Source organism: Gouania willdenowi, chromosome 13, assembly GCF_900634775.1.
Source record: "Gouania willdenowi chromosome 13, fGouWil2.1, whole genome shotgun sequence".
NCBI lineage: Eukaryota > Metazoa > Chordata > Actinopteri > Blenniiformes > Gobiesocidae > Gouania > Gouania willdenowi.
In genome coordinates this window covers 23173052-23317230 of record NC_041056.1, presented here as the reverse complement: position 1 = coordinate 23317230, position 144179 = coordinate 23173052, and the positions used below count along the sequence as shown (strand labels likewise).

Here is a 144179-nt window from a genome sequence, read left to right as displayed (position 1 = left end):
TTTCACGTTTTTCATGTTGTTGGCTTGTCAATCACTAAAGCTTCTCAGTTTCCTCATTTTTACCCCTTGACCATGTTTTTTATTTGTTAATTTATTTTACTTTTAAATGTGAAAAGCAATAGGTTGTTATAAGGTTCACTAGGATTTAACTTAAGAGAAAACAATTGATATTATTTATTTTAATTGTATGATGTTTTTTTTGTTTGTATTTGTTAAAGTATAGTTAATAAATGGTTTATAATAACACATAATAGTCATCATTTTGAAATTCCTGCCAACTTAAATGTCTTGTTTTTTTTAATACAAAAACACGGTGGGCCGCCGGTGGGCTTCTCTACCATCACTGGTGTTTGACTTCATATGCACGAAACAGACATTGTGATTGTTTGTTAATTAACTCGTGTGGGTTTGGTCTGCAGTGAGATTTAAATATTTCAGCAAACTTGTTTTGTTCAATACTCACATTTGGAGTGTTTACCTGTGTTCTGTGTTTGCTTTACTTGAATTTAAAAGCACTTCACTATTTTACTTGACTTTTGACACGTAATGATTGCATGTTACAAAAAATGAAAGCAGAAATTGCTGAATTTCTTTGTCATTTCCATTTAAATTGAGGTTTGGAACCATCTAGCACCAAAATGTTTTTGTTTTACCTAAAAAAATTTGTGTGCACCACCTTGCGGCGCATGCACACTATTGGCCCCATATACAGATTTTGCTTGGGGCCCTCAAATGACCTGGGCCGGCCCTGGCCACGTCCTGATTGAAATAGCAGGACAAGTCAATCGGTGAACATTTTCTTATGCGAATGCTCACAAAGCTCACAAAGTCGTTCCAAAATAGCTGAAACGAAAGTTTTAGTAGTGAATTCTTAGGAATTTTACCAATACTCTATAACAGTTTTGACGACTGCATACATTTGTATCTACTGTATGTTATTGATTTAATCTGACAGTATTTTTTTTACAAAGTGACACTAAAATACAGAGGTGTAAAGAGCACTGATATGTCCTACTCAAGTAGAAGTACTGTTACTTGATTGAAACTGTACTTAAGTACACAAGACACAAGTAAATCCTACATAAAATAAGTACAAGTAAAAAGTAGCTCAATTAAATCGTACTCAAAGTGAAATACTTTCACACCCAAAGCATTTTTTATTTTATTTTTTTCATTTAAGATATAGCTTCATAAGAAGTCTTGTGAGTAATTCTATATTTCATTTTAAGAGTTGATATTTAAGCATATACTTGTGTGACTTGGCCTGAAACTCATTCAAATCAACATTAACTGTTTGAAACCCATAATTTGTATATTACAATTTTTAATAATTGTTATTTCACCATGTTATGGACACATCAGAAGCTCTTATGAACTTTAGCTCTGATAAAAGTTACTAGTTACTTTCACACCCCCCCCCCATGTTTATTTTTGGTAAGAAATCTTGCCACAATTCCGTTTCATGCCGTAAATATGTTTAAACATGTTTAAACCTAAGATGGTAGGCAAAGCTTACGTTGCATTATAATGCTTTCCTGTGTTTTGGCAATTCTCTGATAAAATAACTGGCTTTAATCTGATTGCATTTGATTGTTGTCTTGTCATTTCATTTCTTGCAGTTTCACAATATCCGTTGATCATTTTAAAACAAAATACACATTTAGAAATGTAACATATTACTTCTATTAAAATGTACTTAAGTACAAATAAAATAAACACCAACAGGAGTGACAACATCACACTGCTGGGTCCTAAAAGATCTTCCTGAGCACAAAACACATTCACATTATTGTGCTCTTAAGCTCTGTAGGTGTTCCATTACATTTGCTCTTTGATTCCAACAACATATATTATGCCAATTTGTAACAGTGGAGCTTTTGTTTATTAATTGTGAAAATGAAGTGCATCCTTGTTGCCCTGTGATGGACTGGCTCCTTGTCCAGGGTGTATTCCCTGCCTCGAAGCCTTTCAATGCTTGAGATCCCCTCATCCATAAACAGGAACAAGTGGGTCAGATGATGAACGATCAATTCAATGCATCCCTGTGTACAAACAGTGACAAACACATTTTATTATTATCAGAAAATCAATGACAATAATATTCCAATAGCATGTTCAAAACAACAAAGCAGAACATTACATTACTTTTTGTCATTTTATTGTTATTGTAAGTAAATTCTAACGTCATGAAAAAAAAAATAATCATACCTAATTTATATTCCTATTTTCACAATGCAGGAAAACTGACATTTCACTGGTAACATAATAGTACAGTTCACTTTATAGTAATAGTTATTACAGCCTACAGTTTCAATAAAGACAAAGGCAACAAACGAAAAGGTATAGCTTTGGAAGATGATTTTTATAAGTGCCGCTACTTATTTACATTAGATATTTAGGTCAAAGGCACAAATTAATGTAGAGTATAATGAAATTATTAATAACACTTTTCCCCATACTTTTTTTCACAGCCAATAAACCAAAAGTCCTCTTTTAACGTGACTTAAGGCAAGCCATGATGTCAAAACAACAAAAAAGTGTGTCCCAAAATTTTTAAACAACCAAAATATGCACATAGTTGTTTGCTACCATTAGCATGACACGTATCTAATTCAAAGTAAAATTAAAAACAAAACAAAAAAAAAAAAAAACTTTAACTCTTCAGCCTGAATGTCAGGCATCATGTTTGGCCATGATCATCATCTAGCCGATACCATTCCTACAGTGAGGCATGAGTGTTTTTAGATAATATTCTGCTCCAAAGCGATCTGGATCTCAGACTGGTAGAAAAGTTTTTTTTTTTTTTTTTTTTTTTTTTTTTTTCATTTTCTAACAAGGCATAGACCCAATGCACATAGCGGGTGATCATTTGGTGACACCTCTGTTAACTTTTACCTGTTTGAACATCTCTGAAAAGTTCTGAACACACCTGTGCACTCGAATTAAACTTGTGAGACATAAAGAAAAAAATGGGAAACTGTTGAAGAAAAAAAAAAAAGGTATATCAAGCTTGAAGTCTTGAGAAATAAAAGTTGAAAAAATGTTCAACATCACAATATGATTACATGTTATAGTAAGAAAGATTTTTTTTTTTTAATTATTGGAATAAGACTAACACAATGTGGAAAAAAACAACTGATGTCGGCTATACCGTTCCAATGTTGTATACATTAAAAGGACAGAATTATGAAAAAAAAAATCACTTGATAATGGTTTTGCTACAGTGACATACATTCATTTAGCCTCATTCAGAGGGCCAAAGTAGAAAAAGTTCTGTTTCCTCCCTCCCTTGTTATTCCACATTTTGTAAAAAGTCAGCTCCAAGCGGACAATCATGGCTCCTCCTACCCTATTAGAATGTGAGCTTTTCCCTCTTAAACTACCTCACAGATAAATCAAACATTGTGGTTTAATATAGAGTATACATGTTTTATTGTCATATATGTAAATCTACATACATGAAATATGTTCTTTGCATTGTCACCTTAAATTGACTATTGCTGTGGTTAGGAGAGGTGAGGAGGAGAAGAAAGTGACTTAGTAGCTTAAAGGGGGGGGGGGGGGGGGGGAATCATGTATTTTTCAGGCACATAGTATCATTCTATAGCATACTCAAATAACTATGCTACTGAAAATTGTTTAGAAACTGCAGCAAATATCATGGGGGGGGGAGATGCAAGTTTGTTTTGTTTTTTTTTTTTTTGTTTTTTTTAAATGCATACATAAATGAGTACAGACAACAAAAGCCGGGGGTTTCTTAAAAAAGTATTTAAAATAAGTAAATTCAAAGCTAAATCTGAAGAGGCGGGTGCTGTGGGCTGAACTCAGGAAGAGAACAAGGCGGCGCTCGTCCCCTCAAGCATAACAGCAGGAAAATGGCTGTTGGCAGGAGATTTAAAGATTACTCAAAAATACATGAATCACTGTGAGCAACACTGGAGGTATGTTTTTCAGGAGGGAATGACACACTAACATGATATAAAGCTTGAAAAAGTGATTTTTACATGATACCCCCCTTTAACACGCCGGTGACTGACTCCACTGCTGCTGCGTGTAATGTGCATTTTTTAGGCTAAAAACAATAACGGCGTGTGCAAAGCAAGAGAAAATTGCGATGGCGATAGTTGTTTGGGTCTACAGACACGCCTACTCATGCATATGCATAAAGGCCCCAAAACGGCCTGTTTTTAAAAGCATTATTAAAGTGACTTTTCAGAGGGCTAAAACACCAGAAAACAGGGGAGTTTGGGAAAATAAACCTCAAATATGTTGTTTGGGTTCTTAGAACAAATGGAGATGGGTGAAAAATGGCATAATACTGGACATTTAATACAGCTTATAAATTTAAAATAATGAAACATGTATTTTTGCTATAAAAATAAGTGACTTTCATGTTCACCCTGACATTTTTTTAAACTGAATCTCAGTTAATACAGTTGCCAGAAAGTTGTTCGGCCGTCGGTGGCATTTCTGGCAGAATATATCCTAGAGAGGAACAATAAAGCTGGTTTGGATTTCTGCCTCTGGGATAGTTAAGCCACTTAGAAGCTGCAGCACCAAACCTGACACTGTCATAATGAGAATTATGGAGGAACACCACACAAATCAGTGTATGCTTAAAAGTGTGTGTGTAGTTGTGGAGGCGTAGGTCAAGCTTTAGGGAGAAAAGAAGGATTTAAGGAAGGGAATGTGGATTACACAAGCATTTGTCTGCCAGGTAAATGCAAAATGTAATTTTAAATTATACACGGTATCTTCTCTAAATTCTAATTTATCCCAGAAAAATTACAGCAAATGTGTTGTTAAAGTTTTTTAAAAGGTACCAACTGTTAGGCCAGTCAGCTATTCTATCAACTGAGCTAACAGAGATTAAAGACTCAAATTGTTATACCATAAAGTGTGGAGGGGGTCAAATGACAAAAAAATATTGTATCACTGGAAGGAATTTGGCGAGTGCAATGTTTTGCAATGCTAAGGAATGTGTTTGTTGTAGCATCGCTACAACCAATCTGAAAGAAGAATGAAGCAGTGCTGAGTTATTTCTTTTTATTTACTCGCCAGTCCTTTGTCCAAGGACACACATACAAAGAGAAAATATCAGAAAACTTAATGGATGTAAAAACTATGAAACTGGTTAAATGAAGTTGAAAAACTGGCGTAAACTATTAGAAAATTAGCCAAATTGGCTAAAAGACACCTGAAACAGAAAAGAGAGCCCTCGGAGGGCGAGGAGAAGGCACAGACGGCAAGAAAAAAACCGGATACATTATGATACACTCGTTCCTAGTGGTTGGGTTAACATTAAATGTCTTGCAGCATCCTCCTTGCACTGAAAAATGCTACCGCTACAGACAAGGTGTCATCTTGTACTGGTCGTACGTAATGATATATGGGGTGGATATCTGTGAAAATGGTGTGAAGCAGTGTGAGCAGTATGATGGGTTATGCAACAACATATATTAAGATATATCAAACTTTAATCATATACATTTGCCCTAACTGTAATGGCCAATATAATAAAACTCCTGTGGTTGGTAAATTAATCTTAACTTTTTGAGATGACATTATAGGGACTTGTGCTTTGCTTGTATACTGTATGCACATCACAGTTGTACGCCTTGAGTCTTAACAGCCCACTTGGATGGATGAATGATAGATGGATGGATGGATAGGAAGGTGTGATTGCAACATCAGAAAGACGGAACACAGGAAAGTGAAGAAGGAACAAGTAGAGCAAGTGTGGAAGGTCAAAGTCCACAAGCTCCCAGTGGTAATGGAAGCACTGAGCAGTGACCCCAAACTGGGAGAGTGGCTTCTCCAAGGACCACATCTGAAGTTTCAGAAGAAAGTATGCATTGCTAGGAACAACCTATAGTACTTCATATTGAAATAGTGTTTGTGAACATGTGGGCCGCTGTGCCAGTTTAGCTACTGATACAGGATCTGAGTTGAAATGCTTAAAGTGGGTGTCAAAATAAAGTGGTCGCTATCCGTGGTGCTGAGATGCTTTGATTTTGTGTTGTTTTATTATTAGTGACCATGTAGCCTAATGTTTTTGTTGTTCTCTTGTTTTGTTGTACTTCATGTCTGTTTGATGGACTTCAAAATGACAGTCGCTCTCCGTGGCCCCGAAGCTTGTAAGTTGTGTATGTTGTAAAATGATATCATGAGCTTTATTATTTGGATTTAAAGAGCCCGGTCATTTGCCCCGCCCCTGGCCCGACTCTTTTTTGTTCCGCTACTAATCTTACATGTGGAACCGGAAGCAAAGGCAAAGTGATGTCCTAATTTTGAGTTGTTGACCATGACTAGTAGATGATTTAAATCACAATTATTTTTTGTGAGAAAAAAATCTTTTTTTTTTTTTTTTTTAAAATCACATTTTATAATGTAAAAATCATTTCCATTGTCATTGGACCAGTTTATTATGACCAAATGCGCTTTTTTCACCTGGACACGTCACCTTTTCACATCCTGTCCATTTAATAATTTCATATAAATCCAAGGAAATGTTCACATTTTATCAAGCACGTATTGATCTTATGCTCTATTGTTTATTTTTTTTGTGATGTCGACCCAAAGGTGCTGCCCTGTGAGCACAGCACTACCACGTTAACAACCTGAGAGAGAAGAAAGATGTGAAAGTAGCACATCATTCCCATGCTTACCAAAAACTAAAGCAAAGGTTGACTTCTGATATGTATCAAACATAAGTCCTTAATTGTACAACTACTGATGGTTTTAGTCAAACGATTCCACACAATATTTACCAAAAAATGATCCTCTACTTTTTCCTTTCCACATTCAACTGGTCTACTGTAAAGAAAGCCAATGGGGTGAGTCATGCAAATACAGTAAATAAATGAAAGAACAAATTATAAATAAGGCAAAAAGTAAGTAACATCTGGAGAAGCAGGTGTCAGATAGAGTGTCTGAGAGTATGGTGAAAAGGTTGTTATACAGCTGTAGGAGTGATTGGAACTTAAAAATTGCCAAATTGACAGTATAATCTGTATCAGGATGAGCATCAAAGATTTGTCATTTAAATATTTCTTTAGAATGAAAAATACATATGTGGTGCCGTACAGTACTGATTAAATTAATGTATGATAAGTGGCTAAAGGGTCTTGGTGGTGAGTGCATAGAGCTGCACTTTTAGGACGGGCTGATAATCTTTCTCTTGTCATGATAACAAGAACACAATAAGGCCTAATAATAAAGATTCTAGCGATAATAAAAGACATTTACTACCTGCATCAGTAAACTGTAAGTGCATTCTAAACACAAGATACAAAAAAATAAAACAAGTTATCATCAGCAAGAAATGATATAACACAGAGCATTACTGCATTTGTGTTAAGTGTAAAAGTCTTTTGAATTATGCAGCCTTGGTGAACAAAGTTTGTATTTAAAGATGTATGAAACTTCATAAATCAGTGAGTCTGTATGGAGTGTCAAAGAAGAATTACAAGCAGGTGAGATGAAGCAACACACACACGCGCACACACACACACACACACACACACACACACACGAACAGACGAGGGACAAGGGGCAGAGACAGAGGGAATTAGTGTGTGTTGAGGTGTGACTGGCCTGTTCTACTTGACTAATGAGCTGGTGTTAGCTTTGAGGAAGTCGGACCTCATTCCTGCTTCGCTTGACCCCAGTGCTAACACTAACTCTGTGTGACAACTACATATACACCCACTGTCTCCATCAACCCCAACTCTGTTCATTAACAGCTTTAGACTCAGCGTGTGTGTACATTTTCAGATGTCTTGAAAAAATATGTTTTGCAATGCAATTCAAGTCATGTAACAACAAGTTTACCCAATATATTTTAGTGAATAATCAAAAATGTTTAATTGTGACATTATGGTTCAAATGCAAGTCAAAATTATCCCTGTATTTTGCAAAATTAAAAAAAAAAAATTACAAATTGGCTCATGCGGTGGACCACAGGTTTTGAGTTTGACTTGAGCGTGTATGGAAGATGAATACATGAATAAAAGATGGAAGGGGAAAAAATTACCAGCAAGAAAACCACGTACACCTAAATTCTTGACAGCTTGTGGGCGACCCTTAGGCTAAAGTATCATATCAGTCAGTGTGTTCGTGAAAGCCCCCTATTAAAACATTTTCAATTCCAACAACTCAAACTTGCATGCAGGGTGAATAGGAGAGGAAAAACAATTGTTTCTAATGACTATCCAAGAAGTACATGTATTGGATTTTTTTTTCACAGCATTTCTGTTATGCCTGAAACGGTGAGAGACAAATATCCAATGCAAAAGCACAACTTTTAATATATATATAAGTTTCTTACAAATATCTTCACATTTTCTTTACAAATACAATATCATTATTGAAAACAATTGCAACAATGTAAAGCAATTCTACTAATAGATTTATTATGAGGGTTCAAATGTTACCTGTTTCAAAAAAGGCAGAACTTTTAATAGACTGGCAATAGGAACCACAACATGAGTTTATTTGATTAGCCCAACCTTAACCCTTGAACACTATAATTGTGATTTTTTTCACTTGTGCAAACATATTTACATGATTATACCCCGCCCCAAAGTGTGGAAGGGGGACATAGGGTTGAGCTCCTTGCGTCCGTCCATCCGAGTTAAAGGGGGCAGATTTTCTCAGAAACTGTTTAAAATAGAATAACCAAATTTGGTGAGTGGCTACAGGGTCTCAATACCTTGATGGAGATTGAAAATGAGAAGTGTGCAAATATTTTGAATTACTGTACTTCATTTAAAACCAAATAAGTACAAGTAAAATTATTGATTTAAAGATTAACTCAAAAAATACGAATACCCATAAAAGCAAGTCAATTACAGTAATGTCCATTACTTCCACCTCTGGGTATTAATGTCATTTGTCATGAATGGTCATATTTTGATGACAATTTTTATTGGATATATTGTGTCAAGGTAGAAATCACTTGGCATTAGTGATGGTGTTACTGATTTTAAGCGATAGTGTTCTAGGGTTTAGCGATTTTAGGATCTGTATATCTTAAATAGAAAAACTGAGTGAAACAGATATAAGAAATGTCCAATTGTGACCATATATTTTAAAATTGAGATATTTCCACAGTGCTATAGTAATATTTTGCTAAGACTTGTATTCAGTCTGCTGGTAAGGTCAGGTATTCTACCTTGATTGCTGAAATGAGTAATTACTGCCAGTAAAGATACGTTAAGATTATTGTTTTGTGGTCCAAATGGCACTGTTTCTTCCCCCTGGAATACCATGAATTGAAGGCTGCTGTGTCTAAGACAGTAACTGTGTCGCCATTGCTGTCTTGAACAAGGATATGTACTGTACATACCAACAGACAGCTAAAAAAACGGAGTGCAATCAAGAGAATGAGGCAAATAGAAATGTTATGACTTTCCATTTTTCAAACAAGCGTTAGGCAGCTTGTTTGATAGGATTTGTCGTTTCTTTTCTCATGTAGGGGGACAAGGACTGATAAGAATGATGATAATATCAATTAATATTATTATTACATTAATTTGCCTTGGGTGCCATCCAAGATAGTTTATAGTGTCTTAGGTCACTTAAATAGTTATTAATACCTTGTCATTCAGGGTGTGAATTCTGGTCAAACTGTCTACTTTCCAATAACATACCATATTATATTGCATGAACCACAGACAAATAGTAAAAGTATAAACATTTATTAATCAAACAAGTTAAACTTGTTTACACAATAAATTAAGAGCACTACGCTCACTAAGCTAAGGATAAATGCATGTGCGCGCGTGTGTGTACTATGATGAGATCAGAATGGATATGAGAACTATGTGACTGTAAGTACTTTAGGCGTAATTAGATTTTGAGATCAAGAGGGTACCTTGAGTTTTGATGAAAGACTCTGTGGTCCGTCTCTTTGGCAGACCGATCGGTGAAGAGTTTGGAGACGAGGTTGTGGACCACGGAGTGTGTCCAAAGTGTCCGGTTCTGGACTTGGCCGGACTTGGTTGGGTTTCACAGCTGGTTTCGAGGCAGCAGGTTTCAATTTGTTCTGGCTCGTGAGTAGTAATCAAATTAATTTCAAAGTGTACCACAATGAATTCCATCAGTTATTGAGGGATCCTCTATTTGGGTAGACTCATTCAAGCAGCCACAACATGAGCAGTATGAGCCTCAAATCTTTAAGACGGTTGGATAATACAGAAAGATAACTGATGCTGTCGTCATTATGAGACACGCCATGACAGATCCAGGAACAAATCAGCATGAGAGAAACAGAAATAAAGCACAAAAACCTTTGTATTCTGGGAAAACAGTTTTAGTTCTTTTGTTTTTTTTTTTAAAATATGGTTATAAAAAATTGTTAAAGAAAATTACTTGTTATAGTGCCAGGTGGTTTCCTTAATTGAGGGTGTGGAATCCCACAGTTGATTAACATAGCGATTGTCTTCGGCTATCCACACTCTTGTTATTGTTTTTGGCCAATAAACTCCACATAAATAAAAACAACATGTTACTTAAGCATCTATTCTGATTATCAGAAGTCAGCTCATCGGATATAGGCAATGCAAGCTGAATTCAACTGCTAAAAGTGAAATTGTTTCTGAACACTTGCGCTGTGTTTTGATTCTGCTTGAAGCTGATATCAGGAGTTTCTGAGAAATCTGTTTGTGTATCATTCTTTTGAAATTCATAAAAATACTTAACTAGTCTTTTACTATGGTCTACTGCCGGTGGTCATTCATATACATTAATGTACATAAGTCCCTCCTAAGTCCTATAGACCCCTATACAAATGAAAACGATCGCCGAGTGCGGCCAGCCAAAAGGCTTTGACTTCCTGTTTTTGAGACTGTCAATCAAAGTGAATGTGGAACTGTGCACGGAAACAAGGCCGCGCGTTACAGCAAGCAGGTAAATATGATTTTGGATCTTACCTGACCCATAGACCTATATCAATGCAACCCGATGCGACCTTGTTATGTTTCACGATGCGCAAAAGTAGAGGCGTGGCTTCTGATAGACTGCAGGGGGAGGAACTGAAGTTGTTGAGGACGGGACATCAAGACGTCCTCTCAGAGACTCGGGATGGCAGCTTTAATACAGAAGGTAAGGATAATCGTGGCTGTGAATTGCAATAAAATGGTTAAAACTGCAAATATGCAGCCTTTGTTTCTGCTGCTCTGAGGTGACAAACTTCAGGATCTTTGAAGAGTTTCTCCTTTGTGTACTTTAGGGAGCGCCATCATTCACACACGCATAACTTATTCAATACAATTAGATTTCTGTGTGTGACACCAATGGGAAGCTTAGATTTAACCCCTACAGAATCTGCAAATAACCGAAAACGCGCCCTGACCGACATGTTCCTGCTTTTCTCTTGCCGCGTCAAATATCATGCCAAATCCACCCAAAGATGCCATCACTACACATCCTAAAAATATTTACTATTCACAAACATTAGGGATAAAAGGAGGACTTGCATTCAGAAACTTACCATGTTATAAAGTTCAGTGAAAAAAAAACATAATAGAAAAACACTGTGATCTAAAATTGGAGATTTTGCACACCGCTTCTCTGCCAGTTGTCCCTTGTGCAATTGGTTATGTATGAATATATGACTGTAAATTCCTCATTACCGTGGATGAGAGAGTGCTGATTCAATAAACAGAAGAAAAATCTACATGACTACAGACATCTTGCTCTGCTGTGCAGATAGCACTGACTTATTGTACTCTAAACTCAACTGTTTTCTAAACTTTCTAAACAAGACTCTTCAACAGAAACTGGCCAGATATCTTCTACCGTATTTTCCGCGCTATTTAAGGGCCCATTGTATTGGCCGGATTTCAATAATCCAGGGAAAAGCTGCACTGTCGCATAGGCTGCACCCTATTGGCTTAAGCGACTCAGCCAATCAAAACGGGCAGGTAGGCGGGCTGCTGTACTCCTGTTAATGGAGGTTTCCATGTATTCTGATTATTTTCAACGGACGAGTTTCCATCCCCACATAAAATCACTCACTGATATCTGTGGTTTAGGTAAAAAAATAGACAAAGCTTTAATATGTTTAAATAGATACATATTTTTGTTTAATCTGTTTCAGTGTGTGTTTCAGGTTTGAACCTCCACACCCTATTGAGCAAGCAATAAATCTATACATTTAAAAAAAAAAATGACCCTGCAACCCTGAAAAAGAGCAAGTAAATGCCAATAAAATTGTATTGTCATTCCAGATATTTACAAATGAGCCAGTGTTTAAAATATTAGCTATCCAAGATCTGTGGTCCACAATAATCTACCTTTACTATAATCTTTTTTGAAAAAAATTGTCTGAAAAAAGTACTACAGTTCAATGAGACCTCTGGGTCAATATGACTTTCTTTTCAATGTTTTGGAATCCAATATACATGCTTTGGTGTTAAATCATTTAAAGTTAAATTATCAACTAAAAAAAATGAACAAATAAATAGGAAATAAACAGCTTTAACACATCGATAATATACAGTATATCACATATTTTGCATACCTGAGTAAATAAATAAATATGTTGATACACTGTCCTTTATTGCAAGAGCAAGGGAAATAAATGACTGTTGATCTTTTTTTTTATTATTTCTTTCCGTGTTTGGCTCTGTTCACTCCGTCATCTGCTATCAACCAATCATGCCCAAGCATACTGATCAGGAGGCTCTCAAAGTAACTTAGCACCTCTTCTATCTCTATTGTCTCATCTCATCTCTGTCCTCACCTCATTCTCCAATCCCTCCCATTACCCCTTTACCTTCTGTTCATCCGTGTGTGATTGATGGTGGTCCGGATCCGTCGTTTCCTCTGCTGCTCAGCACTCATCTGTCCCCAAAGCCCGTCCATCCGTCTCTCTTACCTGCCGTCACCAGATGGCTCGCCACCTGCCCACAACTGTCAACTAAAGCCACAATTACCCTTCATGTCCAGCAAAGGAAAACTCACTCTAACAAGCACAGAGTCCAAAAACAAAGGCTCATAAATAGAATGAGTCAGCAAATTGTGATGATGTACATAAATACACACTTTAGATATTCATTTTTTTCTCTAGAAAATAAAATGTATTCTTTCTATTATATATCTAATATATACATTGTTAAATGACATTACAATCTGACAGGACTGACTTTGGGTCACTTGGTGCCTTAGGCAAGAGTGGACTTTGACTGCTCCCGCTCCCTGCCCCTTCATTGAATAAATAAAAAGAGATAACCTTTTATTTTTTTTTTATTATTTTTTTTTCCAAAGTCTATACACATTTTAAATATCAAGACAAAACAATGCAATTCTGCGACACAACAAACCATTGAAAAAAAATATAACCTATTTTAAGATTTAGAATAACGCACTATAATACAATATAACACCTACAGGTATAATGCAAATGTCTCGAAGGGACAATAACAGAAATGGTGCAAAATCCAAAAGCAATGCAAAACAGTGCAATCAAAAGTTAAAATAAAAGTTTCAGTACAAGGACATTTCTCCTTTCCTGTTTGGTTTTACTAGTCAGTAACACAAATCTTATAACCAAACAACACAGTGTGCAAACAACACAATAGATTATAATTACATAGAATAGAACAAGAATGAAAATAAAATGAATATAAACATGAGCAGAAGATCAGCAGGTATAGTTACAGATTTTTAACATTAATATTAAGTTAAGAAAAAACTTGTGCAGTGATTGTAAAGGGTGTGTTTCATGTTTATTATACCTTTTTAAATTATTATTTAAAAAAATAAAATAAAAATGTGGTGGGTGCAAATTGGCACCCATTCAGCAGATGGAGCCCTAGGCGGCCGCCTGTGTCGCCTGTTAGGAAGGCCGGCCTTGCAATCTGAAATAATAATCTTTGGTACTTTGATCTTAAAAGAATATTTTAGATGATTGATAAAGCTAAAATAATCAAAGTCTCAAGTTTGGTACAAACTAGTATGTGGCACACTTGTAAGTAAAGAGTCATTTAAAATACATTTAGATTACATCTAGATTAGAATAGGTTAAGGATAAGTGTTTGATCCTGAAAAATTCATTAATCTGTGAATTCCTTCATTTTACTCCATGAACTTTACAAACATGTTGCATAAAGCCAGCTAAGGCTTCACTTACCATTTCTGCCATTCAAGTATGCACTAAAAAGGAAGCTTATAAGGAAGCATATACGCACCTCCACATCTGAGTTAATGATGGGTAGAAGAAGCAGAATTTGTTCGATCTATAAGCCTCTGTCTTTATTCTTTAATGATGGTTATTATTCTGTCACACAGTGACTCTCCTGATGCAGAAACGTTACTGACTGGAAGATATTTCTCTCTTCACACTATAATTACACATGATTGCTTATGCATTTGTGTGCCAAAGTGTGTCTGTGTCACACTATGTGTGTTATAGCGCGATGAGGCAGTTCCCTATTTCCAGTAATAATTACAGCAATGATTGACAGCTGTAATAAACTGAATCACTGATACCTGTCATATTTTGTTGCCCTGAGATTGGCAAAGACGTACAAGATGCAGATAATACAGCTAGTTATGTTTTTTTGGAAAGGTGAAAATAAACAAAAGATGGCAGATTATGTAATTAGATGTGCTAATTTAAGTCTTAGGTGGAACTATTGTTGTTGCTTAACCGGGAAGTTTACTTTTTCATGCATTGCTGGCGTTTCTTTGTGTTATCACATAACAGACTGGCACACTTGTGTTTCCTAAATGACTAAAATGACAAATTATTCGCTGATGATTTTTCAACTATTCACTGTCTTATATTTTTTTTTAGGTTTAGTGTGAGGTTATTCTCGTGTCTCTTTTTTTGCCCTTCCAAGGATATGCTGAGCATGTGTTATAGTGTAAACAGTCATGGCATTTGTGTCACACACAACATTTTTGCTTTTTATTCCTATTTACTTCATACAAACCTTCTTGGTATAAAAGCAAAACATGCATTTGGACACAAACTTTCAGTGTATATACTCATGTGGTTGTGGTAGTTAAGCTCTTTATTAATCTATGAGTTGGTAAAATCCTCCATACAAAGAATATATTGTAAAATCACATGACAATTCGGCAAACATACACTAAAGCAGCAATTCTCAACTGGTGGGTCGAGACCAAAAGTGGGTCGTGGGCCTGTACTGGGTGGATCGCGGATAGCTAGTCAAAAATAAATAAATACTTTATTTTATTTTGAAAGAAAAGTTTATTTTGATAGGTATGGTGTGGAATGCATGTTGCACAATATATACTGTAGATGTATGTTTAAAAAAATATATATATATATATATATTTTTGAAAAACTAAATTTGGGTGGTTAAATTTAAAAAAAAAAAAGAAGTGGGTCACAGTTTAATGTCTGTGGCAAAATGTGGGTCCCAGGGTGAGACCAGTTGAGTACCCCTCCACTAAAGGAAGCCAGCTATTCAAAACATATTGAGTGGAATGTTGTCTTTGTAAATTTGTAAAGCGCAACAATAAAACCCAATGGGCCTCATTTATCAACCGCGCTTACACGCAGAACAACGTACGTCGAACGGTTGATAAATGAGGCCCATTGTGACCGACGTATGACCATGTTCATGCAAGCTTTGGTATTTATCAATTGTGACGTTAAGCAGAAGTTACAATCAGATCTGATGTCAGGTCTGAGCTTGTTTACACACATCTGAATGTGTAGATTTGTGGTGCAGCACAACCAAATTTGTATCACAGCTGAAAATGTTTTTAACTATAATTTTTTAGACTCATTTAAGCATAAACAGCCACATCAACAGAACAGATGAGCGGTGCTTCTGCGTATACCATAGAGAAAATATACAACACTATTTTAGTTTGTTCAGCTTTGCACAACGTCACTTTTTTTCTTCTTTTTATAGTAATTTGAACATTTATTTTAAGGCTTTTAAGGGTTATGTTAATTTATTTTTTTGTGGTTTTTTTGGCCTTAAGTGTGCGGGTAGCTGATTCTGATAAACAACATATTTCTGTGTCTCTCTGGGATCTCTGTGATGAGGTTTGGTTGAACCGCGCACGGGAGGCAGACGACAGGCACTCTGTAGCCTGATTTTACCAATTTTTTCTTGATCTAAATGTACAGTAAATAATTGTCTTCATCAAACAGCAGACATAAGCTTTAAGGTTTTGGATGAATCAAATATTCATCTAAATCATCATTAGGCATTGGTTAAGCTAGTCCGTTTCTGTCCATCAAGGATGTTTATTGCCTTTGTCATTCTCTTCCACAAATAGTTTCTTTAATTGCACTTTTCACACTGTCAAAAAGCACATTTTTGTTTTGCTCCACCTCCGATGTGAGGATACCAGTTTTCATCTCAGTAAAACTTTATTTTCTTGTCAATAATTGTTTGACCTCAGTGGCAAGGCCTCCGAATCAGGAATATTTAAGGGCGTAAGATGTTATCGATGATGGCATTCAGTCGCCAGAATGATCAACACCTGGTCATTTGTACGCTGATGATCCGATATGAATGTTTGACAAATCATGAAATCGTGGCTCAGGTGGTCGAGAAGTTCTTGTATTCAAGAATGATTGGAGAACAGCAGTTGCATTTGAAACTCTACAGTTAGTCTGTGTATGAAAGAAGTCACCAGAAACTGTATCACTTCTGACTGGCTTACTGCCTGAATAAACTCCCTGATAAATGCTTTTGCAGACATTTGCAGACACCAAGACCATGGAGCAGATCTGTTTGAATTACTCTCAACTCCTATCAGATGATGTCTCTCACGCAGGCACAAAACATCTGTGTCTAACAATACGAGCTCTCCTCCATTTGCCAAACCTTGAACTGCAACCCTTTGTAGACTGTTACTAAACTGACAGCACTGTTTTTAAGATTGATTGCTGAAATATGCATAGCCCTGAATCATATCCTCTGATATTTTTCCTACTTAGCATTCTGTGCTTTTAAAGCATTTTTTGTGTGTCACAGCTGTTTGCTTATTTTCAAATAAATATGGTGGAAAATAGACTTTAAGAAAAATGGAAGAAATCCCAGCACCAAGTTGTGATGATAAATGGTAATTCTGCAGAGTAAATTGATTTCAGATTGTTATTCTATGAACTATTTGATGTGTTTATGTGACCTGCTACCAACATTATGTAGAGAGGAAAATTGCAAATGCCGAATCCCGGGGTAATGCAGGGTGTATTTAAATGAAATCTCCAATATCTATTGGTCTTTGACCTAATGAGGTATGCTGTTAGCTTATCCTGCACAATATATTATAAAGAAAAAAATAATTACAACTGACCTCATATACTAAGTCAAAATCTAATCTTTCTCATGCATAATGAATCCCTGCAAATATACCCAAACATCCAAGAATATGAACACAATTTACATTGTGTAAAAAGTTGATAAATTTAAATGTTAGCTTATAATGAAAAGCAGACCTGAAAGAACCCTACATTTCTATTAAAAGAAGGCCCTGCAGACTCCATACTAAAAAAAGATAATCAGTCTATTATGGCACAAATGTACATTTACCACATTACCTTCTCCACCCATTTTAATAAATCATGAGTTTGACCAAATTAATTAGTGATTATCAAATGTTGCCAGAGTTAATTATGTCACATATGATAACCCACTGTCAGTTAAAGCAACACTGTATGTGTGTGTATGTGCGTTATGTCAGCAGTTTGTGCCTCTATACAGTATATGATTGTATTGACTAAAAGATAGGATCCCATACAGAATATGAAATATTTAGGCTTTAATTGTGTTGAACTTCCTCCAGATTGTGTATATGCATGGATTTGTTTTTATATTGCAGGGATACAAAATGTTCTTCATTTAACACATGGTTTATTTAAGCTATGAGTGAAATGTGGAACACATTGGCACACAACTGCACTTCCTAGACTTAATTATTCTTTACTTATTGGATGCTCTTTTTTTTTTTTTCTTCTTCTTTTTTTGGCCTGGAATGCAATCTAAGGTGACTGTCCTTATGTGTGTTTCTGACATTTCCCATGTGCTGCTTCTGTGTGGAATGCCAAGCAGAACAGACGCCTCAGGAAACCTGGGCTCCCAGCAGGATATTGGGTTTAATAAACGTTTGGCTAGTACACACACACACACACACACACACACACACACACACACACACACACAAAATAAATAATAAATCACAGAGCAGGAGGTGTGATTAGTGAAATGTAGGAAATTTGTCCGTTTCCACAAATATTGCTTTTTGAAATGCAAAAATGTGTTTTTCTGCGTGTGCGCGTTCATACAAAAGACTGTTTTGGCTGAGTGTTACAGTGGCAAATTTTGTCTCTATTGTTAAAGTCATTTTCCTTTTAAATGGTGAGAGAGTGTGCCTGAGCTCATTGCAGTTTTCTTTGTTGACAGATATCTGCAACGACTGAATTCACAACAGTTTTTCCAATATAGTCTTCAAACCAGTCTAGTTCTATTGAATTGATCTGTTTGATTTGTTGTCCTACTCTAGCACGTTCTATTTACTAGGTGTAATTATTATTAATAATAATGATAAACAATTTTTAGAGTAGTTCACAAAAACAATCTTTGGCAATTACTTTAACCAGTACTCCAAAAGTGGTATTAAAGTATTAATACCAAGAAAACAAAAGTGAGTTTTTCCACAATAAATCAAACAAAGAAGCAATGGAAGCCAGACTATTGTACATCATTCCACATTTACAGAAATAAAACTGCATCCAACATGAAGCACTCAATCAAACGAATGCATCCAGAATTATGATACATCGCTTCCATCAAATCCAAAATATGCAGCAAGAATCAAGGGAACTACTGAAACATTTTTTTTTGTTTTTCTTTTAAAGATTATACATATGGAATTAGCAGTTATGTTAGTTAATGTATTTCAAAATAGTTCCACAGACAGCGAGAAAGGCCTGTATACGTATTAAAAATACCTACATGGGAACACAACTATATTCCTTTCCAAACCTAACTTCTATGTGCAAGGCTAGCTCTTTTTTTTTTAGAATACAAGGTTTTTTTTACTTCATTTGGCCATGACAATCTTTCATCCCCCCCGATGGGACAAACAGGCTTTTTCAAACTACCCCAAAACATCAACACATGAAATGCAATGGAAAGGAGAACACACAAACCCGCAACAAGGCTATCAACCAGACCAGCCAGGGTCCTTACACTGTAAGCAGCATTTATTGTCAAAATTTGACTGTCAAAATCTAATTATTTGATAACTCAGGCTTGTACAGATCAGAGTTCCAATACATTTGTTTAAGCATAGTCTGAAGGCTGTGAAAATTTTTTTTATTTTCAATATCCAACAGTGTGATTGAGCCTTTTTTTATGTGTACCAAATAGCTGTGTGTTTTTATTTTACTTTATTATTGTTTGTCTACCAGCAGATGTGAGGAATCATATTTTGTTGGCCCTTGTGGCAATGGGAAGGAGAAAAATGCATTGAGTTCAAACTTACATTGATATATTTATACAGCATTTACACTAAGACAATGAAATTATGCAAGTCACTGTACTTTTTATCATAACTTCATCTGTCAGAATGATCAGATCATGGAAATAATAAATGCAAGAATTCTTTGTACCCCGTAATATGCATTCAGTTCCTGATTTTTTCCATAGAGAACTCAATTAGGAGCTGCTCGCTGCAAGTTGCAACTGACAGATTTTTTTTTGTGTAATGAATAGAGTGGCTTGTCAAGATGAAGCAAAGCATTAGTGGAGAGAATAAAAACAGGGTGGCGCAGTAGCCAAGACCTTAATGATCTCAGCCCGCCACAAGACTTCCACAGAAAACAATAATAATTAGGGGTGGGCAGCCGATTGATTCTGCCTTTGTGTATGTGTGTTTGTGATGGTGTCTGTTGCACTTTCTTTTGTAGTTGAGGTTGCCTCAAGGGATATCAATCAATGTGTCACGTAATTGCTTGAGTGACCTTTGCTGATAAGAAACGGTAGCCTTCTGAAATCTCTATCTGTCTCTGTCACTTTGGCCATCTTCACCTCTTAACCGCTGCTTTCTCTCTGTCACATGTCCTTACATCAGAATGATCTTGCAAACTATTTAAGAATCACTTGGCTGGAGGATGCTTGGCAATGACTTGCTTTTGTTGATCTATTCGAAATTCAAAATCCGACCACAAATCTAATTAGTGTACGAGATTCTGCTGCTTTCATTTTAGGGAGACTTCAATGATAAATACACAAAGTTTGGCATCGTAGTCAAGCATTTGTAGTTATAATTGCATTTACACTGTTAAGTATGATGTATTTGTTAAATGATGAGTTGTGGAAGTTTAATTATTAATGTTACAATGGTAAAATAAATAGTGAAAAAAAAATGCCACTTTTGGTTTGTTTACAATTGTACCATGACGTCACAGATCGTTTGCATTTGTAAATAACACAAGCTCAGAGGGCTTCTTGATAGGCTTGTTCTCAGAGTGCAGTTGTACGTAGGATGTAAGTTACAGCAATTGTATCATTTTAAGTCCATTTGCTGCAGTTCCCTGATGGCTGAAAACCACTATATGTTGTGTGTTGTCTGTATTAGACAATGGACAGATTCCTGCATCAAGGGATTTTCTACAAAAACAAAACATAAAGGTTAAACGGAGGAAAAACAAACACGTCGCCATTGTGTTTGCTGAGTCATAGCGGCCTGAACTTGTTGCTAACACGGCATCGACATCACAAACTGAGCTGCGGGACGACCATGAACTACAAGGACCTCCTGAAAACACAGGCTGCTGATGGTCGTGTACTCTTGACGTGGCAGTGATTGTTACTTTACCAGTAATTTGATGCTTCAACATAGTGAATGCTTTTTTAAAACTAAAATTGTCGAGATATTTGTAAATATGAAATATGAGCAGCAAGGCACATAAGATTCAAAGGCAGGTCAGTGACAACAGTGTTGCAATGCAGTAAGATGAACAGCAGTAATATAAGATTGTGCTCTGAATGTGTATATTTTCCCCAGCCACCCATTGATGAGATGCAGTTTTATGGCCTGGGGACTAAAGACTTCCCAAGTGTTTGTAGAGCAGCTCAGAGACTGAACATGCTCCTCTATGGAATCACGGCCCGGTACAGTGGGTGCTCTGTGTTGTCCAGGATGGACAGAGTCTTTTCCAGGGTCCGCCTTTTTGCCACTGACACCATTGTCCAGCTTTGTGTCCACCACAAATCCAGCCCTCCTTACCAGTCTGTTTCTACTCATGTGGCCAGTCCTGAAGCACACTGAAGTGCAAATGCTGCAGCATGCATTGGTTGTAAATAACCAGCACGCTATTAGAGAAGCTTGGACAATGGTAGCTGGTGAACCGCGGTGCTCAATGGGGGAAACTGGGCATACAGAACATAGGAGCCAAGTTGAGTCTGTAGAAAGAAGAGTTGAAGACTGTTGGGTTTTCTTCCCAAATGGACAAGATACTCAAGATGGCCGCATCTACAGACGATGGAGAGGCTGCTCCTCACTTGCCATTAGAGAAAGACATTTTTCTATTAAACGCCAACAAATAAATTATCAAACTACGGGAAGAGATTTGTTGCCTTTCTAATGAGCTAAAAAAGAAAGATGAACTGCTCACCAAGTATACCGACACGGTCGTACAACAGCCAATAGCGCTGTCATCCTTCCTCCAAAGTACTCCATGTGACAACGACACAATTCCAAGGGAGAATCCTGGTTCAAGACTGTCCTGTTCCACACCACGCCTGCCATCGTGGGCTGAGGTTGTCGTCCGTGGATGTAGACGACAGAATAACACAGAAAATGGCGTCCCTCCTCCACTTGCTCTCCACAGTTGTTTTGAAGCCCTCTCATATGAAAACGGAGATAAACTCAGTCCATATAAGCTGACCGAAACAACCGCTAGGTAAACGCCTCCACCACTGCTGGATTAAATTCCCACTGCTCAAAAAACAGGTGCAGAAACCACCTCCTCCTCCTGAGAGGGGACAAAGGTGGCAGGCAATTGGGAGCCCCAACTGCCTGCCAGTGTGTTTGTCTTTGGTTGTGCTGATGTCTGAGAGCTCTGGTCCTAGCTCGGTGCAGAGCTTGGAGTGGGGCAGTCATTGGAGTGAGAGAGCTTCTGGAGGACTAACTTGAGCAGAAGGCGTTTTCCGTTTTTTCATTTTGGTTTTGGAAATAAATATCAAATAATGAGTGTATTTCTAGAATGGGAATCTGTGATTTATTTGGTTGTGACCAGATTCTAATGTTGCATAATCATAGTCATCAAACAGTAATCTGTAGTATGAAGGATTTAAAATGATTTTATAAGCAGTATAACTACTTTCACTTTAAAGCTAAGAGTATTGTCCATTTGTCGCTTTGTTGTTAATTTATAACATTGTATATTGCTTAGCTTTGTCCCATCCTAAGTTAAGGTTAGCACTTGCATAAAGCATAGTTCAAGTTTATTTATCTTTCTTTTTAAAATGGCTGCTATCTCAATCTTTTTTAAGATTCTGTTCCTTCATTCATTGTTCTTCCAAATGTTCTTATCTTGGACCTGAAAGTTTTGTCATTTACAGTAGTGTGTCATGGTCAATTTATCCCCCGCTGTGATGGCAGCCTGTGGCAAAACAGTAGAAAATATATATAGTCAAGGAAAAATGAACAGGGGAGAGCTTTGTTGATTCAGGTAGTTGCTCTTTTCAGGAGGTTTACTGGCTGATGTCTCCTCAAAGGGTCTCCCATCTGTCATAAATGTTCACTGCAGATGGACACATAGAACGTTTCCTGTCTCGCATGCAGCAGTGAGGCATCACAGGGGAGGTTTCTAATACCAAATGCTGTATCAGTGTAATACCGTATGTGTCGCAAGGCCTGTTTCCACCTTAGTGATAGAGCACTTCATCCTACAGGATAATTAACATAAAGTTGGGTTCAAAACCCTTAAAGTGTAACTAAACCCCAAAACCATTTATATATGCAGAAAACACATGTATTTGGATATTGAGTAGTATTGTTGATTCTGGTCCAACTCTTGACATTTAGTCAAAGTATTTCAATTTTGAATATTTTGTTGTACAAATATAAGACTGACTGTCCTTCAAGGGTTGAAACCCAACTATTACAGACAAATTTTGCCATTGGCTGAAAAAGGTAGATTGTGACATTTTGGTGGTTTCTTATATCACAACCCACTTCTGTTAGCCCCACCCCTCCCATAAAAACTACTCTGGAACTGTGGCGAGTAGGTTGAATTAAGAGAATTGCAAAAGGAGAGGTATAGTGTGCATAGCATGGATTGTTCTTTGGAGATTTTGTAGTATGGATTGACCGTGTCTTAACTGCTCCAGAAGCCCCTCCTAAAACCATGGCATTTTTTTTAAGCCTAGAACCTACCTAGAACCAAAACCTTGAGGTTTGGTTACACTTTAAAATTCCACTGACCAAATTGTTTTAAAAGTAAAGCACTGGCATTGTTTTTCATTACCCACTTGCTTGCTTGTAATATTCCTATTAAACTGTAAGTCACTCTGTAATATTTTTCAACACATTGTATTTTAAGAAAAAAGTTCCAAACAATTTAGTTCTCTGTCAAAATTCTATAAAATAATTTTTGGTCATTAATGTTAAATATGATAACATAAAAACCTTAAGTCATTCACAGGGTAAAGGGATAACTGTACCTATCAATTTAGCATTTTAAGCCTCTTCCACCTGAGGTGTGCAGGTTTTGCTGTTGATGAAATCTTGTAGTAATTTGTTTAAATATTTATTTGATGTAAAAAATGCTAAAAAGATGCTAATAAACAGACTGACAGTCAACAATGTGACCTGCTTTCTACTCCTTTTACACAAACCCATGTAGAAATAACCTTTACTTTCTTTGAGTATATTTTTTTAATTCCTTACCAGCAGCTTCTTATGATTTTAGCCAACTCTTTTTGACATCAGGATTTCTCCTGGTAGAGTTGGTGACTCCTGTGCCTCGAGCTCAAATCATCGGATCAATACTAAGTAAATACAGGGCAGTATTAAATATCTTGAAGTATCAAACACCCCAAATGTTGAAATAAACAATACATGCGAACTCAAACACTTAAACGCAGGTGGCTGTCAATGTCATTTACACTGTCGGTCAAAAGTTTTAGAACACCACACTTTTTCCAGTTTTTTACTGTAAATTATTCAGGTAACCAAACTTTTTTTTTTAACCTCTGGCTGTTCAGTACTTACTTTTGTACCATTTCAAGCAATTCATTAAAAATAAATAAATAAATGGAAAAATAAGGGTGTTCTAAAACTTTTGGCCGGTAGTGTATATCTTCTAACTCCTGTGCCTGAACTCCACTACAATAATATATCTACATGTTATACTACAGACAAAATAGTATAGTAACATGGCTTCCAGCAAACTGCAAATTCAATGTTATTTTCAAATACTGTTAATTCAACAAACTACGGACACCAGTTTGTACTAAACGCTATTGCTTGATGATCAGCATCTATGTAATCAATATAATTAGAAATCAGATTCATCTGTTTTTCAGAAATCGCGTGATTCCAGATTAAAAAGAACATCAATTTTCTGAGCCATTTTTCTCTGTAAAATTATATATTTTTTTAGAACTTATTACTGTGATCTAAAGGCCATGTGTTATATTTGCACAAGATAGGCAAAATAGCAGAGGAATTAAATAAGATTGGAAAGCAAGCAAAAGTGAAATCCATTGAGTAACCACACACATTACTGAAACACACACCCACAGCCTGAGATGCATACACACCACCTGTCTGGGTGTTTGGGGAACTATTTAGGCAAGTTGAGCGATGATCGTGCTCATTCATCTCCAGTATAAACAAGAGCAGTTGCTAGCGGTTACAGGTCTGTTGGCATAGAGCTCTGGAGACTTTTTGTGTATGTGTGTGTTTCTAAAAGAACGAGTGAACTCATGACAGGTGGCAAATGAGGCTGAGGCTCAAACGGGCAGACACAATTATCACATACACACAGAGACACTGATGCGCATAAACCCAGCCAGCCCTTTTAGTAATTCTAACTGTGGCTCGTACGAGGTATGATCGTGACACTCATCACACAGACGCTTCTTAGAAGCCTTCCTAGAAATTCACATTTAACGAAAATGTTCAAGCATCTGATTCTTTCTTCGTGCCACCCCTTCAGGCTCACCAAGAGACACTCCAAAGACTGAAAAAACACATGAGCCACAATCCCCACCAGAATGGAGATAATACTGGAAGATGTGAACTCAACTGCTATGCCCACCAGTCAATAACACTGAGTTTATTTTTCAAACATTTCTGTCCATTCCATTTAGACTTTTTGTAGATTTAACTGTAAATATTATCCTTAAATAAGAATTTGTCTCCATGCAATGACTGATAAAGACTATCTTGTTTTTAAGGGTTAAAACCTTGGGTAGTGATAGGTCTTAGAGCTTTTTATAGATAGACTAGATGACTAGAGCAAAACAATAAATAATAATATAGTTATGACACTAAATAACAATTCAAACTACCTTTGGTAACTTCTTTGAATGGGCCAACCCATCTATTGACACTAGGAGGAGGTGATGATGACATATACATACACATGCAGTTTGTCAGATTTTGACAAACAAGCTAACAAAACGTTCAGAAAGATCCCGAGATGTATGCTATTGCTTTTGTGATGTGTAACTTTTAAACTTTTTGAGGTATTACATTTTTTTGTGAAAATGCATTATTGACTTTTCAGCTCCGGTCCCATTTTTATAGTGGACAGCTTGCTAATCTATAGTGGAGCTGCTCTAGTTTTTACCTTAAATTCTTTGCAAACAAATGACAAACCATTCAACCTTTAACATATTCAGCTAATACGTTCAACCCATTTCAACCTTCTCTTAACCCTTTTAAACCTTTTTCAACCTATTTAAACCTCATTGCTAATGTTAAGCTATTACTAGGGTAATGCAAATGCTAGGCTTATGCTAGGTTGGTTCTAATGCTAGGATAATGCTAATGCTAGGTTAATTATAATGCTAGGCTAATGTTAATGCTATAGGTGAATGCTAATGGAAGGTAAATGCTATTGCTAGGCTACTTTTAAAGCTAGGCTAATGCTAGGTTAATGCCAATATTTGGCTAATGCTATTGCTAATGCAAATGCTAGGTTAGTGCTAATGTTAGGTTAGTGCTAATGCTAGGTTCATGATGTTGTTAGGGTAAAGCAATTATCCGGAGGATGAAAAGAGAGAGAGAAAATTCAAAAGCGAACGTTTCGATGTCCTTCCTTAAACGACTTCTCTTCCTCCCCCTGCCTCTGCCAATCTACCAGAAGCCACGCCTCTACTTTTGTGCATGCACATAGCGGAACAATCCAAGGTCGCATCGGGTTGCATTGATATAGGTCTATGAGTCATCGTTATTCTTTTGGCGATGGACATTTCTGAGGTAAAAGCCAAAATCATATTTAAATCTTTATTCATTTTGTCATAAAATAACAATTATTGACTATGTGCTGCAAGGCAAACCTTAGTCTTTTTACTACATGCTGTAATTACAATGGCAATACAAGCATTTCAACAAATGTATATACATTTATTTACAAACTTTTGATTGTTTGATTGTCTCATTAGTGAGACAGAATAAAAAGGTTATTATGGCATGATTCAATTTTCCTCACTTGACTCAACCAAATTCAAAATGCATTGTCATTTTGTTGTATGGCTATCTATCTATTCTACTATCCACAAGATTCATATATCTAATCTCATAATTCATAATTTTTTTTTTTTTTTTATGATACAAATGACAAGTTGAGTTTTTTTCAGTTCTGGTCTTAGGCTGGGCTGCATCTGAGTGAAGGACTGATGCAATACATATCAATGTCGAAAAAAAGTACTTACAAATAATCTGTCATAACTCCCAGCCACTTTGCAGCAAAACCAGAAGTGGTTACATATGTCCTTCTTCCATTCAACCTTTTCCTGCAAACAGGGCTGTCCTGAAGCAAAGGGCAATTTTTTGCTTTAACCTTTAAACAAAGACTCCTTTAATCAAGAATATTTCAATCCATATTCTCTTTTAAAGTAAAAAAGGTTCTTACAATACCCATATTGTGTAAAATACATAAATGATACATCACAAAAAACACCACTTTTTTTTGTAAACATACATGATTTACACTGATTTAAATACACAACTACTAGTGTACAGTGTGGCTTAGTGAATTGACTCCATAGCACACTGTTTAAACCACATGTTATCTTTGGAGAATAACCATTAAAATACAAATACAGACCGACAAAGCTGGCTATCACAGTTCCCACTTGATTCAGCGTCAATTTCACAAATTCATCCACAAACCATGGACATCACTTCTAAAACACATGAAAGCACAAATACATACAAATAACAATTCCCTGAAGCCTCCATGGAAGCAATCTACACACCAGCAGCTTTGTTCTGAACGACTGCTTTAATCTTTGCTGTATTTTAGTTGCTGGGCCCTGCTGCTGTTTGGGCCTTCAGATTGCCTCGGACTCCACTGTTGTCACACTACAGAGGTCAGTCCAATAACTTAGCTCCCCTGGGCTGAAATACACAAACCACATCAGGCCAATTACACACAATGGTACACAAACACAGCACAGCAACACAAATACACAAATAGGCACACTGCCACACTTGAGCTTCCACCTCAGAACAAACCTCTCCCCCCGCTAGAGCAAACCCTAGTTGTAAAGCGACTTTGAGTGTCCAAAAAAGCGCTATATAAAATTGATGCATTATTATTATTAATATTTATCTCTCTATTACTTTCACTTTTTTATGTCACCGTTAGAGAGTACCCTTTAGATTAAATTAACATTGCGCAAAAAGCATCTATTCAAGATGTATTGAGAATCAAATTGCCTCCGCCACGGAGGTAATATTTTCAACTGTGTTTGTTTTTGTTAGCAGGATTACGTCAAAACCATCCATCTATCCAATTTCAGACCCACTTGTTCCTGTTTTTTTTCAGGGTCACAGGGGTGTGCCCGAGCCTATCTCCGGCTCACACTGTGAGCTAGGTGGGGGTACACCCTGGACAGGGCACCAGTCTATCGCAGGGCAACACAGACACACACAATAACTCACACTGACATTCACTCCTATGGGAAATTTAGAGTCTACAATCAACCTTACAGTCATGTTTTTGGATTGTGGGAGGAAGCAGGAGCACCTTGAGGAAACCTACGCAGCACGGAGAAAACATGCAAACTCAGAAAGGATCCAAGTGTCCACCCCAGGGCGCACATCCGCCTCACAGCAAGAAGGTCCTGGGTACATCAAAAGCACTCAACAAAATTTGAACCAAAGATAGACCTTACATCATGGTAGATTCCATTACATTTTTGGTCGGGATCCCTATCTCTCATCATTGGCAAAATTGATATAATTGAAATTTCTGTATTCAGTTATGTCAGGTTGGTTCCTCAATTCCTAAATCATTGAGTTTCATTCCGATTAGATTCGGTATGCGCATTTCATTAAAATTTGTCTAATGAACACTGTGAAAGTTGATGTTTTTCACGGTTTCTGTCGGGATCTTTAGAGGAGACGGCATTAAGTTTTTCAGCAAAGCCTCTGGGTCATTGTTTGGGGTTCCTGGAATACATGAAAATAACACGTTGTCTCGCATACTGCAAGATTGGATATCCAGGACCGTTTCTTTCAGGAGTTTGTTTTCCTTTTTAAGCTCTTTCACCTCTGTGAACACCACTGATAAAGCCGAATGGACGCCATGATTCTCCTTCTGTAAGTCGTGTATTTGTTGGTATTAAAATTCCAGGCTGGCCTTCAGTTCCTTCATCGGGGCGTAAGCCAAGTACACCCAACTTCTTATTGATGGATCCTACTGTAGGACAGCTTTCTGGGGGTCTGTCTCCAGATCCGATGTGTCCGTAGATGAGTCGGTCTCTCAGCGTTTCGCCAGCATACCTGATGTGCTTGCGGCTTGGGGTCCGACTTCCATCGTGCCCTGGACGTAATATCGGTCGATGAACTCTTCTGCAACTCTGGTGCAATGGCGCGTGGTCGGTTCTTGTTATCACATGACTCTCAGAACATCTTGATTGACTTGCCTCTCTCGCCTTATCTTTCTCGCCCCTCTACCTCTTTCTCCCCTCATTGTATCATGATCAGGATGATTGATCCAGATAACTGCCAATATCAGGCAAAGACAATATTTGGGGCTTGGAGGAAGTTTGCGCTCTTTGAGATTTGTCTTTACCTGATACAATATTTCATGTACTTAGTATGCACACACTTTACTGAAAAAAAAAAAAAACACTGTTTATTAAAAGTTATCACAGAGCCTGCACAAAAATATGAAATTTCAAAGTTGTTGAATAAATTATCCAATGTAAATTCTAAACTGCTAAACACATGGCTTGGAAAAAAAAAAACAAAAAAAAAAAAAACCTGCTTCATTAAAACCTGCAATAAGATCAATTGTATTTTAGGTTCAGAAGAGCTTTGAATGATGCATTACAGCTAGTGACATAAACAAGACAGATGTTATTATAAGTAATAATGTATCCAACATATCTATTGTTTAAAATATCAATTATTGCCTGAAATGAACTTGACTGATAGAAAACCAGAGGCAATCAAACATCCAACCAGCAGAGTGCAATGACCTTACTGGATGGTAATCTATAAGTGTGGCATTTTACTGGCCCGACATTCCCTTGCAATTTTGATTAAACAAATGAATCATTTCGCCAACAACATTAATTACCACTGCATGTAACAATTCAAGACGCTGACCTTTACATACTCCAACAGGTCACAACAAGTCTTCGAAGCAAGCCGAGAAGGAAAATGTGACTTTAGATTATCTTACTTAACAAAGTAAGAGTGTGTAAGAAAACTGGTAGCACTTAGTAGCCATAGTACTCAATTAAGTATTTATCTGTTTAATATCTGTAAGATTTGGTCTCAAGAAAAGCAGTTCACTGTTATAGGATAAAAAGTTATTCTCTGCCGAGTGTAATACTTGATATGTTTTACAATCGACCAAATCAAATAGATTGAATAAAAATTGAATAGCCACATTTTTCTTATCTTTACACAGATGGATTAAAATACAAGTCATTTTACCCAATGATTAAACAAAACTAAAAGACTAAAATGTGACCAGTGTTTGGAATAACGGCGTTTAAAATAACGGCATTTGTTTTTCAGTAACACGTAATCTAACTAATTACTTTTTACGCCATTGCAACGCCGTTATCGTTACTGAACGTTAAATGCAGTGTGTTACATGCATTGATTGAATAAACTGATCTAAAAGCAACCCTGGCTTCATACTCAGCTGTAGTGAGGAGGTGGGTTAAAAACAAGATGAGCAATTATGATTGGCTAAGGTGGTGTCATGTTTCATGGTAGCCAATCAGAGTCAGTGTTTTTACACATGTGCCAGCAAGAGGAGGTGGGTTAAAAACAAGGTGAGCGATTATGATTGGCTAAGGTGGCGTCACGTTCCATGGTAGCCAATCAGAGCCAGTGCTTTTACTATTTATTATTTTATAATTTTACTATTTATTATACTGATTCAAAATTCTCCAGAATTTTAGTATATCTTTAAAATGGCCCCAAAACTAGTTAGAATATATGTCACTAATTTAGATACATTTTATTTTTTATTTATCTGTTTCATTGTGTTTTAATGTATAAAGTGTCTTTGAGTTTCTTGAAAAGTGCTATATAAAACAAATGTAATATTATTATTCATAATTTGAATTGTGTTTGCTAACAGCCAATCAGCATTCAGAGACTTGCACTGGGTTCTAAAACCATGACAACCATGAAGGCAGCAGGCAAACAATAGCATAAAAGCAATGTTCTCTTCCATTTGCTTTCACTTTGATCTTATATTGTTTTCTTGCCACACAGACTTCTACACCTTGAGAAACTAGCTTTTTTTGGAAAGATTCACTAGTTTTGCATCTGAACATTTAGAGAAATGGAAAGAAAACCACAGACAAAAGTTACTGCTAACTTTAACAGTCACCAGCTATACCCAGCTAAGCCAGAGTGTATCCAATCTGTAAAGCAATCTAAAAAAACAATTTTTCCAGCTAACCGTCTTGAACCAAAAGAAAAGGAAGTCTTCTTTCTTAAACTAGCTCTTTCAAAAATGAAAGAAGACCATAGAAAACAGTTGGAAGAAGAGCGAAAAAACATGGTTATCAGGGAAAATGAAACCAACCGCATCCTTCAAAACCCAAATGATGAATTAAAACAGAAGAAACGTCTCATAAAAGAACATCTAGAGACTATTTCAGAAATGGGGGCTGCTCTCGAAAAGGTGGAGAAAGCTCACTACCATAATGAAAGCACATTCCAACAAAAGCTGATACAACTACAGACCGACCGGGATGAAGTGGAGAAAAAACTTCACACCAAAAATCTGGAAATGGAAGAAGAGCATAGAAACCAGTTGGAAGAAGAGCGAAAAAACATGGTTATCAGGGAAAAGGGAACCAACCGCATCCTTCAAGCCCTAAATTATGAATTAAAACAGAAGGATCGCATCATAGATGAAAATCTAGAGACTATTTCAGAAATGGAGGTCACTCTCAAAAAGATGGAGAATAACTTAAAAAGCAAGATGGACCAATGCAACCAACTGGTGGAGGAGAAGGAGGAAATAAAGGAAGCTCACTTCCATAGTGAGAGCACGTTCCAAAAAAAGCTAATACAACTACAAACTGACCTGGAGGAAGCAAAAAAAAAATTTCACGCCAAAACTCTAGAAATGGAAGAAGAGCATAGAAACCAGTTGGAAGAAGAGCGAAAAAACATGGTTATCAAGGAAAAGGAAACCAACCGCATCCTTCAAGACCTAAATGATGAATCAAAACAAAAAGATCGTATCATAGATGAACATCTAGAGACTATTTCAGAAATGGAGGTCGCTCTCAAAAAGATGGAGAATAACTTAAAAAGCAAGATGGATCAATGCAACCAACTGGTGGAGGAGAAGGAGGAAATAAAGGAAGCTCACTTCCATAGTGAGAGCACGTTCCAAAAAAAGCTAATACAACTACAAACTGACCTGGAGGAAGCAAAAAAAAAATTTCACGCCAAAACTCTAGAAATGGAAGAAGAGCATAGAAACCAGTTGGAAGAAGAGCGAAAAAACATGGTTATCAAGGAAAAGGAAACCAACCGCATCCTTCAAGACCTAAATGATGAATCAAAACAAAAGGATCGTATCATAGATGAACATCTAGAGACTATTTCAGAAATGGAGGTCGCTCTCAAAAAGATGGAGAATAACTTAAAAAGCAAGATGGATCAATGCAACCAACTGGTGGAGGACAAGGAGGTAATAGAGGAAGCTCACTGCCATAATGAGAGCACGTTCCAAAAAAGGCTGATACAACTACAGCCTGCTCTAGATGAAGAAGAGAAAACACTGGAGCGGTCCAACCACATGATGACTGCGACAACTCAGGAGAAGACAGCTTCTAAAAAGAAATCTGGATGGAAACGGTTCAAGTGCTGGTTGAAGGTCCCCAAGAAGAAACACAACATTTAATCATTTAACATCACTCTCTTCTTCTTTTTTTGGAACAGCTTTTTAATGTTGTTTGTCGGTACAATGTCTGATGTCATGTCTGGACCTATTGTATGACCGTTCTTTGAGAGCATCAAATGCCTGAGAGAAACACTTTAGGTTTTTTTGTATGGAAATACACTGCAATGACAAATGAAGAACCGTGAACCTTGAAAATAAACAGCTTGTAAAAAATGTAAATTTGTATTCAACTTTTTGTGACCTTAGAGACTTTTTTTATTCAAGAGTAATGTGGCAAATTCTTAGTTTGAATGACTATACTCATAGTTAATGGTATATGTGCTTACAATAGAGTTTTTACTACCTTAGCAAACATCACTTTGCCAAATCTACTAAATAACTGATTTCCCTGGACTAAATTTCAACTTAAACAGTTAAATATGACTGATGCACATTGAATTGTAAATGACTTCTTCTATTGTATTTTTTTACAGAGTACTAAACACATTTTTGGCAAAGGCTCTCTCTATTTGCCTATGTAAATTTAGCACAAACACATTTAAATTTGTACACAAACACACACAGATTGCACACACAGCATTGTTGTCCTCAAAGTCTAAAGCCAAAGGAATTTTAATTTGCAGCTTTAGTTTTGAATACACTGAATGTTGTTCACAAAGCAATTCTGTGATTCCATCCACCTCTGCAAATTATAAACTAATCAAAACACATTTCTATGACAACTTCTCTACATATGCAAGCACTATGGTGTTATACTTATAAGCATGGTTAATTTTACTCACCATCCATTTCTATACTATGTAAATGATCTAAAACACTGATTCAAGGTTTTCTTTCTATTAAGAGTGACTTTTTCTTTATTGTTTATAGCTTAGAAGTACACCTCAAGACCTTAGAAAAATAGAGTACCGGTATACAGTATAGCTAAATCTTTAATTGTTGTTGTCAGAACAGTATTGAAACTACACTGGATCATTGATACACTGGATCATAGATAGGCACGTTTTGAAGCTTTACATGTGGCGGACACTGCGTGTTTTGAGATTGTTCAGCAAGGAACTCCAAACTTTATTCTCCGTTCACCCACACTTCTCAATGGCCCTCTAACACCAAAATACATCTGACTTGAAACACCACCTTCTCAACACAATGTTCTCCACCACTTCACAGTAACTGGGCGAAATATGAATGTAAATGATCGCCACAATATCATCCATTGTATGAACACCACCGGCAACACAGAAGCCCTCCCCTAAACGCACTCTCTTCCCAACTTGTTTGGACGCGCATCCAGAGCATCTTTGATGCTAATGACAAGTGTACTTATTCATTGAGCACAAGCGTGAGGCACGATTTTTACGCCTGAAACGCACACTGCAGACCTGTTTGGAGCTCTTTGACAAAAATAAAGTGCACAGCAGTATTTTGGTTTTACAAGCATAGAAAATCACAGGGTTTGGGATAGGTGATAATAATAGACAGAACAAACTAACAAAACATCTTAAACTACCAATAAAGTGTCCTGAGTTTTCGGTTTTCTTGTAGTGCAAAAATAAAACATGTCCAAATGCAGCAGCTTTGTTGATATTTGAATGTAAAAATATTATTCTGAAAATAACTTGCAACAGCTGACAGGACAAAAGCTATAAGTCAAACATTCTACAGAAATAATAAAGTGCAGCATGTGTAACATTTTCATAAATCAAAGGGTAATTGACAGAATGAACACAGGTTAGTAGTTCTCTTATTACAGTCATACCTGTACATTAGTGGAAGGTTTTTCTTCATATACAATACAATGAACTCCATCATTTTCCTCGTAGTAGCTTTGCTTTTTTCAAAAATAAGCTCTCTCAGTGGACCACTGACCGTTTGCTTCGTTAGCTTTAGCTTTAGCATTAGCTTGATTACCATAGCTTCAAATGCTGCATACTGAGCAGTGTGGTGATTTCTTAAATGGTGAATGAGGTAGCTCTCTCTGATCTATATCTCAATGTTCCAGGCACTGGCTGCAAGGGCAACAATACAAGGTGCAGGATCAAAAATGATTTGTTATTAAAGTGAATTGTATTTGGTGATGTTATATATGATTTATTATCACAACACTGTGGGTCAGGTAAATTATGTATGCACTTATTGAAACAGGGACCAACCGAAGAAGGAAGCTGTGTACCCTGCCAAGAGGAAGAGGGAAGAGATAACGACTGCTGAATGAAATGTGGAGAACTCGAATGGAGGCTGACCCTGGCTCCAGGTGGTTGGACATTGGTCCTTCATGTAGAAGTCAGCCTTTAGCCCACAACTGTGCCGGATGTGTCCTGTTTATGCGTAAGAAATCATTTTGGTAACACTTTACAATAAGAGTCCCTGTATAAATGTTAGTTAAAACAATAATGAGCATTAATTAACATCTTAATAATATGTTATGAATGCATTACCTAACATTAAATAACATATTAGTTATTGCATCAATAAGCAGTCTACTCCACAAAGTTAATTATAACATTAAAAAAAAGTAATTAGTTATCCTTATGTATGCATTACTTATTATCCATTCATCCATTTTCAGACTGGCCTTTTGTCCTATCTCAGTGTTGTGGGGCATTACTTTTTATGAATTAATAAATTTAAATTGTCTGAAACTGAAAATGAGAAAACCAAAACACGGATAGAAATGATTATGCCAGTTTTATTTCATAATATTTTGTGAGATGTCTCACTATGGGATGCACTCCCATCTGCAGCCCTCAGATGCATTTTTTCTCAATGTGCCAATCCTGATTGGCGGGTGAAACGTGTCAAGACATACTACCACCTCCTATAAGAGGAGGCGGACGGGAAAACATCATTCGAGCAACTCTTCTCACTCTCAAGCATATCTCGCGTCCTCTACCAGTTCAACTGTCCACAGACAGATCTTCTTTTAGCCTCCGTTGGTGCACGCTGATAGGACTGGACACATTTGCTTTGTGGGACCACACCAAGTCAAAAAGTAGCCAGCGCTTACCTTGCCTCCGCTTTGTCGATGCTGTCCCTGTTCAATGCCACACCACGGTCTCGAATCTTCGGGCGTTGGCACACCAGCCGACAGCTCGGCTCCAATGCTGCCCCCGACGTTCCTGATGGTTTGGCGCTCTCACTCTCTAGTGGACTGGCCAGCTCCACAATCGACACCACACCATGGTTCCGAGCTTCCAGACGCCAGCACATCAGCTTTCGTCTTGAGCCCACGATGCCTCCAGCGGTCTGGTGCACGTTGGTCCTTCTCGCAGACGTTCACACTCCGGTGGACAGCCGGTTTCCACACTCGACGTGACATCACGGTATTCAAGCTTCCAGACGCCAGCACACCAGCTGTCGTCTCGAGCACAACGCTGTCCTCGACATCCTTCGACGCTCCGGTGCACGTTGGCCTGCATCCCACGTGGTAGAATTGAGCTATCCGCATGTTCTCCCTGCCTGCGCCAATGCAGAAATGGAGACCAAGGCCCGTCTCACCGATGGTCCAGGAGACTCTGAGGCACTCCTCTGCCAATGCGGAAATAATTCAATAATAATCTGCACAGCCCGCTCAGCGCGAACAGGACAAGAAGAAGAGGACGGCCTGACCGCTCTCTACTCCCCTGATGAAGCAGCTGGTTGTTCTGTGTTCCCTCGCTCCACCCATTTGCCCTATCCTGGATGGAAGTGCTCTAAACAGATACCTAATCAATGTTAGGTAATACTTTAAAATTATTAGCAACATTATATTAAATTGGTAGTGAATGCTTAAAAATGCATTAACTAACGTCAATTAAGGGCTTATCGTTAAGTTTTACCATAGTTTTTTCCCCTGTTGGTTTCATTTATGTTTGTTAAAGGCCTGTTCATAAATGAATAAATGATGACAAAATAAAAAAATGAAACTATCTAATTAATCTCAGACTTGCACAACTAGCAGAATAATTCTAAGTTTGCTTACAAAATGTATATAATCCAATTTTTTAAATATTGAGGTTATTTCCTGTGTGATATTTAATATTTCTTTCTGTGAAGATTTTATTTGCTGCATTCTTTTGTATAAAATCTTCCTAAACAAGGAATTTCCATCTGTTTGATGTATGAGCTTCTTCCTGTCTTCCACCCACTCCTTTCATCTCTTTTTCATTTTAACAAAGTTTTTCTCTTCGAGTCTACCTATCTAGGCAGTGTTATTCCTGAGGGAAAGCATGGCGCTTCCACACCTTGCGCTTTCCAAGTTAAAAATAGTGCTTTTCAGCAAACGAAAAGGTTATCCAATTAAAAGTAATTGCTCGAGAAGAGGACTGGATGCACTATTCTCTCACCAAAAATAATGAAATAAAGAAGTGACAACAAGAAATTGGTGGTGACTGTTTTTGCATTATTCAGCATCCCCCCCCAATCCACATCCCCATTGGTCTTCTCCATCTTTCTTTTCACATATTTTAGCATGAAAATCAACACATCAAAGATTTTATTTCCTAACTTAAAGAAAGTACACTTGAAAGGGGGCAGACGGGAGAAGAAGACTGTTAGTCTTTGACAAAATTATTCAGTGAATGACAGTTAATTAAAAACCACCTATATAAGGGAAGTATAGTTGAAGTTGTGGTGCATATTTGGAATAATGTATTTAGTCCATCACAAACAATGTGTTTCATCACAAGGATAATTTAAACTAGACATTTTCTGACTGGAGTTGGTTACAGTGCCGCTATTTTTATCTGCCATTTATTCAAAGTGCATTGTCTCTGTGATTTATGCTGTGACTGCTTTAACATATAACCCAGGGTCTGCTTTATATTCAGAATCCAAAAATAGCAGAAACGATACAGCTAATGTACTACAAAGCTTTCATTTGATGATAAATTCAGGAATTGATTGATTTAGTCTTTTAGTTTACCTTTTATACCAGCTCCATGCATGTTGGCTCAGGGTACAAGGGGAATAACCCTGACATGAGATCATTATCTGGGGTCTGTGGGTGTATATGTTTTCAGTTTGTGCAGTTAGGCTGGTTTTAAGCCTTTGTGTTGTAATTAATTCAATTATCAGAGGTGAATGTAAATAGTAACTTTTTTATTATTATTAGTTTTAGTATTATTTCATAGAGCTACTTTGTACTTGAATATGTTATGTATGACTTACTTGTGTACAGGTTCCATCAAGTAACAGTACTTCTACTTGAGTAGGATATATCAGTACTCAGGGGCGGACTTGTGGGGGAAAGTGGTCATTGACAGACCGGCACACCTAATGCGCTGTGTGGGGAGCCAGCCAGCCAGATGAAAAAAACTGCATTTGATGTTGCTTTGGACAATAATCATATATTAATCATTAACTTGAACCCTTAAGTAGCCTACAGTAATATAATTACAGCAGTAAAGTTATTTTACAGCATGTAGTGATAATAACAGGTCATTGATACAATAAAAAGTTGGCTCACCCACCACCCCAACCAAGCGCCAGTATCCTTTATATTTTAAGACAAGTATACAGAAAATCTAAAATAGCCACTTGTCAACCACTAACTTAATACAATAGGTTATTAGAGTCTGGTAGTCCTACCTTTATTAACATTGAAATGCTGTCAACATTCCTACTAGGGCTGGGCAGTATGGACCAAAACTCATATTAATATATTTTCTCAAAATGGTGATACATAATATAAATCTTGTTAATCTTATTTCAAATGAAGTCTGACCAGAAAGAGAATTCTTTGTTAAATGTGCTGATGCAAAATGCTACCCAGGCTCATTTATTAACAAACAGCTGAACAATATGTGCCACTTTTGGCTTTTTCTCCTAGGGACAGCACGTATGAGTGAGTTCTGTAGTGTGACTTGTTATTGAGAAGGTCTGGGTTAGAATGCACTCATTAATCCATCTAACTGAGCTTTACATTCTGTTCTGAGAAGTAAAAGCAGCAATTCCAAAAACAACTATTTTATCTATCGATATCTGCGATGTTGTAGTTTTCTATATGGCCAAAGAAAACTTGCTACATCTCAAATCTTTATATATTGCCCAGCCCTAATTTCTAAATTATAATACAGCCTAAATTCAAACATAAATAGGTATTTGAAGCGCATTTGTTTATTCAATATACTTACAGTTCATATACAAGTCAACACGTTGCATGTTTACAGTTAATTACACGTTGTTTGTCTTTAAGTTAGACATTAACATTTTATTTTTATTGAACTTGAAAATAACTAATACTAAAATAACTAAGGCAATAATAATATCCAAGGACACACAGATTAGTTTGTAAAAATAGGCAGAGACAGTGCTTTCAAAAGATGAAATTCAAGTTTATTAAGACCAGGAGGAAGCATAAAAGGTTAAAAAAGGAATATTTATATGACTAAAATTTAGGTTTTAATCAAGGGCCAATATTAAAAGTACACATTCAATTAAAACCTTACAGCCCCTGAGCCAGGACCAAACAGAATCTGAAAAAATAAAACAAGATTAGAACATATCCAAGTAAGGATGGCTGGAGAGGAAGTAGCCCCACCACAAACAAACCAAAAAGTGCCACCCGCAAACACACATTAAATAACAAAAGTACAAAACAGAAATAAGGGCCAACTCCCCCTCCCAAGCACAATTACATATTTTCTTGTAATTTATCATGCTCACTCATGTGGTTCTCTGGCATTCACTGTTGACTTATTAGACACATTTGTTGCAGACTTTACATCCTTTAACGCTTTTTTAAAGGAGTGAATATTTGTGGCGCTTGTGATTAGTGGATTTTTCATGGTGACTTACGTGGTTCCTTCCCCCGTGGGAGACTCTAAAATCTCAGTAACAAATCTTACAGAACGTGTAACTGTGTCCCAACCTGCTGCTCTTTAGAAAGGTAAACTCTCTGTCCCATTTTCCATGGTATTTACACGAGTTCTTAGTTTTTTTCGCCGGAACGTTTTGATTTATCCATCTTTTTTCTTAGCTGTTTCAGAGTTTGTTCCGGCTGCTCTCACCAATTTCGCGAGAACTGCCACTCTGGCCATTTCAGGTGGGAGTTCTTGCGAGACTTGTGACGACATTCAGTTTAGTAAGGCATCTTTTAATTATTATTACTTTAAAATACGGGATATTTACTCGAAACATACTAATACGGGACGAAGGCGGGAAAGAGGGGTAAAATACATGAGTTTCGCGGACTTTACTTGATTTTGCGTTAATAGTTGTGATCGTGACATCGCAAAATCCTGGAAGGACTGACAAGGTGCCAAACTGTTGTAAGGTTATCCTAGAAGAAATTATGATTTTCATGCATGCTAGTCAATGGCTGATGTTGAAACTCCAATTAACCAAGTCGAGCATACATATGTTTAGATTGCTGTATAAAACGTGTTTCTATAGAAGTAAAGGCAAACTTTAAGTAACTCATTTATTTCATTTCCTGGTTTGACACGTAAAAACTTGTGTAAGAAAAAAGTACATGCCAAGATTAGAGATGCTTTGAATTTTAGAAGGTGGTTACATATTAAAAGGAAATGAGATCTTAGGCCAAAGATGCAAGGTTAGAAATGACAAACAAAAAAAGGGCACAATGCAGAAATCAAAGTTGTTAGAGTCTTGTCTCTTATAAACCTTATCCTCTAACAATCTGGTTTGTCCGTAAGTTTTACATGTATCACTTCCATTGTTGGCTTGACTCAATAGGATTCTGTCATTTTTCATTTTTGCTCATCTTTTTCTCCTTCATATCATTTGTTGAACATTTTCTCCCTGTATTTTCTTGATTCGTCTTCCTCATTCTCCATAGTTAACTTTACAGTTACTATTTTTTTTTTATTACTTATCCCACTTTTTGCTTTTCCCTGTCCTCTTTGCAGCTTCTTCTCCGCCCCTGCTAGCGTGTTGCATTATTCAGAAGAGCATCTTTCATCTCCAATCTTTTCCACCACCAGCTTGAAATTTCAATCGGATGCTAGGAGAGTAAATAGGCTGCTCAGCATCACCATTTATTGAGATTTGCTATCAAGGGTTTGATTGATGCCTATTCAGGATGCTCCGAATGATAGTGATGTTGAGGAGATGGAGGAGGGCATATGGAAAAGAAATGGCTGCAGTCAGAGAGGACTGTGTGTTTTTCCTCACTCAACCAGATGACCGTCTAAGCAGCATTCTAGCAGGAGTGTGTGCTTGTCTGTTGGGGTGTCACATGTAAATTATATGTCTGTATTTTGTTAGGATTTAAGCATTTAAAAGTTGAAATTAGGATGTAATTTTATGTTTTTTGGGGGAAGGTTGGAGTAGGGCTTGTCATATCTTGCTCGGCACCTATGAAATATGCAGGAACGGACAAGTATCTATTTATCAAAACCAAGTCCTAATCAAACAAACCAAGTATGAGGTGTGTTTGTCAGTATATAATCAGCAGTTGAAATGTGGATGTGGAGTAAATGAGGTGGGACGAAATATCGTGTGAAAAGATATTGCAAAAAAAAACAATAAAATGTAATTGAACGATGTATCGTCAACGATATGAGGGGTATCACACTATTGCAGGGGTTGGTGGGGATTTTGATGAGGCATACCTTTCCATCTGTATTACATCTGTCCCAAGCAAACATATATTTTCAACTTCAGCAGACATAGTCAATGTCCAAAGTTCTCCAATGCTTCCAAAAAATATAAACATGCTAGTATTGTTGAAAAATTGTTTTTTTTAAACTTCTTATGCAACGTTCATGCACATATCAGATTTATTTATTTATTTATTTTTTACTTTGTTATTGTTGATGATGACATGATTTGGTTTTAATTTTAGACTGTCACCATTTGTCAGTCCCTGTTTTTTTGTTCTATTTGCAGAGTGGCACTTTCTGCACTTTCAATAGATAAAATATGTCTTATTCATGCTATTGTTTTTTTTTTTTTTTATTGTGTTGAAAAGGTTCACACACAGTTAAAGTCAAATAATAGCACAGTTATTTATCCAACAGCTTTTTTTTCTTTGATTTCCAAAAAAAATGTCTCATATTGTTATCTTGAGCCCAGTATTATATATTGTTTAGTGTCCCACCCCTAGTGGGAAAGGTGAAGTGTAAAAGTATAATTCAAACAACCCCGAAGATCAACCAGTGAGAGAGACTAGGGGTTAAGGAAAGGTGTTAGGAGAGGAGTTAGGAAACGGCCATCACGTTTGTTTTGACAATCGGACGCACTTCCACTACGTGACGTAATAATCTTGACGGCCGCGAAGGTTAGTGACGTCTGTCGTGGTGAAAAAACTACAAATTTCCGAAAATGGACTATAAGCACATTTATAACACTTTCCAATGATATAATCTCAAAAATCACAAGGTTTGAATGTAAATCAAAGGAAAAGAAGCTACCAGGCTACGAGGAACAAGAGTGAAACTAAAAGAACGTCACATTGAGAATGGTTGCTCACACTCACCTTTCACTCAGAAATATGAATTATGTTGAATAAAACATAATGTGGCTAAACATGTCTCTGATTTCTTATTCTTGAACCACAGAGTGTCTGTTTTATGTCAGTTATAATCTGATAATATATCTTACGTATCATAAAAAAATGGGTTTTAGATTATTTATTTAAAGTTGTTCAAGGCATATTATTGCATTGATAACTAACATGATCTCAGTTACTTGTCACCGCTCCGGTGTGGTTGTCCCTTTAAATGTTGTCACGGCAAGGAATTGTGGGTCAGAATTTTCTAATCTCCTTTGGTAAAGGATGTCTCAGTGTTTCCTAAGCTAAAAGGCAGGTAAAAAAGGAAGCGTTGAGCCTCTTTTCCTCAGCTTAAAGAGAACTTGGACGCTCTTTATCATGGCCACTCATGTAACCCTTCCAGGGATGAAGGAACAGTGGATAGGAAAGGAGATAGGAGGGCTGCAGCTCCTCCTCAAAACTCCTGGAGCGCCGACACAGGTGCTCCCAATCAGCAATTATGCCACATGCTCATTACCTGCAGGAGAAGGAAAACAGACGGAGCACAAACACAGACTGCACAGGTAGGGCTGCTACAGACTGGGGATAGGATTAAAGGGAACTCTTTGATGAAGGAAAATACCGTTGTCGAGTCGACCCATTTGACTTTGATGTTTCATTTGTTTTAGTAGCTCACAGGCTGATTAAAAACCTGCTTACACAAAAGGAGAAAACAGCTACTATGCTTTCAGTCAGTTTGTTTTCATATTGTCAACTAAAAGTATTTGTCGACTAAATATTTTGAAAGGAAAATAAATAGATTGAGTAACATGGTGACGACAGCTATCAAAATATATTTGTTACTGTCGACGAATAAAAACTGAGCTATAATTTCGTCACATTGGACAAAATCCAATAAGAACTCGTGTGATCACGTCTGTGGGAAATTGCAAAAATTAATACCATCCCATATTAGGTGGATAATTGGTAACTAAATCTTTAAAAGTGCATAGACAACTATATCTGTAACATATTTAGTCTACTGTAATCTTAGTGTCATTTAGTGGACTAAAATTAGACTATAACTGAAATAGTCTGAATGACTAACTTTTGACTCAAACTAAGTTGCTGAAAGATTGAGTTTGACCCATTTTTATGTAATTTGGGAACGTTTTGTGGAATATTTTGAAGGAAATGGCACAATTTGAGAAAAATTGAGAATGATTTTAACAATTTGTGATTTAAAATTTAAAAAAAAAAAAAAGATGTGATATTAGCATGGGAAAATTTTAATTAGTTTGAAATTTGCACTTTTTTTGCTTTCTGCTGCGGGCCAAATTGGATGCTCTAAAGGGCCTTGAGTTTGGCACATGTGGCTTACAATAATCTGACTGCATTGATCCAGAATGTGGTTATCTAATTTACTACAGACATTAAATCTAAGTTTCAAGCTATGCGTTACGAATGTATTGTAAAATCAGCAAATACAATGCTTTGGCAACCTATTGGAATATAATTGGTGAGTTTTTTTGATTTTCGTTCATGTCCTATGTATTACCTTTCAAAGTTCATGTTAACATGTTACACTGCACAGTCACTGTTAACAGCATTGTTGAGCTAAAATGTTTATGTGAAACCAAGTAACAAAAGGTTGTTGCCGTTTACTTCATTTTTTTTTTTCTTTCTCCGAAATCTGTAGAAAAACAGAGTGAGAACAAGCAAACACAATAAAGCTATCGAGGAGCAGCAGGGGGAAGATGGCACACTTCCAAATACCCAACAAGGTAATCAATTTTCCTCTGCCCTTCTGTTGTGAAGAATCTTCCCCGTGCATGGAAAAGCAATCTATCATTACAGCTCATCACTATACTAAGCAATTTCTTTAGTTTAGACTTTAAACAGATACACTATTTTCCATTTCCATATACCCAAAACCCTTTAAAGTGACATATGTGTTCTGATATTAAATTATAATTGAATGTTCTTTAAAAATATGTCACTGACACTGTTTTTCCCATAAACATTTGATCAAATGAAGACACTTTCAGCTTTAAGATATAATTTTACAAACATATCATTCAAAGAGCTGTTGCATATTGGTTCTATATTTATCTATGTAGGAAACAAATGTCATACTGTACATTTATTCACCCACAGGTAAGTGAAATGCATTCACACATGACTTGACAGTGTCATCTTGCATTATCTGCACTGGCATTTGCTGTAGGTGTTTATCTTCACTTCCACATGTAATTATCATCACCCATTATGCATCTCTCTCTCTCGCTCTCTCATAAGCCATGGTTGCATGCATGGCTTCATTTCAAATAAAAATGAATGTGTCACGTTCATTGTGATTCCCCATGCTGGGAGAGTATTTCATGACTGGAAAGATTAAAAACGCAGGCTGTGTGTGTAAATTGGTTTAAAAATGTTTAACATTTTTACCACATTTCAAGAATGGAAGAAAACGACTGCTGTGGTATTTCTTTTACCCCCAAGGCAGAGGATTTACAACAAACAAACAGAATGCTGTGCCTTAGTGTGGCGTTAGACATGACTCACATTTGAAATGCATACTGTAAAAGTCAGTAGCTGCATTACCATTACCCTTGGAAAAGTGCAAATCCTCAATAGCGGAATAAAAACTGGTAATGGAAACACCAGATTAAAAAAAAAAAAACACTCAAATATTGCAATAAAGGTTTTTACTCTTTCATTAGGTGTTTCAGAAGCTTTGATATTGGAATGTGTCGCAAAAGCACCATGGAAACATTTTTTCCGCAAATGCGTACCTAGTCACGTGACCACTTCTCTCCAAGTAAACATGACGCGGTACTTGTGGACAGAAGGAGACTGGGACATTTGCTAGCGTTGTACTTTAAAAATGATTATTGCCACATTAGACGTAAAACAGCAAAGGAATACAAGGTGTTATAAGGAGGTTCTGAGCATCCATCTTCCTGCTCCGAAGTCTCACGGCATGAGATTTCACAGTTGCAAGACTCCAGCCCAAAACAACGTTCAATGGAAACGCGTTCAAAGTGCAAATATACTTTGTCGACATTTTGAAATATTGCTCTTATTTTGCAAAAATTTGGAATGGAAACCCAGCTAGTGTTGCTTTTAAAACTGGTATACAGTTAATGCGCAGGTGTAGATTTTCTTGAGTTTCTAAAAATCTATCCAAAAAAACTCTTCACTTGAGACAGCTATATGTTTATTTCTTACTTCCGTTAATCCACTGGGGTTAAAATGTCACTCTACTTACACGATAACTCAAAAGCAGCATCTGCCATCCTGTTGTAAATAACTTTCTTTGACTCGAGATGTCTGCGACCTTGTTATAATTTTTATCCTTGGTTAATGAGGGCTCCACTTAATGCTCTTCAAACCATCAACACTGGTAGGAACTCAGCGCTGTTAGGAATGCTCAGACCTTTGAAAGCCAGAGGAATAATGTTAGCAACAGATAGGCATGTCCATGGGTATATGCTCACGAGCACATTTTGTTTTAATTTTGAAAATGAATGACACATTTGACTCAAACAGTTCTGATATTAACTGATGTTGTAAATAGGGATGCACCAATATTGGTATGTGGCTGAAACTGCTCTAATGTACTTGTCATTTCTGTTTTAGTTCTTGGGACTGACTACCGGGCATGTTTTTCACTTGAAATGTCACTTTTAGTCATTTTATATCTAATATATCACCATTTGTGTTAACAAGCAATGAAGAAAGTAAAACATGTCTTCCAATTCATTGCATTTTGCTAACATAGTTTGTGTCTCATAAGTATCGGTTTCGGGAATCGAGATAGACAAATGTGCGTATACAAGTATCCGTATCGTATCAGTTTGAGGGAAAAAAAAGTAACTGTGCACCCCTAGTTGTGACTGAAGAATTTTCAAGTTTTGGGACCGAACGTTATTGTGCAAACTGTCAAAGAACGAAAAACCTCCTGCAAAAAAGTAGGGGTTTCACAATTACATGTTGTTGGAAATCGGAACAATATCAAAAATTACAAAAAACATAATATCAGCCTGTATCTAAAATCTCCAATACCAGCAGTTTAATACAAACAGCTCATTTCAGACTGCGCTCCACCGCTTCTGGTGGACACAATGAAAAGTAATCGAAATGAACTTGAGTATTATATTATTTTGCACTTTAAAAGTATTGCTTTTATTAGGATTGAGTTTATTTTTCAGGGTTTGATATATTTTTATTGTATTCATTTGTAGAATATTACTTTGCACTTTAAAACTATAATTTATTTGTTGGACTTATTGAGGTTATTATTCAGGTCTTCTCTTTTTAATTGTAAAATCTTATGCCAAGGGTAACATTCATGTAACCCTTTGTTTAATACATAATGGGTCTGTTTTTCTCATACCTACTGTTGATGACTTTTGTTTTCATTTTGAGTAATGATTTGATCAAACATTGCACACTAATGAAAATAAAAGTATGTGTGATTTTGTGCTGATATTGTATAGGATTGATATCAGTATTGCCAATAGTCTATTGGGACTAGTGCCCTTGTGGAAAAACTATACTCTCTTTTCATTACAAGCCAAATACTTTAGTTTGCTCGATTTACTTATTACCATTAAGGTTGATGATTCAGATTGTTTTTTTTTTTTTTGTTTTTTTTTAGCCATATAACCCAGTCCCTTACCTCTAGGGTTCTGTGATGAAGATGTTATTAGATTCCTTATTGGAAGGGACCAAGGTGTAGATCTGTTAGGACTTTAATAGAAGTGAGGGCAAAGTGCCTTGTGTAATGCACACACAGAGGCAATAAAAAAATAGACAGGACACCAGTACCTTGCTATCATTAATGATCAGTGTGAAAGGAGAGTTCCCCTGTCACTGTGAACTGCAGGAAAAAAAAAAAAAAACTCCTACTCATCGTCCTGGTATTATCTCCATCAAGCCAACAATAAACTTCCCCATGAGGGCACAATACACAACCTCAACCCATATTAGAGCTGCTGATTAATCTTCTATGTGCTACACTGTCTGACTCAGCAGTTTTATACTGTAGGGACAAGAATACTGAATCCTTGATGGCTACCGGTGTCTGAAAACAGCTACTATAAAAACGTTGCATATCTGCAACGATATGACTATATTAATGTGTGTTTCTTTAATAGAGATTAATAACCCACTCTTTGACTGTATACAGCTGCAGTTGTTACAGGGGTTGGTCAAACGTTTTTGGCTCAAGTACCCTCTTCCTCTTTTTTTTTTTTTTTTTTTTTTGTTTTTAATCCAAATACCCCCTCTGTCTGACTACAACAATAAAACATTTCAATCCTGATCATTTCAATCATCATTTTGTGTTTTTGGTGTCATTTGGTTGTTTCATGTCATCTTGTATGATTGTTATTTTAGTGTATTTTGTAGTGATCTTCTGTAATTTTTCTCTCATTTAGTGTCTTGTCATTTTGTGTGTTGCTGGTAATAGTATTTCTTTCTCAGTGCATGTGTTTTTAGTGTCACATTGTGTATTTTTTTTTTTTGTCAGTTTTTATTATTCAGTGTGTTTTTCTCTTGTGTTTTTGTTGTCATTTTGTGAGTTGCTGATCATTTTTGTTTAATTATCATTTTTGACTAAAAACATACATTATAAAAACCTCTTAATGCTCTCATTTGTTAATATTCCCCTCTCTCTCTCAAATACTCCCTGTAGTGCCATTTCGTACCCCCATTTGAGAAACACTGAATTAGATGTTTTCACAACATATATACTGTGCCATGAAAAACATATTTGCCCCCTTCTTTACTCATGACTTTTTTTTTTTGCGTATTTATCACACTTAAATGTTTCCGACTTTTAAGCAATTTTAATATCTCACGAAGACAACCCAAGTAAATATAAAATGCAGTTTCAAAATGATGATTTTATTTATTAAGGTTCAACTAGCAGTTCTAGTAAGTTGTTGCATATTAACCCATAAGCAGCATTTATTTCTGCAATATATTTGGTGCTTTGAAATATTAAGTGCCGTAATGACCCTGACCCGGGGTTTCCACTGGATACGTCTCTGCTGCGCCATGGCACCGATCTGGTATTTCACTGCTGTCCGGTAATTCACACCGGTTGCGTTTGGTGCTCTCCGTTTGAACGACTGTGACGTCACGAGACAGAGCAGTTCTCACGATATTTATATAATGACGCGAGAACGCAGTTTAATCTATGTGTTATAAATGCAACAATAAACAGGTCAGTGTTCCTAACGAAGGAGAACAAGACGGTTGGAGTCTGGATTTGTCATAGACACATTTTTTAGCAACAGCCAACAGAGAAGAGAAAAAACTGCACCAGTAAAACATGAACTAAATCAAAGTTGCTGCAGTTTACAGTGTAGTTACAGTATGAGAGGAATCAATATAGTGGATGTGAATTTGTTTTTACACATTATGACGTTTTGGTGACGTATTTGCTTGAAATATAATCTGAAGTGTTTTATTTTGAAAAGTAACCCGATATTTTATTGCGGAGTACGTGCTTAATTTCCTGTTTAGCTTCATTTGCTCTGTGCTGATTGATGCGTCGTGCTCCGGTGTCCGTCAGAAATAGAAGCCCTGCGTATATCTGGCGCAGGGCACCGGACTACCGCGTCTGGGAAGGAGCAGACTAAAAGGGAAACCTATCAGCTCCGGTGACGCGACGTTGACGTTCCGCAGCGGAGCCGCATCCAGTGGAAATTGGGGGTTAGTCGTCGTGTAAATGCTGATCCTGTCCTCACGGAAAAACAACGTTTAGCTTTTAAACTGCAAGCGTCTGCCATTAGAAACTTTACAAAATGTCATCACCAAATACTTCAGTTCTTTCAAAGCATCCAAATGTATAACAAGGAAATACATTAGATGAACAAATATACATTCCCAGAGAGATCAGAGTAATGGAGTGTGCTCATGTGTCATATTAGGATAACTGCACTCGCCTATTATATTATTTCAAATATAACTGTACTCTGGTCTAGTGGCGAACACTTTTTTTGTTATGGCATGAATGCCCAGTCTGCTTGGTTTACTTCTAACCTCTAATAGAAAGATCTTGGACCTTTTTGGTGTAGACTTTGCATGTTCTCCTTTTTCTATGTAGGTTTCATGCATGCATTATCTCTATGTGGATCTTGTTGGGTTTTTTCTTTCTTATTATGAATTTTATATATTGATAAGCGCATTGAGATGACTTTGTTGTAAATCACTTTATACAAATAAAGTTGATTTGAACTGAATTAACACTTGCCAGCAGAAACATGTGAAATTGTCATTGATCGTCTAGATTTGCAACGTGCCTACCCAACCCTAGTGGTCACGGCACGTCACTGCAGAACTACCCCATATTTAAGTTATGCGGGTTTCATTTAAATGTAGGTTTGGAAGAAAACAATGTGACGGCAATTTTTTGTCAAAACTCTGAGTTTTTTTAATGGCTGTATATTTATAAAGACTGTCAGTCTATAGAAACATATAATGTGTTGTGTAATGGATGTTTTTCACTGCTTCCGTTCTCGCTGTTCAGTACACAAATCTGACAGAAATGCATTTATGTGAACTGCAATCAAATGTAGCAGGTGTCACTCGGGCGGAAGGTAGTCAGACAACATAATGACGATGCCAGAATCCATTAAGTCATATTTGTCTCATCTCTCTCTGTTTGCTATCCCACCCCCATTGTTCTCTCTCTACAGGCTGGTTTTCCACTCCAGTATTTTATTTAATTTTATTTGATAAAGTAAGTAACCAAATTGAGCTGAAGGAAGAAGAAAGGGCTCATTAAAGAGTTTTCCTAATTTGATCCTATAGCTACATCATTGATTTAAGTACACGAGTTGATTAATTCCTTTTCATGTTAAAACAAGAGATATAACTGACCTTAATTATGCCATAATGTAATTGGTTTTGTTGTCTGCACTTCACAGGGACCTTTTGTGAGGTGTTTGTTTCTGGACAGGAATGCATTTGTGTAAAATCTGTTTTCAATAAATACATTTTTCCCTTAAAAATTATTTCTTACTTGAAGTTTGCATGAAGAACTTCTGTTATCTGACAATGCTATTAACCAAGTTGTTTGTATTTTTTTAATTTAAAGGTCCTATATCATGCAAACTTTTTTCAGTTTTTAACTTTGTTACAGTTTATTCTTTATCAAAAACACCCCAAAAGCGTTATTGTGGTTCCTTCCTGTATCTCTGAGAAATCCTCAATAATCCCATTCTATAAGCTGCTTCTCCGCCCTCTTCTGAAAAACGAGTGGTCTATTCCGAACTGACGTCACAACATCTGAATTGCCCCCTCCAGCAAGTGCCTGCTGCCGAAGCCGCGCCTCCACAGTGAACAACGGTGTAGTGCCAGGAAGCAGACACATTTTAAGTACCTGTTTTAATGCCTCCTATCACCTTTGACTTGATTTAACGTGATTGTGAAGCAGCGGTTTGACAAAACAATGATTATCACCTTAAATGCACTATTTCTGTAGTTAGAAGAAGAGAGGAGGAGAAGAAAGTAACTTAGCAGCTTAACTCTCCGGTGTCTGTTGGAAGCAGCTGGATGACTGCTGCTGCTGAAATAAACACGGACCCTGAAGCACTGAGACATTTTTTTTTTTCTGGCATTTTTAGCTGTAAAATGTCACTAACTGCCCGCTATGGGTTGAAACCCCGCTAATACAATCGATTTTTGCTATTGGCTGAGAACAAGACCATGTGACGATTTGTTAGCCCCGCCTCTTTTATTAAAAATTAAGGTATAGTGAGCAATGAGTAGCTAATTAACATAGCACAGATTGTTAATTGGAAATTTTACAGTATAGACTGGGCATGACTTAAGTGCTCCAGGAGCTCCGCCCTTAATCAACCATCAAACTTTTTTTTTTAATTTACCTTCTAGTGGCAGGTCAGGAGAAAGCAGGGGGTTTAGTTACTACGCTAATATGTTTTTCAGGAGACTCCAGGTCAAGGTGAAAAATAAATAACATTTTAAGACATATGTATAAAGCACACATACAATTCGATTTGATGTACGCAAAAGGTTTTTTTTGGACACTTGAACAACTTTTCCCTTTACATCTGATTTGTATTCATTATCCTTTTTGCTTCCTAGTATAATATGCAGCATGTTTGAATCTTTGTTTCTTCCATTTTCCCTGTCTGTACCTTTGACAGTCTTCTTTTGCACCTTGAGCCACTCATATTTTCATTTCAATTTTCTTTCTCTACCTTTTCCAGCCCCCCTGTTCTCACTCCCTTTCAAACGCTGCGTTTCTTTCTCTCTCTGATGAGGCCAGCCCTTCCATGGTGATGAGCACCAGTTGGTGATTAAAGTGGTGTCTCATCTGGTGCAAAAACTGACCTCAATCAGAACTCTTCTACCAAGAGGAGCCTCCCCTCCTCTCCAATTCCATCCATCCATGCCCTCAACTCAGTATATTCCTGACTTTTACCCACCAGCCTTTATTCTTCCTGACCCTCTCCCTCACCATGTGTGTGCTCCCCATCTCTCATCTTTTTCACTCTCTAGTCCTCCTCATATCCATCCCTCTTATCCATTCTCTGTGATCACACTCAATTTGTCATAATCTCCTACATTGTTCTTTGATGGTAATACGTACTCTCAAGTTTGTATCACACATTATGAGAGGAAACCTGAAATCCAAGGGAAAAAGGCTACTTTTTAGGAAAGTCTAAAAAGTTGAAATTACCTGCAGTTAAATAAAGTTTATTTTCTTTAGTTCATGTATAAAATTACCCTCATGCAACTATATATTCCAAGATATAGCTTGTTCATTGGCTGTTATTCCTATATAATTGCCACATTCAATTCACATGTAATGAAAACTAGAGAATAAATTACAGTTTTTTGAACTTGTTCCTTTAAATGTGCACATTATGTATACATCACAAAGCGAAAGACTGAATGTCAGTAAGGTAACGTGAGTTAGCAGAGCAGCTAAAGATAACACTCCAGGTTTAGCTTTGCAATTATTACCGTGCTTCAAGGCTGTCAGCTTTTGCCACTTACAGTAGTTCTACTTGAGCTGATAATCTAATTGGCAGTTCCTACCATCAGTCAGAAAGAGTCTATTGTGTGAATGAATCATGTATGTGCAATTTGTTTTGCAAGAAGTCAGTTATCTACTTTAGGAGTGAAGCTCAGAGCTATAGTCCGTTGTTTATGTAGCTAAAAAGAGAGCGAAAAAAGTATGATAGGCGGGAAATACATAGAAAGGGCAAATTCAAGTTAATACTCATTTTTTTCCCTTGTAAGATGTCAGTTCATGGTTTTCCATTTTATCTTCTGACAGCTACATGAACACTCGCACATCAAGATAAATGCTCAGTTATATATTTCATTTTTTATTGTAAGGGGGCAAAGTCTGACTGTATTTCATTAGTAATCCTTCAGATATTTTTACACGACACTCAAGGGCAGAAAGCATTTAAAATACGTGCATTTATCTGAGATGATACTGAGTGAGCGTGATATAATCATTTAAATTACTGGTAATCACGCATCCTGGATGATTTGTGACACAACACATCACACTGTCTATAGTATTGAATTATTTAGCCACCAGAAGCATTTAAAGGGCTCTGCTGAACCGGACGTGATGCAATCTCACTGGCCTCATTTCCAGTGATATTTAAATTCTTTTCTGCATGGATGGTCTGGGCAATCTGCAATTCATTTTTTCCCTCCCTGTTTTATTTTCCTCTGATTGGCAAGAAGTGTATATATGTTTGTGCGAGCCCTGAGGGTTTGCCATTTGATATGGTTTGTATGTACATGTGATGTCCAATGGTGCTAGTTTTATAGTCTAAATACAAACATTTGTTTTTTAACCTGTGTGTTACCTATCTACAAGTTAACTTTCACTGACTCAAAGTGAATCCATCCTATCTTCTGCAGCATTGGATTTTAGATTTCCTATCAAACCCAAGAATTCTTCAGTCAGTCGACTCGTCACATATTCAAGAGTTAATAAACCCCAGGTTTTGGCTGAAGAAATAATATAAAAAAGCCTTCATTATGGGCATGGCTCCTGGAGCAGTTAAGACACACCCAATCTAAAATCTCCAAAAACCATTCTATGCTAAAATAACTACTTAATACTCACTACCCCTCTCTATTCTAGTTCTCTAAATCATTCTACTTGTCAGAGATTAGAGTCGACAAGTGCTATTTTATTACAGAAGGGGTGAAGCCAACAGTGCCGCCAAAGAATCACAAACTACCATCTCAGCCAATTGCAAAATGTGATCGTAATAAGCAAGTTTCAACCCATAGAGGGCAGTCATTCTTCCATTTTTACAACAAAATAAGCCAAATTGAAATACGTTGACCCAAATGCTGAGAGACGGACAACAATCATTTAACACTACTTCATACCCAATGAAACATCCAGCAGAAACATGTGGTTTTGTGGTTTAGTTACTTAAAAACTTGTGGAGCAATTTTTTTTTTTTCCAACGCGGTTTCTGCTTGCACATAGGTTGAGTGTGTGCATGCTTTATTTTCGGACTTATTTGGAATTGCAAAACATTTATTTACATTCTTTTTAGCCCGGGAGGCACATTCATGTTACCCGGAAATGAAACCTTTTCAGCTTTTTACCTCAGTGTGAGGGGTGTGAGCGCACAAATCTGTTCATTTACAACCTCTAACAATCAGTAGAAAAAGACTCTCCTACAGTCCATAAAAGGTCAATATTAAAAACGTTTTCGTACTGCTAAGTTATTTAAGTGTGTTGTAAATCGTTTATTTTCATTTTGTTTTGCGATTGCTGCTCCCAATTTCGATCGAGTCGTGGTACTGCCGGGTCTGGTTTGTTTTCGCTCAAGTCTCATACTTTGGGCGTGAGACACACATTTGAAAGAAACCACACGGCGACCAGGAGGACAGGTCTACAGCGAGTCTCTCTCTCTCTCTCACGCGCACACACACACATCAAAACACGCCCTCACCACACATAAGGTATTTATAATAAAATATACTAAATAAGTAAAATACAACAAAAAATTAAACATTTATACAAAAAGTACACAAAACGACAACTAACATGCACAAAAATATCCAAAAAGGCTCCAAAAAACATAAATTACAGAAAAATACATCAGACAACAACAAAAATATGAAAATGAGTTAAAATACACAAAACTAAATATTTATACAAAAATACACAAAATTACAGGAATGCACAAAACTACACCAAAAAATATACAAAAATACATGACTCCAAAAAACATACAGGACAGAAAAATACACCTCTTTGTACATCCAACCTTCAAACACATACTGATTTGGCCATAATTAACAACTCTACTTAAGCTCCAACTATATGAATACATACTTCCGACGGGCACTGTGCCATCTTAAAGGAGACATATCATGCTTTTAAATCCTTCCTTTTTACATATAAATCATACGGTTCTGGTCTATATAAAATGGAACTGCAATGCTTGGGTCTGAATTCCTCATTATTATAGCTCCACAGGCCCCTTTTCTACCCCTTTTCTGATGTGCTTCTAAGAGCAACTCGTTTTGGTGCGGTCTCTTTAAATGCAAATGAGACACTTCATACCCCGCCCCCTCTCCAGGTTGCAGAGGTGACACTCGGTTCAACTCCACCCTGCTCGTCCATTTTTGTAGTTTGATAGAAGAGATACGATTGTCTAGTGGCGCAGAAAATGTTTATTCACACGTTATTTACAAAATGTCAACAACAGAAGACTTCTCCATCCAGCCTTACATGTTTGAGCCAGAGTCGGACCCAGCGGAGCGAGATGAAAATGAAGATGATGAACCTGCAGAACCCTAACAAGTGAGCTAACACAAGCACCGAGCTAACACTAGCGCCAAGCTAAAGTCACGAAATGCATTTTAACACAGTCTTTTCAAAGACAAAAATGGCAAAATGAAATGACTAATGAAAACTTTAAATTAAATCACGTAGGCCATATCATCAAGGATCTAAAACGAGCACACAGCGCTAACATATGATAGTGCAACTGCTAATGCTAACAAAACAATGACAGGGACGTCTTATCATCACACTTTTTAGCTTTATTTACTGCTTACCGAAGTGCTCTGTTCATCGTCTCCAAAGATAGAAGGAATTGAACCCTCAATCAGACAAAGTCTTTCGGCAAATCCTTCTTTATCCTGGTGGAGGTTGCTGAAGCAGTCATCCTTGAAGTGCTTCGCGCACACAAAAATGACCTTACCCACAGATGTGGGTACATTTCCGTTTCCGTTCGGATTGCTCAAAGTGTTGGGCCTGTAGTCAATGTCCTAATTTGGCAGTTCCGCTGCAAATATCGTGACGTTATTGTTCAAAAAACGTAATAGAGAATCGAAAAATCAAAACAGATTGAAAAATATGACCAAAACAGAATATAAAGATATCAGCGGAGCACCTAAATATACAACAAAATGCATTTAAGGGCTAAAAAAGTGGATTTAGCATGATCTGTCCCCTTTAAAATAAATATCCATCTTATTGTCCTGGCTCAGATTAATCCTGTGATGAATTTAAGAAGCTGACTTGTCATATTACAATGAAAACGTCAACAGCTTTTACGGCAATTTCAACCTTTTGCAACTTTTTTCGAGCAAATGATCTTCGATTTATTACATTAATTACAAGGCCTATACCACATCTTTATCTGATAATAAATGTTTGTGTCAGCAGCTTTCAGCATTGTGTAGAGTCGAGAACATATAATCACATAAATATCAAGTTGAATAATTACTTCTTTAGAAAGAGATACAATTAGTCTATTAATTACTTGGAGGGACCTGTCTTAAAATACAGTTTATGCTTCCATTTGTTTGACTTGTATTCTTCTACTTGACGTGCTTTTTTTTCCATTCAGGGCCACACTGGGCCACCAGTGGGATTTATAACTGTTTCACCCACACATTAAGTCTTATGGATGTATTCGTCGTATAAATCAGGAGTTCATAATGATTCTCTATCATGTGTACCCCCTGAGCCTTTTTGTAATGAGTCACCCCTTGTTTTTGTTATAAGCTGTGATGTAACAGCAGACTTTCCTGAACCCCCTACTGTTTTAAGAGTAACAATAACTCAGTGTTTAAGCTATTTTACACATTTTCCTGACATTTTGGCAGCTTTGGGTTATTGGCTCTCCCTTTAAATGCGTTATCCCAGAATGGTGTCACAATTTATTGAGAGCAGAGTGAAACCAATTGTGCAATAGACTGTTTAGAATAACGCTTATACTATCACATATATATATATATATATATATATATATATATATATATATTTTAATAAGTTATCTCACTCCTTTTGTATTGAGCTCCCATACCATTAGTGGAACCAGCAAGGAATAACTAGTATTTGCTTTGCCTGGAGGGGAAATAAAGCAAGTGTAGATAGAAAGTCTGAAGTGCAAATAAAAACACTTGAAAAAATTCATTGGCATTAATCATTTTACATCATTTAAAGTGAATCAAGCAATTATTTAAAGTAGATGCATTTATTGTTTTCACTCACTGGTCATTTCCTCCTGCTGTTGTTTTCGGAATAAAAAAACAATTTATTTTGCTTCCTGTTGTCTACTCTATAAATAAAAAGACCATAATGTGTACACAATTACAATTTTTTTATTCATGGACATAAATCAGAGTGAACATAACTTTTTTTCATCAATAAATAGGTCACAAAACAAGTATTTAAAGGGAAAGTTTTTGTGATAAAAATACATTTGATATTTGTGGATTAGGTTGTTAATTGTTGCTGGTATCCAGTTTTAATAGAATTTATGTTCTGTCCCTAGTCATAATGTCCAACTATTCTCTATTGTTTGGGTTCCTCTCATTTGGCAATAGCACATGAATAACTTGTATTGGCCATGTGAGATGTTTGCTGAAAACATGAAAAAACGGAGGCTAAAAACTCCATTGCATTTTGCTGCCAGAGAATTGATGCATATTCACTATCACCATATTGCGTTACATTGTGGAGACAACTTTTCTTTTTTTTTTTTTGCATTATTTGAAAAAGGGCAACTTAAATGTACCTGTTGAATGCTTGCCTTCTTTTAGGGATGTCCCGATACAACTTTTTCAATATGATAACGATATTGCAGCCTTGAATATTGGCCGATTTTGATTCGATCCAATACAATATCAGCATGAGTCATACATATTTTTATTACTTATTTTGTAGTGTGGAATGTTAGAAAAGGCTTAATCAAGTGATGTTACTCAGAGAGAGAATAATAGTCAACAACAGTACGTAATTAGGTATGAGAAATGTATTATTAACCAATTGGTTACATACACTTTAAACTTCAACATAATATCTACAGAATTCTACAATTGAAATTTTAGATGCAGTCTGATAAAATCCAATATTCATTCATTTTGTAGAAAGGCAAAAATACAATCGAGGTGTGTTAATCATCCTTGGAACATATACTCAAATAAACCAAAAAAAAAGGATTTATTTTCCACCTTGAGTGCTGATCTTGTTTATTTTCCCTACTTAGCCATTATTGTTTTGGAAGTACCATGTCATTTTAAATGAGTGCCTATGTTAACAAACAATTAACACTGAAAATGTTGAATTTTCATTAAGAAAACTGTAATGAAATTAAACAATGTATGATCAATATCCAGATGAGTCAACTGTTTACCAGTATTATTCAAAATGGGGTCCCTGTTGCCCATGTTAAGCTGAAAGGCTCATGTACATTAACAGATTTTGAAGTAGCATCCACAACCAGCTCCTGTAGAGAGAGAAAACACATTTATTATTATTTTTTAATATATATATAATAAATATTTACAACACACCTCTTAAGCTATCTTTATTCTTTTCAGATTCTACAGATCAAATGATTTTATCATTGTCGTTCTGCGAGTGAGTAAATGCAAATATTGTTTGAACAAAGAAGCAGCAGGAGTAAGATGTAATTGACATTTCTGTACGGATGGCTTTGACTAATTTACAGTATGTTGTTCTGTACTTTAGATCCAATCTGATTTAAAATACAGTGACAAATGTAAACAACACGGGTCATCAACAAAGTTATTCCGTTTTACGCGCGATGGGGAAAGACAGATCTATGTTTGTTGAGGATGAAACATCTTGTACACAAATGGCTCTCAATACCTCAAAGTATTTAAGTTGCACAGCAGCTGCTTACTGATTCTTCCAAGTTGTTATCCTATCAGACAATACTTAAGAAGATGAATGGATTGTCTCTGAGTAAAAAAGCTCTCATTACTCTGTGCATACTGTGTCTTTCTCATTTAATTTCTCTTGTTCTTTTCTGCTCCCTTTGCTTTTCTCTGCCCATCTTTCATTCTTTATGTTTATCTCTTCACCTTTCCTCTTCTCTTTCCATCTGCTCTCTTTGATGCATTCTTTCTCTCTTTCTCTGCTGCAATCTGTTGTGGAGCTCCCTCCTTAAGATGGACCGTATTGCTGTCCTCTCATTACTCTCTGCTCATTCTTACATCGCAAACACACAGACACCCCCAAAAAAACTGTGAAAGCTCACCAATCTGACTTAATTAATCTGCATCGCTTGTCATCCCGTCCTGTGTCTCACTGTCCATCTTCTCTAAGAACAGCATTAATCTGATGTGCAGAGCTTTTTCAGCTGCCATTATTGATGTAAAACTGGCATCGGTCTTATCTATTGTTCTCATAAGTGTACTAAGTACCAGAGGCTGAAAGACTACTGAAATATTCTACTGAAGTAAAAGTAACTTTACTTGGATGATAATGTATTTAAGTACAAGTAAATGTAATGATCTAAAATGTAGTCAGTAAGTGTTACTTATTGAACGGGGTTGGGGTTCTTTCTTCTTTAAGTCTCAATAAATAAACTTATTTTATTTGAATAGTGGAATGTATGTCTGTACTACAATCAATATCACATTCCTATTAAATAAATTCAGACAAACTGAAGTAATACCACTTTAAGACACCTTCGTTTACATAGTTGGTCATTAAGATGCTATTCATCCCAGTAGTTGTATTCCTATTTGTATTCAAACATGTGGTGACCAGTAATGGATCAGTGTTTAGTTACCAGCAAGATGCTTGAACCATCCATCAAAACAATGTTAATCATTGATATACCGATTCAATGCTGAGTTTGAGAAAGGCTTTTATAAGAAACTGTGAAAGCCAAATAACAAATCAACGTAGAGTCCCGTAAAATACAGTCGTCCTGATTTCAACCAATTTGTTTGGTATTTTAATAAAGGTCCAATACACATTTCACACACACGCACACTGATAATAATAAAGAAAATGATACACTGTAAATATTAAGGGAAGCCAAATTGTCGTGTCAGGATCTGCTTAGAGCATTAGCAAAAGATTTAAATCTTTGCCCAAACCCGATGGGTTGGGTTCGGGCCTAATTTCTATAAATTTAACGCGGGCTTGGGCGTGGTAAATGAACGGTCAGAAATGGGAGAATTGAAGGCTGTCCTCTAGCACATGAATAAATTATGTGAAAAAAAACTGACTCGCTCTAGAGCTGACATAAACCGGTACGTAGCGTGTAGCGGCACATGAAGCTGCTTGTCACGGTTATAGTTGGATGCAGAATAAGTGGCTAGTAAATAAAGCTATATCGTTATTAAAGAAACTCGCTTCAGATCATTGTCCATGTGCGTGCACAGATTTGAATAGTGTTAGGCTGTAACGAGTTCGAGCTCAAAGAGAGATCGGCTTCATTCGGGTTCGGGCTCGGGTCGTGTCTAATATTGTAGGCTTTAAATCGCTAGCGTTAGCTGCTTTCAAGTTTCCTGAGGGTTTTCTGTGGCGCGCTGTGCATCAGCATTAGAGAGCAGTGATAGTGCAGACACGTAGGAACTCAGAAGACCCAAGCGTCTCAATCTAGTGGGTTTCACTTTCAGCTGTGCACTGCTGAAAGTGAAATATGTGCACTGGAAATACAGGGTGCGCATTTTCATGACAACATTTTTGTAAGTACGGATGCAAATTAAAATGTATACAAGTACAACACTTCCAAAAATAAACATACTAAAGTAAATATACAGATTTAAAAAAATGCCTTTAAAATTATAAGTACACAAAATATGTACTTAATTACATTAACGTAAGTAAATTTAATTTGTTACTTTCCACCTCTGTTAAGTACAGAACACAACCTTCACTGGAATATTGTTTGGAAAGAAAAACTCTTCTTGCAACTTCTTGACTTTGCTGCCCAACAGATTTCCATTTGATCCAGATGATGGAGAGCCATAATAGGAAATGACACTTGTTTTAAATGAGCAGGTTGAAAAGGATTGTCTTGAGTCAAGTAATCAGCTCTGTGCTTATCACAAAACAGCGGTGTCAGAGAAAGCAGAGTTGATTACAGCTATTACATGACAGCAGGGGTTGGGCAGCAGTGGGTGGGCTGTGAACCTCAGGTTTTTTGTTAAGTCAGAGTTTTTTGGCAAAGTGCTCAATCGACTCAAAAGCCTCAGTGATTAGAAAATTGAGAGAAATCCTTAAAGATAAAAATGTACAGGATATTATTTATTGTTTACACAGAATCTGACATGAGCTTTTGGTAACTCTGGCAAAGACAGACTGTTTTAATCACCTCTTTCCGGGAAGTGCTACTTTAAGCATGATGGGAGAAGTTGGTGATGGGTAATGAATAAAGAAATTTAACCCTAACCATAAACCATAACCATAAAATGGGATTCCTTCGGGAAATAAGATTTTTTTATTTATTTTTTCATAATCTAGAATTTGACAGATTTATTCTGTAACACGATTTTTTTTTTTTTTTTTTTTCACCAGTAAATAATCATCAATCACTGGATTTGAAAAACAATCTTTGTAGAACAGAATTAATAAGTTGGCATTGCAAATGATTACCAGGTATTTTAAATTTATTCTGACCTGAGTTTCCAGGTTGTGGTGTGGAACCAGTGCATGTACCGTTCCAGTCCCATCTGTTAGGGTCACCTCTGGGATGCGAATGCTGCCAGCTCCCCAAATCTTTATCTCACCCAGAATTAACCTATCGGCAGCAGCCAGACCATTGTTGATAACCTCACTGGACAAGATACCCTGGAAAATAAAAATGTGACAAAGACAAATTAGATAAAAGGCCTCTGTGCACAGAGTGAGGTCAGTAATTGCATGTAGAGTTCCCTTAAACTGTATCAAAAAGTTGCATAGTACTATATGCTTTGTGTAAATATTTCTTGAGGTAGAGATAAAATGAAAGTAAACTGGTCACTGTGGGTAACTAGTTTGAACTGCATTTCTGTCAGCACATTATCCACGGGACCAGTTTGCCATTTGTGCATTTCCAGGCAAAGATCCCTAGGCTGAAATTAATAAGAACACATTTAATTCCAATTGCACACATGAGAGCTCACACACCGATGCCTGTTTCTAACATACACAGTGTGTTGCCATGCCAAACATCTGTGGTGGACCTCAGCCTACAATGAAGCTCAACCCAAAGCAATTTCACAGAGATATAACAGACACAATGTCACACAGCCAAGGATGGAGACAAGACTCACTGTGTGTGTGTGTGTGTGTGTGTGTGTGCACACACATTGCCAAACAGAAACATTTTCCTCATCTGAGCATAAATACAGACTGTGTTTCCATCAAAAGATGAACATTTTTACTAAATAAAAAGGCTCATCTTTGGTATATCTGTTCATGTGCTAACAGCTAATACAAATACATATACTGTATATTGTGAATAGGACCCAAGGCACTCATCAAACATGCTTAATATTTACATGTCAATTATCGGTTTTGTACTGGAATTATTTCAATGTTGCCAATTTATAATATCTCTTCAAGCAAATGTTGATATCCTTGAAGCTATTTTTGTTTCCAACTATTTCTTATACCTGCCTAAAACTTTTCCACTTAAACCCATAATCTCTGCAAGCTAGTGCTGTCACTTTAACGCGTTAATTGTGATCAATTAATGGCAGTGGCTATCCATACGGTTTTCGTATCAATATACCAACATTCTATTCGTATGCAGCACCCCTCATTGGCCAGTTTAGGTCACGTGATACTTCAGTCATTCACCAATTTAGGTTATGTGACTAAGACTAAACCTAACCGTAAACCTAACCCTAAAAATTGTTGCGATATAGGGTTATACCCTAAGACTCTACGTACGTGTATTTCGGTAAACGTACCAATAGCACCTGGGGTTGTCCAGACATTTTCTTAATAAAACATTTACATTGTTAATCACTTTTTTTAAGCACTCCAAACAGTGCAGAACTTTTCTTTTTTCAAAGGTTTTTGTTATACCCATAATACTGATGCACAGGCTACAATACAAGACGGGAGACTACTGAGCTTCTCAACTTCGTTTGCAATAATTTTGGCTTATAAAAACACCGGATGGAAAACACAAGCCTTGTTGTGTGCAAATCGAGGAAGAAAGAGTTTGCCGATCACTGGAGCTTTGCAGCCTCTGCTACCACTTCAATGCTAAACATGTAGCAGCTAGCGCGGACAGCTAGTGCAGAAACTCAGACAGTGCTAACTGCTACATGCTTTGAGCGCACCGTGTTGCCTGATGCTAGTGTGTGTGCGCACTGCGCACAGATGTTTGAGGGCGTGTGCTGGCGCCAATGTTTGTGTGATTTGCATGTGCCCGTGTATGTTTGTGTGTGAGAATAGACCATCCCAAGTCAATCTACTGCAGTAATTCCTATATCAAGCGCCTACAGCAGGGCATGCAGGTGTGTTCAAAATGAAAATGTCTATGGCTACGTTAAACGTAGCCCTAGCCTCCAGGACATATATACATTTCCGGAGCTTTTCTACGTAAGCGCAATGTGCCGGGATAGTCGGATGGTCCAAGGCACCTCATTCACCGCTAACGTGGGTTTTGCTAACAGCACTGTGGCACTTTTATTTTCTTATTTGTTAACATGCCTGTTGGGTTTTTTAAGATGAGGTACTATTCTTATTTATATTTGACATTTTCATTTATTATAATTTAATCTTGCACTAAAGTCTAAAGTGAATTTTTTTTTTTTTTTAATTTATTGCTTGATTGATCAAGCTACATTGCAGAAGTGCTCTGTTTAGGGTTTGACTGTTAAAATAAGGTGAATAAAATAAATAAGGGACATCCTGGATCTGTTTTTTTGCTCTTCTTTATCTTTGTGATGCATTATAGAAGCATCGGACTCTGGGGCAAAAAAACCTGAACGGGACATCCCAAGTTTGCATTCAGAGCTCAGATGCGGTTGCATGAGCTTGTCACTTGGAGGCGCTGTTAGTCGAGTACAGACTCCTCTTGGCAGACCAACAAAAAAAGAAGAAGCGGTCAAAACGAGCACTCAAGAGTGCTTAGAAAATTCTGCCTGTTCTTTCCCAATATTCAACATTGGAGCAGCAACATGCTTTTAATATTTTGTTATGCACAAAGCTGGTACCCTGCCCGCCCACAATGTCCTGCACTCTACATAATCTTCAATACTCCCTGTATTTGGTCGTAGTTGAGGGTTTTGTGTTAATAGTGTAGCAAAAAACAAAAACTCTCTTTGTTTGCGTGACCCAAACAAGGTGGACTATCCGGGCATACTATTCCTAGAGCGTTTTAATCACTTTAATTGGTGTGAACACATGTTCAATCTCAATTGTACTTTGTGGGTTAAACAAAGGTTAAGATTTAAAAAGAATCCTTTTCCAGTGTTTAAGTACATTAATTATGTTAAACTGAATGGGGAAAAAAAATAAATGTGCAGAAGTTTTGTTTTTTTAAAAATACATTCTTGAAAAAATGTTAAATAAAAGGTGTAGTAATTTAAGTGAACATAATGCATGTTATACAAGCAATAAAGGCTACAGGGTTATAGGCTTTACATTTAAGTATTCAGCCACTTTCATTTTTGACACAGATTGTTATAATTACAATGCCACCGCTGAAGTGCTAATCAAAGGAGGAGGCTTCACCATAAGCACAATATACAGCTGACCTTTGAACTCACCGCTTCTGCAGCAAATGTTATCAAAAGATGTTGTTTTCTTTCCACTGTGTCTGGAGAGAGAGAGAGAAAGATGCAGATCATTAAAAAGAGAAATCTTAAATGTTTTATAATGAATTGATTTTAACACTGTTGATTCAGGCGTCACCAACTTGTATTCGTAAGGGAAACTGAAGGCTGAACAGTCAAAGCATATAGAGATGGTTGCAATGGACTCTTAGTTTACATCCACTCAGAACCAACATTTAATTCAAAACTATGACAGTGTACAGTTTTCTAAAATAATTATGCAGCACAGTTAGCATTGCTAATACTTGATAGAAGTTGTCGTGTATAAAATTGCCTAAACTTATGTGGAAATCACTGAAGAACTGGTGCAAAAAACTATAGCTGTGCCAGCAAAGAGCAGAGAGAATTAGCTTTGAGACAGAAACTACACCAAAGTGAATATAAAAAGCTAATATCATAACTTGTCAGTTACTGTACTGAGAGTTAAAGCAAACAGGGATGACAGAGGCAGACTACATAGGAACCAGACAGTAGAAGTAGTCGAGTGGAGCAAGGGACCAGATAAAAGGGAAGTGATGGAGAGTTTATCCTCAAGCAGTGACACAGGGAATTACTGTAATAGTTTGTGCCACTCCTTTTCTCTACATTCCGTATTCACTCCCTCTCATTCTCTTTGTCCCAAACAAACATGTCTGTTTTACAGTGGGTGTATCATCTCACAGAGGCCCTAAAGAGGTCGATGCTGCCTCTATGTACATCTGTCTATGTCCAACCATGAGTGGGAAAGCTACGACAGATGTAATACATTTTTCTAATGATTCAGATATTTCGACACAAAAACAAAGTTAGTCTAGCCTGAACTCGGATAGATTTTTCAGTCCCAGGTTTTTAGGTATTTTTTCACAGTTATACTAATATTATTGGGAATAGGAACAGAAGCTAAAGGTTGACCTAATATGTTTATGTTCATTTTTTTTTCTTATTTCTTTTTTAACATCAACATTAGCATGATAACAAGCATAACCTCATTAAACATTGGTTTGTCATCAATACAGTGTAGCTCAGTTTGTTTGCACATCTTTTTGTTGTTGTTGTTGGTGCTGCTCTTGGTTACGCTCTCAAGAAGTGGAAACTCCTTTACTCATCAATGCACCTGATTAGCAGGATAATGTTGGTAATTTTGTAAATTTGTTTGCAAGAATATGTTTTTAGGTTGTTTTTTTTTTTTTTTAAACCATAGTTACGATTGTGACGTAAAGGAGCATAGGACAGGATGCACTCTAAACCGAAGAGAATGAGCCCACACACATTTCTACCTATTGCCTTGAAAAGATTGTGTGATAAATGTTGTAATAACCCGGAAATAAAGAATGAGAAGAATACGGCTTGGAGACTGAAAGAAGATGAGCACAGTGGACTAAACTACTGTTAGGTTACACAGAGGCATGTGCACAGGTCTTGCAGTAAACAGTCACGTTATTGGCGAGTAAATAAATAACTGTCACAGAGTGTGGCTCGGGCCTCATTATCTTGTCCGAGTCCGACTCGGCAATGAAAACCAATTTTTTTTTCTCAAAGAAATGACATATGTACGTTTGTTTTTAGTGGTAAGCAACAATTTTATTAAACAACTGTTAATATCAGCATCACAAGCGCAAGTGAAACACAAACAAGAGACAAGAAACCCATCAGATCTACTGTATTTACATAATCCATGTATCAAAGATAAAGATAATCCATGTTATTGTGCAGAAAAAGGATTGCTTCAACGGTGTATTCCTTTATAATTGTCCTCTGTTTCATTCTCCTTGCCCCGTAACTCACAGCTGTCACTGTGCATTCTCCAGGGCTACATCAGCTGTAGTTGCTACTGAACTCACTTCAGACTGCGCGAAAACACTATGTGACCGAATCCGAACACCAGTTCTAAATATCTGTCCTCGGGTATCCATCCTCTATCCACAGTATCATCTCTGGTGATAAACATTTGATGCACGTTCCCGTGGTGGCTTGGCTGATGGCTGCAGTTACACTAACCACCGTGGTGTCACTATGGAGTCTGATTTTTAGATCCTACTCTATGCTCCTTTAATATCCATATTGTCCCTACTCCTACAAATCTTTGCACAACTTTTGGTAGCATTTTCCAGTTACTAATATTTATAATTTTATTACATTCTAATTTCTAATAGAAAAGCCAATTTGGGCTTGCTATTAGTTTTCGGAAATATCACAACCAATCAGGATGCTCAATGTTATGTTCCCTCCTACTTCATTTGCATTAGGTCTACAAGTAATACTAGTAAATCTTTTGACTTGAATATTACAAACAGACAAAAACAGTCTACTATTACTACTCGTGGGATTTTGAGTGTACTAGTAAAAAAAACATTATGGTGTTTGGCAAACTAGTGCATAAGTAGATCTTTCTCGTAAAGCAATGTGTTACTAGTAGTATTAGTAGACCTAAAAACAACTGTTGCAATTAAAAACTCAAAGCTTTAATAGTACTACTAGCAACACAAAATTACCGAGTAGATTTTGCTCAACTAGTAAGGTGTACACACACACTAGCACACCAAAAACCTTTACTAGTAGATGTTTTTTGTTCACCAGTAGTCTACTAGTAGTACTAGTAAAGCAAGATTTACTAGTAGTACTCGTAAAGCAAGATTCACTAGTAGAACTAATGCAAATTAAGTGGGAAAGATTATGACCAAATCTAGCTCTATGATTGAAAGCCAGTGACGAGTCTAAATTAGCTTTTCCACGCCCCTTTATTAGAATACAAGTCTTACTAGCAGTGCTATTGACAAGTTTACTCACACAAAAGTAAGCCAAAAATGTGTACAAATACTCCGAATGGCTTATGTAGAGGACATAGCTATGGTTGGTATATTAACTTTATGCTGAAACGGTTTTCCAAAACCTAAGCAAAAATGTCTGCCCACATGTACATATACAGCAGTGCCTTTAAAGTAGATATTTATTTAATTGTCGGGATATTTTTTTAAGTATTTAAGGTTTTCCATAAATCATTCTTACCTAAAATGACCCTTTACCAAGTATGCAACAGTAACTTTCCGAGCATCAACATGTTCAATAGTGAAACATTCACTTACTTATTCCCTCTCCATCATCCCAGAACAGCGATCCTTGAGCTGTACCCGTGTCACTCAGGGCAACAATGAGTCCTAAGGGATTCTTCCGGCTAAAACCAAAAGAAAGGAGAGTGACAGCAGTTTGTCTCATTGCCTTGCTGCTGAGAATAAATGCATTCCTGCTGAGAGAATCCACCTGATCTCACTGCAGCTGCTGCAGCAGGAGCTCTGCTCCTCGTCACTTCCTTAGACACACTGACAGCCATATAGGCGGCACTTAAATTGATAGTTGCTAGTGATACAAGCCAACCTACCTGCCACATATAAAACCAAATGTTTTTAATCTTCAGAAATGAATGACTTTGATCATGTGGCCAATCCATCCCAAATAAATGTTTTGCTCTACTGTAAAGTGTCTTGAGATACCATTGGTTATGATTTGGTGCTATACAAATAAAAGATTGATTGATTGATAAACATTCTCATTACAGAGATTGAGGGTTGATTTTACATAAAGGTTGTTAAAGTCTGTGTGCTGTTAAGCTGTCTTTATTTGTGCCCACCTGTAGAATGTAGAGATTTCAGGTTTCTGCCAGGGTAGGATATAACCACCTCTGATGTGAAGGTTGATGTGTTCCAGGGGTGTCGGCATACTGACCATTTGGCCACGAACTCCAATGTCTTTTGCCTTAAAAAATACAACCATTGTTTCATCCAGCAAAAAACAAACATACTGCACTAGTATTATTCTTTTTTTTTTTTTTTTTGTCATATACTCATTAACATAACATTGTGATGCAATTCTCAGTTATCTTCAGCTAAAATAAAACAGACGTGCCATAATGTTGCTGTGAATGATTTAAATCATGGCGCTGCAAAAATAGCTAGTTTTTTTTTATCATCCATGTTTTGTTTTGCTTATATATTCAGTTTTTAAAGCCGAAACATACATATTTGCAAAACCCACAATGTTTTTATTATTGTCTCAGAGAACGTAATTTATTTTTAGTCTGTTTTTTTTTTTACATGGAAATATATTCTGCTGCCAAGCATGAAAATATATGCACCAATGTATGTATCAGAGACCAGAACTTACCGTGTGCATGTCATACCAGCGAGCATTTGGAACATATGCATTTACGCTTCTGGCTCCCTGTTAACAGAACCATACAATAAATCATCTACACATAAAGGATAAACAAATTGACTGTCAAAAATGATTTTGAAACCAAAATGTTTTTTTTTTTTTTTTTTTACAAATTCACATTTGTTTCTTTTACAAATTCACATTTGTTTTTTACAAATTCACAAAAAAACCTTACTAAAAATGACAAACCCATTAATAATCCTATTGATAATTTGTTTAGTGTCACATCTATTTATTTTTCTTCTAGTAAGTAATGATTAATTTATACTAATTTACATTTTTTATCTTTGAGATAAACCCCAATTGGGTGTATTTTGTTTTAATTCATACGTGTACACAATAATGGATTACAAGTACTCACGTTACTCTATTTGAGTTGCTTTTATGGGTACTTGTATATTTGTAAATCAGTAATTTTACTTTAATTAACGAAGCAAAGTAATTACATTTCTAGACCCAACCGTAACTGAGTAAATTATTTTTTTAAATGATCAACGTTGCAAAACTACAACAAATGAAATGACCAGACAATAATAAAATGCATCACATTATAGCAGACCAATCAGATTAAACATAATGCACGGCACCAAAACAGCATTGAATGCTGGGTATTTTCTCAGTTTGAGTTCATAATGTAGCTATACTTAGAGCCTGCATGAGAATTGTTTTATTTTGAATTGAATTTATGAGTGTTAATTTATTAAAAAAAAAAGGATTTGTACATTTTGACAAATCTTTTATTTTATACAAATGCCTTTGTGTAAAATAACTTAAGTCCCAATTGTACTAGATTTGGTCTTTTCTTTCTGTTTACTGTACGTAAAGGAACCGTGGGAAGATTTATTACCAAAACTAAACGCGGAGAGTGAAAGTAATTCGTAACTTTTCTTTGAGTACTATTTCATTGAGCTACTTTTTTCTTGTACTTGAGTATTTAATGTATGACTTACTTGTACTTGAGTACAATTACAATCAATAAGAGTACTTCCACTTCAGTAGGATAAATCAGTACTTTTTACACTTCTGCATGTGAATAACTTAATAGCAAGTATTTACCTTGTCAAGGGCCGGGCTAATGAGCAGGGCTGGTCCCCAAAGGAACTGTTTGTAAATATCCCATGTGACTTTGTCGTGCACAAACCTGCAAATATACGTACACACAGAATTCAAAATGTATATTTTATACAGCATCTGCATAGCTTCACTGGAAGTAAAAGCCTTTTTAACAACACAATTTACTCAAACAATAGTGTTGGCATACTTCCAAGTAACAAATGAATCTAGTCTGTTACCCTCATGGGATACTGTGTCCTTTTGTTTGATAGTTTCCATCTTGGAATGGTGAAAGTTCCTATTTTAAAAAGTCATTTGACATGAGTGGTGATTAGACTGTGACAGGTTGGGGTTAGTCCATTGATGAAATGGCGTTACAAAATATTGTGCTACAAAATGAAGCTTCTTGCTGCATTTGCAGTTAAAAGATTACATTAGTTAGGCTGATATTGTGTACATATTTGGATAAAGAGCTTAAAGTATTAGTAATGACAACAGAAAATGCTCCTCCAGGAGTGAGTTGCGAGTGTGCTTACTCGTGTAAGAGGGGTCTGATCACCGTGTTTCCTTTAGTATGAGCTTCAAACATCAGGGTGTACAGGTACGGTAGGAGGGTGTAACGAATGTTCAGGACGTCGCGCGATATGTTGGCAAAGGTGGTATCCCAAGAAACAGGGTCTTGTCTCTGTCAGACAAAAAAAAAAACATTTGGAATGAATTAAGGAATCAATTGACAAATATTACTATGAATAAAAGATGTCTGAAGTTTTTACTCCAGTGAATCAATGTACTTGGTTTGATTGTTTACATAGGAACATAGTTGGGGTATCAGAGATATTTAAAGCATAACTAAGTAACTTGCGTTTAGCGCTCCCCCAAAGGTCCCTTTTCTATGACAGTGACATAATGACTCCGCACCCCCCGCCGCCTGCCCCACCCCAGAGAAACATGCTTTGTTCTGCCAAGACAGTAGCAACCAATCACTGAAAAATCCTAATACAACAGTAACATTAAGGGTGCTTTCACACATATAGTCCCATGTCACCATGTGAACAGTATGAGAAAGAGAGACAAGTAAAATAAATGAATGATGTGGAAGTAATACGGGAGTGTGGAAATGTGCTGACAAAGCGGCTCTGAAAATGGATGGATGGATATTTGTGTGTGTGCTGCCTGATGGAGCGCTGGGTTGCGGCGCCGCGGCGACAGTGTGTGTGATTGCTGTGTGTTGCTGCTGAGCTGTCACTGCATGGAGATGCTCCGTTCCTCAGACAAAGGTCTTCTCTGCCTTTTCTTTTTGCTGGCTTCGTCATGATTTAAGTTTGAGAAAAGTGAATTTGTAGACAACCATGTGCAGCCACGGGGCTGGTCATAATCTAGCATCATTTTGTATTGGGCTGCCGTAAAGCAGTACGTCTGCCACCGGGTCAGAGGCAAGGAAAGTTGCAAATGCGGTTTTCTGGCCAGAAACAACGGGGGAGATGACAGACCCCCCAATCCCCCCTTAAAGACTTGTTTTACCCTCACAGGGACTATGAGAATAATTTATTAAGGTGAAAAAGTTACTTAGTTCTGCTTTAATATAAGTAAATAATGTTTGACAAAACAGCTCCAATGCCGTTGGATGCTGCCTACAAACATTATTTTATTTGTGGAAAACAAATGAAAAAATTAATTAAGGAAAAGAGTACGGAGGCGAGAGAAGGTCTATCTCATGAATCCAACCAATTTATGATCCCAGTTTTTGTGGCCAAAGGCTCTGTGACACAAACACACAGGCATGTGTGTGCTACACACGCTGACATGCTGAAGTTTAAGGGTGGGTAAAGAGAGGTTATCTGGCTGGGTTCGGCCTTTCTCACTTTTTTCTTTCTCCATCTTTCTTCATGTATCTGTCTGAAATCTCTTCTTTCGTGCAGTCTAATAATGTCTTGAATTTATGCTTTGCATTGCAAAGCGAGCCTCAGAAAATGAAAATAATATTTAGAGGAACAATAATATGTTGCCTCCAATATGACTGCTGGCTTGGTGGAGAATATATCTTGTTTAATTAATTTTGTTGTGATATAACAGTGGACACTGCTGAATATTGCTGGTGCAGTGGAATTATCTTGAGGTCACCACTGAAAGTTGTCTGAAGGCAAATAAGACACACATGGAGAGACAGAACTCTGAGAATGACTCTGCAAAAACTCTCCTCCTCCTCCTCTCGGTGCTGCCTTTGACATTGGGTTACCCTCCAGTCTGGGTTGTGGTGTTAATGTTTTGTTATCGAATGCCTCGTTAAACAGACTGGAGGGTACAGTTACTGACTGTCTGATGAGTGGGAGTGCTGCACGGCTGGCTGAGAGAAAAGGACTTTTTACACTAAAGACCTTTGACTGTTTTTTTTGCCAAATGAGAAGTTCATTAATTTGCTTTATTTTGGTGGCTATGTGTAAATGTGTTTTTGAACCAGAGGATGAGGTGCTTAGTTATAGAATAAAGATTGACAAACTAATAATATATCACCATCCTTTTCTCAAAAGTTAAAATACATTTTAAAAAAAAAATACTCTTGAAATACTCTTTTAAACCACTTCTTTAAAGAGGAACTAAACCCTAAAGCCTGCTGATTACAAATGTATTTGGTATCAAGTGCTGTTTATTGATCCAACTCAACATTTTAGTCAAAGTTAGATATTTCAGACTCGGGGTCCATAAAAACCTTACAAACAAACAAAAACACATATAAAACAGTCAAAAACTGCCCTCTGAGTTGAAATCCTGCTATTACACTTTAATTTTGTTCTTGGCTGAGAACAAAATTGTGACATCATTGGACCATCATGTGTTACTATTGGCCCCACCCCTCCTATAAGAACTAGCACCTGAGGACTCTGCATCATGGTGGGTATGTTAGATTGAGATAATTGTAAATAGAGGGTTATATTGAGTATTAGTAGGTAGTTAGCGTATAATATATTGTTTATTGGAGATTTTATAGTACAGACTGGGCGTGTCTTAACTGCTCCAGGAACCCCGCCTATAATCAAAACATTCTTTGAATTTCCCCCTCGTGGCAGGTCAGCAAAAATCAGGGGATTTAGTTACTCTTGAAAGACCGAGTAAAGCAAATTCTGACATTTTCTTCTAAACACAATAAATGGGTCAAATATGTATTCTTTAACACATGTGCGAAGCCATTCAACCATTTATAATTTCATTGTAGAGCAAGGCTTCAAAAACTGTATTTCCAATTTCAGTGGTACGGAGTTAATGGGCGGGTCAGAAATCAAGGAGGGTTACGTAACGCGACCCTCATTAGCATGAACCTGTTCCTGCTACTGAAGCACACCAAAAACAAACATAAGTAGTATCCTAAATGTGTAACCTTCTAAACCACCATTTTATTTTGCCCAAAGATACATTTGAATATCCTTTCTACTTTCTATGGGCTAACTTTATATATATATATACACACATACACAGTTTTGTGAAAAAGTGCTTGCACCCTTCCTGATTTCTTACTTTTTTGCATGTATTCCCCATTTAAATGTTTCAGATCATCCCACAAATTTAAACATAGATAACACAAGTCAACACAAAATACGGTTTTCAAATGAAGGGTTTTTGAAAAAAATCCAAAGCTACATGGCCCTGTGTGAAAAAGTGTTTTCCCACCAGCTCCTGTTAAAACAAAACTGTGGTTGATCACACCTACGTTCAATTTCTGTAGCCACACCCTGGCCTGATTACTGCACACCTGTTCTCAATCTAGAAATCACTTAAATAGGCCCAACCTGACAAAGTGAAGTAAACCAAAAATTCTCAAAAGCTATAGACATCATGCCAAGATCCATTCAGGAACAAATGAGAAAAGTAATTGAAATCTATCAGTCAGGAAAAGGTGATAAAGCCATTTCTAAAGCTTTGGGACTCCTGCAAACCACAGTGACAGCCATTATCCGAAAATGGCAAAAACACGGAACAGTGGTGAACTTTCCCAGCAGTGGCCGGCCAACCAAAATTACCCCAAGAGTGCACCGACGACTCATTCAAGAGGTGACAAAAACCCCACAACAACATCTAAAGAACTGCAGGCATCACTTGCCTCAGTTAAGGTCAGTGTTCATGACTCCACCATATAAAAGAGACTGGGCAAGAATGGCCTGCATGGCAGAGTTCCAAGACAAAAACCATTGCTAAGCAAAAAGAAAGTGAAGACAAATTTTTGCCAGAAAACATCTTGATGATCCCCAATACTTTTGGAAAAACATTCTGTGGACTGACGAGACAAAAGTTGAACTTTTTGGAAGGTCTGTGTCCCATTACGTAACACCACATTTCAGAAAAAGAACATCATCCCAACAGTAAAATGTGGGGGTGGCAGTGTGATGCTATGGGGCTGTTTTGCTGCTTCAGGACCTGGAAAACATGCTGTGATAAATGGAAGCATGATTTCAGCTGCCTACCAAAAAATCCTGAAGTAGAATGTCCGGCCATCTGTTTGTGAACTCAAGCTGAAGCACAGTCGGGTTCTACAGCAGGACAATGATCCAAAAAACACCAGCAAGTCACCTCTGAATGGCTGAAGGAAAACAAAATGAAGACTTTGGAGTGACCTAGTCAAAGTCCTGACTATTGAGATGCTGTGGCATGACCTTAAAAATGTGGTTCATGCTCAAAAACCCTCTAATGTAGCTGAATTACAACAATTCTGCACAGACGAGTGGGCCAAAATTCCTCCACAGCATTGTAAAACACTCATTGAAAGTTATCGCAAATGCTTGATTGCAGCATTTGCTGCTAAGGGTGGCCCAACCAGTTATTAGGTTTAGGGGGAAAACACTTTTTCACACCGGGCCGTGTAGCTCATGATTTTTTTTTTTTTACTCATTAATAAAACCCTTAATTTACAAACTGCATTTTGTCTTGACTTGTGTTATCTTTGACTGTTTAAATTTGTTTGATCTGAAACATTTAAGTGTGGAAAACAAAAAAGTAAGAAATTAGGAAGGGGGCAAACACTTTTTCACACCACTGTATAAAAATACTCTTTCAATTTCCTTGTCACGTACATTTTATTCATAAACTTTTTTTTCCACCACCTTTGTTGGCGCTGGGCTTTTGTGCTTTTTAACTAGTTTGCCCATGTTTAAACACCCCTTTACAAGACATTTTTCAACGATGATGAATCATGAGATGAATGTAAATGTGCATTGGAACTTAGATACTGTTGAGCCAAATCACTTTGAGAATTCAATCATAACACTCCATGTTTCTTAAAAAAAAAGAAAAAAAAAGTTCAAGCAGTCCTTCTTTCAGACACAGACAGACACACACTCACACACACAACTATGTTTTGCAGACTGGTGTAAAGAAATTTCACCCGGTGGGATCGATCTCCGGATGGGCATTATTGGATTTCTCGGATGTGTTCCAACACTCTTAAAGGTCAGAGCTTGGATGAATGCCATCGACGCTAGACCACTGATCAGGTCTATCTTTCTGTGTGTTTGTCAGGGTGTTTATGTAATTCAGACACAGATTGAGAAAGAGATTTGCAGGAAATAAAAAAAAGAAAATAATTATGGATTGTAATGTTTACAGTTAAGACAAATTTTAGGAAAAACTTCATGAATTGACTCAGTTATTCAAGCATGGGATTAGATGAATAATTCAAGTTTAGTATATAGATTAACATAGAACCTTGAACTGGAGAGAACCTGAATTCTGTCTGAAAATGAAATTATATGAAAGGGTAGCGCTCTCTTCCTACACATTTTTATATGTTGGGGTAAAACACATTTACTGTCTCTATCTCTTTTTCTCTCCACAGTATAGAGTTAAGTTTAGTGAACATGGCTGTGGTAAAAACGGCATAGTTTATGAACCTCGCATAAAATATGCAGAAACAAATATTTGCAAGCTGCAGTTTGGTTTTACAACCTAAACCATCACTCACAGGATTTCCCTTGCCATTGTGGTTGCGTGAATATGGATAGAAAGCACCCAGCTGCATCCAGCGAAGACACATCTCGTACTCGGCTGGATTAAAGAACCCGCAAATGTCTGCACCAGTCTGCAAAGAAAGTGATGAATAAGATACATCTAAATGTACGTGTGTGAAGACAGACAAGACGTGAAAAAACAATGTCATTAAAAGAGCTGGTGTTAACATAGAGTGCAATGTTGGAAGTCAGGGTTACTGTCTTAAGAAAACATACATTTTGGTGGAATTAAAAGACAAAGCGTAAAAAATGTGCAGACAAGTCTGTGGCCTTTTGGTTGGTTGAGTTTAGCAATGAGTTTGGCAATGACGTGCCTCGCTTTGTATTTCAAGATGTCCTTTTGTGAGAGGTTGAAGCAAACAGAATAGCATCACTCAAGCAGCTGCAATTTATTTAGAGGACAAGGGCACTTTGACTGCATTTTGTCTGTACTGAGATCAAATATACTTACATAGGGAATGCCAAAGAGACTGAACTCCATCATTCCTTTACAATAAAGAAAAAAAAAAAGGTTAGGACATGGGTTCTAATGTGATTGAAATTGTTGGATCATTAAGTTTGAAAACATGGCCTAAGACAAAAAATAACAAAGCGTAACTAAACCCCCTGCTTTCTGCTGACCTGACACTAGGGGGAAATTAAAAAGAGTCTATTTGTACGGTTGACGTACGGGCAACCCCTGGTGCTATTGGTACGGTTATACATATCGTTTTAGAGTTAGGTTATAACCATATATCGCAACAATTTTTAAAGTTAGGGATATGACTTTGTTTAGGGTAAGGTTTAGTCTTAGTCACGCGATCTAAACTGACCAATGACTGAACCATCACGTGACCTAAACTGGCCAAATAGGGGCGCTGCATACAGATAGAATGTTGGTATATTGATACGGCAACTATACGGATAGCCACTGCCATTAAAAAATGCTTTGATTATGGGCATTACTCCTGAAGCAGCTAAAACACGCCCAGTCAGGCTACCCCGGAACACCACCTCACGCACATGCATAAATCAGGAAGACTCGCACACAGCGACGAGTAGTGAACGCACGTCTGCACACAAGCAGAGACAGACACCCAATAATCTGTCTGTCAATAGCAAAATTCAATTGTAATAGCCGGCCTTCAACCCATAGAGGGCAGTGACTCTGACAAGTAAATACGCAAAATTTAAATACTTTTAATAAAATGTCAAAAGTTGGACTAACAATCAAGCAACAGCACTACCTAATACCCAATTACTTGTGTATTCAGCAGATTTTGGGGTTTAGTTACTTTTTAATCAGAATCACAACCAACTTTAATGGCCATGTAATGTATGTTATACACACGAGGAATTTGACTTGGTGAACTGTGCTCTCTCTGACAATGTAAACATTAAATAATAACAGTTAATTAGAAAAAAATATAAACAGTCGTTAAAGACTAATATGTGCAAAACTAAATAAAATAATATAACAATAATAATAATATAATAATAATAATAATAATAATGATAATAATAGTTCAGTGATGAATAGTGCAGGTGAACATTTAAATTAAATAGTATACTTTTATGTACATGAACAAGGACTATTTGCCTAATATTTATCTGGGTTACTAACCTATAATAGATTTGAATAGTTGGTCCCAGCTAGCAGCGTTGTCACCTAGCCAATGACCAACCCATTTTCCACTGGAGGGGTAGGTCGACCTTGTAACCACAATCCCTCTTTTACCTGTCACATTCAGCAAGGCGCTGTAAGGAAAAAATAACAAACTTTCAGTATTGTCGTAAACACAGGAATAACTCGCACACATACATACAAGTAGTACATACTGTAAATACATTTTGGAACTACATTTTTTATCACTGAAAAGCATAGTAAAGCAATCACTGGTTCTCAGTTTTCAAAGTTAAATATTTGTTTAGTAAAGTAAGGATGATTTTTCTTTTGAAAAGTTTTTTTCTTTTTTTTTTATTAAAAGTAAAGTGGGCATTAAATCACTACACACAACTTTAAAGACATTTGATACGTGTACGAATTGGCATTCAAGCATTAATTTATATCACTCACTCATAAGTAGGCTTGGAATGGGACCAGCCATAGAGGCTATGGACGTCATAGTGTCTAACTGCTTTCCCATTACTTAGAATCTGCTCGCTGTTCATGCATAGAGTCTTATGTTTCAAGCCCATATGTTTGGACTCCAATGCTTTGGGATGGAAAAATGCATTTGTATTATGACAGACATACATATACTGTAATTTAGTTAAATAATACATAAACATGAATAAAACATAACATTGGTGTTTCTTACGAGGCATATAAGGGGGAAACTCCAGAAGTTCATTTCCAAGACAATCTCCTCCAACTGTGCCATGGACAAAACTGGCAGGTTCGTTCATGTCCTTACAGGCAAGGACAAATGATAAGTGATAAATGGATTAATCTTCAAGAAGTAAATAAATGGCTAAAATTTAAGTTGTCAAACCAAAAATATCCATTTAATTCCCTGTTTCCTTTGAAAAACTCACAATCCATAGTCCATCAAAGGTGGTATTTTCATAAAAGTCTTTAATTTCCTTCAGCCACCATGCGGCTGTTCTTTCACGGAAGAAATCTGGGAATGCTGTGTATGACCTGTAGATCTAGAAATAAAATGGGAAACAATCCCCATTAGCTAACATGTTCTACTGGAAGCATGAGTTTCTGTGAATTTGTAAGATCTATAGGGAAAGTATCAGACCTCTACTTGGGTTTCCCAGTCCAATGACTCATCCACAGTTACATTGGGAAAATCAGGCCAAACCTGGACAAAAAAAGAAGATAACCAAATGCCTCCAGCTCTTAGCACTAGTTGAAAGTCGAAAGACACAACAGAAAGAAAACTTTGTCTTCCAAAGATGAACTGGATCCGGCCCTAGCTTTTCTTGAAAGAGAGATAAATTCTTCTGGAGAACTTGTTGCAAAGCAAGTATGTCGTAAAGTTGAAAAGGTTTCTCTATTACCTATACCAGATGCCGCTCTAGTCTCTTCATTTATTACTAAAATATATTGATTAGAAACTGAAGCCCCATTCAGTACTAGTTTCACAAATTAAGGGAAAAGACCGTTTTGAAATTTGTTGGATATGAAATGATTGTAAGCATGACTTTAAAGCCCAGGACAAAATACACAATTTTCTTGTGAAAATTGTGCTCGTGGCGCTAGCCTTATTGTTATTCTGTTCTTTGTTTTTTGCAGTTGGAATAGGACCGCTAAGTGCCTAATCTTGTGTATTTACATTTACGCTCTTCCTTCAAACATTCTTGGCCAAAGAATATGTCGAATGTTTGAACTGTCCTTACCTTTCCCCACACAATGTCATCTGAAAGGTTCTTTGGCCATTTGATGAACACATCTGCTTCTATACCCCTATCGAAAGCAGGGTAGGAACGAGTCTCATTGCCAGAGATGGCTGGATCCTGAAATTGAATGCAAACAACTATCAGGTACTAAGAATGCACAGAGCACCCTGTGGTTTAGTAAATGTAGCTTTAATCAAATATCTTTTCAGGAACTTTGATATACCATAAATCATTGATCACTGGGCAGCTGTACATGTGTATAAGACTGCATGAATGAGAATATAATGTGTACCAGTATGAAGATGAACCTCATGCCCTCCTCTCTCATGCTGTCAACAAGGGCGGGAAGTCTTTGAAATTTTGGGCTCAGGACAAAGTTCAGCTGCCGCTCCATGTAATCAATGTCTGCGTACTGCACATCCTGCAGGAAAGAAACACCAGGCAAAGCTCACAAACAGGGGACATACGTTTTACACAATGCAAGCATGACTATTAATGACCAATTACATGAGGCTTTTTTTTCAAACCAGTCAGGTTTTTGTTAAAAACATGAAAACACTTGGGTATTTTGATGTATTTGTATCATCCCTGCAATTGGTTTCAGCCATTAAATATGTACGTTATGGTTTTCTGATCAAAGGGTATTTACCTAAATAAAAACATTTTTCATTTAAACGTGACTATTGGAATATGAAATATTTACAGTAAGTATGTAAAAATTTAGGGTTAGCCAGTCCTGACTGATTATACAGCTTTTAATTTATTTCTGTTTAATCTTCTTCTTTTTTTTTCATGTTAGGGATATGACATTAAGTAATAGGGCTCTTTTTCTTATTATTGTTGGTCAAACGTTTTATATATATATATATATATATATATATATATACATATATAACTATTCAAAACAAATGTGTTAAAATGCATATTGTATATTTATAAAAGTGCCTGTATCGTGTAAATATGTCAGCATTGATATGATTTTATCTTTTCTGTGAAGTAGTGAGGTGTCCAGTTGGTTTAGATAAATTGATTATATTTGTTTGAATCTACAAAGTCAGTAACTCTATTTTGCTTGATCTCAATAACAAATGTAATCTAATTTAGTTTAAACATTGTCCAGCTTTGACAAATACAATTGTGAAACATAGTCCATTACTGTTGGGGTGGGCTCAGTCTTTTTTTTCTTTCTACTAAGTGCATGTTACTGTCTTTTCCATCCTACTCTGGACAGAAGAAGCTTTCAGGTTGCTTTTGTTCAGATGAAAACGATAAATTGATTCTTTGTGCAGAAGAGTTGACTGAATGCAATCAAGCCAAAGCAGCAAAGAAATTGAAAGAACATATGTATAGGCACTAACCTTCACATCCTGTAACGCTGAAAAACACATATGTATCTATGTATACCTTTAAAAAAGTAATTACATTTTGATTTGCACCAACCTTTTCTAAAACAATGTCATACAATTGTTAAAAGAAATTCACTTACATAAGGAATGCCAGCCTTTCTCATGTCTTTATATAGACTTTCAATTTCTGAGTCGTTGGCATAACCATAGCGACAAAGTTGAAACCCGAGGGACCAATATGCAGGTAAAACTGGCCGCCCTATGAGCTGTTAATAAGAAAAGAAACAAAGTTAAAACACTTCAGCACAGTGAAAAGGGTGTTTTTTAGTAGAAAAACAGGACAGCATCTATAAAGTGTTTGTTTGATTGTCTGGAAGTATGTGTGTATGTGTGTTTAGACCAGCTAAATGAGAGAGTGCAATGATGCAAGGAACTACCAGCTGCTGCAGTCCATCAACAGCAGCCCAGGGCCAAGCTAGCACAAGACACACACACACACACACACACACAGGTGCACACAAACGTGTGCAAATTAGCAGCAAGACTTACTGCAGTGTATTCCTGTACCACCATCTCAGGAGTGGGTCCCAGTACTATATAGAAATCCAAGATGCCTCCCAGAGTTCGATAGGTTAAAGCAGGTGTAGGTTGGAATGTCACATCTGGGAATGATGCAGTTAACACGCACATAACATAACATATGCAAGTCAAATGTCATGAATTGCATAAGCACTCTATGAAACTTTAAAAAAGAAAAAAAATTTTTTTACATGTGCTACCATGTGCACATTCATCCACGTCGTCTTACCCATGGCATTGCTGTTAAGCAGGAGCACACCGTGAGCGTCGGCAGTGTTCTCAAGGCCCATGTAGAATGGATGAACACCGTAGCAATTCATTTTGTACTGGAGCACAAATAATGAAAGGAACTTGGTTAAAACTGTTCCAATTTAAATGTTTTGTTGGCATGTTTCTTTTGTATTTATATAGGTAATTTGTCTCACAGAAATGAACAGTTGCTACATAAAGTCTAGCAAAAATCACTGTCCAGCAGTTTTTCTTCCCTCTTTTGTAATGGATAATGTAATATCTGATTTAAAATTGTATTTATTTGTTTCAAATAAAGATTAAAACAGAAGAATACATAAAAACAAGATCAATTTGAAAAGATGCAGGAAGAAATAAAAAAAATTCTAAGTCCCACCACCTTATCGCTGTATAATTCATTACAATATTACTGTTGATTTTTATACATAATGAATGGATATAATATTCAATATACAATAAATCAACTGCACCAATAAACAGTACATACAGTAATAATACTATATACATCATTATATATGCCAATTCCAAGTAAGTCATTGTTATAGAAATGTATCTACCACTAAAATAAACATATTACATCAGTTTACAATATTAATAAATATGACATTCATTGGTTTTCTATCTGAAATACATTTTTTTAACTTATACTTGCATAGGTGTACTGAATGGAAGCTTATTGTTGTATGAAAGGGACATTTTTTAACTTTTTGTTTTTGCAGTCTGGCAAAAAAATAAAAAAATAAAAATCCCCATAGACCAGGGGTATTCAACTCCACTCCTTGAGGGTTGGATTCCTGAGACTTTTTAGATGTGTCTCTGCTCCAACACATCTGATTGAAACTAATGTGTTGTTATCAAGGTCTGCATAAGCATGAAAACGAGTCATTCGTTTGATTCAGGTGTGTTGGAGCAGGGGCACATCTAAAAGTGTCAGGAATCCGGCCCTCGAGGACTAGAGTTGAATACTCCTGTCACAGACCCTATTTAAAATGTTCTCAATTGTATTGTTTTCGTTTGTGTAGTATATGCTGTTGTTGGGTTTTGGTTCCCTATTTACCCATTTCCTTTTTAAGAAAAATGTAAAGTGAAAAAATATTCAGTGACTTGTAAAGTTTTGTTCTGCTCAGTTTACACTAAAATGTTTTTTCTTGCTTAAGTAACAATTCATATGTTGTGTTTGGCCTGTTGTTGCTGAAAAGGATTTCATGACAACTGTATGGTTTAGATGAAGATTAGAATGGACAGACGGGGGTTAAGGGGAACAGACAGAAAGGTGGCGGGGGACAGAAAATCTGCCTCATTTCAGACGTCACCATTCAGAGATCAAAACTCGTGGGAATGTTACACTCCATCAGCTACTTTCACTTCTACAAAGAATAGTGTTTAACCGTAATCATATGGCTCTGAGGACTGACACTCTCTGTCAGCTCTGCTTAGATGTGTAAAGTGTTTGCATGTTCTTGTGACACACGGGACTTTGGTGAAGGAATGAAACAAATTAGTTCTGGCTTATTCAGTCACAACAAGGGAGAACCGGTAAGCATCTTCTTAAAATTGTAGTTGTTTTGCTTAACTTCTTATGAGAAGTGAAGAGAAAATGTAGAGTAGCTTTGTAAGACATTAGCATAAAATAAACTTTTAAATTCAGAACTTTGCACACAAAACCCTTCACATAAATACAGAATAAATATCTCATAGACCTGACATTAAGAAGATTAAGTCTATAGATATTGTAGTTAAGATTTTATGGCTATTTACAGTATATCATAATGTACATTTGATTGACATATATAACTTAGTTGATTGAAGGAAGAGTGAAGCAATTTTACCTTTGATTTCATTTAAAATTTCATTGATAGAAAATAACATGCATGCATAACGTACAGTAAAAATCAAGAAAATCAACAAAATAGGGGTTAACTACAAAGAATATTAAAGCACATTGTTGTGTTAATACTTACACCTGGAGGCTGGTCTTTGGAAAACATACCCCAGGTGTGAAAGTTAAGATCGTGTTTATAAGTTGGATGTTCTGTCTCTCCAAAGCCATATACAAACTCAGATGAAAGCTTTGTTGAGATTTGGATGAACAAATCAGAGAAGGTGAAACCAGGCACTGAAGAATCCCAGCTGTGAGAAATAATAATAATCATTTTCACAAGTGAAAGGACAAAATGGTAACTTTTTAAAAACAAACTTTGAGTAATATGAGTGAGATGTCTCGCTATGGGATGAATCCTCTGTCTGCATTCCTCAGAAGCATTATTTCAATCTGCCAATCCTGATTGGCCGGTGAAGCGCGTCAGTCCGCTAGGGAGTTACCCACCTCCTATAAAAGGAGGACACGGACAGACGAGCACTCTTCAAAATAAGCACCTCTTCGCCTTGTTCGAGCAAGAAGGGTAGTCTGGTGAGACATCGCACTTATATTACTCATAGAACTGGGGTTATATACATAACCTAAAGTTCTATTTCATAATATTTTGTGAGATGTCTCACTATGGGATATGGAAACTCCTGTAGTGCAGACATGCTTATCGAGCGGTAACAGCCCCCAGGGCAGACGTCTGATCACATGAAGACAGTCAAACCGCCCGTGCCATGCATTAATTACAAATTATTTTTGGTTTTAAAATGAGAAATGAACATTGTAGTAGGAGTTTGTTATTGCTAATCAATGTCCAGCCACTTTCTTCGGTTCAGGTTGGGATTTTTACTTTTGTTGGTATCCACATGCCATATTTGGCATGGCACTGTTTTATTAATTAATTTAGCTATACTTAAAATCTGAGATTCTTTTTTTTAATTTTTAATTTAATTTGTGTTATTTTATTTTTTTTTTTAAATTTTACATTTTTGACAAACTATTTTTTTCAGATGACTTTGTGGAAAATAAATTAAGTTTACTATACACAAGGGAACCGTGGCAAGATTTATTACCAAAAGTAAATGTGGGGGTGGTAAAAGTAACTAGTAACTTTTACTTTGAAAACTATGTAATTGAGCTACTTTTTACTTGTACTAGAGTATTTTATGTATGACTTACTTGTACTTGTACTTGAGAACAATTTCAATCAATTAACAGTACTTCTATTTGAGTAGGATATTTTAGTACTCTTAGCACCTCTGACCAAAAGCAACTTCAACTTCCATCCCAAAAAAGCAGGTTACAGTATGTTTTGTTGGTTGGGCGAAGCTGGAGCAGCAAGATTAAACCTGCACAATCAATCAATCAATCAATCAATCTTTTATTTGTATAGCGCCAAATCATAACCAATGGTATCTCAAGACACTTTACAGTAGAGCAGTCTTAAGGACGGACTCTTCATTTTATGGATACACACATATGCATATATACCTAGCACAGAGCGCTGAGGAACCCCGTAGCTTACTTTAGTGTACACAGAAGACCTATTATTCACGTGTACAAACTGGTACCTATCAGATAGGTAGGACTTAAACCAGTTTAGGGCAGTCCCTGTGATTCCAAGTAATTCCTCTAATTTCTCTAGTAGAATATAGTGATCTATAGTGTCAAAAGCTGCACTAAGATCTAATAAAACCAGCACTGAGAGTCGTCCTTCATCTGAAGCCCAGAGTAGATCATTAGTTACTTTAACTAAAGCAGTCTCTGTGCTGTGTTGAGCTCTAAAACCTGACTGGAAGTCCTCGAACAGGTTGTTGTTTTGAAGGAAGTCACAGAGCTGAGCCGCCACAACTTTCTCAAGAATCTTTGAAATAAAAGGAAGATTAGATATAGGCCTGTAGTTTGCTAAAGTGCTGGAATCAAGAGTAGGTTTTTTGAGAAGGGGTTTGATTACAGCTACTTTAAAGGACTGTGGCACGTAGCCTATTGATAGGGATATATTTATTGTCTCCAACAAAGATGGGCAGACCAGGGGAACAACTTCTTTAAACAGCTTAGTTGGGATCGGATCTGAAAGGCAGGTCGATGGTTTAGAGGATGAAATGATAGAGTTAAGTTCCTGAAGTCCTATATGTGTGAAACAGTTTAGGTTAGGCCTATTTACATTTAATGGTACAGCAGGCCCAGGTGAAGGCAGGGAGTGGCTAATTTTATCTCTAATCTTATTAATTTTATCGTTAAAAAATGTCATAAAGTCCTCTCAGCTGAGGGCTAGAGGAATCATGGGCTCAATAGAGCTCTGACTTTGTGTTAGCCTGGCTACAGTGCTGAAAAGGTACCTCGGATTATTTTTATTTTCTTCAATTAGTGAGGAGTAGTATGTAGATCGAGTATGTCGTAAGGCTGTCATGTATTTACTATGGCTTTCTTGCCAGAGTATTCGTGACTCCTCTGTTTTATTGGAGCGCCACATTCTCTCTAATTTACGGGTTGTTTGTTTGAGTGTGCGAGTTTCAGAGCTAAACCACGTAGCTTTCCTCCGACGTTTAATAGTTTTTTCCCTCAATGGGACAATTGAGTCCAAGGTGGATTTTAGTAGACTAGCAGAGCTATCGACAAGCAGATCCAGTTGAGAGGGGTTATAATTAATAGTTTAGTTATTTATTGGATGGTGCACTGGGTTTAAGGCAGCAGGAATGGCCTCTTTAAATTTAGCCACAGCACTATTGGACAGATTTCTACTCGTAACTATTTTATTGCACAGTGCGAGATCCTCTAGGATAATGTTAAAAGATATTAAAAAGTGATCTGATAGCAGAGGATTTTCAGGGTAGACTTTTAGTTCATTAATATCAAGGCCATATGTTAGAACAAGATCAAGAGTATGATTTAAACGATGAGTAGCTTCATTAATAGTTTGAAAAAAGCCAACTGAGTCTATTAGGGACATAAAGGCTGAGCTCATAGGCTATCACTATCTTTGTCAACATGGATATTAAAATCTCCTACTATCAGTATTTTATCAGAACTGAGGACTAAGTTTGATATAAACTCAGAGAATTCTGATAGAAATTCAGAATAAGGGCCTGGAGGACGGTAAATTATCGCAAATAAGACTGGCTGGCAGGTTTTTGATTCGGTATGAGATAAATTTAGAACCAGGCTTTCATAGGAAGTGTAACTGGCCTTTGGTTTAGGATAGATTAGGAGAGAGGAATGATAAATAGCTGCTACACCACCTCCATGGCCTATGTCTCGTGGCATATGAGTATTTAAATGACTGGGAGGAGTGGCTTCATTTAAACTAACATATTCATCTTGATACAGCCATGTTTCAGTTAAACAGAATAAATCAAAGTTATTTTTTGAGATAAGGTCATTTACTAGTAGAGATTTGGATCTCAGTGATCTAATATTTAATAGAGCACATTAAATGGTTTTATGTTTTGGTGTTTCTAGATTTGAGATTTTAATTTTTTTCAGATTTTTATAATTGATAGTTCTTTTATTTGATTTTATGTTAAAATCATTGTGAAATTTGGGTCGGGGGACAGACACCGTCTCCATAAAATAATATTCATCACCATCACAACAGTTGTCATGGCGATGAACACAGCTATCATAATAGCAATGGGAGGGAAACTGTCCTAAGGCAAGCGCAGAGGGGCGTGGAGGACTCCCCCTCTGTAACATGGTCTCATTCATGAGATGTCATAACAGTGACTGTGCCATGTTTTCTGAGAGTAGAGATGCTCCCTCCAAAGTAGGGTGGATTCCATCTCTTCCTATCAGGTTCGGTTTTCCCGAGAAGGATCTCCAATTATCAATGAAGCCCACCTCGTTTTCTGGACACCACAGAGCGAACATGAAAACTCCACACAGAACCTTTTTCAACTCAAGCTATGCAATCATCTTCTTGCCGTTTTGCTTTTAGACCTAATTTTAGACCTAATTATTAACCGTTAAACTACTGTGTTGCCCCCCCTTTTCCCCTTTGTTGCTTTAACCTATTAAGAAGACATTTACCAAAATGTTTCTTGATAACCCAATGAATAGTTGCATCTTGATTACCAAGAGTTACATTTATTTAATTTGAAAGACTTTGGACCAGAAACAGCTAAATGCAAAGGCCTCTGGGGCCAAATCTGGCAATGTTCAACATACTTGGCTGGATTTGAACCTACACCTCCAGCCGTATTCTTTCCAACTGGAAATACTCACATCTTTGTCCCTGTGCTTTTCCTGATGACTTGGATGCCAAATGGATTGTTGGTGACTACCACCTTGTATAGCCTCTTGTTCTCATCTGTCTCAGGAGCATCAGGTACTGACAGTGGAACAGGGACTTCATATCGCTCAGTGGCTGGGTCCCAGATCTGAATATGAAGACATTATCAGTGTGTGTGTGTGTGTGTGTGTGCGTGCGTGTGTGTGTGTGGGCTTAACAAATCATAAATGGATTAAAAGTGTGAACACAAACCTTGAACTGCAACATGTCACTGCTGTGATAGTAAACCTCGACACGGAGGGTGTCGATGTTTGGTGAACCTGGATAAGCACTACTCCTGTACTTTTTATTGCGACTAATATCAAGTGTGATGCCTGCCATGGTTTCCCGGATTGTGGTTACTCTGTAACCATAGTCTTCTGGATAGAAGCACCAAGGAACACGTGCAATTTCACTTGTCTATGCCAAACAAAAAGAAGCAGTTATTTTTTGGAAAAGGAAGTGTATTATTATGTTTATATAGACAACACTCACTTTCCAGATGCACCCTCTGGCTGTGCATTTAGCTTCATCTGCATTGTTCTCTGGATAGCAGTCAAAACGATGGTAATCTTCTGGCAGCACTTTCCACTCCACCAAATATGTCTCGCCGAGGGTCAAATTGAGGTTGCGCAAAAACAGGACCTGTGTATGATGAAGTGTTGGCACTATGAAATAGTTGGACTGTATTGTGGTTGCAATTCTAAGGACAACACTTTGTCTCAAAGTTTTGTTGCTATCAAGCAAACATGCAAAACAGAGAAAACGTGAGGGCTTAAAACTGAGTAATTATAAGGCAGATGTTACTTTGTCTAATGAGTCATTATCACACCAAATCTCCAAGAGTCCCTTTAACTCTGCAACTTCCATCTGATAAGAGTATTTACTTCAGGGCTAGCATCTGCTTTTTCACAGTGAATCTCTTTGACGTTAAGCTTCATTGACTCTATTGTATAAATCTCATCATGCAGTACAGGCAGACACAAAATGTTTATATTTAGAGGGAAAGAATTGGAAATGTGCAAAGGGACAGGTTGCCAATCCGACAAGATACATTTGTGTAAGTGGGAAAAATAAATAAAAGTACAGAAAAAAAAATGACTCAAAGTTAAGCACATTTAAAGCTGAGGGAATTATTAAGTTTATAAAATGTATGAATTGTGCAATCCATGTAGAAATTAAGTCATATACAGTTGTTTATGTAACATAGATCTCTTTGAGACTATACACTATACTCCATGGAATTATGAGCATCATTCTAGGCCCACATTTGTCACACTCCAGAAGGACATGGTGAGCTGTTGGTTTAACAATACATTTAGCCCTGGTAGTGGTACTTTTCTCTACTGAGAGTATTATTTTTCAAATGCTTCTTATGATCAACAACCCTATGTAGCCCTGGAATCAACACTTGGCAAAAGCATCGACACGAAAAACAGAACAAACTCACACTAAATGAGACCCAAAATAAAGCTATGAAACTTAACAAAACCCCATGACACTGTACATATTTTATTTATATAACCATCCTGCATCAATCATCTAATCCAGTGGTTCCCAAACTGGGGAGGAGAAGTCAATACGGGGTATGGTGGAGCACTACTACGCTCTTGCCAAATCTTGAGCCGGAAAACTAGAAAATATATTATTTCTTTGCTTCTTCTGCTTCTCGACGAAGGCAGTCGCACTCTCTGTTTCTCCCTCCCTTCTGCCCTTATCTCTCCCTGCTGCTGTGCCTTGTCTTGTGTTCTTTGCTGTTGTCAGTAGCGCAGCTACAGGTTTTCAATTTCAAATGCCTTCGTCGGCCATCTTCCTGCCCCCCATCCCATCCGTGCTACATGGAGGCGTGGTAGCAGCGCCCATCGGCAGCACGCCAATGTCCCTAAATGGCTGGAATCCTGTTCTTCTTCCCACCCGACCCCCTCCCCCAGCCCATGTGCCTTGTCTGGTGTTCTTTGACTGTGTCCTGCTTAAATTTGTTTGCGGAGGCGGTTATCTCCTGGTTTTACACTGCCTTCTCTGTTTAGGGAAACCAGTCTCAAACTGGCCGTTTTCCCCTTAGTTCTCCTCCTGTTGTTGATCCCTTTTTCACCTAAATATGCAGGCGCCGCAAATGGCTGCTCCGGGGTGTGTTGGCGTGTATTCTTTCGCTGCAACTACCAAGTCAAATTCCTAGTAATGTTCTAAACTGTACATGGCAAATAAAGCATTCTGATTAAAGAATATTATCAATACTGTTCTAAAATATGTGTCTTATTTAGGAGTTTTGAAGAAGAATAGCCAGATAAATAACTTTTTTCAATATAGGTAAAAATGTTTATACAGCTTGTAGATTTTTTTTTTTCTTCTTTTCTTTTCCTTTTTTTCACAATGGGGGGGGCCCTGGAAATGTTTAATTCTTCAAAGAGAGGTGCATCAGAAGACATTTTGGAACCACTGTTGTATTAAAAGATTTTGGATTTTCCACCTTTTGTATCAGAGAGGGTTTTTTGCCTTCAAATTCCCTTGAATTAATGCATCATTTAATTGTACATAATGCTGTGTTTAAGTGTTGTTACCTTTTTAGCTCGATCGTGTTCAATGTTTCCGGCTGGTATTGTGTTGGTGGAGTTTAAACCACTTTCACTGTTAACTTGGGTTACGGACACAGATGTAGGAGTGTGAGGTACACCAAGGATCGTAATGTTTTCAAAGTGAAGATTGTTTGGATCCCTGTAGCCAGCATTAGTCACACGCATAGTCAGTATTCCCTACAAGAGAACAGATTTACAATTCACAGTACAGATAATGATTGAAATAAGCATGCAAAGGGATTGTTCGTATTGATAATACACTGTTTTGATGGTGAAAACCAAAAGGACATGTCCATGAATTCCCTACAGCCTCACATTACATTAAATACACAAAGGAAAGTCTGTCTCAGAAGCTATAGGAAAGCCTCTATTTATCAGTCAAGAAGCTCTGCTGATGGATTTTCTGTCATAAAGCCTCCACCCTTGAGTAATGCTAATAAAAGGGCGAGAAAATGAGGAACATACATTAAACATGTTTAGAGATCTGCAGCCATAACATGTGGTACTTGATCCAGCACAGCTTTACCAGCTAAACATTGATTAATCCTGTTTGGTTTTGGTCAAACTGCGAAATAAAACATCTCCAGTGGTATTGAACTCTGATATAGTAGGATGTTTTTCTGCATCAGGATTTAAGAAGGTTTAACACCTTATGGGGCTAACTTACATAAATAGCTGAGAACTGGTAGTGAAGGAAGTTGCCGTTCTCAACAGTCCCTGTGCAAAAGATGGAGGAATTTCAATTAGTACAGAATTAAGTTAGGTTTAAACTCAACAGTTACGTAGACTTGTTGAAACACACGCATGCACAAAGCCTGTAATTAGGCATGCAACTGTACCTCGTGAGTCCCCATCATCCCAGAAGAGCTCCCCAGCTGCCTGGTTATTGTCATCGAGAGCAACGATCAAACCCATCGGGTGACGTCGACTAGAAAAATTTACACAAGCATTAAAACTATTAATACATTTTGCTGGTTATGAATTTTGTTCATCCAAATGAAAATAGATTGATTGCTTGCAGGATTTAGTTGTTAGTGCGTTTGGAATTGTGTGCACTTGTTGTCACGCACCTGTAGGTGGTGGTGACATCAGGTCTCTGAGTGGGCAGGATTGCACCACCCCTAATGTGCAAACCCATCGTGTCTCCCGGTAGGTCCATTTGAACACTAGTTTTCCGGATTGTCAGTTGTTCCATCTTTATTTAAATATAAAGAGAGTAAATGTATTGTAAATAGCATGATTATCTCTGCCAAGGAAGTCATATTTCACCAGCATTTATTTTTTCATCTATCTGTTAGCAGGGTTATGTCAAAAGTACTGAACAAATTAAGACAACATTTTAACTAAAGGCCTTACACCCAATAAAGATTCCATTCAATTTTGGGGATGGATCTGGAACAATATCCTGATTCTGGATGAGTTTGAAAAATCCCCAAAATCCCTATCATCAGTTAATTGAACTAATTCTACAACAACTCCTGCGGGTGACTTTGCACATTACATGTTCTAGTCAAAAGTTCCGTTTTACTTTCTGCAGTGCAGCCACATGCTAAAAAGTTCTGACAAGCCTTTTAAGTGTGAACGATCATGGAACCATGATCAGGATCATTGATCTAAATAACTGCCAATATCTGGAAAATATGATATTTGAAGCTTGGAGGAGGTGGAGGCTCTCTGAGTTCTTTTATTATTTATGTTTTCACTATGCTGTCTTAAAGTGGTATTCAGGGCTGAAACAATTATGAAATATATGACAGGCCCTGTGATAGTCAATAATTAGTACATTTTTCAAAACTGCCAGCCTGACCTGCACTTCAAGCATGCTTCTAACATATTTCTTTACATCTTACATCTCTGCCTCTGCACATACTTCCTTATGTACTGTATGTGTGTGTGTGTGTGTGCAAAAGAGGAAAACAAACTACATTGAGAAAGAGATTTAATAGAGTACAGTATGGGCGTGTGTGTGTGGGCTAGAGTTAGTGAAGCGGCTATAAGCAATTTCCGAACTTATCTCTCCCTCATTGTCTGCCTTAAGGAGGTCTTTTCCAGCCTTGTCTTCTGCTTTTATCCTTAGGTTTGGTTGCCAATACTTTTATCTATCTACTTCTCTTCAGATGTTTCACCCCATTACCTCTTCTCATCTCGTTGAGTTTTTTCCTTTTCTTTCCTTTAATTGTCCTTTTTTTACCTTAACGCTTTCCTTTTATTTAACTTTGCTTGCATCGTTTATTTTTTCTCTTTAACTTGTTTTTCATGGTGACTTCCAACACATCAATACACCTGCATGCTTCCATGCTCCTACCAAGATAATCATAGGGGACCAAGAGTAACAAGGGGCCAGCAGCAATACATCCAATCTAATCGTACATCTGATCAGAGGGTGCTTTACATCGCAACTGTAGTGCCCAAATAAGGTCCCGAAGGAACTCGGCATCTCTTTTATCTCTCTGTCAGGGAGATAGTCCGACCCCTCACTGGTGTGTCCCCTCTTTCACTCTGTCTTTGTCCGTACTCTCACTCTGCCCTATCGTACTTCTCTTTGTCGCAAACAAAGAACTGGAGGCTACGACTTTCATGTATTGCTTTTTTTTTTTTTTTTTAGTGTTAATAATTTAACAAAGTACTGATGAGCTAATTGGTAATGGTTTGCAATACATCAGTACATCAGTACATAATTACATCGACAGTCTTTTTATGAGGTTCAATCTTCCTAAATTGTCAGTAGAGTGTAGACTCTGACACAGTTTTCTTTTACGTCAAACGTAAAGGAATTGTGTCAGGATATAACCATACAACAGAAATATCTATTTTCCCATTAGTTACAAACATACTTGCTTTGCAACATTTTTTTTTTTTAATTTTATTTTAGAAACAAATGTCTAAATGTGGCATTAAACTAAACTACAGTAATGACTCAATTTGTCATTACTGGATTAAAGAATCACCTAAGATCTTAAAGTACTAAAAAGTGCTTTAGAAAAAAAAAAAAAATTGTTGTTAGTTTTTACATAGTTGATTTGAGGGATTTACGTTTTATAAATGTATGATCAAAACTGTAATATATGGTAGAAACACAACCAAAAATTATTTATTATGCGTTTTTGTGGAAAATTAAACATGGAAATGTGCGAGCAGTCAGTTCGGATTCCTGAATAGAATAATAAATGTCCGATAAGTGCCTAATGTTTATTTTGTGGCATGCTCCTATCGCCGTTGTATCAATGCATGCACTGAAACAAAGCCAGTCTCTTTACAGATTGTATAACGTCTTGTCTCATTTTCTGTACCTGCTTACCCTCATAGGGTTGCAGTGGCCTATATGACATTAGACATGAGGTAGAGAAAGCACTGCTTAACAGTCAAACCTCCTATTTCAAGTATTCTTTAAAAATGGATATTAAGTTTCGGGCAAGTGGCTAATCAGGTTTAAAAATTTTAAGGAATGTAAAATCTGACAATGAGGTAATTTTTTGTTTGTAATTTTTGTATTCATTTTTTTCAACATTTAACTACTTACAACTATGCTGTTGATTTTACTAGTGCACTAGCCTTAGCAACAAGGGGAGATGCTTACCGTTTCGTAGTTGTACCAAAGAGCATCTGGTATGTATGCTGTCAACTTGGTAACACCCTTAGAAAAAGTAAAAGAAAAGTTGTAATCAGAGAAAACTTAACATGAGAGAATATATGCTTCAAAGCATTAAACGTCAGCACATTGCTTGCTGTTAAACTTTACTAAAAATTCACAAAGCAAAAACTTCCATTAAAGGTTTATGAGCTGCCCATCATTTAATCAAAGTTCTCACAAAGCCCTTGTGACATTTCAGACAACATTGCTATAATGCAAAAGATGGTGGGAAGACAGAATCAAACAGAGATGGACAGGTGACAGGTCTTGATGGCTTAAAGGTGTAAGAAAGACTAGGACAATCAATAGACGAGCACCAAGTCTTTGATAGGGTTGTCACTACCTTGATAGGTCTGACATTGCAGATCAGAAGACCTAAGAAAGAGATAATCTTAGAGGATTCAGTGCTAGATATGGCTGTGGGTAAAAAAAAAAAAAAAAAAAAATTACAATCACGAAATACAGTTTGTTGACTGCAAGGACAGAATGAAAGCACCAGCTTCAAGGTCTACTTTCAGTCTCCATCAGTCCTATTTTTTTTTAATCATTTTTAGGTGTAAAAAACAATTTAACAAATAAGTAATGTGATATAAATAAAACAGAGAAACGAACAAGTAAGAAAGTTGAACAGAGCAGGATTTGTAAGAGTGAAAAATCTAATCTCATTTAAAAACAACTGCCAAAAAGATTAATGTTAAGGCTAAAAAGCAGTGACTTCATTAGGACTTTCCCCATCATGGCTTGTTAACAAAATAATCAAATTAGTAAATGTGCTCTTTAGGACCAAATTTGCCATTTGACGTGAACCACTTGTCATAACTGCTGCATAGCGTTTATAGGGTAACAGCCTGGGGAAGTAGAGGTGCTCCCTACACCTCGTTTTGTAGCGTCTGATTTGCTCACAGCGCCTATCACTCACCTCATTGACTAATGGGAGGGGACTGCAAGACTTAGCATAGCTGCTAACTGTGATTTAGGGGGACAAGGCATGGGGGTTGTATCCTCATTTAGAGTTCTGAGGCTCAGTTAGCCATGAGGCAAGATTTGATCAGGTGGCCTGAAGATTCATACTGGCAGGATGATCAGATGGTAGCCGAGCTAGATGAGAAGGGCAGTGGGAGCCACAAAGGGAAGAGAGAGCTGGGATGAAATGAAATGGGATCACAAGGGTGAGTTGACAGCAACTGATTAAGAGAATGCAGATGAGATAAGGGAGCCAACATTTGATGAAAGGGGGATTGAAAAAGAAAAGAGAAAAACAGGCATGAGGACTAAGATTGGAAGTATAGATGAAGACCAGAGGGGAAAAAATGAAGGAGAGAGAGTGAGAGGGCAGAAGATCCTGGAGTTTATCACAGAGATCAAGGTTAAAGTATTGACTGATCTGAATGATAGAGCAAGAGCATCATTAGAGAGAGGCAGAGGCGGATGGACGAAGCGATAAATATAGAGAGACGGAGAGAGAGATGTGAGTAATGACAAAGGATTGTGATGGCAGGATGTGGAGAGTTGTTTCAGATCAGACACTGACCCTTCACAAGTAGGCGATACTGTCTCTTTACAGGGCCCTTAAGAGTCACACACATTGGCTGTGTTCGAAATCTGACATCAAATTGAGTATGTAGTGGATTCATATTAGATAGTATGGAAAGATTAAGTATGCAAGAAATACCCGGATGTATACTATATCTGGACATTATTTTGAGTATGTGCGGTGAGCACCCTAGTCATACTCAACCGCCCCATGATGCATTGCGAGCGGAACCTAAAATCATCTTGGGACAGGCTCCAATTTAAAGTCAAACCAAAAGCATCTCTTCTTGTTTTCCATTAGTTTTTAATGCTTTTGTAAATAGCGCTGTTGTTTTGAAGTTAAGCAGAAGTTTTGTTAGTAGCACAATGGTGGGTCTCCGAAAATCTTCGAAATATAGGTATGAAAAGCATTTCCACAAGTTTTATAGATCAAATGACCACTTGTTGATATTCTACTTGGTCACATTCTCACTTCAAATTCAAAGATGGAGAATTGTTTGAGCTATTTATCAATGTGCTTTTGTTTTTTATCCTTTTTATCGGTTTGAAATGCATTTTGGGAAACTTGGAAGTGTACTTCAGTGGGAACGGTCCATCCATATTCCATACTAATAGTGTGTAGACAGTATGCACTCATTGAGTGTGTAGTATGTTAGTATGCAATTTTGAACACAGCCGTCTCTTACATAGAGTCAATCAATCAACACTATAACAGGAAAACCAATGTGGACTGTTCCAGGAAAAACACCTAATTCCAAAAACAGGTTTACCTTTGAATGCGCAATTATAAGTCAATATTGGCAAAACAATAGCAAAGTTAGTTGGACTTTAATATTTGGAATTAGTCCGGAAATGAAGAAGAAATCAACTTAATCTTTTTAAGCCTCATAAAATTACATTGAAAGTGGTTGTCTGCATGTCTAAGTTGCATAATCAATAGGGTGTTGTTTTAATTTTTCCTTGAATAATATGCCTTGTTTTTTTTTGTTTTTTTAAACAATTCCTATTAGTATATAGGAATAATTCATATAGGCGTAGCAGTTGTTCACCAAAGTACAATCCCTTACCAGTCTCAATACAGATCCTGTATTACCTCAATATAGAGTGGCTTAGATTTTCGAGAGCACAAATGCACGCCACCACCAACTTCTTGCATTAGAAACTTTTTTTTTGCAATCAAACTGATTGAGGGTAATTTATTCCCAGTCCCACAATGGAATCCAATTCGCTCTCTACTGCTCTGTAATTCACAAGAGGCCACGCTAAATTGTTCATTATTTAGGCCACTCTGACATGACCATTATTACTCCATGTGCACAGCAACACACTTTTACTGGCAAGATCATTTATGCATATACTTTCTGAGCTGCATGCACTTAACTCAGTCACATTGAAACAAACGCACACATGTACACACTATCTACACTTGCTAATCTGCTAGTAATGAGGTCAGTGCTCTCATTAGAACTGAGAAAAAAGAGGAAGGGTGAGAAAGACGGAAAAATAAAAGACGGATGCGATAAGGGGAGAGCAACAAAGGAAATCCCATGTCATGTTTTCCCAGTCGAGATCTGTGCGTGCGTGCGTGCGTGCGTGCGTGCGCGTGTGCGTGTGTGTGTGTATACTGTGTATATATATATATATATATATATATATACTGTATATATTGACACGTATGCAATGTAAACAGTATATTCTCAATGTGGACAAATAGATAACATGCATGAAAGCATGTTTTGAGTCAGCAAAGGTACTTCACTGTGTGTGTGCACGTGTTTGTAACTCACCGGGTCCAAAACAGGTGTGATGAGCAGATGTTTCCCCCAGAGAAACTGTCTGTCTATTGTTAAAGTGTTTGGGTCAGTGTAGAATCTACAATTGAGATAAAAGACGTTGATGACACCATTTCAACATCAAAAGGCACAAAAACACCAATTTGGGCAGGATAGATAGATAGATGGATAGACTTACTCATGCATGACAGGGCGTACCACAGTCTCTCCTGTGGTGTGAGCTTTGTAGAAAAGTGTGTAGAGATAAGGCAAAAGTGTGTAACGTATTATCAGATAATGTTTGGCAGACTTCACCAGTAATGAATCAGGACCATAAAAAGCTGGATCTTGATCCTGCAGGCAGACAAATACAGTTAGTCGTTAAATATTGTTTTGACTGTTTTGTTTTGGGCAACAAATAAATCATATTATGGTAAAAAAAAAAAAGTCTCACCGTCCCTCCCCTTCACCATGAGACTAACAATGATGAACACATATGTCCTTACACTGTTATTCTCACACCTCAAATACACTGATATGTTATGACAAATGTTGACATTTCATTCTACAGTTTAATTTGATCAAAAGATAAACAGTACTAGTGGTGCGTTTTAAATGTATTTAGCTTGAGTAGCTATCAGAGTAAATCAGGCTTAATAATGCTCAATGGTACATAAAGAAAATAATAATAACCAAAGTGGATTGAGCAGTGTTTCCCAAACTTTTCACAGTCCTTTACCCCTTCAGCCATGTACCCCATTACCGCTGCACACAATATTGTAATGCAGTGTTTCTCATCCTTGGGGTCTTGATCCCATGTCGGGTCCCCTGAAATGTCTAATAATTTATAATAATAAAAAAAAACTACTGATTACAAATGTGTTTTAATATTATTATTCAAATTATAACACCACACACAAAACAGTCTTAAAAACTGTATACTTTCACTTTCTCTAATATAAATCTAGTTCAAATAAAATGCAGTATAAAAATCTAAGCTGGCACATCTTTGTTCACTAATTCTGGCAACAGCAAACATTATTAAAAGCTAATTCTAGAAAGAAAAACAAGTCTCTGGAGACACCAATAATGTTTGATATTAAAATGGGGTCACGACCTAAAAAAGTGGGAACTACTGATGTAATATCACATACAATGTAGCAATGTGTCTCTGAATTGTACCTATCCTGTTGAAGAACTATATATATATATATATGTGCGTGTTCTGAAAGTTTAGTGACCTTTGTGGTTAAATTAGCGGTGATTTTGGTCTGTCCTTGTTGCTGAAACACGACAGATTTTGACAGCTGTCACTCAAAGAGAGAGAAAGACGGATGCCCTCCGTAACGGGTGATTGTCTGCTTTTTGAAAACTGATTGGTTGTTTGTGTTCCTGTGATATCATTGGCCCATTTAGTTAGCAAAAGGCCCCCCGGGGCCAACGGGGTGGCCCAGGGTTGCGTGTGCCAACCCTAGAATCTGATTGGCCACCCCGAGTGCCACCCCATCCAGATTCACAAAAGACAAATGAAATCGAAATCAAAAATGTTCTATTGCTCAAAGTCTCAAATTTCACACATCAAACCTGTTGAGGATATACCATTGTTTTCATTCTGAATGAAAACAGTTATAAACAATTTCATTCATGTTTAGCATTTAAAGCAGCAGCAAGTAACTTGCACTTAGCGCTCCCCCTAAAGGTCCCTTTTGGTTATGTCACTGTCGTAAACACTCCACACCGCCCACCGCCTGCCCCACCCCACAGCTACATGGGCAACCCTGCTCTCCTAAGACAATAGAAGAAGGATAACACAAAGAAATGTCTGAAGAGTTGGGTACTATCGAACAAAATAAGTAATGTAAACAAGTGCCAGTTTCTGTCCTTGCCCAAGTGGATTTGTGTTTGAGCCCTCTGTTGATCCGATTCCCGTTTCTTTTTCCTCCCCTCCTCGGACAAAGCTCTTCTCTGCCTTTGTTTTTCTGGCTCCGCCGTGATATAAGTTTGAGAAAGGTTTATTTGTAGACAACCATGTGCAGCCATGGGGCTGGTGAGAGTCTTGCATTAGTGTGTATTGGGCAGTCGTAAAGCAGTATGTCTTGCCACGAGAATGAGAACAGAGCTGCTAGACTGGTACCAGCTTGGAGGCAGGGAAAGTTGCAAGCGTGGTTTTCTGGCCAGAGACAGCAGGAGGAGATGAATGACCCCCCAATCACCCCATAAACACTTGTATTACCCTCACAGGGACTATGAGAAGGATTTATTAAGGTGAAAAGTTACTTAGTTTTGCTTTAACGTCAGTCCGAATACCAAAAATTGGGAATGTACACGACAGGCTAAAGTGACTGAATCCAATATTTTGCTCGTTTATGACTCTTATCTGATGTTTTTGTGGTATTTTTTGAGTGGTGCAACTCACAAATCAGGTTAAGCCACTTTCCTAGCTGTTGTCGTGGCAGTAGTTTAACATATTTGAACTTTAAACAAGTATAAAGCTTTGTGTTTTTTTTTTTTTTTTATCTATTTTATTGCATACATATCACATACATGTTTTTTTCTTTAAATGTTTAACAAGTTTTGTTGCTTTAACATATAAGGGAAATGCCCATGTTATAATCATTTAGGGTAAACAATATTAATAACCGTGCTTTTAAGTGGTTGTTTTATTATTTGAAATGTAGTGTGCCACCTTAATCCGAGTATGTGCACCCCTAACCAACATTTCCAAGACCCGCCCCTGGCTCCGGGACCTGATTTACAAATCAAGCACTGACCTGCTCTATTATACTATTTCCATTGCCACTTTGTAACAATGTCACATTTTAAACGACATGTTTTGCAAAGCTGCACTGCAATACCTTTATATGTAAGGCTTTTTTATTTCAATATACTGCCGGTGCATACAAATAATAATACTGACAAAGTGGTTGAACTTTTCCATACCTCGTAGCCCTGAGCGTTGTGATTTCGACTGAAGGGATAGAAAGCCCCAACCTGCATCCAACGACGACATAACTCTTCACTGCTGTTATCAAAAAATCCACAAATGTCAGCTCCAATCTGTGAATGTACACAAGAATGACAATTTGACATTTTGTTCTTGCCTGTGGAACATAAATGCTGTTGTCCAGCAAAAACACAGTTGAAATATTGTTTAACTAGATTGACAGAAAACCCAATAAAGGGGGTTACTGTTGGCTCTACGGAAAGTACAGCAATCTGTCTCGGTAATGCAATTGTGAAATTTTGTCACGGTGCCATTATTAAGAAAATACACGTATATCTAAATAAATCTGCTACTGTGACAGAAGTGTCAACACAACAACAGGACGGTGCAGACATGTAAACTGGTCTAAAACTGTTGAGGCTGATCATCTTTCATGTTATTATTGCACAATAGAATCCCAAGATGAGATGTTGTGCTTGATTTCTCTTATATAAAACGACCCCCCCCCTCCCCCAATAGAACATTCTTTATAAGGTAATGTGTCCAAATCCCATTTTTTCCTGTTCTGCCTTTTGCTTTGTTTTAGCATTTTATGGTTTATATCAGACAAATACAAACCTCATTCCAAACACTTGGTGGCCATAAGACCACCTGATGTGCACAGCTGGATAAGTGAGTGTGTGCTGGCATGTACGTGGGACTCTCTGTTGATTTCTTCTTAGTGCGCACCAGAGGTACAGCACAAACACTATATTGTTCAACTGAGTATTACTTTTTGAGTCATGTCGCAACACAGTTATGTCTTAGCAGATAAACAATGTTCTCATCAAGCAGCTGCACTCGATTATCAAAGAATATGGGAAATAAGAAATATTCAAATGATAGACTTGGTTCGAAATGCTAAAGCAATAACCATATAAAGTATTGTTTATTTTTCAAAAAAGTGTCTTTCTTCAGGTTAGTATTTTGCACATTGACAAAATTGCTATAAAACGAGCTATACAAATTGAAAGGAAGAGTTCTTTGGAATAGCGTAACAGTTTAACAAATATGGAAAATAAGTAAAACACAATTTGCCCTTTAGTCGAGGTTTACAACTCACATAGGGAATCCCAAAAAGGCCAAACTCTAGCATGCCAGGGATGGCCCATTTTATGTCATTCCAGTTGGCTGCATTATCTCCAAGCCAGTGACCAGAATATTTTCCCACACCTGGAAAGGATGACCGGGTCAACATCAGGGTACGGTTTTCTCCAAACACCTGCTGCAGAGCTCTGTTGGAATGGAAAGAAAGCAGAAAAATAAAAGTAAGACATTGCTGAATGGGATGGAAAAAAACAGATACAAATACAGATGTTAGATTTAAAGTTCGTGATTCTTTTTTTTTTTTTTTTTGTATCTTTATTTGTGTTTCGATTTAAGGCACGTTTTTAGCCAATACGGCGTTTAACATTTCTGAAGAAAACATATACATATATAAAATGCATACACTTATTACAAAGTAAGAAGTTCCAACCGATTTAATGGCTTTTGTTCAAATATACTAGCTGTTGTAGCCATTGTCTTTTTTTCAGTTTTAGGGTCACCCTACGTGTATAGGCGTTTTGAAATGAATAATTTACCCATCTTGGTAACACTTTATAAATATCCCATATAAGTAGTTGATAGATCATTAATAAACTGTTAGTTAATGAGTTATAAATTGCTTGTTGACTATATGAACAGTTTGTAAAAGATTCAATAACTGTGCCTTATAGATAGCCAATAGATAACTTACAAGTTGTTACCAATTTATAAGTTACTGATTTAGTTAGTGTATATCTTGTGGCAATACTCCCTCTCTACAAAAGAATAGAAAAGTTTCAAGAAATCACACACAATGTAGGAAAAAATTGCAAAAAAGACGATTTAATGTGGGTTTCAAAAATATTGATTGATTTAATCCAATTTAGGAAAACTATCATAAAGCTTACTGTAACTTTATACACTGTTTTCTGAATTTGTAAGCAGTCAATAAAGCTACATTTCAGTAGAAAGGTTGAGTTAGTGAGTTGGCTAGCAATAGTTAGTATTTCAAAGTAAAAGCATTAATTGTTAAATTGTAATTCTCTCATTTAGGTTGCATAGGCCCTGTAATGTATTTATTTATTTTGATTAAGCAGTCACAGCATAACCACAATGTGTAAATGCTGTTGACAGAGTGGTTCATTAGGCAAACTAGAAGCAGGTGATATTTGGTAATTACAAAAATGCTACAGAGTTTAATACACATGAACAAAATGAGACATATGATTTCTTATTCTGTATGCTAAAATATCTGTCAACTTTAAAGTATACGATTTGTTGGATGTTGGTGCAATTATTGCAGTTGTTAATATTCCAAATTCAGGCAGGTTTAATGCTGCATTTTTAAATGAGGCACGAAACCATGAGAAGTTTCACACCAAGAGCTCCCAGCTTTATCTTTCATCTTCAAGGACATTTTAATGAATTGTGTTTTATTTAATTTTTTATTTTTTTGATCCCTAGTGTTCTTTCTAAAGCATAGTAGCAAAGCTAGGAAGAAATAATAATATTATAATAAATAACATATATATATATATATATAGCCTTTGGCTTTGTGTATGTGTGTGTGTGTGTGCATGTTTGTACTATGTGAACAGCTATGTATATTGTATTATCAATTCATAGACAATACTTTGATTTGGATTCATAAATTATTGTAATATATTGAAATATGATTTTATTTTGTTTATTGATAAGTTGATTATTGAGTTATTGATAATAAAAAAAGTGATAGGAATATTTAAAGGGAACATATTATGAAAAAGTTTTTTTTGATAAGGGGGGAAATGAGGAAACTTGAGTGTCCTCCGATACACAAAATAAATGTGAAATAAACCCACCCAGTTGTTTGTTTGTAGTCTGTGTAAATCCTATAACACAAAGATAATTGCTCCATTTCAAATTTTCTAAGTTTGTGATGTCACAAGCTAAATTGGGAGTCTGCCATTGTTTTTTTACACCGAACGCGACTGTAGCGACTGCAGTCACTTCAATCAACCTAGTGCTTTTTGGTCACTTCATCGCTCTAGTGGTGTGTGTGTGCGCGTGTGCGTGTGCGGAGCGGATCTGGTTGACAATGGAGAGAGAGGGCTGATCACTTCTTCTCCAGCACTTATCATTAACAGCCCCGTCTTTTACAGTTTAAATGATCAACTTACGGAGGATGACTTCACTCAGAATGTAGGCTTACTCAAAAAGTTAACCGCTTTCATTTTGCCACAGTAAATTGAGGAAGCCTCCTGCTGCAGCCGTGTCACTGTAGCGGGAGGGAGGGGCTGCTGCCTTGGCTCTACAGACAATGAAGGACGGGAGAGTTTTTCAACTTTCAGCGACTAGGTTGCACAGGACCTCTTGACATTGCGCCATTTACATAGATTTTGAATGCAAACTATTAACTTCAGTCGCGTTCGGTGGTGAACGCACCTTTAGTGTGTGCCACCCCACAGAAGGGGAACCAAACACCAGCACAGATGAGTCATTTAGACCAGGGTTCTCAACTTGTCTCACCCTGGGAAACGCATTTTCATCAAATCGCGACCACCTTTTTACATTTTTTTTTAATTCAACCATCCATATTTAGTTTTTTTCAAAGACAGCTGTTGAAAACACACACATAATATTTATTAAAACATAAATCTATATATTTTGCTGTGCAACATGGTTTTCACAGCATGCCTGTCAAAAGAAAAGTTTCTTTTAAAATAAAAGACAAGTCCAACATGACAGACATTAAGTATTTTTTTTTTTTTTTGGCCAGCTTTCCGCGACCCACCCAGTACTGGTCGGCGACCAGAATCACTGATTTAGACCACAGGAAACTGTTTTAAAAGGGGAAAAATTGGTATAATATATCCCCTTTAAGCTTTTACATTTTTTTTTTTGCCTACTCATTATGTCTGTTCAGTTTTTTTTTTTTTTTTTTTTTATTAAATTTTGCTACATGTTTGAAATAAGATTTAACTAATCAACCAACTAATTAAAAAACCAACCAACATAGCTTTGATAATATGTTTGTAGATTGCATTGATTCTGCTCTGGGTCTGTAAGTGTTCTAGCCAATAAACTGCTCCAGTGACGGATGGTTAGTGATTCATTCATGCAGCTTGGGAGATGTAGTCATTAAAAGATATTCCTGTACTTATCACATGATATCCAAAATGCACTTGGCCTGCATTTCAAACACACTATTTTCATTCAGGGTGTTACGTTTCTAAAGTGAAGCACCCATTATTTTTGCATCCTTTTCTTCTGGTAGATTTCTGTTCAATGGTCTTTGCTCACTTACTTCCTTTTCAACAACACAATAATTTTCCCAATGAGCTATGCAATTACAGTTTGCCATTATATCACTGCTATAGGTGGCAGCAATTTGGCTTCATGGCTCAAGCTGGAAAAGACTTCAGGCAGTGAGTATAGATGACTCACTTTTCAGTAGCCAGAACCATGGAATAGCCATAAAGACTGTGGACGTCATAGTGGCTCCCCCAGGCCTGCTTGGCATCCATACACAGTGTCTTACTGTACATCACCCCATCCAAAATCTCTGAGGGGACAAAGAAGATGAAGGGGATGATGGAGTGAAGTAAAAGGAGGCAGGCAGAGAATAGTAAATAAAACATAGAGCACAAAGAGAAGGGGACAGTAAGGTTGATGGAGAAAAAAGACTGAGTGAGACATTGATATAAACTATATGAAGTGGAAACGATGAGGAGAATGAAATAATGGACAGTAGTAGAGATAGGGGAGGGTAAAAGGAAGTACAAAAACAAAGATGTCAACTGGGAATCTGTGCTTTTCTAGTTATAATCATCCAATTAGAGACAAGTAGAATAAATCAAGTGGTAGATTAACCATTAAAAAAGGGTTCTAACAAATGTTTCTTTTTTTCATGTATAGGGTGTAACAATTCATCCATTAGATCGATGAATCCATTTATATTCCTACAATCCATCTAAATCAATCTGTGCTTGGCAAGTTGGCCCTCTGGATGACATTAATCAATCTAATATAGTTTTAGAAGGTAATCAATTGATTGTATCAATACATGGAAGTAATGCATTAGATTAGACTCATGCATTAGACTCAATTTAAAAAAAAAAAAGTATCAAGTTTAATCGCTGCTCATTTAACTTGAACAGATCTTGGTTGCACTTCATTTTTTTCTATTAATATTGCATTATTTTTATGTATAAAAAACAAGCAGAAGAGTCAGATAAACCTATTTTTTTATTCAAAATGTATTGAAAATGGGAGCAAAAAACATCCTATTAATTGAAATTGAAGTGTTGGTTGGACTTTATTTAAATGAAGTGTGAATACATGTGGCATTAAATGTTTACTTGTTTGTTTATGTCCATAACACATATATATATATAAATATATATATAATATAGCTGATTCCCTTCCATGAAACAACAGCAGTCTATGAAGCCTTACCTGTACTGTACAGTATTCAGGTATTTATTCCACCCACACTAGTTGAATTATTATTTTGGCTAAAAAGTTACTGAATAGATTTCAAGTCATTGAATCGATTTGGATTAAATGGTTCTAAATGAACTAATATCATCCTTGAATTGAATCAAATACAGAGAACCGTGATTCAAATCAAATTGTTGCTAAAACGAATCATTATACCCCTTATATGAAACATTGGGGACAGCAACTCGTAGTGTAATAACTAAGATGTTTTGGCAAGGTCACATCTCCGTGTTTGGGAAATTTTAGCTTTATGATAATGTTGCGGACAATATGATAATGAAAAATACACGATACCTAAATACATATAAAAGTAAGCACACTGTGCCTGGACCCTAAACATAATGCCTTAAGCAGTTGTTCCCAAACTCTTCCTGTTGTGCCCACTTTAAAGAATTTCAATAGGGTAAAAATGTAACCAAAATAGAAAAAGGTAAAAAATTGACTATTCTTCAAAACTCATATAATTGCATAACATGTGCAATCACATAGAGCAGTAATAATAAAGTTCTTTGAGTGCAAATCTATTTTTTTATGTTCTCAATGTTCATCAAAGCCCTTCTCATAAACACTTCTTTAGACTGTGCCTCGATTTAATTATGAAGGGCTGCAGTCCTGCATGTTTTTGAGGTCTTAATCCTTCTACATGGATGACTGTGTCATAATTCAGATGCACACAAAGCCTAGTAGCGTGCCGCTTGTTAAAACCTGCATCTAAAGCAGGACCGACTTCAGACACTTCTGACATTACAAAAGATGTGTCTTAGTAAAAAACTGTTGCATGGAGTGCTGCATGGGTTTCTGTTCTTAGAAAGTTGCTTGAAAAAATGTGTCTCCCTGGTGCTCTTCAGTTTCTTGTAGCTTTTTTTTTTTTTTTTTTTACAGCTTTTGTCTGGGCTCTAATTTAATACATGTTTAGAAAGTCTCTATGTATAAAATGCATTTTTCATGTTTTTAAACATCACTGAATGAACTACTCTACAGATTTTAATTGTATTTGTGTAACCTTTCACTTGGTCATGTGACCTGTTGAAAATCTTTAAAGGAAGTAGCTTGGCAGCCATTTTGAACAAACTGCCCTGATGAAGGCCTGTTGGACTGAAACATGTTGGTTTTTATGATTAAATGGCCCTCGTGGAATAAAGGCTTCTTAACTACAGTCTCTCTCAGTGCCTCAGATCTTTTTGAAACTCTAAAGATGTCTCTTACTTGGAGTATACGGTGGGTAGTTGAGGTTGTTCGCTTGGCAACCCTTTGTGGATCCTTTCTTGAAATTAGCGACCTCATTCATGTCCTGCAGGAGAATTTGTTAGAATGGGTTTGAAAAAGACAATCATACATTGACAACAAAAAAAAAAAATCAACATACCAAGTGACTTGTAACTAGCTGTAATTCAAACCTTAAATTGCAAATATGATGCAAAGTTAGAATTTAACATCATGTGACTTATGGTTCACTTAGTTTTTCTTTATGTCAGTCACTTGCTTTCCCTCGATTGTATCAATTAGACTTATTCTTTACACAGCCAGTCACTCATTCGACAACTCGTAGTACTTGACTTCAAACAGACTTACAATCCAGAGAGCATCGTGTTTAATCTCCTTGGAGAATCGTACATATTCATCGACCCACCACTGAATACAGTTTTCACTGGTGTAATCTGGAAATACTGTTTCCCCGGGCCAAACCTATAAGAAAAATGAAAACACTTTTTAACCATGGACATTTATTTATTGTTGAACATTTACATTGAATTAAGTCAAAATGTGAACTTTTCTTTTTTTAACCTCAGCTGTGCAATTGAATTCAAAAAGTCAAAATGAAGCTAAAGTTTCAACAATATAAAATATTTAAAAAAAAAATGTTTTAAAAAATGCATGTGAAGATTATGTCTGCAGAAATAGCTCAAACTACAAAATGACAATGAAAAAAAGATTAAAAGAAAGATGAAAAATGAAGATGGGAGAATTGAAGAGAGAGAAATGGCAAAGGAGCAAAGAGATAAAGGGAGAGACGAGCTGAGGAAGCGAACAAAGTAGAGGAGAAATCGATAACGCAATAAAAAATCTCTAAACGTGACAGTGTGTTAGAAGTCTTTTGTAATGACTAGTATTGAGAAAAATGATTTGTCCACAGAGAGAAGCAGAGATTTGTGTGTGAATTGGCCCCTGTGTCTCCATGTGCATGCGTGTCTAAAAGCTTCAGGGGAACGTAAGAGAGATTAAATCTCAAGGTTGTTTCACTCCAGCTATCTTTTACCTTTACTTCCACCAGCAGTAACTTTACAACCCAGTTTGCAGCAAAGACATGAATCAAACTAACACATGCTCAACTGTATGCTGACACACATAGACCTACACACACACACACAAACAGATTTATTGGCAGATGTTTTTGGCAGGTGGTCAACACTCCAAGGTCAGAGCTTGTTGATGGTTCCACACAGATTACATCTTTTTGCAACCATTTGATTTTTTTTTTTTTTGTTGTTGTTGAGGTTTTGTCATCTCCAGCTGCTGAAAGGGCCCATCTTACACTAAATGGACTTTTATGTGCGTTAAACATCATGAAAGTGCTATTTGGGCTTCATACACATGGCCAAAGTGTTTCTTTCATTGATTCCCTCAATAGTTAGTTAGAGGGTGATTTGCTCCTTTCTTACTGCAGGGTGAGCCCAAACACCTCGCTCCAATTTGATGACACATTTCCACTTTGATGATGAATTTGACGCGGCACTGAGCTGGAGAAGCCGCGCCTCCAGGAAGCTCTTTGCTGTGATTGACATGTAAACAGACACGCCCACTAAGGTGAGCATTTCAGCGTCCTTTGTATGTATTTTCTACAGTCTATGTATGTACCTGCGAATGCCCCGCCCCTACGCTCTGTCTCGTGTTTATAAAGCAGCATGAGCTCTGCTACGGAGTGGGTGGGAGGAGGGCGGGCCGTCCTCTGGCCCTACGTCATCGTGCGGGGAGGAATATGCATAAGTAGGACGCAAATCAGCCTGTTTGTGTAGAATTGCTCAGAAAGTGACTTTTCAGAGGCTAAAACTCTGGAAAACAGGCAAGTTTGGGAAAATAAACCTTTTTGGGGTTCTTAGAACAAATGGAGATGGGTGAAAAATAGAATGACATGGGACCTTTAATGGTACCAACAGCAGATTAAACATGTTCAGCAACTCCACTCAAATGTGCTGCAGCACATATCTGTTTTTTGCCTTTATTTCACCGCCTGTTTCTTCTGTCTTCCCATTTTCTTTTTACAACCATACCTCCATTTAGAACTGACAGTAATTAATTTGCTCATCAGTCAGGGTGGCTCATTGTTTACCAAGAATTAAAGAATAGCAATTATCTTACCTAACAATTATAATTACTTTAAAACACTATTCTACACAGCCACAACAAGACTACATTAATTTTAGGACCTGACAGGTAGAGGTGAAAGTAATGGAATACAGCTACTCCTTTGATTATATTACGAAATCAGTAATTGTATTTTTACTTTTTTTTTTTTTTTTAAATGATTAACGAACATTGTGTAACTACAAAAATAAAAAAAATAAAAATAAATGACCAGATAAGCAAATGCATCACATCACAGCCTGCCAGATTTGGTTATGAAGGCACTTTGAACATAATCCATATGTTCTTTGTTGTGTCATTACTGACCACTACCCAGCCAGTTTCTTTGGTTCATTATGTTGTTGCCCACATGGCACATTGACATGGTACTGTTTTAGAGTTCAAACATGTAGCTATACTTGGAGCCTGATAATTTTTTTTTTAATTTATTTTGAATTTAATTCATTGGTGTTATTTTCTTTACAAGTACTATTTAATTGAGATACTTTTTACTTGTCGTTGAGTCTTTTATGTATGACTTACTTGTAGTTCAGTACAACTTCAACCAAGTAACAGTACTTCTACTTGAGTAGAATATATCATCACCCTTTACACCGCTGCTAACAACAGGCCATTATCACTCTTTAACATATTCATACACAATGAGTGATGTAGTTCATAGAGCAAATTATGTTAATAGAAACAATGAGCAAATAGCTGGGGTGTCACATTAGAATGAGTTTGAAATAATGCACAGATTATTGGAATAAACCAATGGGGAAGTTCAATCAGTTTGTTGAACACTCCTCTCCTCTTTTCAAGTTTGTGTTTCAATGCATCTCCCTTGAAGACCTGATAAATGGCTTCTCATTGTACACATGAGAGTTCCAGGTAAAACATTCAATTCAAAAACCCTACAAAACTCAAGTTAGCCACCTATAAACTGTGTTGAGAACGTAACTTTAAAAAAAGTAATTAGTTATAGTTACTCACTACTTGTTCAAAAAAGTAACTGCGTTAGTAACTGAATTACTCTATAAAACTAACTATTTGCGTTACTGTTGCTCTATGTCAAAGAATTCAGATTTTTCAGATGCGTGTGTCGTGAGGTGCTTCATTAAATTTGAGTTGCTTACAATGGATGTCGACAGTCTTCACTTCTGGATATAATGAACACTTCACATACACGTTCTTGCCTTTGACCACAATTCATTTAAAGTAGTGTTTGTATCGTCACCTTAAAAATGCCAACTTTTCATCAGATTGTTCCACGCTCACCATCTCTGCTGCTTCATCCAATCTGCTGTGTGTGCGTGTGCGTTAACATCAATTATGTTAATCTTTTTTGCATTATTGTATATATTACACATTGGTTGGCGCAAATCTGGAGACGGTATGTATATTTAATTCTATTTTTTTCTTTTGCTACCCTGGCAAGAATCTCAAACTCCGCCTATGTGTCTGGCCTTTTCTCTGTATCTGATCATCTGTCTTTTTGCTTTGCGTCTTTCCCAGTTCTTGGCTCTCCCTGTCCATCCCTCTTAATGTGACACTCAGAGACAGCCAGTCTGTCTCCTGTGCATTTGTCTAATCTATCAGTCGTAACTGTCCATGTGCTGGCACCTTTTTTCTTCATCCATTAATATTTACTATTTATGTGGGTCCTCATTGACAACCGTTGCACATGCACAAAACAGGGTGTGAAAGATGTGTATGACACACAAAATGTATGATTTATCAAAATAAATAAATAAATCAGTGTGCACATGTACACACTGGTACGTTGACTATGAACCTGGCGGCACACTAAGATTTTGGAGACGTGATTCATCTCGTAAATATAATGTCCTCATATATCAGACGTAATGATCAGCATAATCATAAATATGTCCAAGTCTGCCGTGTTATAGATGTGTTTCTTTAGTGAGTCATTGAGTCCATAAATGCAAATATGTTGTGTCCTGGCCCACAACAGTGTGCTTTTTGTGCCTACACCCAGGTGTTCCCTGCCCTTCACCTTCAGATCAGATCTTTTTCTTCACCCCTGCAGCATTTCACTCTTGGGAAACTCTGGCATCACTAATCTCAGTGATTACTGATGCCACTAAATGTGACTATCAAATCTATAATATACATTTTCTGGCCTCCAACCACCCATAAGCGCTGCTACTTTGTTCAAAACTTTCTTTTCTTTGCGTTTTGTGCCATGATTGAGCAAAAATGCAATTGATCAGCAGCTTGTTTGATGAAAAAAATCACTCATGAGGACATTTGCATTGACCATTTGTGTTACATGCCATGCACATGCAAGCACACTTATTTATAAAGCATTGTATAGGATACCTACAATGAGGCCCGTGGTCTGAATAACAAAATACATTAATTTAACAAAAAAATATTTATGTGTAAATGTGGATGTATTTTGATCTTTATCCAATCACTTATATTGACTAATAGAAACTTTGCAGGCAACTAGCTGCCATAGATGCAGAATATTGTGCATTTGAGGACTATCACAGTAGCAGTAAAGACTATTTTGAAATAACCTCAAAATTTACAGACAGGACACACATGTACATTCATATGGAAATACACTAAAATCAATTATATACACCGATATGCAAGGAGCACAAACGCCTTTGAAAATCGTTCCGGAACACACACACACATGCACACACACACAATCTGTAATGCAGTGATGCAGAACATTTCAAAAATAAACACTAATGCAAAATCAATGCTTATGTTTGACCTGTAATAAACAGCATGAAAAGAGATTAGAAATGTGACTGGGCTTAATCATGTGTGAAACCAACACTATAAAAAGCATGGGAGCAACAACATGCTTTTTAATCCCTCATATTTCAACTTCACCCTCTGTGAGAGGCTGATTTTTCTACATGTTCTCCCATGAGAAAAACCTCAAACATCACATTTGGTTTGGTTGAATTATAGGCAATGAAGATTCAGGCTTGGTATGTACTGTAGGTATAGAGGAAGATTGTACCCAACCCCATTTTTACCTAACAATATATATTATGGATTAAAGCTGCAGTTTGCAGAATCCTCTCTGCGCTCCGTTTTGAAACCGAAACTCAACCTCCCTTACCGCTCTTTTGTGAACGCAACTTTTTTCTCAATATAGACTAGTGACAAGTGTATGGACTTTATCTTTTGTTATTGGATATTTTTTTGGTGTTTCAGAGATTCTAACATGAATACACGTATCACTCTGTAGTTGCTTTCCTGGGCAGCAGTTGCTGCCGTCAGTTCGTCCCCGCCAGAGATCTCACAGATCTATGTGATCTATGCTGCCTGCTGCTCTGAGCAGACTGATATCCATCACTCCGCATCCAGACTAGAAAATGAATTCACCTTGAACACGTGATTCATCCCGTCTGTTCTCACTCTCTCTGACACCATTGTGTGTGTGGTGCGGACCTCCTCAGTCACGGAGGTCCGCAAGGACGCAAAGCAAAAGCGATCCGTTCCTCCTCAGTGTTTGTGGCTTTAAACTGTTGCTTCTGTACCTCGGTTTATCCGCTTGGTTTGCTGTGCAACTGTTGTGTCTAACGCTGTTATGGAGAATTCTGCTTGGACGTCTGTCATTTCACTTTTACATGTCTGACTTCAGTCGAGCTACCAATAGTAACGCCATACACAGCTCATGGAGCACACATGTTTGTAGAAAAATCTCTAAATGTCATTTTACAGAGTCAGGAGAAGGAGAATAGATTCACTCTCCACTCAGATTACAATATGCTCAAAAATCATTATGGATTTTTGACCAAATGATGCCAAAAAAAAGTTACATATTGCAGCTTTAAGCAATGACATTTTAAGTAACTGAAATTAGAAAGAAACCTCATTTGATTACCTAAGTACTTCAATAGTTTTGTATTACACATTGAGTACTGTTAATAAATTGGTCCCAAATTGTGAAAACTGTCTGTGAGGATGATGGATTTACTGTATTATGCATGCATTCATGCAATGTATTTATATCAGTGAACTGATTACAATAATTGTCTTTGGCAAAAGCCACCAATATTCCTATGTAGGAAAATGCCTAAAAAAACAAAACCTATATTTGCCTATATTTAGGCCAGAATTCTAATAATCCCATGGGTAAAACTACTACTATCAACTTTAAATTTTGAGGGGGTTGTTTCTGCCCTATTCCCAGCCTACGCCGCATATATATATGCCAATGAATGCAAACAGAAGAGAAAGACTATTAATTAGAGCAACCATTGCCTAAAAACGTCTTTTAAAAATCTCTGAGGAAAGATATCGTTGTTTTTTAACACATTATTAACACAAACTAATACCTAGCACGTACCAGTATTTATTACACCTATATTTTACTCTTCAATAACATAATAGTGTTTGATCATTTAAATGCAGATGTTTGCCTATTAAATTTTTTCATTTTCTTTTTTTATTTCTCAAAACCTCAGGTTAAATGTAAATTATGCATGCAAAAGAGCCTGAGACCAAACACATAATTATAATCCCATAATATTTTTGATACATTTAAAGGCATAATTAATAAGGGTTTGTTTTTCTGAATTCCAAGCCAACAATAATGGGTTTAAACTTTAAAGAACAGAATAATACAGTCTCAATTACAGTGTTGGTTTTTAAAAGCAGCTTACCTCTCCCAACAAGGGACTGGTCCCATCTGATTCATACACCCAAGCTCCCTGAGCAGTCCCACGGTCATATGATTCATATGCAGCATTACCTTCTCTTTTTCTGGTAGCTATTGCAGGATCCTGGAAGAAAACATATCATGTTACTTTAAAACGTAAGCACAAAGGATACATTAATCCATTTACTGCTCCTGTAGATCTTCTGTTAAATTGTTCCAGTGTTGTAGTATGCGTGTACCGATATGTAGAGCGCTGGAAAATGCAGACCTGTTGCTTGTTGTCACAGAACGATGGAAGAGAATTTTAACCGACATCTGTCCAGGAAGCACCCAGAGAAGCAAGTACCGTAGATGCCGATGCTAATGCTACTTTGACTGTTGATAATATTATCATAAGCTAGCTGCGAAATAACGACAACCGTAGCCTCTAAACTTACTCAAACAATGGTTCCATGATGTTTGGTGATATTTGATTGTGATATGTTTTTTTTCAATGCCACAACCATGAATCTTTAAACAGAAAAGTTAATTAACATTAGGTCCATCAATTCTGAAATTGGATGACGTGTGACGTAATTCCAGCACTTGACTCAGACTCGAGCTATGGTACTCGACTACAACACTGGTTTGTTTATATGCTAAAGCAATTTATCCCTTAAGGTGGATGGATAAAAGAGCATTTTGCCTACTAGCTTACTTAGACCAGGACATGAAGTAAAACATTGACTGGTTGATTGGTTCAGACGACCAAATCCAGAAGCAGAAAATTATCGAAGCACACACATTAACTATGCATCCTTTAGGATGGATTTGTAATACAGGATTTTAAACATTAAACACACATATGCTTCATAAAAACCTATACAATATGCACCAGCACTGCCACCACTCTTCTTAGCCACTCCGTGCCTTTTTTTTTTTTTTTAGAAAAGCCTAAAGAGCCAAATCTACTGTTTCTACAAAACTCGAAGCAATTAATGAATGAGTTTTTTATCTGTTAATTAAGCGTCATAAGTTTGTAGGACTCCTTACTCTGTTGGGTGTATTTTGTTACTCAAGCCAACATGTACTATTGCGTGTAGCTGGTAGCGCTAATTGTGTTTTTTATGATGGTTAATCAATAGGTTATTGGGCAACATTACCTTGCAACTCAATTTAGATAATATACAATTATAAATACTTAGGGTGACCAGATTTTTAAAACTCAAAAGCGGGACAGTATTATCACCAACGATTTGCATATGCTTTCATTTTTAATGAAAAAAGTCCACATCAATGACATTTCTTTTTTCATCATTTAGGATGAAATTGATTATTGCAACAGCTGAACCAAATTTAAAGTGGTCCTCAGTAAAAAAAAAAAAAAAGAGAAAAAAAAGCGACATTTTAAGTTAACATAAAATTGATTTGAATATCACTCCGCTGTACAGCTAATGTAAATAACGTTAATTATCGTTATATCTTAAACTACACACTGCAGTACACTGTCACTATGTACACACTGCCGGTATTAAGTATTCAAAAACTCCAATTTTTGTGTGTATGGTTGTTAATAATACATATTAAATGCGTCTTCAATCAGTTTGAAATATGAGCGGAATGCGACCCTGAAGTGACGCGCATGTTCAGAAGAGGTCCTAAAGTGACCCATGACCCCACAGTGTTTACAGAAGTAAATATGGAGGCTTTCCAATAGAAGTCAGCAAATCATAACTTTAAGGAGAGTAAAAAAGGATAGAGCCAGGTTTATTGTTCTAGTCGTTTGTTCTGATGGCTGCTACATCTTTACAATGGACTGTTTGGACGTGGAGTCGGAGTCAACAGTGGTGGGATAGGGATGTCAGCGGCTTCAATGTACTATTACAATCTGAGTTGTGCTGTTCAAACTGTCTTTAACATATGGGCAAAAAGATCGGATTTGGGTCGCATTTGCCTGCAGTGTGAACATAGTGTGATATTGCTTAACGCCCCGCCCCCACGCTTTGTCTCGTTCTTATAAAGCAGCCTGAGCTCGGCTACGAAGTGGGTGGGAGGAGGGTGGGCCGTCCTCTGGCCCTACTTCACCGTGCGGGGAGGAGGAAGTCAGTGTCCTGTCTATAGACACGCCCACTCATGAATATGCATAAGTAGCCGTTTTCTGTAGAGTTGCTCAGAAAGTGACTTTTCAGAGGCTAAAACTCTGGAAAACAGGCGAGTTTGTGAAAATAAACCTCAAATACTATGTTTTTGGGGTTCTTAGAACAAATGGAGATGGGAGATAAATAGCATAATATGGGACCTTTAATTTTCAATGTCATCGACCAATCAGCAACAACTTGTAGACGCGTTGAAGACTTTTAAGCTTTTCAATTGGTTTATATTGCCAGCGCGACTATGGCATCTGTTGTGATTGACAGCTGACAGTCCTCAGAGATCACATTTTATTTTTAAGCAAAATGCGCTGCTGCTTCCACGGTCTTTTCTGTCAGCGGCAATAGACGTTCATTTCTTAATAAATGGGACAAACGGAACCGAGCAGTGAAAAACCGGGACAAATTAATGGTTTTGGGTAAATCGACTGAGACATGAGACATAGATTTTAAAACCGGGACTGTCCCGGCCCCGAGTAAATAGGGACATTTGGTCACCTCATACATACTACCAAATAGCCAGACACGGGGCTGTTTGGCTTCGACCTGTTATACTATAATAATTACTAAAAGCTGTTGTGTGTGATGTGATAAAATGTAATGGATCAAGTATTTGAGGCAAAATCTAGTTTTTTTTGTCAAAAAACAACACTGCAACACAAAAAATCCAGGATTACTTTGGTTTGAAACCATCTCATGATTATTTCATTCATCATAATGTAAAAGTTTCCATCACAATGGTGTGAGTTCTTACCAGAATGAGAATATATTTCTGTCCTTTCTCGTGAAGATATTCAGCAAACTGAGGCAGTTCACTGAACTTCACTTTATCATAGGTGAAGTCCATTTTGTTCTCCATGTAATCTATGTCAGTGTATTGAATCTCCTGCATTCAGAAAAGAGAAGCACTGTGTATTAGTATCACATTTATTTCTCTGCTCACAATTAGTCATTTCAAATGAGGTTGTAGGCTGACGTCCAAAAATGTCAGTGCATATCTTTGCCACGTTTGCAAAATAGAACTAAAATAAACAAATCTGCATCTAAAGAAATGGACACACAATATAGGTTTATTCCAACTAAAAATTATATTAAAAATGGATCATTTAAATATTCTAGGGATAAAAGCTGAAGGAAAAAAAAAAACAAGACACAAAATTTCTTTACTCAATTGTTGATTTGCATTTACTGGACTTTTAAAAGATAAAATTTGAAAAAAAATAAAAAGTCCAAAGCTTAAAAGGACAATAGTATTATGGACATATTCACATGTTTTTTGCCAGGATGTGACTTTTATGTTTGATCACTGCTTGCCTGTTGCCTGCCAAAATCTACTTCTTATCAACGGGGCAGATGGTTTTCGGAAGCTCTGCCAGATCCTTTTCTCTAATGATAATCAGCTTCAGACATATTAGGGAGAATGTGATAATACCCTCTGTGGTCTATCTAATGGTTATCAAACATGTTGCCCGAGTACAGCGAGAGAGGAAGCAGCTGCATCCTAATGTCTTTGGTTATGAAAGAAGGATTGGAGATCATCAAAGAGAAATATTAAGATGGGTGGGGAATTTGTTTGTTTTTGATCTTTAGATAAGTCTGAATTCAAACTGCATCTGTGATCATTGCAATAGCTGCTGAGTCGTGATGCAGTTGAAACATTTAACGGTGACATGAAGATTAGGATTAGAAGTTGACTTTGGTAACCAAACGCATCACACACCAGGTCACCAAATGAGAAACTTCCAACAATTGACAGACTTAACGGAGATAAGTTTGAAATAAAAAACCAGGCCAATACCCAAGAAATGCCAACCTTTACTGGTATTTATAAAATGTCTCGTAGAGGAAGAGTTGTTTCAATGCTTTTAAAATTCAAATCAGGATGAATGAGATTATGAAAGTAACTCGGTCAATTGATCTTTGATCAGTGCTAACAGTCAGTGATGCTTGAAAAATGGCCGTCTCAGGATTGAACTCATAGAGCACAGCAGACTCTCCATTGCTTGACAGAAAGCTGGATTACCCCGTCTAAGCTAAAGGCCATCCCGATCACTCTGACTGTCTGTTGAACTCTGCTTTCACCTTCAGATCACGTCTGCACAAGGAACGTTGTGGTTCAGGCCTCTTGAAACCTCCCACTTCTGCTCGAGTGCTTCAAATTTAAAATGACGTGTTAAAGGCATTAGATACTTGCATTATTCGTACCTCTAAAAGTAAGTCAAATATACTTAGAGATTACTTAGAGTTGCTTTAATGGGTACTTCATTGAGTATATTTTTAAATCAGTGATTTTACTTGTACGTAAGTACATTTTAAAAGAAGTAAAGTCATTCATTACATTTTTACACCCAACCGTTACCGGGTAAATTATTGTTTTTTGTTATAAAATGATCAACAGACATTGTGAAACTACAAAAAATGAAATGACCAGATGCCAATCAAAAGAACCACACGCCAAAATAGCATTGAATGCTGGTTATTTTCTCAGTTTTAGAGTTCATATATGTAGCTATACGTTTTCTTTCAAAATGAATTGTATAAAGTATATATGTATAAGTTTATACATTAGAAGTTTACTGTCTGCAAGGAAATGTGGCAGGATTTATTCCCTAAAAATAAAAGTGTGGGGTGAAAGTAACTAGTAACCTTTACTTTGAGCACTATTTAATTGAGCCACTTTTTACTTGCACTTGAGTAATTCATGTATGAATTTACTTGTGCTTGAGTAGAATTTCAATCAAGTCAGAGAACTTCTACTTGAGTAGGATATACTGTATCAGTACACACACACACACACACACACACACAGGTTTTCCTCCTGATAAGGTTTGGTTAACCGTTCCTAAGGGAGGGCTAGTGACACTCACAATTAAGAAAAACAATAAACAAATTATTATTTAATTTTTCTGAAAGAATAAAATTTATAGATGTTGCTGAAAGGATCTATTTCTTAAGAAATAGATCCTTTCAGCAACATCTATATGTTTTATTCTGTTAACTTCAGAGGACACATGCAGACAAGTAATTTTAGGTAGTTGTTTTTTTTTTTTTTTAATTTGGCATCAGATCTTAAAAAATGTAATTAAATTTAGATGTAATGAATGACAGCACTGCATTTTACTGAGATTGCATCACGTTTCAACAAATTATTTTTTTTCAAAATCTTATTTTTTGTTTTTTTTGTTTTGTTCTCATATTTATTTTAAAATAAATAATTGTATAAAGTCACTATCAATTCTCAGTTAAGATTAACTGTACTCATTGGTTTTAAACCTTTTGAATAAGATACGATTGGGGACGTTTATTGTCATAATAAAGCAATCTAAAGACAAGATTGATTAGGATTCTGCACATTTTTTTTTTTTTTTATTATCTGTGATATTGAGAGATATAAACCTACCAGTGTCAGACATTATTGTGGCAATAAAGCTGAACTTTACAACTTATGGTACAGCCAATGATGATGTGATCTTCAAAACACATTTCTTAAATCATGTTGTTTCCCTTTCATAATTTAGAAAACATGATAAGTGACGATTAGTAATATTACCAAATACTGACAACGTACTGAAAGGTAACAGGGACGTTAAATAATTTAAACCTACATAGGGAAGACCAGTAGCACGGTTTCTCTCCACTACTTTTTTGACCTCAGCCAGGCTTCCGTAGTCCCAACGAGAAATCTGGAATCCCAGTGACCAGTAGGGAGGAATCACAGGCCTGCCTATTAGCTGGAAAACACAACCAAATGGACTCAATTATATGTTAGCACTTGGTTAAAGGAGTACACTATCTAACAGAATAATTGCAGAATAAAAATGTTTTCATGTTCAAGCATTACCTCAAGGAACTCCTGCACTACTTGTTCTGGAGTGTCTCCAAAGAAAATGTAGAAGTCAAAGATTCCTCCAATTGCTCTGTAGGTTATAGCTGGTGCAGGCTGCAGTGTCACCTCTGTGATAGAGCAATAATAAAGTACAAATTATTTTTTGGCGCTCGAGTCATGTGACTTGGTTCTTCTGTTGTGCTATTCTTCTTCACAACGGGCTCTATTCTCCCATGTGCGTAAGGCCAAAAAGCAGCGCAGCTGCGCTGTTTTTGGCTGTGTGCTATTTAGGTCAGTCACTGCACTCCTTCATCCCAGTTACGCACTGTGGGCTGAACGTCCCTGAAATGTGGGTGTTCCCATTCAAATCTGGCTTTACACGCATTCTCCGGTGTGTGTAAGTCTTTTTCCTCTTACGCGCTTCTAACCCTGGAATAAGCGCCGTGCCCCGATAAAATGAAACATTATAGTACACTCGAAATATGGACTTGGTTACATTTGAAGCCACATGGACTCGTGCGTCTCGCAGCAGCAGCTGTGATCACTCAGCTGCTGCTGTGCGATTAATTAAAACTCTGACAGATGCAGACTTCTGTCCATGTTGGTCACAGTGATTAAACTATTTTCATACAATGTCCAATGTAAAGTCACAGTTTGATCCACTACATAGTGAAACAAGCTGTCATTTGTAGATGAGGATGGACCAGAAACAGTTCCCACACATATTTTAATGAGGCTCAGCTCAGGTCGCTTTAAACAATTTATATTTTAAACTGCGTATTATTTTGAGACAGTCAAAATATTTAATTCTATTTTTTCCGTTCACCCCCCCCGGCAAGAATCTCAAACTCTGCCTATTATATATATATATATTGGAACCCCATTATGTATTTTCATTGAGGTATATTAGTCCCACAATGAAAACCAAATATGCTGTTAAACAGAACTATTTGGAACCATGTTAAAGGATGTCATCTCATTTTCAATGATTACTTGTTGATTTGTCTCACAAATAATTACTATATATTGAATATTGAAACCATTCATTAATGAGGCTTATACTATCAGTGATATTGCTTACCTAGGACCATCATAAAATGTTCTCCTTTGGTTTAGTGTTTTATTGTGTGCTGTATAATCAAGTGTTCTTTAGTCTAATATATGCTTGCACACACACATTTAGTTAAGTTAGTTTAATCAAGATGAGTTGATGTGTGCTGCCGCACGTGTGCTTTGAGCTTTACCCATAGCATTGCTGTTCATTAAGAAGACCCCAAATGCTTTTCCATTGGCAGCATTGCCTTCATCCATGCACATGAAGAAGGGATAGTGTCCATACAGGTTATCCATTCCCTATGAGAAAGGCAGATAGGAATGACAGGAAGAAGGGATGTGCCAGACTTATGGTGACACTGTAGGAGTGACTGCACTACCTAATCAGCTTACAAGACATTCAATTATAAGCCCTGTAAGAAAGAAAATACACATGCAGGGAGCAGTTGTAAACACGGACTTAGACATGTGTATACACAGCAGACGGGCACACACCTCTCAGAGTAAACTCAAGCAAATATGATTTTCAGCCCATTTATTGATCCTTCCATCTATTATCGTCCAGACATGTGAAGGATGAAATGCAAGGTAACGTGTGTGTGTGTATGTGTGTACACAAGTGTGATCTACTTACCCCATTTGGAAAAGCGTCTCTCGTGAAAATGGGCCAGGTTCTCCAGTTTACATCATGACGATAATGTCTATGAACATGCTCTCCGAGGCCATAAATATTACTGGATGGCAGCGTAGCAGTGAGCTGTAGGTACTGGTCTGCAAACACCAGTGAAGTCTGTCTTGTGTCAAACCTATTTTATTCAGGGAAAGCAAAAGCATGCACTGATAAAAATATGAGAGAACAAAATAATTAGTGCTATCTGAGTTTAACATGTAAACGTGAAGATGGAACATACTATGAAACACTGAGGCTGCATTCACACTACAGGCAAATGTGGCCCAAATCTGATTTTTTGGGGGTCAAGTGACAAGATCTGATTTTTTAAAAGCAGTGTGAACACTCAAATCTGACCCATAACTGTTTTTTTTTCAAATCAGAATGTGACCATTTTCATATGTGGTCCTGAATCAGATACAGATCGGATCTTTTTCAATGCGACCTCAGTGTGAACGGTCAAGGCGGATTTAATGCGCATTTGATACGATGACGTCATTAGAAAGTGTGAGCTGTCCTCTGGAGCAGAGAGGGACGGGGACAGAATTGGGACAGGTTTGAAGCACCCACTGTTAAATTCAATCGTTTTTCTGCACAACAACATGATTAGCCTCATATTTGATTCATGGATTATGTAATTAGATCCACTGTCTCAAGTGTGCACGGCACACCTGTGTGTTTGACGTGCACTGGTTACCCCAGGCACTGATCTGATGTTGACATTAACAGTTGTTTGTTAATGAAAGTAATGCTTCCCAGTAAAACGAGGGTAAATATGTCATTTCTACGAGGAAAATAATAGATTTTAACTGACTGTTTCTGCTCAGGCTCTGACATAAATACCTAATGCCTGTCTGACCTGTCGGTTTAATTTTTGCTCTGTCGGGTTTCAGTCAAAGCTTGAAGGTTTATGTCATAAATGGTCCGTGTTTAAGAGCAAATCCGGCACCACAAAAATCCATCACAAAATATTTGTCTCTCTTTTTCTTTCTCCTCATCCTCATCTGCACCTGCTCGTTCATCCTCCGGCTCCACTGCACAAAAACTGACCCGCATGCGTCAATGCGCAATGTAATTGTAAACACTTACGGTGTCAGGTAAGGAATCAATAGCTACAATGACATTAAAGAAACGATGTACCAATGTTTTTAATGATTTAAGAACGTTGACTTAGGCAGAGATAATTTTTTACACGCAAGTATGTTCATACATACAAGGAATTTGTTTCCGATTGCTGGGGTCTCTCTAGCTAAAAGAACAATCTGGATGAATCAAATCACTTTTCTAAGTCAACTTTCAGAATGAGGTTGAAGGTCTTGATTAGTTCATAAAGATAAACAAGGTAGTATGTGGGTTAATGGTTGAGACCAAAGGTTATTGCATGTAGAACAGAGCAATAAGTCTTGGTGGTCCTGTCAATGTGTCACTATGGGAGGCAATTATTGTTCACATTTGCATGTATTAAAAAGATTCAGAAATAAAAGCTGTGAAAAATTCTCACTTTGGTTTATTACAAAATATGATAATACAATGTAAATACATAAGATAAATCCACTGTTTTATTATAAGGATTAAATGGGAAAATAAGTCAATCAATCCGACCCATTAAGGGAGAAGTCCACAAGTGGTTTGAGTTCAGTTTCAGTCATTTAACAGTTATGTTTATTGTCATTGCTTCTGTGCAATTAGGATGAATTTATCTACAATAACTCTCTTACTGTGGTTAAGGATTCTTTATATAAATCTGTTTTGAACATATGCCAATATTATTTAACGGAAACTCAAAACAAAAGAAATAAGTAATTCAAAGTTAATGCTGGGGCTTTGTGTGGCTAGGTCTTTTGATGAATTTGCTATTGTGTAAATGACAACAAAACTTATTCATAGTAAATATAGTAGTGTCTTTTTCTTATCATGTTTTGCAGGAAATTTATGAGGACATTTCAAGTATTTTGCTGTTGTTTTTATGGATATAAAATGTCTGAGGTCTCCATAATCATTGCTGTAAGCAGATTGTTGCATCAAGATATAATCTCGTGACCAAATAGTAATACATTTCTTGATATGAAGAGTTAAAGCTTAGGAAACACTGAACTGAACGCTCACAGTTACTCGTCATACATAATGACATTTCTTATGGTGTTTGATTTGCTGGCGTGTGATTCGAAGACACTTGATCTTTGTGATGATAGCCAGGGCATGCTGAATATTATGAATCAACATAAACATAATAGCTTATTGCTGTGGGAAAGCAGCATGTAGCAAGGAGAAGTATGGCACTACATTATGTGACAGTAATCCATGATAATGAGATGATGTGGTGCACATGTCCCCTATAGGCTTCCTGACATAATGGCATCAAATGAGGTGTGCAGAATCAACGCTAACCTATCGGCAGCTGTCAAATATTGAAGGTGAACATTCAACCAAGAATTAAGAAAATAATTTATGATAAATATTTGCCAAAAACTGCAAACTTCATTTGTACTGCCCCCTTCAGTCGGTGGTGGCACTATAACAACCTCCAGCTGCAAAATGTGTCTTATGATGCCCCAAGCGATAGTTAAAACAGAATACATAACACTCTATATGTCCTGTATACACAGTACTTTATACATTATATAGGGTTACCAATGCCTGAATACACAATACTTCTGTCTTGTCCATTTCTTATGGATTGTAATGCAACTCTAAAGACCACTATATCTAGTTAATCAGACTATTGCAAACAGAACACACACATTAAGAGCACTCACAGGACTTTTTTGTTTTCCTTCCTGCGCACAATGAGGGCAAACGGATCATGTGTAATCTCCACTGTGTCGCTAACGGGGCTGGATGGGTTACTCTTGACACTTTTGACGTGCTCGTGGGGCACCTCAAACCTCTGCTTGTGGGCATCAGAGATCTGAGGAAAAAGAAGACAAGTGTTCAGGTTGTGTGAGCATGGCCCCACCCTCTGATGATCATGTTCTTTGAGTTCTTGGTGTGTTGAAACCTCTGGTAAATCAGTGTTTCATTTTAACAATACGCTATTTCAAAAACTTCCTTTGCCATTAACTGATCGGAGATGTGTATTTGATGAGAAGCACGTTAAATCACTTTAAAAAAGAAACAGATGAAAACTGTATCTGTGATTACCTTAAATCGAAGCCGATTGTTAGTTTGCATTTCAGCCTGGAATGACAACTCTTGTATGTCCTCTCCAAATAAAGAAGGAGAGGGCATTCGCCTCAGTCTGGCGTTCATTACTGTGGTATAAACAATGGAAATGCACACATGTAACAAAACCAAATATTTGATTAACAACAAATTCTGTAGCTGGTTGACTGCTGCCAATACAGTTGGATATCAACCACAAGATGGAAAAAAGAAAAGACATTTAAATATCACTCTTGATGTGGTGACAATAGAAACCATTGTGTAAATTAATTGCTATCCTTACTCAGTGGCCTCTGAGTTTTATCTTAAATGTCAATTATATTGGATTTTTGTTGTGCAATACATTCATCAGTGGAGGCAAATGGCACGACAACCCAATAATCAGGAGTGATACTTTAACCCTTCAATATTGCTTTACCGCTAAATGTCAAGCTTATATACAAAACATTAGAAAATCCTGTGTTTCAAGTGTTGATTAAATTCGGAGAACTACACAGTCTTTAACCACCAATCATTCACTAATCTAACTGTATGCACGGTATAGCCATGAAGAGAAACATCTTATTGACTTTTTGGTCATTTTAAAAACAGGTATTGAGCAAACTGTTTCTTTCTACCACCCCACTCCCACAACCAAATTGCTTCAATTTATGGCTTAGTTTTTAGACTAAATACAGCAGGTAAACAGAATTAAGAGTGGGATGCAGGTGTATTCCCATGCTGTTGTTTACAATCAAAGGCAGCATTAGGCTGACAGGGTTCTCACTTCTATCTGAGGTAAATGTAAGTAATTAGCATCGAAGCCTGGGGAGAAATTACGAATGAGTGTAATTGATGTTTGAAGAAAGTCCATTTGAAATGAGAAAATTCATTAGTCTTTCTTTTTTCTACCTAATGCTTGCAAAGATAAAGTTTGCACTTAGTTTCACAATGCCCTCGTTCACTCGAGAAGGTACCATCAAGCATACAGTCAGAAAACCTGGATTTTGCTGAGTCAATCATGCTTTTATAGGACATTTGTGTCATGCTGGTTAAAAGGGGTGTGTGATTTACCATAGGGATTTGGCTGCTCCTGTGATTCAGCTGTGTAACCATGGTGGATGGAGAAGAAACACCACGGGATGTGTCTCTCATCCACAGGAGACCAGCAACACCTGCGCTGCTCACACTTCAGCTGTTTAAGTCATAGTTGAGTCCATTTAGGGCTTGCATTTTATCAATCATTATAAAGTATGACATACCATGTACTGTAAATTTGTCTACTGTCATTCTTTGGTTATTCTGTTTTAAAACCAAATCAAAATAGCAAATAAAAAAATGTGGTTATTTTGTTTTACTAACTTAAAACTAAAACAGAAATACAGAAAAATCATAAACCAGACAAGCAATTAAGTATTGTTCTGTTTGTGTGATATTTGGATATTTAAGGGAAACTCGGACGAGAGATTCATTTTTTAAGCTCTCCACACAGAGGGAACCCACAGGCGGGGGTTCACTTTTACTCCCTGACAAATAAAGAAGTCAAAAGTCACAATACTGATGGACTGGTGAATAGACATGTTATTAATAAATACACGATAATAATAATATTAATAATAATAAAAATAGATGTTACAAAAAGCATACACATATGTGATTAAAGAACCCAGAGGTGGTGTAATGATGATCTAAACTTATCTACAGGGGCTCCTCATTTCTTGTCATCAACTTCCATGTGTGTTGACGGCTGTAGTTAGTGGCTAGCGGTATTATATCTATTAACAATTACTACTGCCCTCAAAAAAGCTGTAATTGTATTTTCAAAGTGGTCGAATGGTAGAAGTTCAAACATCTATTGTTCTTCACACCTGCCTCACAATCGAAAGTCAGTCACCAGTTCATTAGGATAACATTTGGACCGTAACACTATAAAACCAAACATAAATGTGAGCAACTTTTTATGAGCTAAAATAACTGAATGAAAACATGAGCAGGACCAGAAAACTGTTGAAATAAATCCTAAACAGTCCTGTTGTGTTAGGAGACCTGGTCCAGGACCTGTGGAGGGAAACCAGGTGCAGTGGACTTCAGTTCTCGCTCTAATTTCCCCGTAAATATCAAAATATCTCACAAATAGAAGTTTAAGAAAAAAAATGCTGCTTATCTGGTTTTTGATTTTTCTGTTTCTGTTTTTGTTTTGTCAGTAAAAAAAAAAAAAAAAAACCATACCATTTATTTGTTATTTTGATTACGGTTTAAAACGGAATAACCAAAGAACGAACGGTACACAGATTAATTTATTATGCATTATTTATGCTCTGAATTACACTTTTGTTCAATGCAATCAATTAGCTATTACAGAGCTAGCATGATGGTAAGATTAGATAATGTGTCAAATTAATGTTTTGGTGAAATGGAACATTTTTCAACAAGCGCCTTGAATTCTTACTGATAACTCACCTTTGAGGCTCCGCCCTCAGGAAAACAGTCTATCCTTTTAGATACAGATATGGTTGGACATGTAGCCGGCTCATTTGTAGTTTCTGTTAATACAAAAACTGTCATTTACTTGAAGCATTTTGCAACAAATCACTTTCCTGCACAAGAATATTGTTTATATAATAGTATATTCCCTATTCACCTGCGAGCAATGCTGCATAGAGAGAGGATGTTTATTCTTTGACTAAAATAAACAAGAAATATTTAAATATCTTTTTTTTTTTTGGTTTACAGATTACTTTCGTGGTAGTTAAAAAAAATAAATAAATAAATAAAAATAAACAGTCAATAAAAATGTGGCCAACACATCAGCTGTCCAATATTTAAATCTACAGCATGTTTATTTTTATGTTATAGGATGTGATGAAAGATGCTAAACAAGCTAACTAACTTAATACTAACAGTGCTTTTAGTACTCACCAGCAGTATTTTGCTCCAGTGCAAACACAACAATAAAAGCTACGGCCACAACGGTCATCAAGAAAAAGAGGACAATGAAAGCCACCTCCAGCCCTGTGAACTGTCTTTTCCCCATCTGGAAAACCAAACGCATTGGATATAGAAATACACAAACACTGGGGACAAAGGCTTTTGGGCGTACTGGTTATTACATAGGCTAATAGATACGTGTTTACTTAATTACAGTTTATTAGTTATCCAACAAAAGGATAAGGTAGTTATTTTATCCAATTTATTCAGTCCAAATTGTTCGCTTTATTTTATTGAGTAGTTTCTTGGTGATTTTCCTTTTCTAGTGCGTGCATATATTATTTAGTATCATTACCTTTAAACAGCATCAAGCTTAGTAAACTAAGTTCTAAACTGAAGTGCAAAATGATGCCTGTTGGCAGTAGAAACAAAGATCATGTACCGAATTCTACTTACATCACCCTTAGATTCTTTATAAAAAATTAAAAACTGAGAAAAAGCCCTACTGTGAAACAAACAGGTCAGCTAGGCTGAGTCTTGTCCTCAAGGGCGTAAATCCTTTCATGTTAACTTTATACAAAACAAGGTGAGCCGTTGGTGAGGAGGTGTCTATTTCAGTATATCTTGTTTGATGAGCTGTGAATGACGGGTAAGAGAGAGAGAGATAAGGGAGTGCATGCCCCTGGTCAATGGTACATCATAAAAAAGCACTAAAATGTGCCTGAAAACATGTAGTTTTACACAGTCACGAAAAACAGACAAGAGTGTTCAGTACAAACCGTCTGAGCTTCATTTAGCTTTCACGCAACAACTAAAGATAGCGCCCACTATCGTTTTACATCTCAGTCAGATGTAGACACACACACACCAACACACTCAGCAAAAAAAGAACTTTGAACTTAAAGGACATTTAATTTATTTGTAATTATTCAGAATTCAATGCTTGTACCAAAGTTTATTAACAGAAACATAAATATAAACAAATATAATATATTCATTAGGCAAAGTTCTTCACAAACATCTTTTCTATAAACATCTGCATTTTACAGTTGATAATGTTGCTTTATTTGCTATTCATCTATCTGATATCATAATCATAGCAGCAGTTAGTCTGCCCGCTCGGATGAGAGCTATATGTTAGATACATCGAAACGCAGGTTTATATCTGAAATTTTGTTTGGCAACAAAAGAAGTAGGCAATAGTTATTTCTCGTTAATCATGTTATGAAAAATAATCCTATGATTTTGTAGAAATATTCCTCTAGGTTTTTGATTTTGAGCAATGGAGAAGTAGCAACAAGCACTAAGATAAAAAGATAAAAAGCAGGATGCAGCCTTACCTTGGCTCTATCCAGTGGTGAGCACAAGTGTTCCAAAGTTCAAAAGACACACCACCTTATAATGTACAGACACCTCCCTGCACGTGACTGATCAAATGTTTCTCGGTGTTAATAACCGTCTCTATACTAACCATAAAAACTTCTTAACTAATGCTCACTTGAGAAATATTACCTATACATCTACATGTGTTCTTAAACTATTTTGTGAATGGTGTGACTGAGTAAGTGTAATATTCACCCCATTCTGGCCACAACACCAACACATTAATCTTGGTTTATTGATTATCATAAAATAATTAAAAAAAATAAAAATAAAAATCACACAGTCATTCAACTGTCATAAACATTTGTTCAGCTGTTTCCCATCCCTTCCTCTTCATCATGGTCACGGTATTGATAAAACGTGGGCATATTGACATGAGTCAAGCCCTTCCAAAACTGCATTCAGTGGAGCCGTGAGAGGCAGATAATAGATATGTTCAATTGAGCCAAGTCTATATGTGATGACATTTTTCATCAATTTGTTGGATTTATAATCCAATATTATATTAGCAGATAAGAACCATTATTAAATCATTCATTGTTTTCTACTCTAAATGTCCATTTTTCCAGATGCAACACTCATTAGCACAGAGTGCCGTTTTTACCTATTCAATGGCAAACTACCGACAGTACAACTTAAAATTCGCAAATTAAACCTTTTCCATTTTGGACTTTTGTTTAAAACTTTAATAGTGGACTAAACATAATTATTTCAAAAGGGTCTGAGGTATAGTCGACTTAAAAGCAAAGCCAGCCTATGGCACTGAGAATTTAGGCAATTGAATAAGTTAAGAAATAACGCTTACTAAACCCTCAGTATTACACTGAAGCTGACGCTGTTATTATTAATCGTCAATTATGTGCCCATTAATTTAAATGCAAAGCAGTGTCTTAAAAAAATGAGGTAAAAAGTAACAATCATGAGAAATAATGATTTTCAGCACGAGTGATTTATAGTTACAGCATCCGTGTGTGGTTTTGATCAAACTAAAATTGTTTTTCGTTATTCAGTCATATTAGCATTGTCTGCAACTTTTTTTTTGACCAAAATATGATGTTGGTGCATTTGCTGTTTAAGTTTGGCTATAACAAGAAGCTGAATGATATCGTATGTATTCCAATTGTAAGAAAAATCCATTAAACACAAAAGACCTTTCCTTTTGCAGGTATGTGTTTTATTTGTTCTTAGTAATCTTTATCTTTGAAAAATATCTTATTTGTATTATTTATAATAGACCAGCTGTACAATAGGGTACTTTCTATAATCCCACAGGTAGCGCAATGGCATTTACAATGAGTATTGGGGCTATCACTCATTTTTACATCACCTTAATCTTGTAAAAGTGCTGCCTGAGTTTTGTTCGATGAAGACAAATGACTGCACTGTATGTTGTGACACTAACAATGACACAATGATCAGCATGCACCAGGTCATCAGTAATGATTAACAACACTCACCTTGGGGTGGTCAGTGGGAGCCGAGGAAAGCTGTTGGTGGCCTTGTAGCAAAACAGCATCGCTGTTTAAACATCGCAAAAAATGGAGATTAAGTATGAGGTTGTCTTGATGATAGATGACTACTTTCGGTAAGAAAATAGTTTCAAGTTTCCTAAAAGTACAAAAGGAAGTCAAACAAACTTTCAAATGACTACCAATAACGCTCAAGCTTTGATTGAAGTAGCAGCGGCAATACAACAAGTCACCTCACTCTGGCTTCTCTCTACAATATTCCTTAGAACAAAATATAGAAACTTTCATAAATTGAGCTATTCAGAGATACCACATATTTAGTTTTTAAAGTACAGATTAGTTAGACAAAGATAATCCATGATTATGTTTACTAAATATATACATAACTAGTAGTCACAAGTATGACGTGAGAATGTGAGAATATTGGTGCATTGAATGTGCAAGCAGCAATTTAGGTTACCCTGCAATCATTTTGTTCACTCTTCAGTACTTTCTCTCCTTAAAAATCCAATTCTACTCTGCCACTGCCAATTTCAGGTGCTTTCCCTCTCGAATGCAGCGCTAGCCAATTCCAATTGAACAAACTGAAATTGGCAATTCACTCCACTGTATCGATCCAGTCACTTTAAAACCGGCCACTCAACATTGAGAGCTGCCAACCAACCACGGTAATGTGTTCTCAAGTATGTGTATTTTAGCTGGTGTGTGTGTGTGTGTTTGAAGGGGTAGGGAGGCGGTTCATTCAGTTTTTTTTTTAGTTTTTTTTAATTTACCATCACTGTATAAATAACTGGTCAACAGTCGCACGGCTGGAACTTACGTTTAATTACAAATTCAATACAACATGGACAATCCCGTATCTTGCAGCTAGCTGTGTGGCTGTGTGTCACTACAAAATGTCCCTGGAAGCCTCGATGACGATATTGTTCTATAGTAATATCCTTTTTTTTGTTGTTTTTTTATTAAGCATATTCCAAAGGTCTGCAATATGACAATTTTAGACCTTGAAGGATTAGAATGTGATGACGATCTGCCAAAGGGCAAGGGATTAGAATCAGCCGTTGTGCACACACACACACACACACACACACACACACACTAGTAAGCTATAACCCGTGTCTTGGTTTGTTTGCCCCCTCACCTTTTAAACCTTAACTACAAAGCCACTAATGAAAGCAAAGTGAGGAGTTTGTTCCTAAAATAAACCCTACTTTGGTAATATAGTAGAAGACAGATTCCCGACTGAGCCTGATAGAACCTGCACTACTGACGGATGTGGACACATATTCAGAAATTATGTCGGTCTCACATTAGCGCCAGTTTTGTTGAGACTTCTGAATGTCTTCCTAGGAGGGAGCAGGAAGAAATTATGGCTTGAATCGAAATGCGGCGCAATCCGAAAGTCAAAAGGCGAGGAGAGCGGCTGCCACACAGGCACAACAAACAACTGCGACAAACATTTTATTGGAGCACTTTTTAAAAAAAACAAAAACAAAAACAAGAAATGGCTTGAAAGATGTAACCAAAATGGTATTGTTTTATCTTGCAGAGGATATGATCAAAATCCAAACTGCGGAAAATGAGGAGATTAAAATACTGCCTAAAGTAGGATTTTAATAACACGTGTGCTATCAAAAACAAATTGTAGTAACGAGACTGATCTGCTGCCTTGTTATGTAGCAAGTGTGCACCTTACGTTAAAAATGTTGTTTAGGTTTTTCATTTTGAGTTAAGCAAAAGAAAGACTGTCACTAAAAGAACTTGACGTTTTGAATGTCAACATTTTTGTTCGATGTTAACTTCAAACAAGTTTGCTAAATTGCTTACTTAAATTTCAAAATTTGTTTGAGAAGTACCCAGTCTTAAAATATATTTTATTCGTTTTACAGTTAAGGGCTATGACTTTAACCCTCTGAGGACTGCAATAGGAAGCCAGAACCTACATTTGTATTTTCGTTCATTCTGATGCTTTTCCCTGTTCCCTGTGCTTATTCATAAGTTGTTCTTTAATCACTCTGAAAAGTGAACTTTCCATATGTGTACAGGTGAAAGTTCTCCATCCCTAAAACACCCCTTCACCCTCCATCAGCTTCCCCACAGGCACACAAACATACGTAATCTCACTCAAATACCAACATACGCAGCTCCCACGCTACATCCCCTCTATCCCAAACCCAGGCCCTTCACAGCAGTGTGGCGAAGACCCCCACATTAAATAATGTAGGCTACAGTTGTGCTTTTTATGTAGAGGTTTGGAGTAGTGTTCACTGGGTTTCTTGTGTGTGTCTTCACCTTCATTTTCAAATATGAATGCTTAATTGTAATGTCCTAGAAGTGTTGGGTAAATTAAGTCGGGGAACTCGCCACTAAAAACATTGGTACAAAATGCATGGCCCGCCACTGAATTTGAGTGCTCTCCCTGTGTTTACAGCTACTCCAATCTCCAGTTAATGAGAGTGTCCAGATTACCCGTAGGAGTGTGAGTGGTTGTCCGTCAAGGTATGCACTGCAATGGACTGACGCCCTGTCCAGTCTCTACCCCTGCTTAGTACAGAGGAACACGTGACTCGGATGATGCATACATCATTTCATTATTATAAATTCTCCACCATGTTTCAGCAATTATAAGAGTTCAAGGAAATGAAATACTTCAGAATCAGCAGTGTATGTGTAGGCAAGCTGAAAAACATTTGAAAGACAAACTTTACAAGCATTTAGGAACAACCAATGTCATGATAATGTGATATTTCGATAGCTGTGGCTTCAAGTGCAAAAAGCTGTACTTGTATACCATTAAAATTGTCAAGCGTCTGTCCTTCCCCGAGGCGCACTCATTAAATTAGATTATTTTCATGCTTGATTTTGCCTGTGGTTTCTAAATGTGACTGTAAAACAATGTTTTACTTTGTAACTCACCAAGAGGCAGGTGTAAACTGTGCTGATGATAAGCCACACATCAGCCTTCATTCATCAACAGAACATACAGTTGAAAAATAGCTGTACACTGATAATAGATTTATTGAAATGTCTTGAGATTTCTCCCTTTTTTTAGAGGAGGCAAATATCAATCTCACTGCAAATCTTTATGGAAGTCGGCCAACAGCCAACCACAGCCTCACAGAACAAAACGGTATATAATAATAGATCACATATCAACACATTTAAGTCAATTATGCACACACACACACACACACACATACACACACACACACGCACATCTTTTCCTCACACTAGTGCTGGTCATTCCCTGATTGTCTTTCAGCACTACTTAAGGATTGTTGGATCACGGAAAGAGTGGTTTGTGTCTCTCCTCACACTGTTCCTGCCTTTTCAGTTTTGTCGGTTGGCCCACAGTTTTTTTTGACACCTTGTATGTTTTGTAAACCAGCAATAATGTTGTATCTTTTTTTTTTCTCCTTCTGTCAGAATGTGTAGATTAAATTTGAAACCACATCCTTGACATACTGAAGGAGCTCTGAAAGTATTGTGCAAGGTGTAACTTGTTGGGTAGTCATGTTTATGGTTTAAAGACCTCCCTTTTCTTTTTTTTCAAAACTACGTAATATGTCATGGAGTGCATTTTGTATTCAAAGACATCATTGTTGACTACCCATGTGGAGTGCAAAATGAAGCCTCTAAGGAAATAAAGTCATCAAGTAATTCAACTATGTAGAGCAGCATTTGTTCTCTGCATGTGATTGTGAGTTCACGGGTGTCTGTGGTTGTTAGATCACCAAAGGCTGAGCGAGCCAAACTATGCAGGTGGTCTATCTAAGTGTTGCCATTATGCAGCTTGCTACCATAAGTATGGCACAGATGTTACAGCCCTGTGGGGGAGACAGCACAGTGAATGAACACACACACACACACACGCACACACTCACACACTCACACACTGACATGCACACACACACACACACACACACACACACACACAGGCAGTGAACTTCTGCTGCGTCATTCAGTGAAATGTTGCCTGTCCCTACTGTACGTTTTTGACATTCAATATCACCTAAATCTTTACACCAATGACTAGGGATGTAACAATTAATCGTAAGGCAGTTGAAAATCGATTCATAGGTATCACAGTTCACATTGATACTGTGAAAATTTAATCGCAGTACTTTTTTAAACAGCAGAGGGCGCTATATATTTGTCCCTTTTCTTGTCCAGCAGTGTAGGCAGGGGGCGGAATCTGCTACTACTTTCTTTCAGGCCGCCTTCTACTCTTAAACATGTTCATAAATGATTCCTTACCCCTTTAGCATCGAAAGAATATCTGACATATTACGTGGATATCTGTAAGAGTCACGTTTTTCTATTAGCTCTGTCTGCTAGTGCATAGCATCTCTTCTTCACTGCTAGAATTTCTGCATGCCAACCGACCACTGGGTTACCAGCGCCCTCTGCTGGTCCAAACAAATGTCTGATGTAAATACAGTGAAATTACTGTTTTTTTTTTTTTTTTTAGACAAATTCAGTTGCACTTTTAAAAAGAAAAAGAACTATTATGCAGTTTTGCATTGTTTACTATAGAACCAGAATTTAAATTAATAGGCTTCTTCATTTGTAATCTTTATTTATTTCATTCAAGATTTATTTTTAGTCAAATTGCATTGTTTTGAATAGTTTATCAAGGGACAAATGGAAAATAAAAGGAAAATAGTACAGTATTTTCACAAAAAAATAAAGAAATATTTTTCAAACATTTGTGTACAGTCCCATTTTGTAAAATGAATCGTGAGAGAATCGTATTGTGAACCCAGTATCGTGAATTGAATTGTATCGGGAGTTGAGTGAATAGTTACATCTCTACCAATGGCCATAAACCGACTCAAACATGCACTCCAAAAAGTAATGGATGGATTTAATGTTTTCCTTCATGGTTGTTTGTGCATGGCATGGAGCTAATAACTATTTGGTATTATCTACTCCAGGATGGACCGGTACATTTACTTCAAAGGTATTTTTCCTCTTATTGTGTTGAGTCTGTGGTACCATTCCATCTAGCTGTGACTTCGAGAAGATACAATAAGTAAATATTTACCAAAAAGTTGGTACATTTTTTTTTTTTCCTGCTGAGGCAGAAAATTTCAAAGCTACTTAAAAAAAAAAAAAATGCATTGATGGACGCAACAGTCACACTAATAAACAAGAAACACAAAACAAAACAGGGTAACTTGGTGGCACACTAATGATGAGTGTCATACTAATGATTCTTCCGAGTGCACAGATTGTGGGTAAAGTACCAATGTTGTCACCAATCTTGGCTCTGTCATGTCCTATAGATAGATTGGTGTCCTATCCAGGGGTGCTTATGCTGGTTTACACCCTATGTCATTGTTTTGTTTGGTTACAGTATCTTTAGGAGGGGTCCTCACCACTCTTTAAGGTCAATAGTCTCTCAAACTTCAGACCTGAAAGAGTGAGAACATATAGTCATATTTATTTATTTTGTTCTTGATTAGTGTATGACAATAGTCGAAACATGTCTTGCAATTAAAGATCCTAGCACAAATTATTGCCAATTGTGGTTGCTTTCAAGGCAAATCCCAAGCTTAGTAGCGCTAAATGTACTCTTTTTCTGTCAGTGGCAGCATTTATATATAAAGAAAATGTGTTTTTGTACTTTGTAAATTTGCCACATTTAGGATTTCACAGAAATATTTAATTTGTTGCTATTTTCTGCCTCGAGCCAGGAGCCGCATGATCCCTAAAATGATCTAAATGGGCCTATTTGCAGTTTGCTACGCATAAGGGCAATGTTCATTCACACTGTCGAGCACACAATAACAAAATGTGTCCACTCAAATGTGTGGATAGAATTTGGGGTTATATTAAAAGTGAATGCAGAGAAAATATACCATTACAGTCTCACTCAAGCCTGGTAGATGATGATAAGAATATTGTTGACAATGAGCTTCTGTGCCAGTTTCTGTGGTAAAGTAAAACTGGGCTGATCAAACATTAGTTAAAATGGTGGTTTTCTAACTTTTTTGGCTCAAGCACCCTATTCCTCTTAATTCTGAATCCAAGTACCCTTTGTCTGACTACAACATTTTTCTCAAAATTCTATGAAAAAAACAACTATAGAGCATAATGATGGAATGAATGGGTGATTAACATTTTAAAGATTTTCATTTTGTAAATAAGTGGAATGAAACAGTATTTAGTCTCTCATTAATAGATTTATCATCTCACGCCTGGTGTAACTGAGATGGATCCTTGTATTTTCAGTTCATGTTCTAATCAAGATCAATTTTCATCATCATCATAATGATTGTCACTTTTAACTAAAAATAAATGTCATAAATCCCCATATTTTTAATGCTTTCATTTGTTAATTTTCCTCTCTCTCTCTTTCTCTCTCTCTCTCTCTCTCTCTCTCTCTCTCTCTCTCTCTATTGCCATCGTGTACCCCTAGGGGTACATGTACCCCCATTTGAGAAACACTGATTTGAAAGACCAAACAAAACAGTTTTAAGAAATCATACTATACTTTCCCACAAGTTGACGTCCTCAATTAGTGATTAATTAGCTTTTCTCACTCCTCTTCTTCTATCTCTTTTCCATCTCATCAGGCTGAGAGTCAGGCAGTATGGGTAGCAACGTCGAAGGTCCTCGTTGCCATGGCAACATGAGCTGCTGAACTTTTGTCAGGTGCCAAGAGCTTGCTGCAGTAAAGGTAGGTGTGTGTGTGTGTGTGTGTGTGTGTGTGTGTGTGTGTGTGTGTGTGTGTGTGTGTGTGTGTGTGTGTGTGTGTGTGTGTGTGTGTGTGTGTGTGTGTGTGTGTGTGTGTGTGTGTGTGTGTGTGTGTGTGTGTGTGTGTGTGTGTGTGTACTTGCATCCCAATGTTCATGTGCACACTCATGGTGTCTCTGAGTGTGTGTCGTACTCGGGATAGAAAGAAAACAGTGTGCTTATCTTAGAGAGAGACTGCAAATCCCCCTTTGGACTGTCACTCTCAGCGCTCCAGTAGGACTGCCTTTCTTTCTCAGCTTCTTTTCCTGTGCTCTCCGTTATCTTTCAGTCAGTATCACCCTTGCTATTTGCTCTCCAACACCCTACAAATCAGTTGAAAGACCTCTCATCTCTTCCCATCTTCCTCCTCCTAAAACCTAAATATGTAAACTATCCTCTGTTGTCCTTTCTTATGACACGTGTATTAAGTACAGACTGTATTGATTGTTCCAGTCCGCTATCACTCTCGCTGTCTCTCTGCTCTGTCTATCCATTATTCTTTGTTCTTTATGCTTGTTTACCCCCCTTCCTTCTATCTCTAATGACCTCTCTGCTGATTCAGGAGCGTAAAGAGTTATGGCATATCTATTTTAGCGTACACAGCTAACTGTATTTCAAATAAGTAGTGAAGTTTATGCCAATTTAGGGATAGTATGGAGCAGTGACATTATGAAAGATTATGTTAAAGTAACATACAGCAACTGCATTTCCATGGTTGCATAAATATCACATGTGTATTGGAGTATATGTGTGTGTGCCCTAAATTAGGTGCATGACTTGTTACCAAATAGCTCAATAAGCACAAAAATGGAGACCACTCTTTGAATTGGTATGCAGCTGCTTTCTGCAAATCTGCACTAACATCATACAAAGGCAAGAAGAAAACTAGAGTACTCCTCCACTCCAAGTCACTCAAACGCTTTTTGAACGGGCCCTCGCACTTGGTGTACGATTAAGAAATATTTTGCATTTTAGAGGTCAAGCAACTTTCAGTTTGCTCATTTGTTTGGTTATATATATATATATATATATTTTTACACTTTCAGTTGAAAATGAAGATTTTTCTATTTATTGAATCCACTTCCCCCAAAAGTCTTCAACAAAAAAATACAACTGAATTATTTGTTCTGCTGTAGACAAGCCAGGACCTTCTGATCTTATCCCCATTATTCATTATCATCACCTGTAGTAATGACTACTATTAAATCATCGATTGTCTTGGTTTTTAGGGAAATCAGTCTGTATTTGCACTGGTCTTTTTTGAATAATTCTGCAATGATTTTTGTCAGTGAGGTGTTGGATCATCTCCTAACACATCACTCGGCTCTCTCCCCAACATCACATTTGCCTGTAGCTCATCTGGCCGGAGTGCATCCTCGGGTGTGTCTTCTCCCCACTGAGGTAGAAAGAAAATATATCTCCAGAGAAATTACTTTTCAAAGCATAACATCTGAGCTATATTTTCTTGTGAGACATTAACAGTAGCAGACAATGATTCAACACTTAGAATGCATTACAATTACTAAATTACTATTTACTAAAATGGAGATGAGCACACAGTTTTGTTACTCTACATTCCTGCATAATAGATTATATTACGATATACTATCATTAATTGTGAGGGAAGTATAATGGCTCTATACCATTACTATGTAAACAACATGCAGGCTATTAAATTGCATTAGTATAAATACTGGTTTGGCTTTTTAATGTTGTAAAAGGGTAGTTTAGTATCCACCAGTACAGTGCCCGTCAGAAGTATGTATTAATATAGTGGAAGCTTAAGTAGAGTTGTCAATTATGGCCAATGAGTATGTGTTTGAAGGTTAGATGTACAAAGAGATGTACATACTCTGTACTCTGTAGTGTTATGAAGGGGTATATTTGCGGGTGAAAAGTAAAATTGTGCATGCGAGATACCTGGTTTAATTCTATGGGACATGTGCATGATAAATTGATAAATAAAGTTTGCACCACTGTTTGCTAGACTTAAGCAAATGGATAATAAATCTCCTGGAGCTTCCCCTGTCCTTAGACCCTCCTTCGGCAAGGAACAACTCAAAAAACCCAGTGGGAAAATTACACACAAACATGTCATGTACATCCAACAAACTACCATAGGGAAGAGACACAGAAAACAGGTGGATAAAAGACACCCCTCTCCATTAATCCAGGCCCTTTGTGGCTGGATTCCCACCACCACACCATGTTAGAGGTTAGTTTGTTAGTTTTTAGATAAGATAAAATACTACCGGGATTGGGGTAGAAGAAATAATAACCAAATTAAACTGTGTTTTTGTCTATTATTCATTCCCTCCTATGGTTGGGTAGAATAAACCATAAATACTCACCTGTGAGGCTGTATTTCTATTTCTTATTCTGAGCTGACCTAGAAATATGCTAATTCAAAGAGGAACGTTTTAAGACTGGTCTTGAATGTAAAGACTGTTTCGGCCTCTTTAACATGGATGGAAAGCTGATTCCACAGCACATGTCAAAAGGTTTGTTGTCCGAGTGGTTTACTGTGTCAGTACTTCAGTGCTCAGAAAGTGTCACTTTTTCTGTTTCATTTGTCTAGATCAAGTATGCAAAGTCTGTTTGATCTTCCAACTCTGCTGGGGGCAACATAGAATTGTGTGTTTTGTGAAATTAAGTGAGTGCGTCCATTATTGACACCATTTACAGATTTTGTATCGAAGAGGTGCGGCAGGATTTGTTTGATGATGCATCTTGAGCCATTGCAATGTTCATTTTGTTAGTCAAAGTTTTGCAGTAGCATGATCACCATTCCAACTTTTAAAGAAATGCGATGTGGAGGCATTCCTGAAGGGTATCAGTATCTGTGTGCGTGCGGCTCAGATTCTCCTCCCACTTCTCGTGTCTGGTTTGGTCTAACCCATTTATTTCAAAATAAACGTTTTGAAACATAATCACCAAAAAAGTCAAAAATAATGGATGCACACCCTCGGGTTATGTGTAGTGCAAGGGTTAAGAGAACTGTTAGCCGACGTTCAGAGGTGGGAGCCTGTTTGGACTTCATCACAACCGATTCTACAAAGATGGCAGACTCTCCGTTATGCATATAAACAGTAGAAGTCACTTTGCAAACTTTGATATTATTAACAAATATTTGCATGGTTTGGCACAATCATTCAGTATAATTGCAATATCAGAAACATGGAAATTTTGAGTTGGAGTGGTATGATTTTGTACACATGGCCCGAAAACATAGAGCAGGAGGAGGTGTTACATTATTTGTGGAACCCCTTTGCCGGGGTCGGAGGGTCACCCCTACCCTGGTCGCCGCGCCGACCCTCAACGAAGGGGGCCAAAAGCCCATACTCCAGCCCATAGACTGTAGCTGCGGCGCGAGCCCAGCCCTGCTTCGCACCCCAGCCGTGAGCCAATCCTTATCCCGAAGTTACGGATCTGATTTGCCAACTTCCCTTACTAAATAATCCACGTTCAACTGAACTATCGCGGCGATTAGTGCACCATTAACCCAACACAAAACTACCATATTGTCCTCTTTTGGCTGTAAACAGAGGCTAACTCGTTTCAGCTGCCCACAGCAATGACGACGGGTCGGGGAAATGCCCGTATGTTGTGATGTCATGTGGGAACTATACAGTATATATCCAAGCCTGTGGTCACGTGACTGCCGTAAAGTGAAACCTTCTCCAGACATTCTCTAAGTCACATGACCTGGTGAAAGACAGTCCATCTCTCCAAACTTACGTAGTTGGTATTTCAAGAGGGAAGCCCCGCTCGAGGCATTGATACTGTCAAGCGCTGTATATTGGCCTGATGAGTCATTTAAAATAACTCATATGGGTCAACTCTTTAGGTCATAAAGTCCACGGTGTGCCTTTAACAAAGATATGCTTAATCAAAATAAACATATGACAGAAAACTTTATCAGTACAATCTACAGCTTGAATTTGTATCCTAAAATCACTAGACCTACGAGGATAACGACTCATAGTCCTACAATAATTTACAATATTTTTACAAATGAAATCTTAAATAATGCAATAAGCGGTCAGATACTTATACAGAGTATAAATCTGAGGGCAAACATCAATTAACAAACTATAGACCTGTTTCTCTGCTTCCACAATTCTCAAATTTCTAGAAAAACCTTTTATCACTCATCTTGACAACAACTTTTTTGGAAAAAAGTAATATACTTAATGAATGCCAGCATGGATTTAGAGCAAAAAAGGGCAACATCACTTCCATTGTTTGACTCTATAGAAGAAATATCAAGTTCAGTAGATAACAAAACTATTGGAATATTTATTGATCTTCAGAAGGCGTTTGATACCATCAATCATGAAATGTTACGAGGGAAATTAGAGCGATATGAGATCCGAGGAAAGGCACTCGACTGCTTTCGCTCAGTCAAGTAACTTTTTATACAGTTTGTGAAACTGGGAGATTACTTTTCTGAATGCCTGGACATTTCTTGCGGTGTCCCACAGGGGACAGTGTTGTGCCAAAATTGTTTATTTTTTACATTAATGATTTATGTCAAGTGTCAAAAGAAAGGTTTTGTGTTTCTGTACAAGGTGTGAAACTGTGGAAAAACTTAAATGAGCAGCTCAAGGAATGTCCAAATATAAAACGATTTAGGAAAATATTTAAAGAAACTTTTTTTGAACGTTATAAAAATGAATCAAAATTAGTTGGTTTAGCCGGAAATTATGTTGCTTACATAATGTTTAAATGTATGAAGATATATGTGCTTGTGTTATGTAAGAAAGTGGATAAAACCAAATGAAGTAAACTATTGTATTAAGACTTTGAAAGAGGGGGTGGGAATTAAAAAGTGTTAAACTTCATCCCACTCCTTTTTGAGCAGCAGTTCATTTTTTGTGTTTGACTATCATATTCTTTGGATTATTGTCTTATGTTGTACATACTGTACACTTTTTCATTGTTTGCTTGAAATAAAACTCTCCCAGCTTCCAGCCTCCCCATTCCCACTGAGTGAGCGTGCGTGAGAGAGCTTTAGAGAATGAGTGTGAGAGAGTGAATGAACCTATTGGGTTCTTAACACACTAATAAAATCTACCCAATACACAGGCTACTATGAAATAAACATAGGGCAGCTCACCATTGCTCCCAGCGCAGGAGTTTCTGATGTTAAAACTGGGTATATTGCCTCGGTTTTTGCCTAAAATTCTGTTAAAAAATACAGAATTATCCACTTTAGTTAATAAGTTAAAAAGTATTTGATAACATTTTTTTAACTATTGTTAACAATCCAGAATTAAACCAGGTCAAAGATGGAAAATGTCACAACACTTACTGGCCACACAGACTACTTAAAAAAAGTTGTAGTTTTATGGAAATGGGTCTGGGTTCCTTTTGTTCTATTTATGCCTGTTTATTTATCAATTTGTTGTGGCAGTTTTGATTAGAATGAGACAGAGTCAAGTTGTGGTTTACTGGTGCAGACACAGAGTTTATTTGGTCAGAGGGTTTTAGAGGCAGACCGGTCTTGAATTCAGTGGTTTCTGTGTGTGTGTCCCAATGAATCTGTAGTTGTTCTGTGGAGGGTTTTGTATGCTGATGATAGCGCTAAGCGTGACAATGAGAGAGTCTCTGAGAAGAGGCCTTGGCAAATGTTAATAACGATGGTATCTGGCCTGCTTAGGGCAGTGTGACCAGGACCAGAAGAGATTCTGTAATCACATCTATCTTTCCATCTTTATTTAGTTGTATCTATCTGTCTGTCTGTCTTGTCTGTCATGTCTGACGTTTGTTACAAACAAACCCTATGAAAATTGCTTGAGAATTGAGCGATTCATGACAACTTTAATTGTGTAAGCACTGCAGGACCGATCAACTCCAAAGATGGCCGCAATGTAGGAGCGATTGAGTCCCTTCCAAGACGGCCGCCCTGTAGAGCGCTCTAGTGGGTGACTGCAGTCGATGCGGCATATACGTATATTATGTCTATGTATGGGCTTGACTGTGCGATAGCTTTGGCCAGATCTGGCTAAGAAAAGAGAACGAAATAAAATTAAACTTCTCAGAACAGTACGTTCCATGTGTCCGCTCTATCCTGATGGTTAAAACTGTGACAGACTATACAATTGCTCGTTACATTCTGGTTAATCTTCAACAAACACGTAGTTTAAAAAACAATACTAACAAAATAGTGAATGATAACTTATTATATACAGATAAAAATAAGTAACAAACTTACAAAAATCATTGTGGATGGTGACAGATGAACTACCATATAGATGCTGACAGATTAACTGAGATCAAGATGAACGCTTGTTTACGTCCTAAACCGGAAGTACCGCGATCAAAACCGGGAGCCGTAATCTCAAAATAAAATGAAAATAAATGTTTAGAAACGTAATCAGCACTTATAAAGTTGTGTCCGCGAAGAAATGTGCCGTTCGCTTTGAACACAGCCACTGCCATTGCCCGGCAATAACTTCCGAGAACTATTTAAGTCTATTTCGCTCTTCCGTTGTAGCAACTCTCTCTCTAAACGGCTCTGTGTGCGTGCGGCATGTACATCCAAGGTGTGCCTTAGGTTATAAACACGTGGTGAAAATATCAGCGTAAAAAGAAAAAACACAGATTCTCAAACACACAGCATACGTGGAGGTATCCTTATCTCTCTAATGCCAACACAATAAGACACACACTTTGTTGTGCAGTTGCCACATTTCAACACACATACATGTGCACTCAGTCATGCAAATAGACTCACTCTGGGAGTGATGAACAGTGCGAGCTCAGCAGTAGCCCTTTGCCATGTGAGGCTTTACTAATGTCTAGTTCAATCCAGGGGAGTGGTGCAATCAGGTCTCACAAGACCAATTTAATAGTAGAATGATGTACACACACACATGATAGAGGATTTCCCTTATATTTAGTTGAAACTACTTTTTAAATTATATTAAAGCTTTTCCTGACAGACTAACGGTTACTTAAAGTTGGTTCTTTAATGAATCCTAAACAACATGCAATTTCTTCAGTATTGAGAACAGGCATATTTAATTAATCCATTAAGTCTTATAAGCAGTTGATACATTTTTACCCCTTAATTTAAATCTAACTTGACTGGTCTTGTCTTTGATCTGATCATTTACATATACATATTATAAAACCAAGCTGTATAAACTGCTGGTATACATTAAAGTGAAAAAATGTAAATAAAAAACTTGGCTGATATAGCACCATAGACCATTCATCCCTTCTTTCTACTATGAATAGTAAAATACAGTTACATAAAAATACAGGCCACAACCTCTGTTTCAATTGTCGTATCTAAACCCTAACTCTCTTTATTTACAAAATTCTTTAGCATCTACCAATCAGTGCTTTGAAAAGAGAGTTTAATTCCCCTTATGTACCTCTCACATCAAAATGAGCAATATGCAATTACTCATGACACTCATGAAAACATGATGTTCCACTGGAGAGCACATCCTTTGATCTGATGGCTTTACAATGAAAGCTTGGTTGTCGATTGTTAAGAGCTGCGAAGTGTAGTCTGAGAGTTGTTTTATCACTTAAGCATACAGTAGTTCTGTTTCCCCTTTGACAATCAATGCTTGTCTGCTATGTGTTTTAACTCAGAAAAATTGCATTATACACACTTTGTCAGCATTCCATTTTACACAGTTGAAAACCATTGCATTTACTTGAAACGCATGAGATTCTGTGTGCATGGGTTACATGTTTGAGTGCTCCAGGATTAGCTGGAATACAATCCTTTATGCTGAAACGCTATGATGTGATTAGATAAACAGTATTTAAATGAGAGTATATAGCACATTAAATTAATGATAATAAAATGCAGATGATGACATTTGGTAAATGTGTATGGGTATCTATTATCAAGGCAAGGCAAA

At 37.0% G+C, this 144179-nt stretch overlaps 2 protein-coding genes across 4 annotated transcripts; one reads left to right on the top strand and one right to left on the bottom strand.

The window, feature by feature from the left end:
- The first annotated feature begins 31324 nt into the window (after positions 1 to 31324).
- LOC114474647 (interaptin-like) lies at positions 31325 to 32581 on the top strand. Its single transcript, XM_028465076.1, has one exon. The coding sequence runs from the start codon at positions 31325 to 31327 to the stop codon at positions 32579 to 32581; it is 1257 nt and encodes a 418-aa protein (XP_028320877.1).
- A 24823-nt stretch (positions 32582 to 57404) lies between these two features.
- Positions 57405 to 128234, bottom strand: si (sucrase-isomaltase). 3 transcript variants are annotated; one of them, XM_028464280.1, is made up of 48 exons: positions 128041 to 128234; positions 126692 to 126806; positions 126233 to 126315; positions 124847 to 124967; positions 123773 to 123882; positions 123388 to 123539; positions 120596 to 120767; positions 120153 to 120261; positions 118924 to 119036; positions 118688 to 118813; positions 115837 to 115968; positions 112958 to 113077; positions 106530 to 106643; positions 106164 to 106248; positions 103902 to 104019; positions 100513 to 100684; positions 99407 to 99523; positions 96666 to 96820; positions 96482 to 96566; positions 93108 to 93164; positions 90601 to 90725; positions 90370 to 90458; positions 90198 to 90247; positions 89516 to 89707; positions 87453 to 87602; positions 87171 to 87377; positions 86912 to 87066; positions 82785 to 82953; positions 80804 to 80900; positions 80545 to 80657; positions 80136 to 80261; positions 78942 to 79070; positions 78650 to 78766; positions 78049 to 78111; positions 77837 to 77950; positions 77620 to 77710; positions 77376 to 77514; positions 76923 to 77056; positions 75771 to 75805; positions 75274 to 75390; positions 69863 to 70011; positions 69330 to 69414; positions 68223 to 68279; positions 67690 to 67814; positions 67148 to 67236; positions 64020 to 64069; positions 60931 to 61101; positions 57405 to 57775 (listed from the first exon to the last, which is right to left on the bottom strand). In XM_028464280.1, the coding sequence occupies exons 2-48, from the start codon at positions 126804 to 126806 to the stop codon at positions 57692 to 57694; spliced, it is 5478 nt and encodes a 1825-aa protein (XP_028320081.1). In that variant the 5' UTR covers positions 128041 to 128234; the 3' UTR covers positions 57405 to 57691. The 3 variants fall into 3 exon arrangements, with proteins under 3 accessions (XP_028320081.1, XP_028320083.1, XP_028320080.1); XM_028464282.1 differs by lacking the exon at positions 128041 to 128234 and adding an exon at positions 127157 to 127290; XM_028464279.1 differs by lacking the exon at positions 128041 to 128234 and having other exon boundaries at positions 126692 to 126824.
- Between the last annotated feature and the right edge of the window lie 15945 nt (positions 128235 to 144179).

What these genes read in the sequence shown, in the direction of transcription:
- LOC114474647 (XM_028465076.1), top strand. Translation starts at nt 31,325, where the DNA reads ATGGGGGCTGCTCTCGAAAAGGTGGAGAAAGCTCACTACCATAATGAA.
- si (XM_028464279.1), bottom strand. Translation starts at nt 126,824, where the DNA reads ATGCGTTTGGTTTTCCAGATGGGGAAAAGACAGTTCACAGGGCTGGAG. An exon ending in CTGAGGGCGGAGCCTCAAAG is followed by an intron (nt 124,968 to 126,232) that starts GTGAGTTATCAG and finishes TGACTTAAACAG; the next exon opens with CTGAAGTGTGAGCAGCGCAG. An exon ending in ACTATTCAAATCTATTATAG is followed by an intron (nt 75,806 to 76,922) that starts GTTAGTAACCCA and finishes TTTATTGTAAAG; the next exon opens with GAATGATGGAGTTCAGTCTC.